Source organism: Microtus pennsylvanicus, chromosome 3 (genome assembly GCF_037038515.1).
Source record: "Microtus pennsylvanicus isolate mMicPen1 chromosome 3, mMicPen1.hap1, whole genome shotgun sequence".
Taxonomy (NCBI): Eukaryota; Metazoa; Chordata; class Mammalia; order Rodentia; family Cricetidae; genus Microtus; species Microtus pennsylvanicus.
Window position 1 is genome coordinate 8275694 of NC_134581.1, and position 144179 is coordinate 8419872.

The 144179-nt window shown below is 45.6% G+C and overlaps 2 protein-coding genes across 7 annotated transcripts in view; one reads left to right on the plus strand and one right to left on the minus strand.

The window, feature by feature from the left end:
- The first annotated feature begins 26974 nt into the window (after window positions 1-26974).
- Window positions 26975-112729, plus strand: Tgfbr2 (transforming growth factor beta receptor 2). 2 transcript variants are annotated; one of them, XM_075964237.1, is made up of 8 exons: window positions 26975-27493; window positions 47994-48068; window positions 71445-71613; window positions 73506-73696; window positions 94371-95170; window positions 100567-100708; window positions 109289-109416; window positions 112125-112729. In XM_075964237.1, exons 1-8 carry the CDS (start codon window positions 27400-27402, stop codon window positions 112302-112304), a joined length of 1779 nt encoding a protein of 592 aa, XP_075820352.1. In that variant the 5' UTR covers window positions 26975-27399; the 3' UTR covers window positions 112305-112729. The 2 variants fall into 2 exon arrangements, with proteins under 2 accessions (XP_075820352.1, XP_075820353.1); XM_075964238.1 differs by lacking the exon at window positions 47994-48068 and having other exon boundaries at window positions 27107-27493.
- Window positions 112730-127270: 14541 nt separating this feature from the next.
- The window catches only part of Gadl1 (glutamate decarboxylase like 1), a 179039-nt gene continuing 162130 nt past the window's right edge, over window positions 127271-144179 (minus strand). For all 5 annotated transcript variants that reach the window (XM_075964241.1, XM_075964243.1, XM_075964239.1 and 2 more), the window contains one exon: window positions 127271-129060. In XM_075964241.1, coding sequence (XP_075820356.1) covers window positions 128887-129060 — 174 coding nt within the window. In that variant the 3' untranslated portion in view covers window positions 127271-128886. The remainder of the gene's footprint in view (window positions 129061-144179) is intronic.

Consider the following 144179-nt stretch of genomic DNA (forward strand, 5'->3'; position numbering starts at 1 on the left):
CATAAGCTAGCCAGGCGACCAGGAGCTGGGGAGGCAGGAACACAGCCCGCCGCTCCTATTACGACAGTGAATATTTCAGTAACTGGTTGTCACCAGTCTGTGTACAGATTTAGATTTTATAATGGCGTTTCTTCTCTTTTATTTCTATTTTACCTTTAAGTAAATTTTTATATTATTTACTATCTAATCTAACATAAATACCATGCAAATACAACATTGAGGCAATGATGACAAGGAAGATGCCTGAACACTTGCGGTTGAGGCAAAGTCCCCTTCTTACCTGAATCTCTGTCCCAGCTTTTTCCAAATGTATGCTTGCACTCCCAGCAAACCCCCTTGATATGCATGTATATTATTACTCTCTGTCTTAATTGGGTTTATATTGCTGTGATGGAAAACCATGAGCCAAGTAGGGGCAGGAAAGAGCTTATTTTGTCTTCCAACTCTCAGGTCACACTCCATCACTGAGGAAAGTTGGGAAGGAGCTGGAGGCAGGAGCTGATGCAGAGGCCATGAAGGAGAGTTAGTTGCTTATCTGCTTGCTCCTTTTGGCTCACTCAGCCAGTTTTCCTATAGCACGCAGGACCACCCGCCCAGGGGTGCCCCCACCCACAGTTGGCTGAACACTCTGTCATATCAATCACTGATTGAGAAAATGCCTCACAAACTTGCCTGCAGGCCAAACCTATGGAGACATCTCTACTGCGAAAGCCTCTTCCCACATGTTCTAACTTGTGCCAGTTGACATGAAGCTAGCCAGGAGCTCTCTGTATCACCACCACCACCCCCCGCCATCCCAACACACACATCTTAAAGCTTCTTCTTTCTCATTTTGAGCCTCTTTCCAGTTTCCTGGTCTCTCTGTGTATGTACCCCCATCTCAAAACACACAACAAATGGTGTGGAAAATATCAGTGAGACGTATGGAACACGACAGAGGAGGCTCCAGCATTGATACGGCTTTATCTTCATTAAGTCATGCTTATCTGTTCAAAGCTTCGATTTGTTCCTAGACCGCTGTCCAAAATGTTATTCATTACAGCTATTTTGGAGAGGCCAGGAGACCAGAAAAAAGTTCAAGAGAAGGAGAGATGGGGGCTTTAAGAGAGGCTATTTTTTATTTGTTTGCCTTTTTCCTTTTGAGACAGTTCTTATTATGTATCCCAAGCTGGTTTTGAACGCTCAATTCTCCCACCTCAGTGACCCGTGTTCTGGGATTACAGGTGTGCGCTATGAGGTCTGGCCTAAACACTAAATGAAAATAATCGCTTCTGGTGTAGTACAGTCTGCTGTGGCCTCATCTTTGCCAGCAGGAAAGGACTCATCCTCTGTGATGAGGGAATCTTTGATTTCAGATTCTACACTAACATGAGTCTACTGTCTCCAGTTGTAATTGATCATACACAGCCTTCTGCTTCTCAGAAACGATGACGGCATCTTGCCTGTTTCACCCAAACAATAAAACAGATTGCATTCTTGATGGTCTTTAAATACACATTAAAATAAAGTAAATTGATTTCTTTGGGGAACTGATTTTTTTTCAGGGTTTTATGGGGTGCCACTTAAAAAAAAGTCTCGCTCACACTAGTACATGCCAAAAAAGCAGTGCCCTAAAGCCATGTAAGAGGCGTGTGTGGCAGACTTTTGGCTCAGGACCACAATCCTAGCCCACACTTTGTATTTTAACAAGCAGATATACCACCCACTGCTTAATAATTATAGTCTAATTTTCTGATGCTGTGTAACTCATAATAAGAAACTCCGAGAGTTTGAACACCTTGGCCTTTATGAGAAAAAGATTAATTGAAAACTGTTTTTCTAAGTTATTTAACCAAATTGTACACAGTGTGCACTTTTCTTCTTAAAATTCCTGTGGGGAAGGAAAAGAGAAAGCAGAGGTGAAACTAGGGTACCCAGGCGCTCATGACTCAAATCTTTCCAGAAGAAAACCACAACAAAACCAAAAAAAAGTAATAACTCTGCCTTTGCTCTCAGCAAATATATATGTATATGTATATATATACATATATATAGAGAGAGAGAGGATGAAAATACATAAAAGAATAGAAAGAGAAGATAGAAAATAGATAAGAAAGGTAGACAGACACCTAACTGCATACATACAGATAGATAATACATGGCAGAGATGACAGAGATAGAGATAGATAGATAGATAGATAGATAGATAGATAGATAGATAGATAGATAGATAGAGAATAAATGATTAATGGTAAATGATAGAAATAGTCAAATGAACAGATACATAATTGAAATGAATGATAGTTAATTAGAGAGGACAGATAACCTAAGAGCCCCTGGTCTGGCCTCAGAGTCCTGACTTGTATGTATTTTGCTGTATCCTACAAAAGAAAACCATTGATAGAGTGGAAGAATTGCTCAGAACAGACCCAATTCCCTACCTATTGCTTCCTGACACTATTTACCAACTTCTACTTGTAATTCCCTCCTTGGAAGATGGTCTTACTGTTTTGTAATTTCTTCCACAGACCACTTTATGGCAGTAGGTGGTAGAAGGTCTCTCTCTGTCAGTTTTTGCTGTAGTAACAGCAACTTCTAAACTCACTGGCTACAGCAACAAAGGTCAAGTCTTTGCTGATGTTCTATCGAAGCTTCACCACAGCCAGGCCGTGGGTCAATTCCACATGGGGCGAGGGGCTTCATGGCACAGGAGAGGAGCAAGAACCCTTGAGGAAATGTGTAATGCTTTGAAAAACGTACACTCCATTGGCCAATGCATATTGTAACCTCAAGTCCGAAGTCAACGGCAGCATCAGTGAGGTGTTCGCCTTTCTCCCTGGAAGCACAGAAGGAAACACTTCCATGTGTGTTTTGCCCAAATGTGTGTGTACACCATGTGTATGCCTAAGTATCTGATGCCCTGGAACTGGAGTTAATGACAGTATGGGTCCCTAGGGAGGTGTTGGCAATCATATCCACCCTCCCCAGAAGAAGCCAGTGCTCTTAACCACTGAGCCATCTCTCCAGCTCCTGATTTCACTCATTCTTGCATAGACTATTTTCAGACGTTGATATCTGCATGGGTAGGTCCTCTAATATTTGATCCCCACTCTGAAATCACAGAATTTGGGTTGAAATTCTTCTACTATTCCTCTACCACAAAAGAATTCCCTAACTTTTTGTTGTTGTTGTTTGGTTTTTGAGTTTTTTGAATATGCTGAAATTCTGAACAAAATCAAGGATGCTTCTAGAAAGGAAGGGGGGATGCACTTGGGGACCAGTAACAACAACAACAACAAAAAAAAACCCTCTTGTTTCAAAGAGAGAAAATTTTCCATGATCCTAGAGGCAGGAATAGACTCAAGCCTCCCCCATCCTTCCTTCGGCCATACACATCCCTTTTGTTCTTCGGGAATCTCCCTGTACAGTGTAGCGTATCTCACAAGGCTGTAATGGCCCCACTGAGATATGGGATTTATGATCTCAAGAAATAGCAAATCTCTGTGTGAGTTCAATCCCACTGAATTCACCCAAGAGACCTATGAAAGAACAAAGGGTTTTTGTTATTATTGTTCTAGTGAGAATAACTCCCTGCCACAGAACCAAAAGGCAGCAATGTATAGGGGAAATGGAAAACTCAGAGGTCTCAAACTGTGTGCCGTTTGGACCAGGCAGTGGGGATTAGAATGACCTCTTAAGGAGAGATCCAACTGCCATTTTTCAATCGAGTTCCACAATTCCCTGAACAAAATCTAGCGGTTTGTTTACTGTGAGATCTGAAGAACACCCAATCCTGTTGTTTAACACAAAATTCTCAAAACCTGTGATAAGGAGAGGCAGAGATAAAAGTACATGCATAGAGTATTAATAAAGCATTATATATTTATATATTATATATTATGTAATATATTATATATATTTATATTTATATATTTCTGGGTATATGCATATATATGCATATACCCAGAAAGTACAAGTGCATTTTTAAAATAGTATCACTTATTAAGTGTATTTGTTCTATCAAACAAGGGCAAACTTGATGGGGTTGATTGATTGGCGAGTAATAAGGGCAATCTCATTATGTTGTAATAGGTTATAGAAGATTGGTTCTCCCTATAATTATTACCTAATGATGAGGCTATGGCACACAGAGCAATTCTAATCAGCTGTTCAGACCCCGAGATAATGACACCAGCCCGAGCAACAGATAAAATTACCTGTGCACGTTTGCTGAATACCGTTATCCAACGGCATTGCGCAGCTGAGGAAGGATGTCTTCGCAGGGATCAGTTTCTCTGTGAGAAGCCTGAGGCACAGAGAGGCGGTACACTGGCTTGATCAACTGCAGGCCCTTCACATTTTAGTCTTCGCTGAGCCTCGATTTACAGCCAGCCCTCCCTAGGTACTAGACGAGAGAGTAAAGCTTCCCTGGCCTCCTCCAGCCCAGACTAGCCCCTGGCTAAGTGAGACCCGAAGACCCTTGTCAGTGCCACGTGGCAGAAATCATCCACATGCACGCACGCCCTGCCACATCCGGACCCACACAGCTGGGCAGAGAAGAACTCATAGGTTCCAAAGCCAGTCAGCCAGGCCAATTTGTTCCATAATGTATTGAACCCTGAATTACTTTTATTTAGTTCAAACTTCGGGTGGGCGTGGCTCTATTCGGGAGAACAAGCCCATTTGTAGCACCTTCTGTGAGTGCATCACCATCCTAAGTAACAGGTACATTCTTAGAAAAGTCGCCTAGCAAGCATCCCACTGTGGTCATCTCTCTGAGGTCACAGCAGGACTGTGTGGTTGACTGTGTTCACCCAGGTAACAGGTTGACAATCGAGGCAGGGTCCAAAGCCAAGTCTGACTCTAGAGCCTGTGCTCCCAACACCTGCATTAATAATACAGCAGCTGTTTGTAAAGTCAGATTTCAAAGTCTGGTGTGATGGAGCATCGCTGGAATTCCAGCGCGTGGCGGTGGATGCAGCAAGAGGATCAGAGTTCATCGCTAGGCTGAGTAAGCTAGGGAGCGAGCCTGAGGTCAGCCTGGATTACATGAGATCCTGTCTCAGGCTTCGCAAGGCAGCTCCCCTGTGCTCCACACTCAGGTGACCTTCACTGCTGACCTCTGTTCTCCCCTGCTCCACCTGGGACGGTGTTCCCGAGATTCCCGGGGACCAGATGCTCTGCTGTGACGCTCCTGCAGGTGGCTGACAAAGGGGACTCAGAAGGCACCACACCATGCATGCTCCTTATAAGGATATTCAGGGACAGACAACAAAAGTCAATTCTATCCAGAGAGCAGGGTCAGAATACTTACAACCTTCTGAGCTGCTTGGTGGTGAACGCCCCTACTCCTCAGTCTAAGCACAAATACTCAGCTCCAGTCCTGGGCATCTAGGCCTGTGCTTTCTGTTTTACTTTACCCAAACCGTTTTATGATCCAAATTTTGCATTTTGTTTGATTTTGTTCTAATTATTTCAATGTAATTTGTCTGTCATTTTGTGAAATCTTGTAACTTTTTTCTAAATATACTTTAGAGGGAAGCAAGGTATATAATAAGCTAGTAATAAAATGACTTGGCTTATTGCCAAGCCTGATGACCTGAGCTTGACCCTTAGAACCCACATGGTAGACCGAAAGAATGAATCCTCTGAGTCTCACTTCCAGCTGACGCGCTTCGGTGCTCTCTCTCTCTCTCTCTCTCTCTCTCTCTCTCTCTCCCTCTCTCTCTCGCACACACACACATTAAATAATTAAATACATAAATAAAATACGTAAATAACAATTCTTCAAAAGGTAAAAGAAAATGAAATGATGCCCAGCCCATGAACTTACGTCAGTGCTGGAGCTCCTGCTAAAGACATGTAAAGCAAGCCGTGAGTTCACCTTGAAGCACTGAAATAAACAGAACAAAAACACACCTACTAACAAGGTGATTTTAAGGGTGGTGTAAGTCAGTAAACAATCCCGGCAACCAGGGCACAGAGAGAGAAAACATCATAAGGTGAAAACCAGCTGAGTTATAGAGAAAGTAAGAAAAAAAAAAAAGAATCAAGGACTGAGAATGACTCGGTGGTAGAACACCTGTATATATAGAACACCTGTGCTCTGATCTAGGGTTTATCCCATAGTGCAGAAGAATAGAAGATAGTTTTGAGTGCTTGTACAAACTGTATTATTATTGTGTTGAATCTCTCTGTGGATGTATACAAGTTGTATGTGTGTGTGTGTGTGTGTGTGTGTACAAATTATATCATAGGTACAAGACCATATTGACTTTAAAAGATAAGTCAAGTTTCAGAATTGTGTAGAACTTAAAAAAAGATTATGGCTGGGTGCTCACACCCATAATCCCAGCACTAGGCAGGTAGGGACAGTAGGGACCAGGAATTCCAGGTCATCCTAGGCTACTCAGTGAGTCCTAAATCAGTTGGGGTGACATGAGATGCTGCCTCAAAAACCAAGAGAACAGGAAAATTCCTGTGAAAATATTCCATTAAGAGAAGGTGACTTTAATTCCAGCACTCATGAGGAAGAGATAGGCTGATCTCTGTGAGTTCGAGGCCAGCCTGGTCTCCAGAGCGAGTTCCAGAACAGGCTCCAAAGCTACAGAGAAATTCTGTCTCAAGCAAACAAACAAAAAAAAGTGTTTTTTTAAAAAACCTGCATCTATTAGTGTTCTCTTAGGTGAACAAGGCAGAACACTGACCTCAGGAAAACGACAATCAAGGCCACGCATCCTTCCTTGGCGGCACCATGGCACAGCCAAGGTGGTGTTTGGCACTCTGCTGTTCTTTGCCTGGATGGCTGGTGAGGTGACTGTTACTCTCTAATGGGCTGCTGTCAGCTGCAGAAAGTAGGGGCAGGCAGCTCACATGACAATAATTCACTTTCAGTTCTTGCCGCTTCTACCACAGAAGAAAACTCCTTACTACAGACTCAGGAAGGCATCTTACACATCAGTCTTTCTGGTACCTGGAGCTATGCTGGGCCACCATTTTCTTAAAACCTCCAATAATCAGGGATGTGAGCAAAGATGGAGATTAAAGAATGCCGGGCAGGGAGGTGGCTCCGTGGTTAAAGGCACACGACATCACACCTGATGACCAGAGTTCGATTCTTGGGTCCCATGTGGCGGAAGGGAAAAAAATGATTTCTGCCCTCAAACCTCTACACACATGCCCCAGGGTATGTGCCCCCCCCCCACCAAAGAAAATCAACTCAATAAAAATGAAAATCATTTACTTTGATTATTTTAAATTTTATGTGTGTGCCTGCACGTGGGTATGTGTTTGTGAGTGCAGGAGCCTCCAGAGGCATTGGATGCCCTGGAGTTAGAGCTACAGGAAGTGTGAGGGGCCATGTGGATGCTGGGAACAGAACTCAGCTCGGCTGAGAGAAATCAGTGTTCCTAACTGCTCAGCCAGCGCCTACAAAAGAAAAGGACCATTTCGAAGCTACAAAGTTGCAGCTTCCCTGGTTCTCTCAAGCTAGACTTTCCTCCTCTCTAAGCCCTTGTGCTTCCTAGCTGCCTCTCCGTCTCTGGACCAGTACTCCTGGTTTCTCTTGGCTCCTGTCCACGTATGTAAAGTAAAAGTCCAGCTCTGCACTGAAAGTGTTCTATATAAATTAGCTCGTGCTCCCTGCCAGGAAGGTTTTCTTCCTTCCGTCAATGAGGCAATATTTTATAATTGTTCTGCCTGATGCAGGCTCCCATCCAATGAGGAATTAAATAGAAACAGGCGAACAAAGAAGGCCAGGGCTTTTTGCACGCAGTTGCAATGCAGGCTCGCCTTGATCAGATTGTGGTACTGTGGCACAGACTGACTTCCAAGGGTGGGGGCTGTCAGCGTGTTTCTTGCGATTGCAAAGTGTCTGGGGACATTCTTTTGTGGTAATAATTCCCCCTCTCAGGTAATGAGATTGTTTCTAGAAATTAAACCAGGAAGTTCTTATGAAAATTGTAGCTCTTTTTCATTGATCGCAACAAGAAAAAAACCCCACAGATTAATTAAGGACATGTGCATTTGCTGCTTTATGGTATTGATTTCAATTCAGGATTCAAACACACCTATCACAGGAGAAAGCCTGTGAGCCAGTTCGAGACCCCCTTCTGGAAGGGTTTAATTCATCGCTTCAGGTAGTCTCCCCCAGCTTTAATTGTTCTTAACAAACAAAGCAAAGGTGTCTGTCATGCTTGGCAGAGTGGAACTAGAGAGCTCTCAACCATGGACTTTCTGCATTCATTTTTTTCTTTTGTAATTTCTCCTGAGACTTCGCTATTCATGACAAAGTCTCCTCTCTGTGATGTTGTGAACATGGACCCAAAGAATAAGAGGCTGGGTTTCCTTCACAGAGGAAATTCCCTAGGACCCCACGTGGTAATCAAGAGGGATGTTGTATTAAAATTTTTTATTACATTTATTTATATCTGTGAGCCCACATGTGACCAGGGCATGCATGAAGAAGTCAGATTACAACTTGCTGGGATTGTTCTTGATTTCCACCTGAGGGTCCAGGATGTAGTTCACATTGCCAGGCTTGCCAGGCTCACATTGCCTTTACCCATCTCGCTAGTTTAAGAGGAACAGTTTCAATGACAAACAAAAATGAGACTTCTCTTCCTGCTCCCAAGCTTTCAACCTCACCTTCTCTTAGTTCCTCACTTTCTCGTTCCTTCTTCATGTAATTACTTTCCTTATTAGTACTTAAAATCTCTTTCTAGAGTCGCCATCAAACACCATTTTGTGTCTCAAAGGAATGTAGAGGAACTAAAGCCGGCTCGGAGGTGAGCGTTGTTCCGTGCAAAAGCAATAAAATATTAACAAGTAATCAAGCTAATTACACTGGAAGCCTTAGATGAGAAAACACCCCAAAATGCAAACATCAGTGGCCACTTATCCCTCAGCTGCTCTTTGAGTTGGAGAGCGAATAGAGCCCCTTACTTGTAAACACTCTGTATTATTTTTGTTGCCCTGATTCTGTCCAATTTGGGGATTTCCGTTTGTTTCATTTCCACTTCTAATTCCTGTTTATATGTTACCAGAAAAGAAAAAAGCAAGCGACTCCTAAGTGGGTCTCAAAGTCCTGCTGGGGAGTGGAGACAGTTGATAAAAATAATCCCCCTTTTCTTCCAGCCTGGTGGGCGAAGGCTGAGTGGATTAAGCAGATTTGAACCAAACCAACAATGGTCTATGAAAAGTCAAGCTGTGAGGTCGGTATCAGGGCAGAGAACACTCCAGAACCTCTCTGCCTGAGGAAGGGAGGAAGGGAGTCAGCCTTCCCCCACCTTTTTGCTTTTTTTTACAAGGATCAAACCACGTAGGATACCTAAAAATTAGCCAGGCCTGACGCTGCGCACCTGCAATCCCAGTACTCGGGGTGGAGGCCTGAAGGCCAGGAGTGCACTGGCCTGGAACTCACCCAGTTTAGGCTTTCTGGCTACAGAGCTCCGCAGGCCCTCCCTGCTCCCCATTGCCAGCTCTGGCATAACATGGGTGCCACCATGTCTGGCTTTTCAAACTTCCATTCCGGGCAAGGGACTGTGACTTTGCAAGCACTTTACCTACTCAGCTGTGCCCCCGAGGCCTGAACTGGCTTCCCCTTTTCAAAAAACAAATCCAATTACCAGATCTGGAGTAGCATTGACCTTCACACCTTCTTCCAACTCTGTGAGCTCATTTCGTGATTAGATATACAATAGTCACGTGTCAGAGGAGGGCACATTCAAACCACAGCAATAGATACGCAGCAGATTAATTTTTTTGCTTCATTGCGTCTCCTATTCTTTGTGAAAGTTAAGGAAATACCCAGATAGGCAACCTGACCAAAACTTCTGGACTCAGTTCTGTGAATTCATTTGTGAGAAGTAGGTGGCCCATGGCAACTCAGGAAATCTGTAAGTCCTGCTAACTGTGCTTTCCTAGGTTCAAAATAAACAATGAAAACACATGACTGTGAAGAGAAGAGACAGCACTCATATGACTTCAGTCTGGTAATTCATAGTTGCTTTGCTTCATTTTATCTCATGGCATGAGTGTTTTGCTTCAGTATGTGTGTGTACCACATGCATGCAGTGCCCTCAGAGGCCAGAAGAGGGCACTGATTCCTCTAGAACTGGAGTTACAGATGGTTTTGAGACAACCTGTGTGTGCTGGGAATTGAACTCAGGTCCTCTAGAATAGCAGTCAGTGCTCTTAACTGCAGGGACATCCCATAGCATTCTCATGTCTGCTTATATTTCTTCAAATGCAAGACATTTAAAGGTCCCAGGAAGGATCTTATCTTGGAGAAACAAAGATGTGAGTAGTTAATTTTCTGAGTTATTAAAAACAGAATGTTTTAAATCTTTGCTGAACATCCCTAGGTTTGAGATATTTCACAGTTATTTCTGTTGCTTCCCGTGAATGAAGCTTTCTATAAATTAGAAAGAATAAGCTACATTCTTTAGCCAAATACCTGTGCTTCTTTAGAACATGGGACTAGAAACCTCTATGACATCACTGACCAGCAGATAAATTAAGTCTTGAAAACAAGCTAGGGTTGCAAATGGGGCTCCTGACAGACTGATGTCAATTCTGTGTTCAAAGCATTACTCTTCTCCACGATCCTGTTGTTGTTTTCTGCTGTTGGCTCGTGGTGGTGGTGGTGGTGGTTTTAAGACAAACTTTGATATATTCCAAGCTATCAGGATTAAATCATGAGAATGGGACTGAAGATTCAGTTAATTAGACATACAAAATTCTTATATAATTCTTATATAGCCAAGGATGGCCCTGAACCCCTAATCTTCCTGCTTCCAACTCCTAAGTGCTGGGGTTATAGGTGATTGCACTATACCTAGATCTATTTTTTATTTTTCTTCTGACTATTTCTACTATTAAGAACTTCGCTTTATAATTCATAATAACAATTTTAATCTTTTAAATATATACATACATATATGTATGTATATATATGTGTGTGTATATATGTATATATATATATATATATATATATATATATATATATATATATATATATATTTCTACTCCATGGGGCTGCGGAGATGGCTCAGAGGGTAAAACACTTGTTGCGCAAGCATGAGGACCTGAGTTCAGATCCCCAGAACCCATGTAAATGCTGGGTGGGTGTGGCAGCCATGCTCGTATTTCTAACATTTGGAAGCTAAGACCTGGAGCAAACTGGCCAGGTGGACTAGCCTGAGACCCTGCCTCAGTGAATAAAATGGAGACATTGAGAAAGACTTCATGTCTTTACATGCACATTCACGCATGTTCACCTACACACACGTGAACATACATGTATACATGCACACACACACAAAGGGATGTTAGCATTGGCTAGGTCTTCCATATTAGAAAATACTGCCTGAACCCCACATTAGACCCCATGGTGTTGCAGATCTGGAAGCAAGTTTTCTTTCCACGTTCTCTCATCTGTACGGCTCTGGGCCCTCATCTCACATGTGTTAGGCCAGGGCTCTGCCACTGGGCTGTACCCCAGCTCCAGGTGCAGAAGGTTTTCAAGGGCCCTGCATCTTACTGGATTCTGTGCCCATTCAGTGTCCATAAGAGAATGTTCTGCCTTGTGACGTTTCCCTTGAGTTCCCTACTCCTGGACATCAGGAGTAATTCTAAGTTGGTCCCTTAGCGCTTTGTCCTCAAGCAACTCTCTTGGATGAGTGTTTAGATGACAGCTTCGCCCAGTGACACAAGTTCCTGTAATGCGTGGAATAAACCACAGCTAATTAGTTTCTGCAATGTTTGGGTTTTCCATACACTTCATTAAATGAATGACTAGAAAATTAAATATTAGAATGCTGTTCTCAGTGATCAACACTTCATAAATACAAAAGACGTGTCTTACTATTACATTAAGTAGATAATACTAATTCTGTTAATACCACTTTAAAAACAAATCTCACCTATGTGACTGTGAGGAAATCTGGACAAAGTCTTTGGAAATGCTGGAATAACCAATCAATGACACAAAGGAACCTATCATCTCACTGGCACCCACACCAAACACACTTCTCTGCCTTCTATTTCTGTGTGGTAATTTAGGGGGGTTGATTCATTAGTTAGATGGTTGCTTGCTTCTTTGAGATAGGATTTCATTTCACTATGCAGTCTGGTGGTCTGGTTTCAGTCTGTTGCTGCTGTACAAATCCCCAGCAAAAAATCAATGTGCAAGAGGACTTATCTTACAAATACAGTTTACAGTCCATAGTTACAGAGAAGTCATAATGGCAGGAGCTAGAAGCAGCCATTCATACTACACCCAAAGCCGGAAGCAGAGAGAAATGAATGTGCCTAAAATGTCTGCTGGATGACGCTGCTCAGCTGGCTTTCTTCACTCACATACAGTGTAGGGCCCAGCCCCCCAAAAGGTACCACTCCTGTTCAGAGTGGGTCGTTAGAGAGTCCCCACAGACATGCCCATAAGTCAACCTGATCCAGGCAATGTCTCATTGAGACTGTCTTCCCAGGTGACTTTAACCTGTGGCAAGTTGACATCAGGGCAATGGCTGTGCCATCAAGGTACATCTCCAGCCCTCGCTGTCTCTAAGAACCTGTTGGTCACTCCCACAACAGAAGGACTCAATTTTATCCCCAAGAAATCTACATCTCAACAATTGCATGCAAGTAAAAATAAATAGGGAAAACATAGTGTGCAAATAGGAACGAACATAGAGGCTGCATCTCCAGACGCCACCAACATCAGCTATCTGACTCCCAAGAAGCATTGCTTTCTGGGCTCCAGAGTCTCTACACTTAGTTCAGTTAGGGAGTGAATTGTTTTCATTCAAAGTGCTAATAGATTGTTTATCTCACTGCTTAATCTACCATCTCTTCGTTTTCTTTTTCCTCTCTCTTCACGCCACTGTACGTGCGTGCGTGCATGCATGTGTGTGTGCACACGCTTTCACGCGTGTGCATGTAGGCCAGAGGATAATCTTGGCTTCAGACTTTCCTCATTGCCCACCACCTTCTTTTTGTTTTGAAACACAGCCTCCCACCGGGATCTGGAGATTGCTGGAGAGTCTAGGCTGGCTGGCCAGGGAGCCTCGGGAGTCCCAGATCTGCCTCCCAGTGCACACACATCTATATCCAGCTGTCTCATTTTTTTACTTTTAAGTAGGTTCTGGGGATCAAACTTGAATCTCTTAACCTCTTCTCCTTTTTCTTCTCACGATGAGAATATGTGGAACAAAGTTCTTTATGAAAAAACTTTGGGCAGGCTTGAATGTCTAGAAGTCAAGATTATCCAGACTTTGGTTCTATTGTGTCTGGCGCCTGGGTCAAGAATGATGCTCCTGACACCTTGGTGCCCCATTCCGTGTGCTCTAAGAGCTTCACCATGCGGCTTTCATCAGGATTCTCAAAAACGGTGACCTTATGGAAGATGGACTCTTCCATAGCAACCTGTATGCTCTGCCTGACCCTTCTTCAACCGTGGTACAGTATTATCCCAACAGTGCCCAGCCTTGCTCCAGTCCACCCAAGTTTATAGATCGCACTCTCCCCATGAAGCCCTGAAGATGAGTTCCTATTGCAGGGGGGACACTAGACCATCTTCTCATCACAAGATGAAACTGCTTTGGGGGTGTTGAGGAGCACCCGATGGGATCAGGCAGGAGCTCATGTCAGCTGGTGCCATGTCTCTGGTGAACTTTCTCCTTTTTCTCGTACTGTTCTCCTAAGTCCCTTTCTTCCCAGAGTTCATTCTCTATTTAAATAATGTGGACACCCTCTTTGGTGACCCCACCTACGAATGTCCCTGAAAGCATCTTGATCCATGGGTGGTGCCTTCCTGGCTCTGCTCTTCAAGCTGAGCACTCCCGGATTCTCTGTGCCCAAGGGAAGTCCAAGGGAAGTTCATTGTTGTTTATACTCCGAAGGCTCCTTGGAGTTCTGTAGAAATCACTGGGCTCACACTGGGAAAGGTGCCTGAGAAAAATTACATGACCTGAGCTAAATACAGAGGGCTGGTGATGGCTAATACAAGGCAGAGTGAAGGACAAAGTGTCCTTCTGATGTAGACGCCACTGATGGTTTGCTAAGAACGGCAGGAAATTAGGCCACTTTACTAAGATCCACATCCGTGGAGGGACATGTAAGGTCACCAGGAGACAGGATGGGTGGATGGACAAAGTTCAAGTCAGATGTTCACACACCACTGCCAGCATTGCATATCACCATGGAAAACTTTGTTCATCTTTTTACAAATTAGTTGGGATACAATTTGAGGATGTGACATTGGGTTTAAGAAGTAATGATATATGTCTCCACGTGGGAATATCGGAACCTGTGCTGACCAATATAGTAGCCATTTATCACAGGCTATTGTTGAGCCCTCGGGACATGGCCAGTATAAATCAATCATGCAAATCTATAAGTGAAAATGTACAGGAAAGACTTACAGAATATAGTGGTATGAATCTTAAATCCCAACACTCCTGAGACAAGTGGGCACTTGTCTGAGAGTTCATGGTCAACCTGGATGGAGTTCCTGACTAGTCAGGGCTACACAGCAAGACCCTGTCTCAAAACCAAACAATTGACTGGAGAGGTGCCTCACTGGTTGAGAAAAATTACTTCTCTTGCAGAGGACCTAGGACCAGTTTCCCAGCACCCACATGGTAGCTCATAACCACCTTTAATCTAATTACACGAGAGCCAGTGCTTTCTCTGACCTCTGCAGGCTCCTTCACATATGTACATGGTGCACATTTACACAGACACACAAAATAAAATAAAAATTTAAAAACATGAAACAAAACAAACAAAAATAATTCAAGGATTTACTACAAAGAAAAGGTAAAGTGATAATTTTATGCTGATTATGTACTAAAATAGTAGTTGAATACATTAAGTGAAGATCTGGATCTGTGGCAAGGGTAGAATTCCATGATTAGTGATGGGAAATTCACCAAACAAAGGGAACAGGGCCAAAGGAGAGTGAGCTGGAGGTCAGGGAGGAGCCGTCTCTTCAAAACCTGTCCCAGCATCCGTGGAGGAGCAAGCCAGCCTGACCACCACTGCTCTCCTGCTCAGAGGATCCTTCAGAGACACTGTATCCATCACTCTCCCATCCCCATAGCAAATACTAATGATTACTAGGAAAAGAAAGAAAGTTGGTTGTTTTGTTTGATTCTCAAGGTTTTGAAAGTTCATGGTCAGCTAAGAAAATGTCACTATATGATTGGCCTGTAGATTGCAAGTCTGTGGGGCATTGCCCTAAATTCTCCCTGAACTAACGTGGGAGAGTCCAGCTCTCTGTGGGCCACCTCTCTTCTTGACAGGCAGTGTTGGGTTGTATCAGAAAGCAAACCGAGCAAGCCGGGAGGATCAAGCGAGCAATCAGTGTTCCTTCTTGGTCTTTGCTTCAGTTCCAGCCTCCAGGTTCCTGCAGTGGCTTCCCCGAGTGATAAAGTATGATCAGGACATGAAAGCCAAAAACCTCACTTTTCCTCCCCAGGGAGCATTTGGTCATGTGCTCGTCACAGCATTGCATCAACCCTTTATAACGCATGACCTTTGGTTTACCTTCAAGATGTAAATGACAGCCGACACCCCCGGAGGTTAGAGGAGACAAACTTCCTTCGTGAGCTCTTCCACACTCTCACGCTAGTCCTGTTTTCTCTCATTCTTCCCTTTTTCACTTGCTCTGCCATTGCTTTGTGGTTTTTCCGCGCGCGCGCGCGCGCGCGTGTGTGTATGTGTGTGGTTTGTTTTGCTTTTGTTTTTTGAGACAGGGTCTCTCTCTTTATAGTCTGGACTGCTCTGGAATTCACTGCATAGTCCACTCTGGCCTTCAGACTCACGGAGATCCTCCTACCTCTGACGAGGAAAAGCTGTGATTAAAGGGTTGTGCCACCATGCTCTGCCAAACCTGCCATTGTTTCGGAAGACTCATGCAGTCATCCGCTCTTTCTGCTCGGGCCAAAGTAGACTGGAAAAATCACAGATCAAGGCACACAAGTTGCGATGAGGTCGCTCACCCACCGCATGAGAGCAATACCAATTCTAGGCTCACACTTTGATCACAAAAGGCTGTTTAGCTATAGGAAGAGTCTTGTCAAGGTTTCATGAGGGCTGGAGAGGCCGGGTTATCACTGTGCAGAACGGATCTTCTAGCACAATCTCAGGTGTTGACTCACTTCCAACATCACAGAGCATTTCACTTTTGTCTCTTCTAGCCTCTGCCTTTGGACACCATGTGGAATATGGGTTCCAATTTCAGCCAGAATACAGTAGTTACATCTCCACTTCACCTCCAGAGAATATCTCACATTGTCCAAACCAGCACTCTCTTCTTAGACTGAGTTTTAGGTTTTTTTCGATTCTTGAGATCTTTTCTTGACATAAAGCATCCCTGGAATTCATTCCTTCATTAACTCACCAATTCATTTGGCAAATATGGTATCAGGATCCTGGGAATTCAACCTTCCAGCCAGGTGTGGTGGCTTGCAGTTTTAATCCCAGCACATGGGAAGCAGAAATAGGCTATGCTTATTATGACTGAATCTCAAGAGTTTTATGACTCACTAGATTGGAGTGTCACAATGCCAAAATCCTAGCCTTTTTTTTTTATAAGAGCTATTGTCTCATTTGCCTGAAATCTGAGAGATTTGTATTTGCATCTGATGATAGTTTGATTGGTAATTAAGAGAGAACTAATCATATGTACACAACATTTCTGTATGTTGTTAATGGAAACTGCTGTTAAATTTAGCATGGTGGAAGTGCAGTGTGACCGTTCATATGCAATGGACTTTACTGTGTGGGTAAATATTCCAGTCACTGTGTGAGATGGAGAGGCCAGCTGGATTAATGTCATAAGAATGGGTTGATTTATGCGATTGAAGTGAACAGAAACTGAGCAGTCTTTAGGTTTGATCCAAAAGTCCCTGGCATCCTCAGTTCTCAGTTTCTGTAGATCTCTCTTTCTCTCTCCTTTGTTTCCTCATCCCTCAAGAGGCCTGGCAGGGCTTCTGAGGGTCTGTTCCTGCTTTTTCACTTCAACATAGGGGAGATTACTTTTATATAAAATATCAATGAAAACCCAAAGTTTCAATCTGACTATTAGTGTTCTTATTAGCACCTCCAAATTCAGAAGAAGGGTGGGGTTGTCTTGGTTAACATCAGCCAACTGCTATGTCTAGTGCCTGAGGTGTGATTGCTTCTGTCTGAACATTATATCCCATAGCCATAGAGGAAGGGTAAAGCAATGATTGAGGAACTCCAGAATGTCGCTGACAAAGAAGAGGGAGCAATCTGTCTGAGTTATATAGCGTACTTGCCCTGGTATCAGGGACAATTATATGAAACCTTGAACATAACATAGACTGTAGAAGGGAAGAACGCATAGGCTGGGCGAATGAATTTACTCACAAGATAATTATAATAGGACTGGAATTCAGTAAGTGACCAAAAAAAGTAATACAGTATGATAAATCAGTATCAAGAAAAACAGATATGTGGGCTTCGAAGCACTGGGATTGTCATCCCAGTTCTACTATACACCAGTCGTGAGACCTGAGGCCCAGTTCCTTGGCACTGAGTGTATATGAGGGCATTTCATCACCATGGGCAACTCAGCTACACATAAAACAAAGTCAGACTGTAATTATTCCGACAATAATATAGTTATTTACTTCATGTTTGAGAAAATCAGAAGGCATACATTAAAGTAAGAGTGACATCATTAAGAACCAATACAGCTCTTCTGCTGCTGGTGCCTTTTTTCAGTACTATTTCTTCACGTTTGCTAGCTGGTTATAGCATTCCAATCTCTATACACAGACATGCCCATAACTCACAAAAAGAAGCTGTTATTCAAAGTTATTTTAAGATGTGTTTATGCTGTTTAACATTTGTTTAACAATGCAAAGATGTGTTGCATTCTTTTATGTTACATTTGTTTAACTCTGTGAAGCTGTGTTACTTTGCCTGTTTGAAACACCTGATTGGTCTGATAAAGAGCTGAATGGCCAATAGCTTGGCAGGAGAAAGAATAGGTGGGGCTGGTAGGTAGAAGGAATAAATAGAAGGAGAAAAAAATAAGCAGGATGAAGGAGCAAGAAAGGAAAATAGGGAATTTTAGGGAACAGCCACCCAACAACACAGCCAGACATAGAATAAGAAGGAAAGATAAGGTACACAGAAACAGAGAAACGTAAAAGCCCAGAGGCAAAAGATAGACAGGATAATTTAAGTTAAGAAGGGCTGTAAAGCAACAAGCCAAGCTAAGGCCTGATATTTATAAAAAAGAATAAGTCTCTGTGTGTGATTTTTTTGGGGGGAACTGGGTGGCGGGTCCCCCAAACAAGTAAAGAGTAATAAAACAACCAACATCAGGAAACCCTATATCTCTCACTAAGAGCAAGGAGATTGTCACGAACTGCCTTTGTCCTGTCTCCTATCCACTTCTCAGCCTCAGTAAACTTCCTGTTTGGCTAGAACTGTACCACATGCCAATGCCTTGAACTCTAGATGGCAAGCTAGTAAAATTGCATGCTGGACGCAGATAAATGAATGCTCATTCTCTTGATGTGCAGGGTCAATGCTTTCCTTCCTGAGGGTTGTGTGGATCTCCAGAAAGGAAGCCCTTAAACAGAATCTCCAAAGATATCCGGGACAAACGTGTGATATGCTGTGGAAGGACATAGTTCTGTAAAGGCTTGAACATGAGACCCACCCAGGAGGCACTTTGAGCTGAAACTGTCTCCTTTTTGCGTGGCTCTTCCTGGTTGTTTTCTTGGTGCTGTTCTAGAACAAATGTCTTCTACATCCTCTAAGGTGATGTTTGTGTCTCCATCACAGCAATGAAGCTGTCTGTCTATTCACAGTTACTCTCCTACACAGCCATATTCAAATCCTAGATCTGAAGTAGAGATGGGTGATCCAAACCATTTCCTTCTGCACAGGCCTCCCCATGGGAGAATCTTATAAAGATGGTGCTGAGTGGGATCACATCTCAGAAAGTGATCCCATAATTGGTGTGTTATGGGGAGAGAGAGACAGAGACAGAGTATTTATGTAAGAGGGGTAAGGAGGGATGAAGCATGAGCCCATGCATGTGCAGAGGCCAGGATGGCATCAGGTATCCTGCTTACTGTCTCCACGTGATTCCCTTGAGACAGGGGCTGTCCCTGGAGCTAGCTGTTGACCTGTGAGTCCGAGAGAGCCTCTTGTCCCCATGCCTCACGCACTCCTCAGGAAGCCCTGCACCCACATCCATCCTCTTACATGATGCTGAGGATGCAGGCTCTGGCTCCCTTACCCACTTAGCCAACCCCAGCACCAAGGAAAATATCTTGAAGTGCGTGAATGTGACCACGAAAGAAGAGAAGAGATTTCACTAGGGGCAGGTGACAGAGATAAAAAACAGAATAGTATAATAAAGGCATTCATGACACAGTCACATAATACATTACATATTAAATGCGAGTAGCATAATGGTGTAATTGTCTTTCAGGACATTGATGTGTGGAGGCAAAATGATAAGGAGAGATGTCAAGGCGGCTTTCCCAGGAAACTTCCTCTGGATTCCCAGGGAGCCGGTAGGATCTGATAGCCTGTTAGGTGCAGAAAAACTAACCAGGAGAGATCGCTTTGATTTTTATTATATCTCGGAGATAAGTAGTTACGGCAGCAATTCTAAGCACTAAGGAATGGGTTCATTGTCCGCTTCAGGAAAGAGGCAGCCTTTGAAATACCTGAAGGCCCAAGTGGCACAAGCTTGCCAGTGAGTCAGCAGGTTAATCATTAGTGTCCTCTTGAGATCTGCACAAGCCCTTGTGCAAGAAACAGGAATGCATGGGAAGAAACTGTGCATTCTTCACCACGGACACAACAGCGCCAGAGTGTTTCGACACCAAATAGGCTTTGCGGTTGCTCTTAGCATACAGAGAACACATCTGCACCAAGCAAGGCCAGCCGGTCATGTCATACATCCAGGTATATGATTGGGCATGGTGGGTGGGAGATACTAAAAATGGAGGACTCCAAGTCTCCCCAAATCCTGCTGCCAGGCAACATGCTGAGTGGAAAGTCTCAGATGGGACTTGGTCACACGTGCCAGTGTTTGTTGACACGCCAGCAGGGAAAGCCTGCTAGAAACAAAATGAAGGCCCACTCTTGGCCACCATCGTGCGTGCTCTGGAGAGCCATCTCTCTAGCAGCGTGGAACAGTTAAATTGAGATGAATGCTAGATCAGACATGGGGCTGGGGACTTGCAGTTTCAGACTCCACTCAAGGACATTGGTTTTCATGCCCCGTTCATGCCACAGCAAGACTATATTACCTGACTGTGCCTTCAGCCAATCCCATATCTTGAGTACCAATCATTTCACCAATGAGGATTTATTTCAGACCTCCATTACACCAATTCCCAAGCGCTTTTGGATTGAGACATGCCAGAAGCTGTCTGGGGGATGCAGTCTTCTGGTAAGAGCTGTCCAAAGGCTAAGGCTGTTCTTGAAACAGTGGTCTTTCACCAGGTGACAGCATTCTCCCCAATCTCAAAGATTCGTTGTGGCTGAATCTAGTCCATGATCTTCTATTTGATTTGTCCTAATGTCTAATGTGTAGCAATGTTTATTTGAAGCACACATTAAATATGGTACTTTAAATGATTACTATGATAACTTATATCACCTGTCAATCAAAAGACTCAGAATCGCATGGAGACAGATCTTGGGGTATGTCTGTGAGGAGTATCTTGACTAGTTAACTGAGATGTAGGTGGCAGCACTCTGTGCTGGGGTCCTGGACTCTGTGAAAGCAGAGATGGTTAACCGAGCAGCAGCACTCACCAGGGTCTACTTCCTGACCGCAGGTGCAATGTGGCCAGTCGCTGTCAGGCCCGCTCTGCCGTCAGCCTGCCGTATCTGTATCCTCACCATTAGGCAAGAGAAACCCTGCTCCCTTATGTTGCTCATCTGGTCTTTGGTCAGAGCAAAGAGAAGAGTAATTAATATTGTTACTCTTATTATTTATCTGTCTTAATAAACATTAAGTCAATGAACTTGTATGATTAAGTGGCTTTGCATTTCAGGAAATGAAAAGTTAAATTAGTTTGCTGTGTTACGTTGATAACTGCTGCTTGATTACATATTCGACTTCTGAGTTTTGTAGTTTGGTTGATAAATGCTCCTAACACTCAAAGGAAAAATGAAATCCATTATTTCTCTGAGTAAGAAACATATAATTAAGTTGTTTTTCCTGTAATTTTTAAAGTTAAGACTAGGAGCTGGATGTCTCAACAGGATGAAACTCATTCTCTGCAAACAGATAAGATCAGTGTGTGCCTTCTTTGCTTCCCATCAGCAGCTGCGGCTTCAGGATTTTGATAGCAGCCTCCTGATGCTACGTAAGACCCAGGCCAAATATTATCACCCTCGTTGGTAGCCTGGCATTGTTGGCAAGGCAGGTTTAGCTTCCAAAATCCACAACCTTCAGAGGAGTTACCACTCTTGACTCACATGGCATAGCCCTCCATACAAATATATCACACATAAATGAAACAAAACCTTTAAAATAATCTGTTAGTTTCCACACAGTGTTGTTCAATGTGACTTTTGGGGTTTCATTGTTGAAGGGAAAGACAACAGCGTATTAACTATCTTGTCCTCTGGCTGTGTTCCAAGGTTGGTGACAGAAGGGCTAAGAAGCAAATGGCACTTTCTGTTTTGTTTTGAGATGGGCTCACTGTGTGTCTCAGACTACCTTCAAGCTCATTATCTTTTTGCCTTTGCTTCCCCAATGCTGGGATGTTACGGCCACGACACATGGCCAGAGCAGAGGGAAGGCAGAGGCTGCTGGTTATACTGCATCCGCAGTCAGGAAGCAGAGAAAGAGGAGCTCAACTCACCATCTTCTTTCATTCAGTCCAAGCCTCTAGCTCACGCACTTTCATGGTCCCTCCAGTGACAATCTGACAACATCCTTACGGACCTACCCAGAGGAAAGTCTCCTAGGTTACGCCAGCTCCTGTCAAATTGACAGTGAAGCTTAACCATGTGGGGCAAAAGCAGCCATATGAAGAAAGAGAATGAGACTGAGAGAATTCTTCAAACAACAGAAATTCTGGGTGAGTTGACTCCAAGTGGTTCACAGGTTAGATCTGCTGAGGATGGGATCTGAGCTAAAGGAAGGAACTTTCCAGTGGAGGTAATGCCATTGGCTGATCAATGGGGGTCTGCCCTGTTGCTGAGGTAAGATACCGTGACCAAAGCAACTGAAGAAGTGTGTGCAGGCATACAGATCCAGAGGGTTAAGAGTTTACCCTGGCTGGGAAACATGGCTGTAGCTCAAGGGCACGGTCACAGAGGCAGGAAGCTGAGGGCTCTCATCTTGTCCATGAACATGAAGAAGAAGAAAGGAAAATGCCTCCTTCAACCATCGGCTGGGGAGTAAGTGTTCAAATGCCGAGACCATGGAGGGCAGTTCCCATTCAAACCACCGTGACCAATAACAGACCGGAAGCCACAATAAGGGGGGACACCTTTGATCATGTTAGAGTTGTCTTAATAGTCTACAGTTACTAGTTCAGCATCAGAGAGGGAAAGCATTCCTTCTATCCTCTGAGATAAATTAAGAGCCGGCTAGTGACAGGAACGCTGCTTGAACTGACTAGAGGCACCCAGGCAACAAAGCCAAGAGACCTGAGTGCTCAGAACCCAGGTGGGATGTGACAGAAGCCTGGTACCCTGAGGAGGAGGAGGAGGGAGTTGCACCTGGAGGAGAGTCCGCAACACTGGGAAAAGAATGAAGTCTTAGGACACACAATAGTTTGGACAGCATGGCAGGGCTTGGAGTCAAACTCCAGTCTCTTCTCTTGAGATTCATTTAATCTTTCTGGTAGATGAACTTAGGGTAGACGATCTCAAGGCTCCGTCTAAAGGCTGATAAGGGAATCCAGGAAAACCTCATCTGTGTTTGTGTTTTGGACTTTCTTCAACTCAGTGAGGAGCAAACCAAAGGGACCTACTTTGGGGTGGCCTTTCCTGAGCTTTCTGACTAAATGTTTGCAGCGCACAGACTCCAGAGCCAGTATAGACCTGGGCTTTATATCCTATTGCTTGCTTATGAGACCCTTGCCTAGTACTTAATCCCGCTAATCCTCAAATTCTCCATCTGTAAGGGGAAAGGTAGGTTAGAACTGCAATGGCTTGATTGGAAATATTAGCCATGATTATCTGTGAGGCTAGGGTTAGGCTCCTCTTTCGTTTTTCTGAAAGACTTATCCGCATTTCCTATTTTCCTACAATTAACATACGCTGTATCTGTAGACTGTTACGTTTTTCCTAAAAGAATATGCTAATGCTTTATGTAAACCTGCATAAACACAGCCGATTAGCAGCTGCAAAGAAAAGCAAACAAGAGGATGGCTTGAGAAAATAGATAAAGCCATTTCCCCTTCCTGCAAAAACCGGATACACACACTGTGGGACACAGAGTGAAAATCTAAGTTAAAAAAAAGAATATCTTTGAGATTTCTAAAAAGGAAATGCAGACCTTAATAAACTCTTTGTCAGGACGGAGCAAACAGTGGACTAGGTAAATACAAGAGAGGAGGCGCAGAGAGTCCAGGAGCTTGGTGCCAAGGCTGAGGTCTTGAGTTCAGGCTCTGGGGCAGCAAGGGTTGGGGGAGAATGGATTCTACTAAGCTGTCTCCTGTTCTCTCCCTCTCTCTCTCTCTCTCTCTCTCTCTCTCTCTCTCTCTCTCTCTCTCTCCCCCACCATCCCTAACTCAGGGAAAATCTCTTAGTCAAGACTTCCCTTTTGCAAGCATCCCCAAGGGAAGGGCAGGTTCTTTGAAAAGTTTAAGTATTTTCCACATTGAAAAGTGTTTCGCAGCATCTGCATGCTACGTGCATGAGTTTAGGGTACTGTGATCTTGCAGTTATTTCTAGAAGACGGGTTTGCCCTCCGCAATGCCTAATGCAGGGTTCTTTTAGGCCTCGTGTGACTGGGTTAGATCACAGGTGTGAAGGTCAACACAAGTGAAGTCAGATCAGCAGTGTGTACTACGGAGACCAACTGCCTTTTAAGTGTTGGAACTCACCCTCTATAATCGTGTAGAGCACGCCTTTAGCACAACTGTGGTCTTTGTGTGTGTGTGTGTGTGCGCGCGCGCACAGTGAGATTTCCCTTAGCATGGTTGAGAGTTACACAGGTCAGGCCCCATCCTGAAGGAGTGGGAGTGTTAGCCTGTTCTAGCTAGGGAAAGGGCTAGTTTATTTAAGTTTGTCTATTTAATAGTTTCTCTTGTTTTGCTGTTATTGTTATTTCATTTTGTTTGTGGTTTTGCTTTGTCTGCCTGTCTTCCTTCCTTCCTTCCTTCCTTCCTTCCTTCCTTCCTTCCTTCCTTCCTTCCTACAAGTTCTTCCACTGACTGGCCTGAAATGTACCTAGAGGGCTTGCTTGGACAGTCAGCAAACCCCAGGATTCATCTCCCTCCTCCTCCTCCTCCTAGAGCTGAGATTACAAACCATTTCCACCAGACCCAGCTTCATTCACGGGGTTTCTGGGATCCAGCTCAGGCTTTCTTGCTTGCAAGATAAGTACTTGATCAACTGAGCTGTCTCCCCGGGCTTCTTGGGATCGTTTAACTTTTACTTGTTTTAGCACACACGAAGAAGATGGTACAGGAGAATTTGGACAAACTTAGGAAAGATTAAGAGGACAGAAAAGAGTGGGTTCACTTCCCCTTTCTCAGGAAAGGGAAGTGGCATTTGCATGCCCCTGCTGAAACCTCATCCGCTCCCATCTCTAACTGTCAGGTTACATAATGCTTTTCCCCGAGTTATGAAATAGCTAGGTCCCTGAGGTCACTTGTCATTTGATTCCTAGTTACCGTGTGTGTTCACTTAGCCAACACATGCCTAACTACACACCTATCATGTGTTTGGTGTGGAAATGCAGTAGAAGGGGAAGAAAAGTATAGAGTGCCTGCCCTCAGGACATTCGCACTTGAGGGAGGAATGTGATTGGGAATTACCTAATGAGAGGTCACTTTGGAATCCAGCTATAGTAAGGGTTGTAAAAGATATCAGGCATGGTGCATGCATGCCTGTAACCTTGGCAGTTCGGAGGTGGAGGTAAGGATCCAGAGTTCAAAGGCAGCCTTAGTTACCTAGAAAGTTGTGGTCAGTAGACTTGGTGAGACCCTATCACAAACAAACACACAGACAATAAAAGCCACACATGAACTGAAATAAGCACTGAGAGGCAGGCATTTGGAGCCACAACATACATGTGCTCACACACTGCACACACACATACCACACTCATACACATATACACACATATTTTTAAAAAAAAAACCTGGTGTAGAGGCATCTGAAACTCCAGTACTGGGGATGTAGAGACAGGAAGATGTCTGACTTTTGCTGGCCAGCTCGTCCAGGCAATCTTCCAACTCCAGGACATACATCATGAGGTCCTGAGTTCAGGTCCCAGCACCCACATAAAAAGCCTGACATTGCCATACATGTGTCTATAACCCTAGTTTTGTGGAGTGGAGACAGGAGGATCAATGGGGATTGCTGGACACCAGCCTAGCTTTAGGCTCACCTAGAGACATTGTTTCAAAGAAAGAAGGTGGCGAGTGACAGGGCAGGACACCTGATACCCTCTGGCCCCCATGTGTGTGCCTGTTTGCCGGCACCTACACTCACACGTACACATATACTACACACATGCACAGTGCATTCATACACATATACACACAAATTAAAATCCAACGGCTGGGACAGATGCATCCGAACCCCCAGTGCCGGATGTCTGGGCTTGCTGGTCAGCCAGTCTAGCCAATCTTCCATCTCCGGCATCACGGAAGCTTCATGTAAGGCAAGGGGCTGGAGAGCTCCGCGATTAAGAGCATTGGTTCTTATGGAGACCTGAATTCAGGTCTTAGCTCGTACATGGTCACCTCCCGGACATAGTGGCTCACAGCCTTCGGTGACTCTAGTTCCTTAAGATCTGATGTCCTCGTAGAACCTCTTCTACAACAGGCACACACGTGGTGCACATACAGACATGAAGGCAAGATGCACACACGTAAAATAAACCTTTAAAAATAAACCAGGTGACATGATTCAAACAGACACCGGATATGGATCTCTGGCCTCCACGGCCCACAGATGTACACACAATGCACACGCTGAGCCCAAGAAAAGCTGGGGTTGTCTCTGGAAAACCTGGTCACGCCAGGAAGAAGGGAAATTTGAGGGGAGTACTGTCTGCTCACTGAGAGCCTTTCTACCTTCAGTCAGGTATTTTCCTCCCTCTCGAATTATCGAAGAGCGAACCCTGGAAAGCAGGAAGCAGACCCCACCACCAAATACACTTTTATTCCTTACAGGCAATGTTCCTAAAACATCCCCACCACGGTCACAAGGCTGAATATTTGGCTTTACTGGGCAGACCACGCCCAGGAAATCGTCCTCCAATGGGAGGCTCTACCCAGGTGCTTATTAAAAATGCAGACACGCCCTGGCTCAGACCTACTGAACCAGAACCTGCATTTTAGCTGAATTCACAACCCAAAGTGATTAAAACACACATTAAAGTCTGAGACAAACCCCTGGATTTTTGCCTCACTTAAGAAAACAGCCCTTTACAATGTGATCACGCTCGCTGTACATAAAACTGAAAACAAGCTCTGGTGAAGCAATGCTTACCGTTATTTTATTAGGAAAAACAATGCGTTCGGGACCCTGGAGCTGCATTTCCGAACACCCTCCTTGTTCTCAACGGAATTATGAAGGCCCTGGGAGCAATGCTTAGAATATGTATGTGGGGTGCTTGGTGAGGTATCAAGGAAAGTGGTGTTAGGCACTTTCTAGCTTGCTTTGCAAAACGTGCGCTTAGTCACTTCTGAGTTTGAACTTGGAGCCGGAACCTGGCGGGGGGGGGGGGGGTGCGTGGGAGGGCTGAGATGGGGCAGCTGAAAGTTTGCAGAGTCCTCGCAGGGGCCTTGATTAGAGGCAGGAGGAAGGCAAGGGCTGGAAGCTGGAGAGGGCTGGAGCTGGAAGGCTCTCCGGCAGCGAGAGGTCCTGCCCAGCTGTTGGCGAGGAGTTTCCTGTTTCCCTCCCGGCGCCCGGGTAGAGTAGATGAGTGAGTCACTCGCGCGCACCGACCGACGACACCCCCCGCGCGCGCACACGCTCGCTTGGGGGACGGAGCCCCAGCCTTCTGCGCAGCTCTCCTCGGCCGCCGGGGGCCTCCTCCTGGCCTCCAAGCTCCCCCGATCGCCGGCCACATCTGGCCCGCACCTCTGCCCGGCGCGCCCAGGACGGCCCAGGCATACTGAGAGGACGAGGAGTCAAGGCGCAGCCCGGGGTCCCCGAGGCTCGGTTCGCGGCGCCTCACGGGCCGGTCTATGACGAGCGACGGGGGCCACCATGGGTCGGGGGCTGCTCCGGGGCCTGTGGCCGTTGCACATCGTCCTGTGGACGCGCATCGCCAGCACCATCCCACCGCAAGTTCCCAAGTCCGGTGAGTGAGTGGCGGCAGAGCGACGCTGGGGATCCACTAGGGCTCCCCGCTGCTCCTCCAACCCCCAGGGCAGCGATTGACAGTCGGCCGCGGGTCCCGGCGAGAGGGCGGAAACGGGAAGTTTGTAGCGGCCCGAGTCGTCCCAGGCCCGCGGGGATCCGGGGAAGATTTCTCGCAAAGGAGGACAGTTCAGTTGCGGGAGACTTGGGGACGCTTCTGACCCTTTGTGCGCGCACGAAAGGCTAGGGCAGCCGCGAAGGGCCTGCACCCCCGGAAAGGGAAGTTTGAGAAGTTGGGGCTTGGAGGAGTCAAGGCAGGGGATTGGCAGCCCAGCTGTTGCACACCTGGGCCGAGTACTGCCCTAGACACCCTGATTGAACCAGACTCTCAGTCCTCAATTCTACCACCTCTGAAAGGATTCTGGGCCCCAACTCACTGGAAACAAGTTCGAGAAAAGAACTGATCTCTAAGGGCTGTCATCTATCCCCCTGGCCTGCGGGGATGGGGACTTAATGGCTGAGAATAATTTACTGCGTGCCTACTAAGTGCTTTGTTCCAGGGTGGTGCCTGGAGTCAAATATCTCCCTAGTTGTCACTCAGTGGAAACACCTAACCCAGGAAGCCCACCAGATCCCGCCACCAGGTCCAGTGGCAGGGACTGCATTTAAGGTAGAAAACCAGGAACCAGGACACCTTCCTAAGGACTTACCTGGGAAGTGCAGAGTCTCAGATATTTTAGCTCAAAAGTTAGAATCGTGGCAGCTATTTGTGGTCAGGGCCACTATTTGGGTAAGTCATGTGACTCTGGGCCACAGTTTTCCTCCTGTACATCTCCGTGGTTCAGTTTGTTTAAGTTTGGCACTCTTTTCATCTTTGGCTTTCCACTCCCTGCTCTGGTGTTTTCTGTGACTAGGAGATGGCCAGGGTCGCTTTGGGTGAACTTGCATTTGGGTGGGGGAGTTCTTTGCAAATGTCAGAGTAGGTGAGGCGATTTTAAGTGTTAAAGATCGTGTTGAAAGCGGCAGTCGAGCATTCCAGAAGGAACGAGCCTCACAAAGCAAGGCAGCAAAAATCCTAACAGGGTTTTAGTTCTGTAGTTTCTTAAACGCTGCTTTGGTTTTTCCGGTCTCTATTAAGCGGCAGCTCCAGAAAGTTAAATCCTCTCTGTTGTTACCCAAGCCTTGATTGGAGACTTGGTTCCATGGCTAAGAACATTACTGTGCAAGCTTGAGGATCTGGGTTCAAATCCCCTGCATCCAAATACAAAGTTGGGTGTGGCTCCTTGCCAACTCCGTGGTAGTGGGAGAGGACTGGAGGCCCTTTGGAAATGGATGGATGCCAACCTGGGTCTAGATTGGGTGAGAGACCCTGGCTTAAGGGAATTCTGTAGAGAGTGATGAAGAACACCTGGTATCCTCCTCTGCCCCCCCCCCCACATGCACATAGATCCTCCCCTAACACACACATAAACACAATTTTTTAAGATATTAAAAGAAAGCCCGCTGGATTTAGCTGATGACCATCAGACATGTCACCCCTCTTATGCTGTGTACATTAAACATTTGCTTTAGACAGGGAAGGAACAAAACTCAGGAGGCCCCAATTTCAGTCTTGTTTACAAGATTAAGATTTGTGATTTTCGAATTCCAGGCTCTGCAGCGCATGACTCATTTATACACACAGTTTTAAACAATTAGCTGACGGGCCTGGTGGGTCTTTTTAATTTGGGCTTTAAATAGTTTTATGAAACAGAGACTTTTCACATTTCTATGGAGTTGCGATTCCAGAATGTTTGGACAATTTGTTTGGAGCTGTACTCATGTGGTCGACGTTTTCAAAGATGGTTTAAAGATGGAAGACAGCCCCCAGGAAAGTGTGTGGAATCCCACTTGCCTTTTCATTTTCTATGGATGGAAAGGGTGTCGGGGTTTCTCTGACATAAGTGGTAAATTGTGAGAACTGTTTTCAAGGTAACTTAATGCAAGATAAGATGTGAAGACACCAGAGGTAGACTTACAAAGTCCTAGAAGTCCTTAAAAAATGAGTAAAACCCATCTTACACTTACAGCCTGCCAGATGAGCAAGTATACACACACACACACACATACATATATAACCTTTTTTCTCGTGGGTATCTGGGGGTGCTATCCATGAGTGTTGGAATAGACTGGGCACACACTTGGGTGCTCATGGATGTGGAGGTCAGAGGTTGGCATCAGGTGTCTTCTTTAATGTCTCCACGCCGTTTACGGAGGCAGGTTTCTTTGATGGTGCAGGGCCTTTAGCTGAACCCAGAGTGTCCCAAGCTGGTTCGTCCTGCTAACCAGCTTGCCTTGGGGAACTCCTTTCTCTGCCTGCAGGTGACCATCCTCCTGGCTATTTATGTAAGTGCCTGGCAGGGATCTGAATTAAGGTCCCACACTTGCAGCTTTTTGAGCTGAGCCACGAAATATACTTAGACAAATTTTAATTTAAAAAATTATTTAGTGTATGTATGTTGTTCTGTATGTGCGTGTGTGTACATGTGCGTGTGTGTGCATTATGTGCATATGTGTGCGTGTGTGTGCTTGTGTGTGCGTGTGTGACTGCTCTTGTGTTGAAGAAGTCAGAGAACAACTTCGGGAGTGAGTTTTCTCCCTCTATTATATGAGACCGAAAAACTCAGATTTCGGAGCTTGCCTGCAAGCACCTTTACCTGCTGAGCCCTCCTGCAGGCCTCAAAAAATTAAAATGTTTGTTTTTGTTGTATTACAGCCACACTTGTAAATGACTTTTAGAGAAAAAGATACCCTGGAAACGTCAGCCCTCGAAAACTATGGTTTTTATTTTTGAGGTGCCTACAGAAGGGTTCTCACAGAGAACTAAACCTTGGTCCTAGTGTCCCGGGGGTCACTGGTCCCTACAGATTCTTTAAGGACTAAGTCACCTTGTCCAGGTCAGGAACTAGAAATCTTCTAGCCCTGGAGTTTAATCTCTGGGCCTACTTCTCCCCAACCTTCCTGTAAGATGCCTTTTCACCCACAGGGCACTTCCTTTAATGACATCTTATTTTTAACAAGTGGCTTTAATTTGGTGCCTCTGTTTTGACTTAGCGCCCCACATCGAGGACTCCTTATTAAAGGCCCACCCACTGGAGCTCCTCCGTGACATCCACGTCTGCTCCATCCTTCTTCTGCCGTCAGCATGCCTCCTTTTACAGCTTTCTTTACATTTAGGAATTTTTACTTTAAAATTTGGTTTAATTTATTTCATTATGTGTGTGTGTGTGTGTGTGTCTGAGGAAGCCGTGGGTATAGACATGAGAGTGTACTGAGTGTAGGTGCCCATGGAGGCCAGAAAGTGTTGGATCCCCTGGAGCTAGCTGGAGATGCGGATGGTTGTGAGTCTTTTTGTGTAGATGTTTGGGAACGGGATTGGGGTCCTCTGCAACAGCCCTTAACAGCTGAACATGCGCTCCAGCCACTGGGGGTGGCTCTATTTCCTTAACATTAATGCACCTTCTTAATACTATCTTCCAAAGTGCCTTCCGAGTCTTCCTTCTCCACAGTATTGAATATCTTCTTCTAGGGCATCAGTTCTCAACCTGTGGGTTATGACCGACCCTTTCACAGGGGTTACTGCCCAAGACCATTGGAAAACACACGTTATGACTCATAACAATAGCGAAATTAGAGGTATGAAGCAGCAGGGAAATAATTTTATGGCCGAGGGTCAGCACAGCACGAGGAACTGCATTAAAGGGTTGCAGCATTAAGAAGGTGGAGAATCACTACTCTAGAGGGACATTAAGACCCAGGGGACATTCCCCCAGGTGAGTGGCACAGACCCATTCTTACTTCGTTTTTTTGAGCTCACCCCACATCGTGTCATAGACAGACACAGGACACATCAGGGGCTTGGAACACGGTCCCGTCCTGTTTGACTTTCCAGTCCCTGCAACCTAAATCCCTCATGTTTTCGTGAATGCCCCGGGAGGGTGTGCACATTAGATATTACCTTCTCGGTGCCTCTGTGTGTGTTTCTCGTCGCCGTGTTCTTACTTACTGCCTCTGTCTGATTATAGGCCAGGCCTAGAAGACCCACAACCTTCACTCTTTCCTGTTACACAAGCTGCACCAAGTGTGTCCTGCCTGACTTTCTGTCGGATGGGCTGGAGGTAGAGTACGGGCTGCACACTGCAGATCAGGTTGTCTTGGGTTCCAGTCCTGCCTCCCCCGTACTGACCACATAGCCTGGGAGTGCTTGGCACTCACTGTGGGAAACTGGGATGACAGACTTGAGGTAGGGTCGAGTGACTTAATGCTTTCCAGCGTTAGCCCCATGTTCACGCCCCACAAATGACTCTGCACACTATTAACTCTCGAGTAGCACCTGGAAAAGGCCTCATCGACCCTGCTCAATCTGACTTTGCACCTTCCAGGGCCTAGAGCTTTCCAGGCCTCAATTTAGGCGGCTGTTCCTCTGTTCACTCTCTACTGCCTCTCTCTGGAACTCCTATCCTCCTGATTTTTCTCATCTTTGAAGACCAACTTGGGCCTCCCAAGGGAACCTGCTTGGATGTGCCAGGAGGGGCCACCCCCATTGTGCCATGCATTCCCTCAAAGGCAAGCAAGGTCTGTCACTCAGCGATCAGTCCCCAGGGCTGCCCCAGGCTGACACATCAGCCACTTTCAGGAAGGGCTGAGCTGAGCATCCCTTCACCCTGCTGGGGAAAGTGTGACCAGGACACAGCCTTTACCACCCAGGCAGTCGTGGGCGTTGAGTTTGGTCTTGAATGGTTAGATTATCTGATCAATGAAGCTTTGATTTACTTTGCAGCACCTGCTCTTGGACCCAGAACTTTGTGTATCTGCCATCCCTCTCTCTCTCTCTCTTTTTTTAATAAATTTATTTATTTATTAAAGATTCCTGTCTCTTCCCCGCCACCGCCTCACATTTCCCTCCCCCTCCCCCAATCAAGTCCCCCTCCCTTGTCAGCCCAAATAGCAATCAGGGTTCCCTGCCCTGTGGGAAGTCCAAGGAACCCCCACCTCCATCCAGGTCTAGTAAGGTGAGCATCCAAACTGCCTAGGCTCCCACAAAGCCAGTACGTGCAGTAGGATCAAAAACCCACTGCCATTGTTCTTGAGTTCTCAGTAGTCCTCATTGTCCGCTATGTCAACCTGCCATCCCTCTCTTGACTTGTTATTTTGTAGCGGGGTCTCACAGAATCGCCCTAAGTCCCCTGGGGCAAAGCAGCCCTTTAGCCTGCATTGCTTTTGCCTCAGCCCTTAAGAACTAGGCCCCCAGGCCTGGGCCTCCGGGCTCAGCTTGGCTATTTCTATGCTTTGTAATCGGTTCCTATGTTCTGACCAAAGATAGAAAAAGATGTTTTGATTTTTGACATATTCTTAAGCTGGTACTTTAGAAAAGTTTTCACCTATAAAATTATCCCATGAATGCAAGATTTTCTCTTTTTTACTTCCTCAGAGATTGTAGAATGGAGACAGAATTGCAGAATAAAATGCTGAATCTAAATGTAGGTTTTGTCGTTTGGGGGTGTTATTTGCTTGTTTTTACGACAAGGTTAAACTCTGTGGCCTAGGTTGGCCTGGAATTTGCTGTAGCCTAGGCTGGCCTCACACTCATAGCAATTCCCCTGTCTTAGCCGCCCACATACTGCTATCGCAAGCATGAGCCCACTTGAATTGAATTTACATTTCTTTGTGCATCCCGGCTTCGTGTTTTGGAGTCTGAGCACTGTGTCTTAGGGAAGTATTTCCTCTAACACCAGCTGTCTACCATAGAGCATCCTGGGGATTATTTAGGTCAGATACAAACCACCAAGGCATTTCAAAATAGGCTGCACAGAACTTTACTTCCTGGCCCCGGCTCTGCATACTCAGCCAAGTGCTACTTACAAGTTTACCGCTAACACCCGGCTAGGTCCCCTGCTCCAGCTCTTATGGATCATTGGATAGCTGAAGTTGTGGGTTTGGGAACCAGCCCAGGAGATGAGCAGTAGCAACAGAGTGTGCACAGGCTGCTGTGTCCTTCTTCCTCCCTCCCACAGGTGTTTGCGGCCTCCGACAGGGGCAGAGGGCAATAGATTGCTCTGTTTCCATGCGGGGTGTGCTAAGGGGTTTGGACAGCTACACAGACACTTGGGCTCCCCTTTAGGAGCAGTTAGTAAGATGGGTGACATTGTTTATTTAATTTAATCATAGGAAGAGACCAGAAGATAATTCTTACAATTCTCTATTTTGTAAATAGATAGAAGCTACTTATATTCACTTAACATGTTGCGGGGGAGGAGGGTTGGGATGTGTAAGTGGGTCTTGATAGAGAAGCTGGAAGGGCCAAAGAGGTGTCATATTTGAGAGTGGGGGAACCTTCCCACCTCAGGTGTCCTCAGCGTGTCAGCCCTGATTGGTTCCCATGCTTTTGTGATCTGCCATCTTGTTCTTATTTAATTTTGTACTTCTTCTTAGACCTATTCACTGCACATGGTACTGTATGGTCAAAGGGTATTTTTCATGGAAATGTGCGCTGTGCCCCTTGATGACCTTTGAACCACAGAAGGTCAAAGCAGGAAGAGTATCCTACACTTTGCAGTTCGCAGCCTGACAGCGGCGCCATGGGAACCAGAGGGACCTGGGTTTTGATATGCATAGCAATTCAGCTGCTCGTGTTCTACAAAGTTTATTGTAAAGTTCAAGTTCTGACCACGTAGGACCATGACCCAGGCACAGGGCTCAAACAACCGCTGGGAATCAAATGTAGAATAGAGTTGACCTGACTTCCTGAAGTTGGACAAGTTTCCTTTGGAGGTCCAGCTCATGGAAAGCTTGTAGCCAGGTTAAGAGTCTCTTTTACACTGCAGCTTGATGAACTGTGACTTCTTCTGACCTGGGTCCTCCTTGTCCCCCTTCTCCTCCTTCTTCTGAGTCAGGGTCTCTTGAATCCCAGACTGTCCTCAAACCCACTGTGTAGCTGAGGTTGACCTTGAACCGCTGATCATCCTGTCTCTAACCACTGAGACTACAGTCATGCAATATCACTCCTGGCTTATGTGGTCTTGGGTTCGAACCAGGGCTTTGTGACTCTAAGCAAGCACTCTACCCAGTGAGCATCCAGATAGCTGCCCACCAGACAGCAACAGCTCTCTGGACTGCAGTTGACTCAGCTAACCTCTGGCCTCCAGCCGAGGGGCTTACAGGGGACCTGGCATCTGTGTGTGCTGTTCCAGCTTACAGGAGCTGGAACTGTAAGCCATCAGGAGGAATTAGCTGCCAGGCAAGAACTTGTGATGGGCGAGATACTGTCCGGGAAAGGTCAGGCACGCAGGCGCTCCCTCTCTTTATCTGATGGAATATTTTCTTTCAAATACTTTCAGCATTGCAACTAAAATATGAGCCTGGTATATGAGCAAAAGGAACCCATGTCCTCAGGCCATGCCCATGGGGAGGGATACTTTAGATTTCTGATCTTCACTCTGCTCCCTTTGTGATCATGTTTGAGGTATTTGGATTGCCACACTTCTCCCTCCCCCCCCCACACACACCCCGACATCTCCAACCTGCAAGGATGCTTGGGTCATTTGCAAAGACCTCTCTGGCCTCTGGTTGGACACTTTATACTTTAGAGGGGATAAAGAATGGAGGGGCGGGGTGGGGAGGATAAGGAAGAGGAGGGAGAAAACTCATTAGAAGATGTAATTTTTTCTCGGTGTCTTGCATTTAAAACTTATTTTTATTTATGTGTACATTTGTATGCTAGTGTGCACATGTGCATTGGGTACCTGCGGAGGCCAGAAGAGGGTGTCGGATGCCCTGGAGCTGGAGTTACAGGTGGTTGTAAGCTGTCTGCTGTGGGTGCTGGGAGCTGTGCTTGGGTCCTTTATAGGAGCAGCCCATATTGAGCCATGTCTCCATCTCCTTTTGATGAAGTGGGCCATGGAGAGGAAGACAAGATGTCTACCAGGGCTCCCATTTCCAAAGCAGGTCTTTGAGCAAGGCAGGATTTCTAAAGCTCACCCGGCCCTCTCAACACTGGGGAGTCATATTTGTCCATCAAGGCACAAGGGTATGATTCATTTGGGTCAGCCATGCTTCGGTTTGGTTTGTGACTTTATCCATTTTGGTCCATGGCCTTTTAATCCTGGGCCTTCCAGTGTCTGGGTGGGCTTGGCATGGACCACATTCCTCTGCAGAAGAATTGGGCAGGAGTTACCTCTGCTCACTGCATCTTGTTTTCCCGGAGCAGAGAACATGCCCATTAATGAAAGCTAGGAGCCTGGCCACCTTGGAGAGTGAGGAAAACTTGGGTTGGCACCGTAGCCATGCTGTTGCAGGAACGAGGGTTCAGTCAGCCGGGCTTGTTCTGTTGCAGCCGCTTCCAGAATCCACGGTGCCTTGGTTTCATCTCCTCCCCAGACTGAGATGATTAGCACAGGGAGAATGCATTTTTTTTCTGGTGTTTTGAATATTTCTTTTGAGCAAACCATTACTTCCTAAGCATTCTTTAAAATTGGGGATCCTCGGACAGTTAAGAGAAGTAAAAGCCTGGCCTCTGCTCCAAACCACAGGACTGGGAAAAGCATGCAGTTTGTAGAACTTCACGTCTGGCTGAACATGCACGTCTGAAGGACAGTAAACGGTGGTCTGTATTGTCAACAGATGCCACACAATAACTCTTCATCTAATAAAGATCTAAACTGTCTTAAAAAGATGGATTTAATTTGAGGGGGGTCACTCACTGGTGCCTGCAGATGACTCTCTTCACCCCCAAGTTCTATAACCTTCTTCGTTCTGTGCACCTGGTGATAGAGGGATCCGGAATGTTTGTGGGCACAGTTCCTAACTGTAGTGGGAGTTCTCTGAGATCCTCCTATGGCTTAGAACATGCTGTGATCTCCCTGTATGTTAGGGAATATGAAAGACACCTCTCAGATGAGTTTTCCAATTACACTGTCTTATTTAGGGTTCCGTTGCTGTAAAAACGCTGTGGTCATAAGCGATGTGCGAAGGATAGGGTCTGTTTGGCTTATACAGGTCATCACTGAGGGAGGACAGGGCAGGAACTCAAGGCTCGTAAGAACCTGGAGCCAGAAGCTGATGCAGAAGCCATGGAGGGGGGAGCTGCTTACTGGTTTGTTCCTCATGGCTTGCTCAGCCTGCTTTCTTATAGATCCCAGGACTACCAGCCCAGGGGTGGCACCACCCACAGTGAGCTGAACCCTCCCAAGTCAGTCAAACCTCAATCAAGAAAATGCCCCGCTGACTGCCACAGGGCCATTTGGTGGAGGCATTTTCTCACGTGAGACCACCCCATTCCAATTGATTTTAGCTTGTGTTTCGTTGATGTAAAAACTAGCCAGCACATATAGTGAGTCTTTCAGATGATTTGGTTTGGGGATCTGAACCCACAGTTCTTATAGAGTACTGATTTTAGATTGTCTCAGTAGACGTCAACAGTTCTCCACCTGTGAGAAGGCTCTAAGAGTTAAGAGAAATAACGATGTATTCAGTATGTTTCTCTTGCATCAGCATTTAAAACATAGTATCCTGTTTCATTTCCTCAGTGAGGTAAAATAAGGCCTGATCCATGTAATATGTATGTCATGCCTGATCCATGTACCATGTATGCCATGCCTGATTGATGGCCTCAAGACGAACCTGCACACTGTCCTGCAAGTGGTGAGCTCTCATCAGACTCATGGAGGACTTTAGGTAACTTTGGTGAGACAGGTGCTATATTGAGAAGGACTGTGGAGGACTTTAGGTAACTTTGGTGAGACAGGTGCTATATTGAGAAGGACTGTGGAAGTTGAAGGCTGTAGTGTGCAGTTGATGATACATGAGGTAAATCCAGGAGGATTTGCCATAAAAAACATTTTAAAGTTAAATTCACATCGCCTCCCTGGTAGACGCTCAGCTCCTGGTCTGGCCCTGTGGCTAACAAGTATCATCAGTGCAAACAGTAATTAGGAAACCTCACAAGGGTTTTGTTTTCCTGCTGGATGTTTTCCTAAGTCTGGAGACAAACCAAAATATTTATATAGAATTACCTGTAATGAAGTATGAAACAGAAAGAAAGTTTTGTAAATTATTAAGGAGTAAATCGTCGAGAGGTTGGAGACATGACTCCGAGACTGTTCTTCCACAGGACCTGAGCTCAGTTCCCAGCACACACTTTGGATGTCCAGCAAGTAATTCCAGGGCCAGGGAAATCTGATGTCCTGTTCGGGCCCCCACAGGTTCCTCGTTCACATGAGCATACCCACACAGACACAAACGCACACACACAAACAAAAGTACAATTAATTTCAAAAACGTAATGAATGATAAATTCTGATTTGGGTCTTAGAGGAAGGATGGAGGATTTTTTTTCTTTCAATAGAAAATATTACAAGATCATTGGGTAAGATGTTCAAAAAGCAGGCACAAAACGTGGGGAAGATTTTGAGAAGTTTGTCAAGCCACTAGTAGCCAAAACGATTTGATGTTTTTATACATATAAAGGTTTTTGTCTGTGGCACTTGTACTTTGTATGATACCATGCTAATAGTTCTAAAAGAATATTCACTCACACAGCCAAATTTCTATTCTTTTTTTTTTTTTTTGATTTTTCGAGACAGGGTTTCTCCGTAGCTTTTGGTAATCTTAATTATGTGTTAGTGTCTCAACAGAATGTCTCTAAAACATGTAAACATCACCTTCCTCAAGTCTCGAAGCTATGCCTAATGGTATTGTTCACTCCCTGGCTTAGAGATGTATTTAAGAGTACATCTTTAAGAATGTCTCCCTGTCCTTTCCCCTGCTGCAAACAGACTTGAGTCTGCACTGTGGCATCACCAAACAAACCCTCCCCCTCCCCCCTCCCCCCAGCACAGCTAAAACCCTTCATCACTTGCCCCCTTTCTAGTCCTGTGCCAAGGAGAAACCACATTGGGAATGTGTAATTACCACAAGACCTTGATCTTAACTGAAAGAACTGACCCTTATTTTCTGAGACAGCAGGTAGGGGCTGAGGCACCAGGCACAACAAGGTATCCAGGCGAATCTGCCAAGTGTTGGCTTCAATGAGGCTTGTTTTTAATTACTTGTGAAGAGAATTGGACTGGGAGAGATTTTCTCCTTTTTTTCTTGTCTTTCCCTTTCTTTTTGGGTACGTGCATGTATGTGTGCGTGTGCACAGGGTATGGGCAACAGGTGCATGCCTACCACAGCGCACATGTGGGGGTCAGAAGAAAGCCTAGGTCTTCTAACAGCTATGCTATAGAGAGGTCTCTCCTGCTTTTGCTGCTGCACCACGGAGGCTCCTGGAAATCAGGCCCCAGGTTTGCTAGGCAAGTGCTTTTTATCTGCTGGTCCATCTCCCTTGCCCAGACAGTTTTTTGAGAAAGGATCTCTCATCAACTTGGAAATTGCCAATTTGACTGAGGTTCAGGAAGCCTCTCTACCTTGCCAGTACTGAGATTACAATCTTTTCTATGCCTGGCTTTTTATAAAAGTTCATTTTTCTTATTTTTAGTTATGTGTAGGTGTTTGGGTGTGTGTGAGAGAGTGTGGGAGCCCACAAAGGTCAGAAGCATCAGATCCCCATGGAGCTTGTATTATAGGCAATTGCCACCTGCCCAACAATGGCGCCGAGAATCAGGCCCAGGTCCTCCCCAAGAATGGTGTACACACTTAATTGCTGAAGCATCTCTCCATCCCCTATGTCTGGCTTTTTTATATTGTTTCTGGGGATCCAAACTCAAGTTTGTGTGCCTTACCCACGGAGCTACCTGAAACATGCAATTCTTTATGCTAATAGAGAAATTTACCAAGTTTGACTTAGAAAACTTTTATTAAATCCTGAACTAATCCAAACAGGAAACTACGAAAACCCTTACAGGTCAGACCCACCATTTCCCAGGAGTTTTTAATTCACTATTGTTGTCATTTAAAAAATGTATTACTGTAGTTAAGAATTCCTTGGTGCAGGTATGTGAGTGACAGACTGCAGAAATAGTAGGTTTGCTTCAACTGGAACTCATATCTAACTCAAGACAACCTTAGTTGGTTTGGTGGTAATGCCATTTCTCTTTGGTCTATTACAGTGTTTGCTTCTGATCTTCCCTTGAGTGGGTAAAATGTTCAAGAAGGCTTTTCTCATGGTAGAGAAATCAAGAAGGGCTTTGCTTTATCCTGAAGAAGAAGACTCAAGGAGTATTTATGTTCCTTGGATAGGAAAGGAAATGTGCGTGGGTATAATTAGTGTTCTCTTGCCCTTCAGAGATTGGCCCATCAATTCCCTTAAAATACTCTTAGAGAAGACAGACATAGCCATGGCCTGGCAGCTTCTAGACTGCTGTTTTAGGCAGGGAGGAGCTGCCGAGACCTGTAATTGCATTTCTCTTTAGTTCGCAGACCCTTGTTAGGCCCAGGGTATGGGTATTTTGGTGTGTGTGTGTGTGTGTGTGTGTGTGTGTGAGAGAGAGAGAGAGAGAGAGAGAGAGAGAGAGAGAGAGAGAGAGAGAGAGAGAGAGAGAGAATCTGTGTGTAGGTGCACAATGTATGCAAAGGCAGGGGCAGCCTTGGCTTTCATTCTCCAGAGACCATCATCTTGTGTTTTTGAGACAGGGCCTCTCACTATCCTGATTGGCCAGTGAGTGTCAGGCATCCACCAGTCGCTACCTCCCCAGCGTTGGATTATAAATGTGTGCCATCTAATGGCTTCTGAGGATAGAGAGGGTCAATTTTTTAAGGGTGTGGCTCATGGTAGTTCAGTTACATGCCAGTGGATGGCCCCACACCCAGATGTCTATGGACAACACACATTGGCATTAATGGGTTACGAAAATAATTTTGTTAAAAAGAGAACATGAAGTTGGGGGATAAGGAGGAGGGGCAGATGTGGGAGGAGTTAAGGAGAAGAGTTGGGGTCAATGTGATCAAAAAATACGAGGAAACATTCAAAATAAAGAAATAACAAGAGAAGCCCAATTACATGCCACCGTGCCCAGCGTTCTACACATGCTGACGTACAACTTGGGGTATATCGCGGGTCCTCACGTTTTTGAGGCAAGTGCTCTCTCCACATAGCCTTCTCTCACCTCCGAGTATGGGACACTCAGTGACTCTCACGTGACCACGTATCATGTTCAAATTTTATTCTTTAGAACCTATATGGTAATCAGAAGAAATAGTCATTTGATAGCTTCTGCTTTGCAAAAAATACATGAAAAGGAAAAGCGGGGTACAGCTTTGATGACAGACACTCTGGAATCTCTGCAGCTATGTAGTTCTAGACTGACTTCAGCACTCTTAGCTCGTGCTGAGCACTCTTAGCTTTTGTTGGAACCATTGGTAGGAAAGCTCGTGGTCATCATTCCCAGGCCATTCTCACTACCTGCTTTTTGTTTCTGGAGTGCAGGGCGCCATCCTGTCTGCTGTCCTGCCTCTGTCTCCTCTAGCTGTGGCCTCTCTTGTTCTTCATCCTTCAGCAGCCTCCTCCCGTGAGTTCATGTCTCAAGAGCCCAAATCTTGAGCCCCAGTGCTTCAGAATTGAACATAGTAGGTGTCTGTTTCTTATCGCTGGTGGCAACTAAAGGTTTTCTGGTACTCACTGTTCCTTGTGGTCCATCAGATTGGCATCCCTGGGAATCACTTACAGCCTCAGAGATTTTATTTGTCAAGATCCCCAAAAGGCATTTACAAAGAGGGTCTACTTGTCTGCTGCGATTTCCAGTGGGTCCCCCACAGGCTGGACCCATCATGCAGGAAGAGGAGGATTCTTAGGGGAGCTGTCCCCATTGTTAACAACATCTTTCACTAGGCTTGTACCCAACACTCTACGCCTGGCAGGGGACTGTGCCCTGGCCAGCTGCCAGTCAACAGAGGCAGCTTGCTTTACTGCAGCCTCCCTGGGATTTTCAGCCACCAAATGCCCATTTCAAAGGGTCTGATTCTCTATGGAATACACACCAGTAGTCGTGTGACATCATCCGAGTCTGCCTTGACATATGTAGGCTTTAATCCATGCTGCGTTCTTTGTGACTTGGCATCCCTTAAAATGTCCTTTCTGCCCGGTGCCAAGTGTGTGCCCAACAAACTAACAAATTAATGACAGTTATTTGGGGAGTCCGTTCTCCTCAGTCTCTCAGTGTTGTTACTTTTGAAATTATCTATTTGCATTATTTATGTAATAAATATTTTCTCTTTACACATTTATTTATTTTGCTTGCACATGGTGAGGGACGAAGAGGCATGTCATGGAGAGCATGTGGCGGTCAGGGTACCACTCGTGAGCAAGTTCTCTGCTTCCACTGTGTGGGCCCCAGGGGCCAAACTCAGGTCCTCAGACTTGGTAGCAAGCACCTTCACTCTCTGAGCCCTCTCATCAGCTCACCCCCCCACCCTTTTCCAATCTTCCTCTTCTGTTTCGAGGAGCTCAGTTGTTGAAGCTCAGGAAGGACCTGACTTAGACTTAGCCTTTTTCCAACCGGCTGGACATTGACTTTAAGGCACACTGAATGTGCACCCTCTGACTTGCTTCTGTGTGGTACTCAATCCTGCGGCAGCCTTTAAACCCTGGCTACTTTCATCTTCTAGAATTCTCAGTTCCTGTTGGTGATTAATGCCCCTAAGTAATACAGTTCTCAGGGTTAAGTTGCTCACCTTCCCAATCGCTTTCTTGCTTTTTTTTTAAATTTTAAACCTTTTCCATCTGAACTGTATTTGGCATGAAGAAAAAAATAGAATAAAACCTTTCCACTGCCTTCCGCGTCTCATGCTGATTCCTGTTGATTTGAACCTCAGTATCTTCCTTAGACTGGCTTGCACCCTGGACCCCTTTAGTGAGATGTTTGTCTGCTGCAGAAACCTGGCTGTGTGAAACGCAGGGCCACCTGGTTTCAGCTTTACTTTCCAGCTAAGCTACTGAAGCACTACTTTCTGTCGTCAAAGACTCTCCTCATGGTCTTCCCCTTCACCCTGTCTCTAATCAGTCATCAGCTGAATCTCTCTTGGCCCAGCATTCTGTGGGTTCTCTCCCTGAGTCCTCGGTGACCACATGACTTTCCCTCCTCTGTGTGGCTGATACATACGGTAGCCAGAGCTTTGCAGATGACTTTGCCTCCCTGCATACGGTAGCCAGAGCTTTGCAGATGACTTTGCCTCCCTGCATATGGTAGCCAGAGCTTTGCAGATGCACTTCGTGAGGACAGGCATGGATCAGACCGGGTCTCTCTCATCTCCCATTCTGCTATTGCATACTTCATGCCCTGGCTCCTACTAAATTCATTAACTAATTATTTTTCGGTGTGTGTTTATGGTATCTATGAGGATATGCATTTGTGTGTATATTCATGGTATGTATGAGGGTACGTGTGTGTGTGTGTGTGTGCATTCCTGAGCATACTAGAGAACAGCAGGACAACTTGGACTGTCAATTCTTAGATGCTATCAACTGTTTTTTAGATAATTAAAACTTTATTGTAAAGAACTTTCATATATAAAACATTACTCAGTGAGATTAGCCAGACCCAAAATTTATACATCTCAATGGACTTGAGTAGATCACTTATTTGATGGGCCTGGATCTTGCCAAGTACACTAGCCTGCCTGGCCAGAAACTTACATATCTGCCTGGGTTATCTATGGAAATCACTAATGGTTGTGAGCCAATATGCAAGTACTAGAAATCCAACCCAGATCCTCTGTAGGAGCAACAAATGCTCTTAACCATTGAGCCATCGCTCCAGCACCAAGGCTACATCTTTAACTCCTGTGAGCTCATTTATATCTCCATCTTGCTCATTGCCTCTCTTGCAAGCTCATTCATATGGTCACTTGGCCACCTGTCGTGTGTGCCTTCTCACATTGGTATTAGACTGAAAACTCCCCAAGGGAATGGCCGTTGTTGTCTTCCTCTCCCCTTCTCCTTAGCAAATGTTCTCAGTACACATGTTTATGTGCATCTAGTGTTCCTTACCACTCTCAGTTCCCGGCTTTTAAAGGCAAAGGAACAGGCTTGTGAGCCTAGAATACTTGCCTTCTTGCTATTAAACATTACTGCCAGAGCTTTGCTACCTATAGCTACAGGCATGCTTCATAAAATACTGGACTTATGGCTAGAAACCAAATATGAGTGAGTACATCCCATGTTGCTCTTTTTGGGTCTGGCTTACCTCACTCAGGATAGTGTTTTCTATTTCCATCCATTTGCATGCAAAATTCAAGAAGTCCTTGTTTTTTATTGCTGAGTAGTACTCTAATATGTATATATTCCATACTTTATTCATCCATTCTTCCATTGAAGGGCATCTAGGCTGTTTCCAGGTTCTGGCTATCACAAACAATGCTGCTATGAACATCGTAGAGCATATACTTTTGTTGTATGCTAGCCATAAACCAAGGACATTGAGCCTATAATTAGTGATACTAGAGAAGCTAAATAAGGAGAACCCAAAGAAAAACATATAGGCATCCTCCTGAGTATTAACCCTCAGCAGGTGATGAAAGGAGACAGAGACAGAGACCCACATTGGAGCACCGGACTGAAATCTCAAGGTCCAAATCAGGAGCAGAAGGAGAGAGAGCATGAGCAAGGAACTCAGGACCGCAAGGGGTGTACCCACACACTGAGACAATGGGGATGTTCTACTGGGAACTCACCAAGGCCAGCTGGCCTGGGTCTGGAAAAGCCTGGGATAAAACCGGACTCTCTGAACATAGCGGACAATGAGGACTAATGAGAACTCAAGAACAATGGCAATGGGTTTCTGATCCTACTGCATGCACTGGCTTTGTGGGAGCCTAGGCAGTTTGGATGCTCAACTTACTAGACCTGGATGGAGGTGGGGGTTCCTTGGACCTCCCACAGGACAGGGAACCCTGATTGCTTTTCGGGCTGGGGGGGGACTTAATTGGGGGAGGGGGAGGGAAATGGGAGGTGGTGGCGGGGAAGAGACAGAAATCTTTAATAAATAAATAAATTTATAAAAAAATAAAATAAAATAGTTTAAATTATCTGTGATTAAAAAAATAAAATAAAATACTGGACTTGTAGGAAGTCTTACATGATCCACTCTGTTGCTGTCTACAGTACAGACTTGCTCAACCTCCAGTCTTTCCTTCTGTGCATCTGGGAGTGGTGCACTGGGAGGAGGTTACAAAGCCTGTTGTTCTTTTGCACATTGCCTTTGTCTGGGATGTGCCTATTCTCTTGTCCATCACTTCGGACAGTGTGATTCTAGAAGCTTGCAGAACTCAGAAAGTCAATTTGCTTAGTACAAGTACTGGCCCCTGCTGCCTTCCTTCGTATGAATTGTATGTTGTCTTCTGCCACACCAGGACTGTTGGAGAAGGGATGAGAGACTGGAGGAAGGGGAGAGAGTTGGATGACTCTTCTTCCTGCTTGAGAGTAGTCCGAGTGTCCTTGTCATGAAGGTGGCCCTTTCTGTGAAAGCCCTGTTAGAATGAATGACACATTTGTAACCATTGACTCTGAGCCCTTGTTGTATGGGTGCTCAACAGAAGCAGGCTGGGAGGCCATTCTGGAAAGCCTGTAACCCTCTCCTCCACCATGGTGTTCTCGGCTCCATGAGACAGCGCCAGTGCACATGTAGCCTGGGCACCGTGAGCTGTGTGTTTCCTGCTCTGCCTGCAGGCAGATCACCACCCAATTCATACACTGGATCATCCCTGTGATACCTCCTCTCTGAGAAAAGTATGAAGTAGCCACTGATATCAAAACATCCCTCGGGCTTTGTGTGAGGTAGATTTTCTCACCATTGTGACAACAATACCAGGCAGAAGCAACTTGAAGGTAAATAGATTCTTTGGTTTGGGTCCATTGTAATCAGGAAGGCCTGGTGCAGAGGTCATGGCCACTCTGGCAAGGAGCCTCTTGCAGGACTTGATCACATCTGAACAAAAGGACAAGGGGACAGACAGCTCAAGCTAGAGCCAGAAGCAGCTGCTGCTTGCAAGGCTCAGCCCATGTGACTTACTCTGCTGGGGTGGGTATGGTCTGAAAGAGTTCACAACCTCCCCAGACAGTGCCACCGTCTGGAGATGCAGTATTCAGACATAAGCCTGTGGGGCATTCCACATTCAGGCCTGTCAGCAGGCATGCGCTGCTGCCTGAGCATTTACCCACTCCATAGAGTCAGAAGAATGAAAGAAAAGTTAATAACCTTAGCCCTAATAGTCCGACACTTTTCAGAAATGGTTGAGAGATAAGACTCTTAATTTGACACACCATTGGTTAGCTTTAAAAACGGCCAAAAACGTTCATCTTCCAAGATTTTAATGATGGCGTTGGCAAGAGTGTTGTGGCCATCATATGATCACTTACACCGTTCAGGACATTACTGGGCATTATCACAAACTCAGAGCATCACCTCTCACCCACTTATTAATGAGATATCTGGAGAGTCTCCGGGGCACAGAAGCATACCCAGCTTCTTTTTAATAGTGATTAATTGTGCTATTTGACAATTCCATAGTGCATACAGCACGTTCTACTTCCTCTCCCTGTCCTCTCTTATCTCTCTCTCACTGCGCCACCCTTCCCCTACCCAACATCACGTGACTTGGCTTTGTGACCCGTTTAGATAAGCAGGGCCACCCATATGACAGTTGAGTTGATGGCATCCAGTTTCTTAACAGTTCACCATTATCTTCTTGAATCAGAGCCATAGCTTCAGCTCCCAGGACCCGAGTCCATTGGATTTATCTCTTTCAATGTGCAGAAAAACTCCCCCCCCACCTCTTCTTTTTCTCTTGGTGTAAATATGTATGTGTTGCATGTATGTGTGTGTGTATATACATATATATGAGTGTGTGTAGTTGTATGTGTGTGTGGAATGTGTTTATGCATGTGTGTGTGGAGTGTGTATGTGAGTGTGTGTGTGAAGTTGAGAGGTTAATCCTGAGTATCTTTCTATATTATTATTATTATATTATTACTGACAGAGTAGCTCTCTGAACTTGGAGCTCATCAATTAATTAGGTTAGACGTGCTGATCAGCAAGCCCCAGGGATCCTCATGTCTCTACCCTCCCAGAGACAGAATTTTAAGGAATCGCCACCATGCCCAGCCTTTTCGTTTGATTGCTGTGAACTTGAACTCAGGTCCTCTTGCTTACATACAGACACTTTACCGACTGGGTCATCTTCCCCTGCAACTCCTTGTACATAAAGAACAACTGGCCTAGGTATCCATTGTCTATGTAAGCCAGGCTTTGCCAATCAAAACAGCCCTGTTCTTCTCCAAATATTTCTTCAGGTGTTCATCTTTTAAAAGTTCTGGGAAGGGAGATAAGAAAGAATAAGCAACCTCTGATAGAAGGCTAGTTGATTATGACTGGTACTGCCTTTGCAGGCAGCCCTGGGAAGCTTGGGGGAGTATCATTGACAGTGTGGCTTCCAGTAAATCTTCACTATGATGTCACGAGGGTGTCAACTACTTGGCTCTTATGCTCTCTGAATGGCAGGGTCCTAGAGTCAGAAGGAAATGGGGAGATTAGAGGGTCCAGATGACATTCTCTGGTTCCAAGCAGAGCGTAGGCTACCTTCCGGGAGGTCGGTGTGCACTCCGTGTGCACTCTGTCGGAGTAGCCAGGGACACAGCAGGCCAGTCCAGTAAATGTCACTGCTCCGTTGGTATCCTTCTCATTGCTGCAGAACCTGAGACAGAAGCAACTCAAGGAAGGGAGGCTTGTTTTGACTCACAGTTATGATGTTGGAAGCATGGAGTGGGAGCCTGAGGGAGCTGGTCTCACTGCACCCACGGTCAGGAAGCAGAGAGAGGTGCCCGCTGGTGTTTGCTTGCCTCCCCCTTTTCATTCAGTTGAAGGACCCAGCCTGTGAGATGGGGCTTTCACATTCAGGGTGGGTCCTCTCTTCAGTTAAATCTCTCTGGACACACCCTCGTAGACACACTGAGTTGTGTTTCCCTGACAACTCTAAATGACTGTCAATATGGGTCATCTCATTGCCTGTGCTCCTCTTTGTTCTGTATAATCTAGGGGCACGTCAAATGTCTTTCACTGTTTGAATAGACAGAAATGAATATTAAAACAAATATTTAAAGTGAGCATTAAAATGAAATGATGAATATTAAAAACACGACCATTTTGTGGCCTGGGAATACAGCTCAGTAATGGAACGCCTGCCTTCTGGGAAGCCTGAACTTCAATTCCCAATACCACACACGCAAAGGTTGCTAAAGCGGCTCTTTCCCCACCTCTCTCGTGGTGGGAAACCAGTGCCCAGAAAGCAGGGCAGAAACTCAGCTTGAATTTCTTTATTCTCAGTGAAATGGGCAAAGAACAGCAGTTAGGCTTGGGATTGCAGGCTCATAGGTCTGAAGACAAACTATTGCCCATGCCTGGCTGTTATGTTCTGTATTTAATCTGTAATAGGAATACAACACTTCGTTAACTGAAAATTGTGTTCTCTTGCTTGCCATTTCCAATCTCAAAACTGCCCTCTGAGGAGGTATAATTCTCCGTCCCATTTTACAGATGTGGAAATGGAGGCCCAGAAAGATGCGCCCATCCACCTAAGCTGTAATAGGACCATCCATCCACTGAAACGCTGTAACGTATTGCGAATTTGTCTTTTCGCCTTTCTATCCTTTGTACTTTATTCTTTCACTGCTTACTTTCTACATAAGTCTGCAATAGAAATCTGTGGTCCTGGGGCTGGAGAGCTGGCTCAGCCGGCTAGGAGCACACGCTGCTCTTGCAGAGGACCTGAATTCTCAGCACCCACATTAGGGCAGCTCACAATCACGTATAACTCCAGCTCAAGAGGATCGAGCACCCTCTAGATCTGGCCTCCTTGGGCACTGCAGTGATGTGCACAAACCAATTCACAGACACACACAAGGATGTCTCTACCCATCGTATTTTCACATACTACTAGCTAAACTGTGGATGAGGTTGAGGGTGGGGACTAATACCAGAAGCCTAGTTCCCGCTTTGAACGTTAGAATGATGGAGAATTTCTTCTTTCAGGTCACACTTCTTTGAAGTCTTTTGCCCCTGTACCCCCACCTAGTGGAGTTCAGACTGTACAATGTGTCTTTTTTTCTCTATTTTGCTTGTGGGGGCAGCCTCTCTTCTGGGCACCATTGTGGCCTTGTTAATCCCACTGGTTGAGAATACTACCAGTACCACGATTTAAAGCCATATTTGAAGCAAACTTTAAGTAAATACTGGCCTGGTAGATGGACGCTGGCCAAGTCCATGCACAGCTTACCAGGCAAATGGCTCCAAGTCACAGTTTGCAGGGGCTTAAGTATTTCCCATGAGATCCAATCAGGGGCAAGTCTACATCCTGATGTATTTCCTGCCTGTGAACCTCCCACTCACATGTGCTCAAGCACTTCTGGTGCAGATGGATCATATAAACTTGTTTAGGGGAGTGAAAACATGTGGCTTGTTATGTCCTATAAAGAGTAGCCTCCAGCATTTCAGGAACTGTCTGTCCTTGGGCAAGGGGCTTGCAGCTCAGAGGCATTTTTGTCTCCTGGATCTCTAAGGCACAGTAATTAAAACTTAAAGTGTACTTGGGCTCTCACAGTCTGTCCTCTTGAGGCTGGATCGCCATTCCCAGGAGACACATGTTGCCATTTATAAGATGCTGGGTAATGATGAGACAGTCCTAGAATCCCAGCACTTGAGAGGCGGAGGGAAGGAGGGTCAGGAGTTCAAGTTCAAATATCTGGACAGCCTCAGTTACAGGAGCCCTGTCTCAAAATACCAAAATAAATAAATGAAAACATATAACAGACAGCTAGTTGCTGTCGTTCTGTGGCTCCCCCCTTTCCCGGAGCTTCCGGTGCCCAATACATCGGTGAACACAAGCATCTCTGTGTAAGAAGAGCAGGTCCTCACCCTGTCGACCTAGAAGGCAATTGTTAACTTTATGTACCCTTCCAATATAGCTGCTTAATTGTGAATCTCCATATAAAGATGCGGAGAAGAATAAAGATGTTTCAGAGGCGGAGCAGGAGTAAGAGAGACACCCAGGGTGTCGTCAGATTGCTTGGATAGAAAACAAGATTGAGTTTGGGGGTAGCACAGTCCCTGTACAGCTGCGGCATTTCCAAAGGACATGGGATAAAGAATGACCCTAAGGGCTGGGGAGATGGCTCACTGGTTAAGAGCATTGGCTGCTCTCAAGGACCTGAATTCAGTTTCCAGCACCAAGTCCAATGGCTAACAACCACCAGTACCGAGAGCTCTGGGCGTCCCATGGTCTCTTCTGGCTTCCCTGGTGCTTGCACACACACACACACACACACACACACACACACACACACACACACTCACTCATAATAATGACAAATAATAAAACAAATTCCTTTTCAAAGAAGAATGACCTTGGCTAGCAGACCGTGTACGTGACCTGCGTGACCTGCGAGGTGACCAAGCTAATAGGCAGTCCCAATTTTCCACAGATTGCTTTGCAGAAGTGTTACTCTGAAAAAGGAGAAGTTGAGTCATGATATTTTATTTAATTTTCGTCAAAGCATGAATTAAGTGAGCTCTGGGGACAGTGGCTTCATTCTCTCCTATGCCACTAGTCCTCAGCAGGGCAAGGTTCCTGCGGTTTGAGTGAGCAGGAGGGGCCTCATGATCCTCCTTCCTGCTGCAGGTTTTCCATTAGGGTCGGGCTTCCTGAAGTAATGACTGGATTAATGGATTTATGGTAGAATTGGCAAAGTTTTCCTCAAATTTTTAGGGATTTCACTGTTACATTTTATGTACTTCCTTCTTTAAAAAGATTGCATATTTTTAAGTCTTCCAGAATAATCCTTTTCATATAATCCTTAAAAATGACATGTACATACTGATTCTTGTATTAAGGAAGGAGTCACTGCAATAACAACAACGCTAAATTTGAGCATTTCAGAAATGGCCCTTCTTCATGTTGGGATAGAGGTAGTGCACAAAGGCTAAGGAAGGGAATTCCATTGCAGGGAGAGAGTGGCTTAGGATGCATCATGTTGGTGTTGTATCTGTGTAACCGCGTGCTTTTTTCTGAATGACAAATTTATACACCGCTGTCAGCTCTGAACTGAGGAGCCATTTTCTGTTGACTAATAGGAAGCTGGTAGAGTCCATGAGCATCATGATGGGGAGCAGGGCAACAGGCAGGCAGGTGTGATTCTGGAGCAGTGGTTGGGCGCTTACATCCTGAGACAACAACTACCAGGCGCGGGGGTGGGGGGGGGTAGGCATCGTTCAGCCTCTAACACACCTCCTCCAAGGCCACACCTCCTTATCTGTCCTAAACAGTTTGGCCCTTTCTCTTTCAAACTACTACAAGGTCCCAAGAAATTTAAGCCAGCCTTGAACTCTGTCCTTGAACAACTGTTCCCCCTGCCTCTGCCTCCTGGCTGCTGGAATTACAGACTTACCCCATCAGGACTAGTTTACGGGAAGCTGGGGATCAAACTCAAAGCTTTGTGTATGGAAGGCAAGTACTCTACCAGCTGGACCACATCCCCAGACCTCAAGACACTTTCTAATTTTTTAAATTATTTGTATTTAATTTATTTATTTATGTGTGTGTCTGGTGTATGTGTGTACACATGCATGCGTAGGGCTGAAGACAAACGAAAAACTTCTGGATGTTAGTTTTATTGTCTTCTTTTGTCATGAGGATCCTTCCTGGTGCTTGAACTCAGGTCGTCAGGCTTAGAGACAACCCCCTTGACCCACTGAGTCATCTCACCAACCTAAGACACATTTTAGAAGTTCGTTTCTCTTTTGGATGGGAAGGGATTCACAGGGATGAACATCTGTTGAGAAGCTAGAGGCAGCAGGTGACTGCGGGGTGGGGGTGGTGGTAGTAGTGATGAAGTTGCTTTCTTCACTGATGAGGCACATGCTAGGTTGCTGAGGCTACAGTGCAGAGCCCCAACATCCATATGTGTTCAGACAACACTAACTATCTCTATCCATCTATCCATCTGTCTGTCTGTCTGTCTGAACTAGGACATAAGGTGGAAAGGAAACGGAGAAAGGACCTAAGAAGAGTTGGAAAGTGAGAGGTGGGTTTGATCAAAACAAGATACATTCATGAAAAGGAAAAACACAAGCAAGCAAACAAACAAACAAGCACAACAACAAAAACTAAAGAGAGAAAATCAGATTCATCAGGAAATTCTCCACTCCAATTTTTCAAATCAATCTCCTTGTGTCCTGCTGGGAGGACTGGGTAAGGAGTTCCACCCTTTCCAAAGATCATAACTGGCAGAATTCATTCTGAAGAATTTGCCCAGAGTGCTGGGCTGTGGTGGCGCACGCCTGTAATCCCAGCACTCGGGAGGCAGAGGCAGGCAGATCTCTGTGAGTTCAAGGCCAGCCTGGTCTACAAGAGCTAGTTCCAGGACAGGAACCAAAAACTACAGAGAAACCTTGTCTCGAAAATCAAAAAAAAAAAAAATTTGCCCAGAGTGATCTTTGAAGAAGAATGTTCACAGTGAAAATGAACGGCCCTGGAGCAATGTGTTTATCTTCCCTGCCTCATTCCCAAACAGGATCAGAGGTTGAGTCATAGGAAGATGCTTTGGGTTGGGCCTGACCACACCTGCAAACAACTCTGGAGGTGCTGTACCCTAGCAGCGTGCTGTGCTCCAGACACTTACAGAAGCGCTTGTGGGCAGCTGCTCACGGTCCAACCCTGATGCACTTCCGTCTGTTAAATTCACCACTCTGTAGAGACTGCAGCTCTCTCCCCCTGCCATGTGTATTCTTAAATGTTACTGGCTTTAGATTCATCTTTTTCATTGTATGTGTATGAGTATTGTGTCTACATGCATGTATGTGTACCATGTGCATGGCTGGAGCTCAAGGAGATCAGAAGAGGGTGTTGGATCCCACGGATCTGGGGTTACAGATGATTTTTGCTGGGACTAGAACTTGGGTTCACTGCAGGAACAGCTAATGTGTGTGTGTGTAAATTTGGATATACATGTGTGTGAGGGTGAGGAATGAACACATGCATGTTCATTCCATTGCAGGCTGAAGAACAACTTCCAGGGTCTTCCTTAGAAATGCCTTCTACTTTCTTTTTGACACAGGCCCTTTCCCTGGCCTGGTGCTTGCCAAGTATGGTAGGCTGGCTAAGGAGCAAACCCGGGACCCTTCTTTTTCCACCTCTCCAGCCCTGGGAACATAAGCCCACACCTCCATGTCCGTCATCTTTACATAGGTTCTGAGGGTCGAACTCAGTCCCTGTGCTTGCACAGCAAGAATGTAACCAAGTGAGCAATTCCTCCAGCCCAGCCCCAAGACTTTGTCCTTTGCTGAACTGTGTTTCATTTCCAACCCTGGCTGTACATCCAAATCATCTGAGAAGTTTTAAAGTAATCCCGCTGCCTGAGTCAACCCGTACGTTCTGGCTCACTGGCCTGAGCAAGGCCTTGGCTTCATCTCAATCTCAAAAAAAAAAAAAATCCCTAGATGCCTCTGATGTGGAAGCCAGGATTGAAAACACTGATTCAGCCAAACCCAGTGAGAGTACACATAAGTAGGTGCCCAGGAATGGCAAGGTATTTCGGCAGTGCCCACAGTAGAGGAGCGCCATTTCCTGGGTTCAGCCGCTCCCATTCGTTGACACTGTAGCAAAGAGGAACAGGAAGACTTCAGAGCAGAGCTGTGCAAGAAGAAAGATTCTTTTATTTTGGAGACATCCACAGAATGGTGACTTCCTGGGAGATGGGGTGTAGCTCAGTTGTCTAACGTGTGAAGCCCTGGGTTGCTTCCCTAGTGAGGCTCCAATGGGGTGGGAAGGCAAACGTTTGTAACCTCAGCTTTCTGGAGGGCGAGGATTCCAGGATCAGAAAGTGATCTTTGGCTGTAGAGTGAAGGGGAGGCCACGATTCCCGCTCTTGATGCCTACCTGGGAGATCTGGGGGAGGCAGAATCAGGGTGGAGTCTTGTACTGACCCTGGGCCTGCTGGTTCCATTAGGCAAAGCCAGCTGGCCTACCAGCCCCTGAGAGTCTCCTGTCTTTGCCTCCCAGTGCTGGAATCACAGGCACGGAATGCTGTGCTTATTTAAGTTGGTGGGTGCTGGGGATCAAACTCAGGATCACCATGGCTGCATGACGAGGGCTTTACTGACTGAGCCATTTCTCCCGCCCATTAAACATCCTTTGAAAATGACATGTAACCATGGGCTATTGGGATCTTTTCACATCTCACTCTCCTTAGATCGTAAGGGGGCATGAGAGGGACAGATTAAATTCTTTGTTTCCCTCTCTCCCCGTGCTCTGTAATAATAGACAGCTTCTGTCTGGTCATCTAAGGTGGACAGTAACGTGGTTGAATATATATTCTAAATATCCTGCTTTGTCGGAGGAATGAATGTCCAGCCAGGCTGCTTTTATAATGTAGGATCTTAGCTGTCATCTGTGAAAGGCTCTAAAAACAGTATTGTCAGACAAGGGAGATGGCTTAGTGACTCAGTGAGTAAGCGTGCTTGCTTGTAGGCTTAAAGACTTGAGTTCAAATCTTTAGCTCACTGTCAAAAGGCTGGGTGGTGGTGACTGCATGTGTTTGTAACCCCAGGGCTGTAAAAAGCAGAGACTGGAGGATCACTGGGCTTGTTATTATGCAACACACACACAAACACACATACACTCACATGCATCACATACACACACACTACACACACTCACACACATATATACCACATAGACACACACATACAAACCACATATATGCATATATACACACCACAAAACATACACATATACACCATAACAACACACACATGCATATATATACCAGCTCACACACATATATACATATGCACACATACAAACACACCCATAATACAAACACATATAAACCACAATACACACACATACACGTACAGACCACACATACATGCACACACAGAGATATCCATGTACATACACACATGCTTTACATATGCACATATACCATACATAAGTGTGCATGCATGTGTACACACATACTCACCTTTGTAGAAGGGCTGTATGAATAGTATTGGTGTGCTGGAGAGATTGCTCAGGGGCTCACATACTTGTTGTATAAGCATGAGGACCTGAGTTCAGATTCCCTAGCATGCACATAAAAGCCAGTCATGGTAGCCTGTGTCTGCCATTCCAGTAGTCTTTGCTGAGGTGGAAAGCAGGAGAGACCAGAGAATCCACTACAGCTTTTCCTCAAGGTGGAAGGCGAAGGCCAACATCCGAAGTTGCCCCTTGACCTCCACATGCTTATTTCTGCACACACTCACAGAGGTTAAAAACATGGTATTGTTATGTGGGAGTAGAGTGTGTATCCTGTCTCAGCCTCTATGTATAGGGCAGTGGGGATAATGGGATCGTTAGCAGCTCAGATGAATCTTGGACAAAAAGCAAAAGATTGGGACAGTTGTGGGGTTTAGAAGGTGCACAGGGAAGGCTATGGGAGGGGTAGAATACAGCATGATAGCCTGTTTGTATGAGAAAACCATAATAAAATGCACAGCTTTGTATATTAACTTTAAAAACCTCTCCTGGAGACACAGGAAAGGAGGGAAAAGGCAATGGAGGGAAGGTTGAGAAGTCTCAGGCTGAGGAATGCCTGCTTTGAACTGGGCCTGACTTATATCAATGTATCCTGCAGAGAACTGGCTTCCCTAGGGCCTTGGGGTTTCCCCCTGTGAGTTGGTCACCTCTCTTCTCCTTCTGTCCTGGGAGCTCAGCAGTCTTTGGCAGACAATGGCTGAAACCCTCCCAAAAGCATTGCATTTTAAAAAAAAAAAAGCCAATATTTTTTTTTCTGAAATATTAATTTCCTCGCTCTAGGCCGCTGTGGACTTTGCCTGGAAACTTTATCTCCATGCCTTGGTTCTGCATTATGTTTCTGTCATTGAAATGGGGCTTAAGGAGAATTACTTGATACCTTGGCAAGCCTCCCTATTTTAAACAGTCTTTTATCTTGGGGCCAGGGATTTGCATTTGGAGAGGCTAGGCCAGCTGACTCCAGCCCTGGCAGGTTGCAACTTGTTGCAAATCTTGTTCTGCCCATTTCTCTTGCTATTAGAACCTTCTGGCCATGCCACTCAGGGCTTATGGGTTTAGCAAGGAGTGCTAGTCCCTGCCCTTAATTGTCTTCTGCTTTTGCTCCACCAGGGACACCAAGGCCAGAGCCAACAAACCACCTAATAGAAGCCACATTCCCCCAGGGGCAGAATTCCACCCCACTGCCAGCCCTGTCCTTCTTGAGGTCTTTGTTCATTATTGGGGTTTTGTTGTTGCTGTTGTTTCCATTTGCTTGCTCCTTTGTTTTGAGACAGAGCAGAACTCAAACCCAGGAACCATTAAACCACTCCATGGCTCCCTTTTTGAAACCGTGCCACAGTGGGCCGGGTCCACTGGCTGTTAGCGCCAGGAATCTGCCTGGATCTTCTCCCTAGTTCAGAGGTGACCATCAAACACTAGGCTTCTTCTTGTTTTTTACATAGATTGTGGGGATTGAACTTTGGTCCACATTCATGCTAAGCAAACCCTTGACCCAGTGAGCTGTCTCCCCAGGCTCTGGGAGGTCTTTTCCTGATGAAAATCTCTCTGTTGTTGACCACGTGTGACATGTGGCTAGCGTGACACAGAACTGAGTATGTAATTTTATTTACCTATTTTTTTTTAAAAAAATTAATGATGGCCTTGAACCCAGGGCCTCAAGTGTGAGCGATAATAGCTCCCACTAAGCTACTGGCCAGCCTGACGTTACTTATCTTAATTTTAAGAGTAGTTTGATGGTAGCTACCTTGCAGCTTGGGATCCCGCCCTTGACCTCAAGACCTCAGGAAGGTACTTCTTGCCAGAGGCCATTCTGGGGGCCTCTGCAGTCTGGCTCCAGGGCCTGACCACTTCATGGCCAGCTCCTGAGGGAAAGCCGTTCTCCTTGACTTCTACCCCAAGTCCTCTCCACTGCTAATTCTGACTGCTGAAACCTTCAGCTGCTTATCTTTTACAAATTATTCACACCCTTGTATCTGGATTTAACACGCCCCTCCCACCTCTATTGTCTCCTTTCCCCTGTGAACACATCCCAATTCCTTGAACAACAACTATAAATATGATTTCATTTTTTAGAAATCAGATGGATTTGGCTGAAGAAGACTTTTTTTTTTCTTGAAACCTAAAGATAGGATATAGGAAGGGGGTGTCACTGGACTTGAGAGAACGATCAACAAGTGTGTACCAAGAGCCAGCCAGGGCGGCAAGGCCAATGTTGAAGATGCCAGAGCAGCCAGGAACTAAAGCAAGTCTGTTCAAGTTGAAGAACAGACTCAAGTCATAAATCAGAGGCAAATTTAAGGAAAGGACGAGAAGCTGGTGATCGGTGTTTGCTGTTTAGAAGGATTTATCAGGAATAGGCTGGGGTCGTACCTCATCCTGAAAGTGCTCAAGCTTGGGAACCCGGGTTCTGCTTCCCAACACACAAAACTGGGCGTGGTCGTAGGAGCCTGTAACCCCAGCCCTGGGGAGGCAGATGCAGGAAGATTCTTGGGGCTTACTGGCTCGAGAGTCTAGCTAAGTCAGTGAGCTTCAGGATATGAAAGATTAGGTGGGGGGTAATAGAGGAAGGCCCCAGACGCCGATGCCCAGCCTGCATGTGCTCACATGAGAATTTACGGACACACGTACAACACATGCACAAGACTTTAAAGAAGTAAAGAGCAGCCTGTTGGGAAGGTTCTATTTGAGCAGAGGCTGGGATCAAGGCACAAAGAGGGGGGGGGGGGCTGCGGAAGTGAGAACACTGCAGTGGGGTACCCCGGAGCTGTGCTTGTCACCGCCATGGCTTCCTTTCTATAGTCACTTTTTATTTGTTTGCATTTATTTGTATGTGCTTTTCCAGTGGCTTTCACGAGGGTTGGGAACTAGTTGGCCTGATTGGTCTGGAAGAGAACCTGACTAGGTTAAGGCTAGTAGGACACTTCCTACCCAAATACATTCATTCCTTAGTCACCTCCAGCCCTGAAGCCCTCCCCCTCTCCAGCGGGAAGATGGTTTCCTGAGCAAGTTGTTTGAATGAGGGTCAAGGTGAAAAGGTCAAAGTTAAGTTAATGGTAAAGCTTCTGTAAAAAGATCTTCCTCGGGTCTGAAGCAGATTGGGGTGATAACTCAGTTCCAGGATAAAGTGTTTGACAGGCAATCCTGAGGTCCTGAGTTCAGTGCTCAGAACCCATGCTAAAAACAAACAACAATGAGAAACTGGGTGTGACAGGATCCTGGCACTGAGGCAGAAACAGGCGAATTTCTCGGGCCCACTGCGCAGCCAGCCTAGCCAAATAGGTGAGCTTCCGGCCAGTGAGAAACCCTGTCTCAAATAAGTAAGGGGGGGAGGGGTGTTATCTGAGGAGCAGCCCCCAGGATTGTCCTCTGTCCTTCACACAGACCGGTACACGTGACCACGCAGTTACGAGCACGCAGGTGCCTGCACAAAGGTGTCTGTACTTAATTAATGATCCAGCCTCAGCTCCTTCGCCACCGCAGCACAAAGGAGCTAAAACACCAACCTCAGCAACTTCAGTGGGGATTGTTGTTGTCGTTTTGGTTTGGTTTGCGGTGGCTGGGGGTGGGGTAGCTGTTGGAGGTTGCCCTCCTGCAAGTTGCAGTTGCTTCCCTCGGGGAGACCTGTAGGCCCTGTGTTACAAATCACATTCCTGTCAGAACAGTGAGCAACGCCCAGGGAAGGCAGCCATCAACCGCTCACTTTCTCATCCTGGCCCTCTGTGAGAAAACCAGCAAAATCGCCCAATTTCAGGGCAGATTCTCAGATTTCATTTCAAATTTCCTGCCCTTTGTTGTCTTCTCTTGAAGTCTGTAACAATGCTGGAGCCTTGACTCTTTTTCTTCTGACTTCCTCTGCTTGGAAACCACACAGGGGAAGGCTCCAAGGGGCCTGGTGCTATCTCAGAAGCCGAAGTGGATCTGAACTCACGGTCAGCCTTCTGAAGCAGCCTGTCAAGCAGAGTTTGTCGGCTAGAAATGACCATTGTTTTAATACCTCGCCAGAGCCACACAGAGGATTGGTGTTGTTTTCATTTCCCGAGAGAGGGCTGTATCTCTGGCCTTCGATTTGCACTGAGAGGAAGGAGGGAGAGCAGCTTGACTAAGTGATGTACAAGAAGGGGATTCACGTTCAGTTTTGACTTTCAATTCCATTGATATTTGTTGGGTAGGCTGGGGATATAGCTCAGTGGGGAGAAGGCGTACTTAGCACACATGACGCCCTGAGAGTCTTCTCCAGAACTACAGCAAACTGGATGAAGTAGAGCACAGGCCAGAGACTCCAGCACTCTGGAGGTGGAGGATTAGAAGTTCAAGGTCTTCAAAGGCCAGCCTGGACTACCTGAGACCCTGTGTCAAACAAAACAAAGTTGCACAGCACTACGGCACACACATCCACACATGTACCCACACAGTAAATCAGTGTTAAAAACAATTTAGAATGTAATATATATATTGAGCCCATATTAAATGGTAGAGCCAGGGCTGGAGTAATTGTCACTTCCCTGCAGTGAAAAGTCCCTTCCTCAGGACACTTCCAGCTGGTTGTCTGAGCCAACTTGAGCAATTACTAAACCACACCCCTCCTCTGGGAAACATGAAGGCAGACATCAGTGATTGATGGTGTACTAGCTGTTTATATGCAATCGCCCTGGGCTTCATCATCACCTATCACTCAAGCTGAGGCCAGAAGGCATCAAGTAGACGCTGATACTCAGGCCGAGTGCGTTTGAGATTCTTACAGGAAATGACTTGCTCTGAAATGGAGCTTCCTCCTTGGCCCTGAAAAAAAAATGGAGGAAATGCCTACAGCCTCCTTTGTCACTTGGCAGAATTTCCCTTCCTCTGAACTCGTGATAGCCAAATGACACTCTGCGTTTAGTCCCGGAGCCTGCTCAGTTACAGTGATTTGGGTTTGAATGTGAGCGTGGGTGGGGACGGGGAAGTTGTAGAGAGGGAGTCTCATGCAACAAATAAAGAGAACACAACATACAGCGACTCACTTGGGCTCCACGGCTCCCTTCTCTTTGTCTGTGCACATCCATGAGTTAGTGTGTGCTTATGTGTGCTCCGCTGTGTGCGGGGCAGAGGACAGCCTTGGGAGTTGCCTCTCTTACACCACACGGGTCTCAGCAAGCGAACTCTTACTTGTCAGGCTGGTAGCAAGTACTTTTATCTGTGGTACCATCTTGCCCGGTTCACTTTGTTTGGCGAGTCCCAAGCTTACTGCTTCAGTAGGCTGGCTGGCCTGCAAGCCATGGGGGTCTGCAGTCTCCACTCCCCAGCATTGGGATTACATGCGTGATTACAAGCGCACACCACCACACTTGCCTTTTTTATGTGGGTTTTAGCAGTCAAACTCGGGTCCTCATATTTACATGGCAACAGTTTACCCACTGAGTTGTCTCCCCAGCCCCAACCCCCTTTTCCTTATAGGCTAATGCATAGCATCCTATTCTGTGGGGCTGAGGTCAAAACACTTAGATTTCCTAGCTCTTGGAAGTTGAATTGAGAATGCTTTCCAAAACCCTAAAAATTATCATAGACGACTGACCTGTTTGGTTCATGAAAAGACAGAGAGTTGAGTGGCTAGTTGCTCGGGCACCAGAAGCCTGGTTCGGAGCCTTTTCTACTTTAGCCTGCTTGTGTTTCCAGCTTGCTGAACTCGTCTTGGGAGCAAATCAGAAGGCAGTATTATTCAATTAGCCTTCATGCACCGAAATTGCTTGAGGAGAGAGTAAGGAATTGCTTTCTATCTATCTGGCTGAGCGGAGCACCTCTTACCTGGATACCTGAGATGTGCTATGTAATGTTGTCCACATTCCTTTCCAGTTCTCTTACTGGCTACGAATCGAAGTGTGTCACTTGATAAGTGTGCAAGCAGCCAGTAGAGGGCCTCACACTGGATCGTGGCTCTTACCCTGTCAGTTCATGCTGGTAATGAGCAATCTTAACAAACAGACAAGCACATCTAAGAATTGTACACAGGGCCTTGTGCATGTAAAGTCGCTGTGCCACAGCCTGTGTACCACACAGAGCAGTTGCTTTGGTTCTAGAAGGGTTGTTTAAACATCCTTGAAAATACTTATTATTAGAAGACAGAGGTTGCCCCTTGTAAAGAAACCAGACATGCCTTATATCTTAGCTAGAACTTTCTCTATGCTGCCAAACTCCTAGCATATGGCAGCCCCTAGACAGGTGGAACTATAGGATTAGTTTCCTAAATTATGACTTTATATTTGGTCTAAAGACCTTCATTAATCTGCTAACCTCAGAGACCCCTCCCCTAACCTCAGAGACTTCTCCCCTCTAACCTCAGAGACCTCTCTCCTCTAACCTCAGAGACTCCTCCCTTCTAAACTCAGCCACTCCTCCCCTCTAAGCTCAAAGCCTTCTCTTCAAGGCTAGACACTCTCTCTACCCTGCTACCGTCTATAATAGCAAGGTTTTCTAGGCTGTTGCTAGGTCTCTTGTCTCAGCTCCTCCTGTGGTGATGGCCAGCATCCCTGAAGGAGATTCATCTGAAATCCACACTGGCACAGCTCTCTGTTGCACCTGGGAAGAATATAATTTGTGATTCTATTTTCCCCATTGAATGTTTTGAAGTACAGCGGTAACAGCACATACCAATGCCATGCTTGTCTGTCACTCAGACTTCCAGAAACATTTGTCAGGGTCCTAAATCTGCTGCCTCCCATTAACACACGGGGACAGACTGATCACGGTCTTCATTATCTTGTCGCTCTTTTCTAAAATTAGTTTTTGATTTATTTATTTGTACATGTACACGTATTTTGCCTGTATGTATGTAAGTGTAGCAGGTGCATGCTTGTGCCTGTGGAGGTCAGAGAAGGTCAGAATAGGGCATCAGATCCTCTGGAACTGGAGTTACAAATGATTCTGAACCACCTTGTAGATGCTAGGAATCACACCTGGGTCCTCTTCAAGAACAGCAAGTGATCTTAATCGCAGAGTCATCTCTCCAGCCCCCTCTTGCCATTCTTTCCTATAATTTTCCTCATAGAGGGACTATTGTATGGAGTATTACTTATCCAAAGAGAGGGCTGAGTCATGCTTCGAGCATTTTCACACATTCTTCTTGTGTTTTCTCCATTGTAACCCTGTAAGGTACCTTGTCATTACTCAGAAAATAGAGGTTCCAAGAGATTGAATGGATGTCCATGGCCCTACAGGAAGTCCAAGGCTGAGCCTAAAATCACCCTTGGGCTTAGTTAACTTTGTGAACTTGACACAGACAATCTGAGATGAAAGCCTGCTTGAGTAACTACCTAGATCAGGTTGATCTGTGGGCATGCTCCTTGCAGATGGTCTTGCCAATAATCAATGCTGGAGGCCCCAGGCCACTGAGGATGACATAATCCCTAGGCAGGTGGTCCTGCGCTGTGTGAAGAAGCAAGATAAGCATGAGTCTGTACGAAATAGCATGCAGCATCCTCATTGGTTTTTTTTTTTTTTTTTTTTTTTTGGTTTTTCGAGACCTCATTGGTTTCTGATGTGAGTGAGTTCTCCAGTTGGATCAGTGCTGCATAGAATAGCAAACTGGCCTGCCTGCACACTCCTGCTTGGAGTTCTATTCCTGACTTTTCTCAGCGACTGTGACCTGGAAGTATAAGATGAAATAAACCCTTTGCTTCCCAAGTTGCTTTTAGTCAATTTTGATCCCAGCAATCTAAAGGAAGCTAGAACAGTTCTCAAATCATTGTCCTCAGAGTGCTGGGCTTCCACTGTGCCGTCGACTGTAATCATCTTCTAAAGAAAGTGGTGACCAAAGGCCAGTCTCTTTTCTTAGAATTCCACTGTGAGGCTTGGGATTTAGTCTGGTGAGAAGAGTAGAAGAGTACTGTGGGCAAACAGGAGGGTATGAGTTCAAATCCCAGACCCCTATGTAACAAGCTGAACTACTAAGAGTCATTTTAAGTTTTTATTCTCTCTCTCTCTCTCTCTCTCTCTCTCTCTCTCTCTCTCTCTCTCTCTGTGTGTGTGTGTGTGTGTGTGTGTGTGTGTGTGTGTGTGTGTGTGTGTGAGTGTGTACAGGTCAGAGGTCAGCACTGAATGTCATACCTTGGAAACCATCCCCCTTTTGAGTTGTTTTAAATGATTAATATTTTCTCCCATTATGGTGTCCTGATTTGGGAACAGGTAACCCTATAAGGAGAGAGAGGAGAGATAGAGAAATGGGGGGGGGGAGGAGGAAGACAGAAAAGGGGGAGAGAAAAAGACAGTTCTGCTCAACCCCCGAGATAATCTAAATCCCTTCATTTACCAAACCTAGAGAAAGCCAGGAAACTGTACTAGAGAGGTTTTGGAGTTGCTTGGTTTGCTAAACGAGGAAAGAAGGAAATGAATTTCAGTTCAGTTATTTGATGTTTGGGACTTAAAAGAAAATGATCACTTTTCCATTCATCTAGTTTCTTTTATTCTATATATGGCTTCTTTAAAATGTCCTGTCGAATATATTTTTCAGAAATCTTCAGGGACAGCTGTTTTTCCCCCCTCAGATTAATCCTTCTGAAATACAGATAATTGCTCCTTAATCCCTAAATTTACTTGCTTGGTGAATGTAAATTTGTGTTTATGTGCTTTTCTTGAAAGAGCTGGGACTATTAAACTCTTGAGCTATTAATGAAAGTTGCTGAAACCCTCCCAGCAGGCGCATAAGCTTGGGTGTACAGGCAGAGGCGACTGTCCCTCCACCCCAGCCCCTTTACAATAGCCTGCATCGTAGTGAGTTTGAGCTGGAGCCACAGGAAAGTGGTCTACAAGTGTCTTACTTATCCTCCTTTAACCTGGACATTTTAAAGGAGGCATAGAGTTTACACAAATCTTTTCAGACAGACAATAAATTGTCCTCTTTAGATGGATAAGATCTGGGCTTCCGCTTTTGTTATTCCGCTTCTGCTGGGGCTTTTCCCTTTCCTATTAGTCTTCTTGTATTTTGTAACTCTCATTTTGCCCAAAGTCAATCCTAAGAACAGTGGCCAACCCTAACGTATCATGTGACCTCCAGGTGAGAGACTCAGCCAGTTGGCGAATTTGCCCAGCAATTGGGCCAGGCAAGGATGCTCCAAAAGAACTTGCCCTGTCTTTGGGTGAAGTTGCTGGGTCTCCCCATTGATCAAACTCTCAGAAAGCTTGAGGATCCCCAACATGAGAGAGAAGAGCAGCCCCCTGCGGCAGAGAGGCAGGAAGTGGGGGTGGAGAGAACATCCCCAGGGCAGCAGAAACTGTCCAGCCCAGGTGTCCACTCCGTACCCCTCTCCGCATCTCGCTTCTTTTCCTGAGTGTGGTAGCTTGGGCGATGCCACTTACAAAGACAGAGCTGTCTCCTGCTTTTGGTCCACTCTGTTGTATGGCTTGGGTGGGCCTTGCAGATTCTGCTGCTGCAGGGAAGCCAGCAGGGAAGGGAACAAGTGCTTCCAAGTGAAAGTGTCAGGTGAGAGGCAATTTGCATTTGCTGTTTTCATAGATGCTGTCGACTTTCCTGAAGGAGCACAGGCCTGCACCCATTCTGTGAGCGTGTTTCTGCCCCACACCTTGGCCAGCTCACTGTGGGATCTGACTTGCTCATCTTTTCTTTCTTCATCTCTCTTTCCCTCTTTCTTCTTATTTATTCTTTTTTGTCTTCCTTCCTTCCTTTCTTTTCACCTTTTTTCCTCCCTTCAATGTCCCCCTCCAATTTTCCTTTCCCCTCCCATTTTCTATTTCCATCCCTCTGTTACCCTCTCTCTTTCTTTCTCTCTTTTTAAAAAACATTTTTGAAATAGGATTTTGCTTTATAGCCCAGGCTAGCCTGGAACTTTATAGCTCAGGTTGTTTTCAAATTCACAGCAATCCTCCTCCTTCAGCCTCTCAGGTTGGGATTACAAGCATGAGCCACACCATGCCAGACTTGGGTGATTTTTGCCAGTACAAGGCAGGTGGGGTCAGCACCCACTGTAGCCAGGGTTTCCTTCATTAGCCATATAGATCAGAGTCTTTAAGTCCTTACTCTCTGATGACAAGAACAGAAACTGCTGTTAAAATGTTTTTCTTTCCAGAGCAACAGAGAAGAAGAACCGCCCAGTGGGCTGGGCCATTCATTTTTAGGGACCCTCAATAATTGCACTATTTGTAGATTGTTTTACTTACAAAGCAGGAAGCATAAGGCACTAGCGTTTCAAATAGATTTCCGAGAATTAGCTCTGTTATCCTTGGAAGCTGTTAACAAAGCATTTTGTATGTGTACATACATGTTCATGTGTGTATGTTGGGAGCAGAAGATAACCCAGGCAACATTCTGAAATAGCACCATTCCCGCCCCCCTTTTGAAACAGCGTCTCTCATGGGCCTGCAGGTCACCCAGTAGGCTCTGCCGGCCGCGGGTTGCCCTGTAGGCTCTGCTAGGCTTTGCCGGCTGTGGGTCCCCTGGTAGGCTCTGCTGGATGCCAGTAAGCCCCAGGCGTCTTCCTGTTATTGCCTCCCAGCACTGGGATCATAAGTGTGCCATTGTGTTCTGCCTTTTTACATGGAATTTAGGGTTGAACTCAGGTCCCCATGCTTTGCAAAACAAACCCTTTGCTGACTGAACTGTTACTGTCTTCCTGGCCCCATTAATAAAGAACCATGGCCGCAAAACAGTTGCGCAAGAAGGTGAATGGATGCCTTCCTGCAGCCTCCATGGTTCCCCAGTAAGCTAAGTAATACCAGTGTCTAGGGACCACAGGGCATTGTCACCTGAAGACACATGCTCCACTCACCCATGTCAAGATACTCTAATTACATGGGGAAGTGGAGTCAAACACATTGTTTTAAAAACGAAAACTCAACGAGGAAGCATTTTTGCATTTGCTGGATGACCACCATATTGGGTAGGAGTGGGAACTTTTGATTCCCGCTGACTTGCTTCTTTGTTCTGGGTGGGAGGTCATGTGGCCGGTCAGTGGACTGGTCCCACCTGGTCTTCTGAGCCGTGGGTGTTAGCTGCCGGCTTTGCAAACCACATCGCTGTCTGCCAGATGGCGGCCTGGGTGTCTGACTCTGAGATGCCAGCTGCAATTAAAACCCATTCAGAGAGCAAGTCTTTCAGCGCAGGCCCAGATGGTGCACCGGCCTCTGGGCCTGTGATCGCTTAAGGAGGCCGAGCTTCAGAGGAAAGCAGACGGAAGGAGCAGGGAGAGGAGACACGCCTGGGAAATTCAGGGACGCAGTCTTCCATTTTGCCAGCCCTAAGATCCACAGAAGAAGGGGGAAATGGCGAGTCTCCTTGCTGTGTGTAGTGATCTCAGAGAACATCAGGCTTGCTAGGTGGGTGGGTGGGTGGAGTGTATGTGGCTCCCAGTGTGTGTGTGTGTGTGTGTCTGTGTGTGTGTGTGTAAACCAGAGAACAACCTCAGGTGTCATTCCTCAGGTGACAGACATCCTCCTTTAAAAACACTTTATTGTTTGAGATAGGGTCCCTCACCCCTCACTAATCTGAAGCTTACCAAATGAGCCAGGCTGACTGGCTAGCAGGCTTCATGAATATGCCTGCTTCCACCTCCCCAGTGCACTGCCATGCTCATCTCTTTTCTTTCTTGTTTATTTTGTTTTGTCTTGTAAATCATGGAGTCTGGGGATTAAGTTTAAGTCCTCATCCTTGCCAGCCAAGCCCTTTAATAAGGAGCTATGTCTCCCTAGTTACCATTCAGCCTTTAAATGAAGCCTTAGTCTTGGCGCTGTCATGAAGGCATTTTGAATCTGTGATTGGCAGTTCTAGTCAGGTGGTTTTAACCAAAGGAGGGTGCCATTAATCACGTGAGTCAGTTATATACTAGACAAGCGAACACTGAGGTTTCCTGGGGAAGAATTCTACCCAGACACCTGAGCACGAGCTCCTGTCTGGTTTCTATACTTCCGGTCTACCATACAAAGGTCTGCTGCACCAGCTCCTACAGCCCCACGAGGCAGTGCACGCCGCACACCTGCAGATTCAATGTTTCCCTTCAGGGCTTCCCATGCATATTAATATTTGACAAGCAGTTGCAAAGCATAGCGAGTTCTATTCATGGCTTGCTGCGAGCTATTCTTTGAGCTGCTTCCCCTTTCTTTAACTGCATCACTAACAATGACATTACGAAATCGACAGCACCAAGCCAGACATCACAGGTAGCTATGGAGTAAATGAGCTATATCAGGCTCTTCCCAAACCTGGCCCATCATAGGGGAGTGCATGAATTCAGAGTCATACGAATGAATAATGGTGAAATGGATCATCGGATAGAAGTCATTGTACAAGGGGGCTGGAAAGATGGCTCAGTGGTTAAGAGCATTGCCTGCTCTTCCAAAGGTCCTGAGTTCAATTCCCAGCAACCACATGGTGGCTCACAACCATCTGTAAAGAGGTCTGGCACCCTCTTCTGGCCTTCAGGCATACAGACAGAATATTGTATACATAATAAATAAATAGTTTTTTTTTTTTAAAAAAAAAGAAGTCATTGTACAAGCCTGAAGATCCTAGCTGTATCTCTGAGACCCGTGAAGAGCTGGAAGAGAGAAACAAGTCTGCAAAGTTAGCCTGTATCCATGCTGGGGCATGCTTGCTGTTTCCACACCTCACACACACAATAGTAATAAATAAGAAGGACCAAGTTCCGTGACTTGAACATGTGTCTGGCAAAATGTTAAGTGCTCTTGGTGAAATCCTGACTTCCCCTAACTTTCCAGACCACTGGTAGACACCATTTCAAAGACATGGACCAAAAAGTCTTAATCCCAACTAAAAATAGACTTCTTCTTAGGCTGCTCCTCATAGAGCCTTAGACAACAGAATTATTCTAGAAGTCAATGGCTCCATTCAAGGTCAGAACGTAGTGCCTCTGCTGCAGGCAGCGAGTGTGGGGCAAATGCGAGAGAATGATGGTGTGACCCAGGGTGAAGGGTTTGCTATTACTCAAAGGCTTGTTGGAAGAGAAGTGAAATGTGATGGACCTCATGAGCCTGTCACATGCTGTGACAGCTGTCCCTGTTTGCAGGCCAGAGTGATACTTTCTAGGTGAGAGGCCCTCTCCCTGCGACTTCTTTTTTGAGAACATTTTGAATCATTAATTTGCCTGCTAAGGGTAGGAAACTCCCTAAGGATAGCCAGCTGCTAATAGAGCATCTGTAGCAATTAAAATGTTGCCTTAACACTGGACTTTAACTAAACACATGGAGACCAATTCAGCTATCTGATTGGAAGGCATCTTGAATTTTAGTTAGAGGTTGTCTTGGTGGTGGTTTTTTAGTGTTTGTATATAGGAGGTACACAGGCTTTTGCAGATCCACACATGTAGTGTGTGTGTGTGTGTGTGTGTATGTGTGTGTGTGTATGTGTGTGTGTATGTATGTGTGTGTGTATGTGTGTGTGTGTATGTGTGTGTGTATGTGTGTGTGTATGTGTGTGTGTGTATGTGTGTGTATGTGTGTGTGTGTATGTGTGTGTATGTGTGTGTGTATGTGTGCGTGTGTGTGTGTGTGTGTGTGTGTGTGTGTGTGTGTGTAGACCAGAAGATAACCTTGGGTGCTGTTATTTGGGGTCATTTCACTTCTCTTTTGAAGCAAGGTCCCTCATCTTTCTGGATCTCGCCAGCGAGGCTAAGTTAGTTGGCCCATGAGCTCCAGGATATCAACTGTCACTGTCTTCCCAGCGATAGGATGACAACTCCACTACTGTGCCCAGTTTTTGTTGTTGTTGTTGTTGTTGTATTGTTTTGTGTTTTTACATGGGTTTTGGGGACTGAAGTCAGGATCTCCTTGGGCCAGGAGAAGTTTCTTTGTTCTGGGCTGTTGATCTAGATGCATTTCCTCACATTACCATCCGTTTGGCCCCTGACACATCACAGATTAAACCTAAGGAATTCCTGCGTGATGCTGCAAGCCTGGTGGCATCATTTCTTCCTAAGGAGTGGGGTGAGCAGTACGGTTTTATCCATCCTCCTGAGTTAACCAGACCTTCAGGGATTCTTGAGAACACAGAGGGAGGCTTGGGATTCTTCACTTGTTGCTTACAGGCTGCCAGGGTGTCTGTGAACCTCTTGAAACCATGAACAAAAGCTGGTGTGTCTCTGCTGCGTATCTTACAGTGAATTCATGAAGCTTTTAGCAGAACGACTTGAGACAAACACAGGGGATGAATAGTGTTGTAGTCTGACCGCATTTGCCCTCCTCTCTCTTCCCCTCCCTTCTATCCCTCCTCCTTCCCCTTCACAAACCCAGAGGGCTGCTGTCACATAAAGGAAAGAGGATGTTGACCTAAAAAAAAGAAAGAAGGGTTATAGACTTCCAGGGGGAGGGAGGACTAATGGAATTGTTAAAGTGGGCGTGTCATTTATCAGCTATAATAGGGTTGCTGGGTGGGGGTGAATTGTACCAGACATGCCTCAAGTAAAGTTTACAAAAAGGAAGCCGAGGAGCTAGTTAAGGAGAAGGAGGAGGAAAGAAAATATCCTAGGCAAACATTAACAATGGTAGCTTTTATTTTGCTATAATGGTGGAAAAATAAAATAATAAAATAAAATAAAAAGCGTGTCCCCAGCCAGATATTGAGATGGTGTGCTGTAACTCTAGCCTATTTCGTAATGCACACAGTGCACTGAGCAAACACACATTCCCCTTACACCCTGCCTTCCTCCTTACATACCCATGCTTCCAAATGTGAGGTGTGGGAGCTGTTTGCCTTCCCTCCAGATTCAATGGAAAGACTTCCCCTTGGAGCTCCTTGAAGGGCAACATGCCTGCTGCGTCTGTGTGTGCGTGTCTAGGCCCTGGTCAGCTCAGGCTACTGTGTAGCACCAGGGCGATGGGACTTGCTGTCCTAGTGTCTGCCCCCCCCTTCTGTCCCTCCTCCTTCCCCTTCCTGCCCTCCTCTCTCTTCCCCTCCCTTCTGTCCCTCCTCCTTCCCCTTCCTGACCTCCTCTCTCTTCCCCTCCCTTCTATCACTCCGCCTTCCCCTTCCTGCCCTCCTCTCTCTTCCCCTCCCTTCTATCCCTCCTCCTTCCCCTTCCTGCCCTCCTCTCTCTTCCCCCCTTCTGTCCCTCCTCCTTCCCCTTCCTGCCCTCCTCTCTCTTCCCCTCCCTTCCCAGTTTCCTTCCCTCTCTCCCTTCCTTCTTTCTTCCTTTCTTTTCTGTATTTTTTTTTGGATGCCCCCTTCTGTTTCTTCCCCGTTAGGTATGTGCTCCAGGCACTTACCCTTGTCAACACATGTGTTTGGTGGCTGCTGCCATCATCAGCCTCCACTGCTTTTCATGCTGTTGTCACTGCTGCCTTTTGTCACTTCCCTTCCCCATCTAGGCTTTTGCTAGACAAGAACTGGTCAGTATGGGAAGGAGTCAAGCAAGCGAGCGAACCTCGTCTTTGCAGGCTTCTTCCCAGCCTTGTCGAGAAGCTATCCTTCAGCACCGTGTCCATTGCATAACTCTAGGTTTTGCTTTTGGTTTGCTTTCAAGACAGGGTCAAATGTAGCCTATGCTGGTCTTATGAGAACTCATATCTTGATCCACATGTAGGAGGCAGAGAAACCCCCACTGCCTCCAGTTCCTCCAGACTGGACTGAACCTCCTAATCCTCACCAGTTTCACCAACTGGTGACCAAGTATTCGAATCTATGAGCCTGTGGGGCCAGTCTCATTCAGCCCACCACACTTAATACATAAATAAAACAAATCTTCAAGAAAAAAACCAAAAGGCTAAACACCAAACCCAACACCCAGGCTATTTGAACCATTCAGCCAGGACATGTGAAAGCCACCCAAGGCTTTGCTGTTTCTCCAGTTGCTCAGGTGTTGATACTGCACTGTCTAGAAAGGCGAAGCTGATAGCCGCCCTAAGATCTTCAAATGCTAGGCTAAATTCCATCTCCTAAAGACTTGGTTGTCTGTTGAGGAGACCACCAGAGGCCCCCTAACCATCAAATAATGTGGTTTTTAGGACATAGCCAAAACCAATAAAAGAACCTGACTGTAGAAAGTCCAGTCCTGTACTTCTTTATTTTGTTATCTTATAGGAAAATCTAAGGAATCGAAAGCATTGTTCCACAAAAGGATCCAAACACGACCATTGCTGGAAAAGTATATCCATTGTTGTGTTGGTACCAAATTTAAACAAGGCCCAGGGCCCCTTGATGCCTATATTTTTAGCTAAGCAGAACAGTCTGGGAGACATTGAGGATTTCAAAATAGTTCCTTAACTAAAAATATACTTCCTGAAGTGAACTAGAGGCCTGAAAGGGATGAATGGGCTTGCTTTTTTTTCCTTCTGTGTTTACTGTCACCACAAGAAAGCAGATCTTAAATATATATGCTTGTATTTTTAGAGACCCAGGAAGCAGGTGTTGTGCCCAAACAACAAAGGAGGTCACAGGGTGAACCTCTGAGGACAGAAATCCAAAGTGTGCACCAAGGAGAGTGACTGGGAGGAACCGAAGCTGGTACCCTCTGGGCAGGAAAAGCTAGCACAAGAAGAGGACGTACCGCCCTTCTCAGGCCTCTCCCGGGGGACCTCTTGGAGAAGTCCCTCCCTGTTCCTCCAGGCCAGCTTCTGTCTTGCAGCCACTAGCAATCCGAGTGTCTAATCTTAGTGCAACAGAGAACATGAGTTGATGTCCCTCTGCTTGGTTGGATCCATACCAGCTTTGCCTTACACCATCAACTCCAAACCACATCTTTAACGAGCTCCTTTCCTCTCTGCCTACTGACTGCATACAGATGTGACCAGCTGCCTCCACATTCTTTTGTTGACTTATTTGTTCTGGAGGGTGAAAGCACACATTGCACCGTGTGATATGTGTGGAGGTCAGAGGACACCGCTCAGGAGTTGCTTCACTCTTTCTCACTCTGGGATCTAACTCAGGCCACCAGGTGCATGTGTGGAGTTCAATAACCCTTTGCTCTTCCTTTCTCTCTCCTCAGTTAACAGTGACATGATGACCAGCGACAACGGCGGAGCGGTCAAGCTTTCACAACTGTGCAAGTTTTGCGACGTGAGATTGTCCACTTGTGACAACCAGAAGTCTTGCATGAGCAACTGCAGCATCACGGCCATCTGCGAGAAGCCACATGAAGTCTGCGTGGCTGTGTGGTAAGCAGGCCTTTGAGGAAGGGGGCCTGGCTTTCTCTGTCACCTTACACTGAGCACTGTGACAAGTCCCCTGGCAAAAGCAGTTCCAGGAAGAAGGTTTTGTCCTTGCCAACAGGGCGGGATGGCCCATGATGGCAGAGAAGACATGGCTGATGGTCACATGGTGGCAAGCAGTTAGGGAGCAGAGAATGAACCAGCTGGAAATCAAGTTCATACACCTGAGCCTATGGGGCACATGCCACATGCAAATCATGATACTTCGTTTTCCGTTCTTGTTAGTCACGCATACTCATGGCAACAGTCACTGTTTGTGTCCCTTGAATACAGATACGATATTCTGCCAATTATTAAATCTGATTGCCAGAATACTTATTTTGGTTTTTTGTTTGTTTGTTTGTTTTCGAGACAGGGTTTCTCTGTAGCTTTGGAGCCTGTCCTAGAACTCGCTCTGTAGACCAGGATGGCCTCGAACTCAGAGAACTATCTGTCTCTGTCTTCAGAGTGCTGGGATTAAAGACGCGTGCCCCCACTGCCCTGCCAGAATACTTTTTATTATGGTTTCAGTGTGAAATGCCCCCAGAGGTGGCTCAGTTCACTTCCCAGCACCCACGTGACAGCTCATAAGGGATCGGATGCCCTCTTCTGGCCTCCTCTGGCACTAAGCACACACATGGTGCACATAAAATTAAAATAAATAAATTAGTATTTAAACAAATATAATGTCCATGCAAAGCCAATCACCTGGGCATTTCCCAAAATATATACCATGCCATTTATCTTTTGATCTCTAGGCCAAATTAGTCTCCAAACATGTGAGTGGCAAAGAGATAATCCATTTCTGATACCATGAACTGTTCCTATTTTTCTGTTCTGGAAAAGTAGAACACAGTGTTCTTCTCTCTACTGTGCTAATCATTTGTTTTCTCCCCCACTCCTTTCTCAAATTCAGGAACTTTAATTTCTTTAATTAGGATCATTCTTCCCCTGTTGTTTTGGGAACCAGCCGTTGTGCCCCCCCCACCTCCACACACACAGAGTGATTTTTGACCAGCAAACAGGACCACCTGGATTTGTTTTGTGACCAGAGTGACCTGTGACCAGCAAGCAGAACAAACAGGCTTTAGAAATGGCTTAGTTTTTAAAGCACTTGCTGTACAGGTGTGAGGACCTAAGTTTGATCCCCAGAAACAGCCGGATGTGATGACATACCCTTGTAATCCCTGTACTCTGGAGGCAGAGACAAGAGTGCACCTGGGGCTTGCTGGCCAGCCAGCCTAGCTGAATTGTCCAGTTCCAGGCCAGAGAGATGCCACCTTAGTAATCAAGCTGGACATCTCCTGAAGAACAGTGGTTGAGGTTGACCTCTGGCCCCCACATGCTCATGTACACAGGTACACATATTATATGTACACACACATGCACAGCAAAGACAAAAAGTTCTACCACCACGTCCCTAGGCAGCCTCTTTAAGAACTCTCTGGTTAGACAGGACACCGTCTCTGCCACAAAAGTTAGACGCACAGTGTGAGGCTGAAGTATCCCAGTAGTGGGAGATCTGAAATGATGCAGGTCCACAGGAACCCTCTTTCCCACGTCTTTTCTGTATAAAAATTAGTAAGGCTGATTCCTGAGTTTTCAGGTAGAGATCGCCCAAGGAGAGCTGTCTCGCTACTAATCCTAAGTAAACTCTGAGCTGAGCAAAAGATGAAGGGAGGTGGGCGAAGTTGATGCAGGGGAGTATGGGAGAACTTAAGGCTGTTGGGGAGCAGGAAGTGGAAACTACTTCCTGAAGAAAGGACACACTTGGCTGTTCCATCCAGAGCCTCTTCATTCATTCATTCTCCCATCTCTCTGCCCCTCTCTCTTCCCCTCACCGAACCTCTGCACCCCAGGAGGAAGAATGATGAGAACATTACACTGGAGACGGTGTGCCATGATCCCAAGCTCACCTACCACGGGTTTGCTGTGGAAGATGCCACTTCACCCAAGTGCATCATGAAGGAGAAGAAAAGGGCGGGCGAGACTTTCTTCATGTGTGCCTGCAACGTGGAGGAGTGCAACGACCACATCATCTTTTCAGAAGGTGAGCAAGCTGTCCTCTCTGGTTGCAGTCTCCGGGGGGCGCCCTGCTGGGCCCTGCTATCCTCTCTGGCTGCAGTCTCGGGGGGGGGGTCTTGCTCTGCAGGGCTCTGGAGCACGCTCAGAGGGCATGTGCCCATTTCACTGGAGGACAGAGGTCCCCAGGAAGCAGTAGGGTCCATGCTCACCCTTCTCCGATTTGTTTCCCCAGGGTTTACCTTGGTATCTGGTGTTGGCGAATAGTTTTTTTTGTTTTTTGTTTTCCCAGAGCAGTGGTTTCCCAGGTCTCTTTTCAAGGCGGCGGAAGCAGCAGCAGCAACTGAAGATTTGTTAGAAATGTGAATTGTTATTATTATTTAAAATTTATTTTCTCTGTGTGTATGCACAGATATGTGAGAGTGTGCATGGTATATGTGCGTGTGCGTCACATGTATGTGATGGCCAGAAGCCAACCTTGAGCATCATGCTCCAGCAACCATCTGCCTTGCTTTGTGAAGCAGGGTCACTTATTTGGGGGCTGGCTGAAGAAATTGTTCTATATGGAGCTATGGATAGACAGTGAGTATAGCCAAATATGCTACTAAGATACTTTGAATTAATGAACTAATTAATCTGTATATCTATTTATTTACTTATCTTTAGATAGTCGCCATGCTGGTCAAATCAGCCTGCAATTCACTGTGTACCACCCACATTGGCCTCAAATTTGGACTCCTCCTGCTTCAGCCTCCTGAGTGCCAAGATTAGACACGATTGCTCTTGGCATTGAGATGTTTCAAAACATTCCTCTCATTCATTTCTTTCTATAAAAATAAAACAGCATTTAAAAAGTCCAGTTGCGGGAGCCTGATAGACGTGTACAGTGAATCATCGGCTCCATAGTCCAGAAAGACCCTCTCTGTGATTCCCAGGAAGTTCTCTCATGTCCTTTGGCACTGAGTTCCTGCCGGAGCTCTTGCTTTAGAATTTTAAAATGTTTTTTTTCCCCTCCTGTGTTTGCTGACTTCCAGTCACAATCAATAGCCAAGGCCTTGACACAAATCCTTTAAAAAGTGAGTGTTGGGTGCATGCAGTTTCCGAGGGCTTGATGTGCCTGTATTATTCCACCTCCAGATGCCCCAACCTCTGGATGGATGGATGGATGGATGGATGGATGGATGGATGGATGGATGGATGGATGGGTGGGTGGGTGGATGGAGGAACAGATGGTCAGACAGACAGTTTGACTGGCCTTTTCCACCTGTCTACCTGCTGCATGCTGGACCCTTCACAAGAAGGGACAGATTACAGAGAGACCTTGCCATCTAGTCAGAAATCCATTCAGGCATCCCCAACCCGCAGCCTGTAGGACGGCTATGAATGCAGACCACAGAAATGTCATACACTTACTTCAGACTTCGTACAGTGTGCGTCTGCACTTTGTTGATTATTTCATTTTGTGTGTGATTGGTCATGTGGTTCTCCAGCGTGAGCTTTCGGATGACAGCATGTCAGAAGGCTATGCATGCCTGGACATGCTAAAAAGCTGGTGGTTTTGCTTGCCGCAAAAGCCGTCATCCCTGAAGCCAGGCTCCACGCGCATTGCCTGGTGGTTTCAGTACCTCCTGCACTGGCCAAGGAGAAGGGTGATGAGAAAGCCTTAAAAACAGGGGGTGCACTAGCCTGAAACTGCCCAGCCCTCACAGCTGTCCTGAACACATCTCTCTTCCCATCTCTGAAGATCTGTATAGCTGCAAGCCCTGAGAACCTACCCGGTACTCATCTAAATTCAGAATGCAAAGTAGAAGACGGTGTGTTATGATGGCCAGGTGACAGCCATGCGTCAGGCGAGACGTGGTGGGTGCCGGGACAGACGTGCAGTCTGAGGTGTAGGAAAGGAAGATGTTTTTAGGTGCAGCTGCCCTGGGACTGGGGGACAGCATGCCAACTTTGCAAGACATTTATCTAGTTCATTTTTAATATGTGTGCCTGTGGTGTGTGTGTGCATGTGCTTATGAGTGTCTCCACATGTGTGGATACATGTGTGCGCATGAGTACGCAGAGGCCCAGGGTTGACACTGCTTGTCTTTCTCTGTCGCCTTCTACTTTGTACGTGGGGGCAAACGCTCCCTGAACTCAGTGCTCACCTTTGAGCTCATCTTATTCTGGGATTCCCCGTCTCTGCAGCTAGAGTACTGGGATTCCCCGAGGGTTTGCACATCCACACCAGCTGGCTTTTGTGTGGGTTCAGGGGATCCAAACCCTGTTCCTCACGCTTTGAGTGCAACAAGCCCTTTACCTGCTGGGGCATCTCGCCATGCCCCCACAAGACACCAGCTCTGCCTGAACTGCCAGAACCAAAGGCGCTCACTGTCTACTCATCTCTTGGTTGTGTTTATTTGTCTGTTTCTTACCCCCTCCCTCTCTTCCTACCATCCTATCTAGATAAAGTCTTATGTGTCCCAGACAGTTTAGAATTCACTAGACAGCAGAAAATGACCTTAAATTCTTGATCCCCCCCTTGTTTCACCTCTCAGGTGCCGGGATTCCAGGTGGGCACCAGACCTACCCAGCTTTTACAAGTGCATTAGTGATCTGAACTCTGGTCGTTAAGCTTGTGTGATGAGCACTTTATCCACCGAGCCACCTCCAAGCCCAGCCTTTTTGAGACAAGGTCTTCTGAGGGCCCAGAACTCACCAAGGAGGTTAGGCTGCACACTGAGTCCCAGGGGTCCTTCTGTCTTTGCTTCCCTGATGCTGGAATTAAAGGAGGGTTGTCTGGCTTCAGGTCTATTCTGACATCTGAGTTCTACAGCTGCGTTTCCCTGTGAACAGAGCATCCAGATATCTGGGTACCACACCACAGGCACACTGGAAAGGCTTGCTTTGTTTTAATATGTGCCTCTTTTCGTCTCTCTTTTCTCCCCCCACACCTTCTCCAGTCAAAGGGAGCGTGCTGAGTCTAGGATTTCTAATCAAAGCTAACCACAGCCCTTATGTTGCTGGATAATATTACAAATTAGGCACTCTGTTCCTGTTCTGACTCAGGAGCACAGCAGGAAGCTGCTAAATAGGAGTGGAAGGGCGGCAGGGCCTCTCAGATCAGTGACTGAGTAATCACGCTCTGGCCACAGAAAGCTTGCTCAGGGCTGCATGGTCTTCTGTCGGCATGGCTACACCAAGCTTTTGGATTAGTGCTGTGGTGGCATCTCAGGATTATTGTCAAGACTCCGGAGTCCCTAACAATTGCACAGAGCCCGTCTATGTAAAACATAGCCGTAGTAGTTAGGTTTCCGTTGCCGTGACAAAAACCATGAACAAAAGCAATATGGGAAAAAAGAGTTTATTGGGCTTACATTTCTAATTGTTAATTCATCATTGAGGGGAGCCAGGAAAGGAACCCATCGCAGGAACTTCAAGGCAGGAACGGAAGCAGAAGCCATGAAGGAGTGCTTCAGGCCAGTCTGGTGGAGGTAATTCCTCAGTTGAAACCCCTTCTTTCCAGATGCCTCCTGAATGTGTTGCCAAAAAAGAAAAACAAACAAAACAGGCAAATCCAAACTGCCCAAACCAGCATCTCTTGTGCCAAAGGGAATGAGTGTTCTGAGGGAGCTAGGAGTGGGGTTCATCTGGGGACACAGATACAGGTCGGCCTGGAGCGTGTGTCCACGGTGAAATGGTTACATCAGTTTCTTATAGCTATAACACAAAAGGCAGCAGAATATGGAGACAGTTAGTAAGTGCATTGTTGGGGGCACCAGGCACGGTGGTTCCGACACAGCAGAGAAATCTCTCCCCCAGGTGGTTTCACACCCTATCTGAAGTTATTCTTAGCTTCTGGCCTGGTGGAAACCGGGGTCTGCTAGCTGCTTAGCTCATTGCAAAGGTTTCATCTGGTCCTTCAAGGATGTTAAGTCGGATCCTGAGGTTGGTAAAAACCAGCAAGTAAAGGGGAGTAAAGATAGCCCGAGATAGGTTTCACTCTGTGACTGCAGGATTCTAACTCAACCGCCAGCTCCATCTGGCACGCTAGTCAGTGGCCCTTCTGATTTGTAGCGCAGGGGTAGCTTTTCTAGAAAACTCCAACTAACATGTCTGCCTTACCCGTGCCTCCCTCATAAGGAGCCTGCTTCTGAATGGGCCAGACTGGCTGGGTGCCTCCAGCATTGCTTCTGAATGGAACAGACAGATGAGCCAGCCCGCACCTCCCCCATCTGCAGCATCACAGGGTTTTAGGAACACTAAAATGTCTGAAGCATTTAGGGGTAGGGGTAGGGGTGGTCACTGATGCTGACCCAGCAATTAAGGGTGCTAGCTGCTATTCCAGAGGACTGGAGTCCTGTTCCCGGTACCCAGGCCTGGTGGCTCAGAACCATCTGTATTTACAGCTTCGGGGGATCAGACACCTTCTTCTGGCCTCTGAATCACCTACACCCATGCAGGGCAAGCATTTACTCACTCATCCATCTTCCTAGCCCTACCTTAAAATATTTTAATAGACATAAGAATTGCATATATTTGGGGAGCAAGGTGACATTTAGATTACAATATAACATATACGTGTATGTGTCACCGTCACCTACCTCAAACACTTATCACTTCATTGTGTGGAGACTTCCAAAGCTCTCTTTAGTTACCGTTTTGAATATTCAGTAAGCTTTTGTCAACCTAGTGCCTGTGCTGTGCTATAGAACATTAGCCATCATTCTTTCCAATCAACTGCACTCCTGTACTCCGAGCTGCTCTCACCACACCTTCCCCAAGCTCCGGTATCTACTGTTCTGTTCTCTGCTGCTGAGAAGTTAACTTTTTAGTATCCAGGTGGAAGAATGAGCACTGTTTGTCCTCCTGTGTCTGCCTTATTTCACTTTAGCACCACTCATACTACTGAAGATTAGAGAAATTCATTTTTAATAGCAGAATGGTGTTCCACGCTGAGCGTGTATGTGTATGTGAAGATTGTTGCATAGCTTTTCCTGACGATAGGAAAAGGCATCAGCTACTAAGTATGATGCTACCAAAGTCCCGCTTGGCAAAGCGGAGAGTTTATCAGGCTTTACTTACAGAGCACGAGTGATGGGGGGGGGGGGAGCGTATTTACAGGATCATGGGTGACTTCCAAAGCAAAAGTGTAACCTCAAAATCTTTCCCCAGCATGGATGACAACATCCCCAGATGTGCAAGGATGGATACCCCCACTTCCACACTTTACATGCAGTATAGACTTTACTGACTCCAAAGACTGGGACTCTGAACAGCTGACGTGGAAGGACATATAGAAAGAAGTGGCCAAGAGCTCATCTGAGGGCCCAGGGACCATTCCCACTGCCTCCTTTCCTCTGTCTATGAGGGAAGTCAACAGGCTCCATCCTGAGGGCCTCTGAGATCATCACAGCTTCTCTGTTGAATGTAGGGATGACCGTTAGGCTCAGAGGATAGCATCCACAACAGGCAAATGCACAGATTCACATTTTGCTCATCCATTCATCCATCAGGAGATTTTAGTTTCTGTATGTTGGCCATTGTCCATAGTTTTGCAGTGAAGATAGGCATGCAGTGTTCTCAGAATATCTCTAGACATATTGGTTTTGTTCCTTCTAGACTAATGGACCAGATGGGAATTCTATTTCTAGCTTTATGATGGCCACCATGGTGCTTTTCATCATGGCCACCATTGTCGCTTTTCATGATCACCATGTAGGCCAGACTGGTCTAAAAATCTTAAAGATCCACTTGCCTCTAATTCTGGAGTGCTGGCATTAAAAGCATGTACCAACCGCTATGCCTGAATAGAGAATCCTTTTCTCTTCAATCCTCTAATGAATCAGCCATTTTGGCAAGTCTGGGTTAGATTGGGAGTCCCTGCCTCGTGCTTAAGGTGGATGAGTGATGGAGGTTGATTCCTAATACCCCCCTGGGGCCTTCCCATGCACAGGCAGTCACATATATGTACCCCTCCACATACATACAAACATATACCATGGGCCTTCTCATGCACAGGCACCCCCACACACGCCCTCCCACATGGAAACATGCACACACACATGCACACACCACACACACATACACACACAGATGGAGACAAAAAAGAATGGTTTGCTTGAACAGGATGCTGTAGGATAAATAGGCAGAGAAGCTGTGGTCTTTGAGAACATAGCGCAGCAGAACAAGCAGTCCCTTGAGCTATGTGAGGTTTCCGTTGCTGCACTTTGGGTACTATCAGGTGACTGCAGGGCATCATGAAGGTCACGTGTTCTCCACTGCCCTGATGTTTTCCCCTCTGACCTGTATTAAGGTGAAAAGCAGGGCATCTGAGGTAGTACTATCAGTGGCTTGATGCCCCTCCACAGAAGGCTGGACATCAACTTCTGCGTTTTTCAGGGTTTTTTTTTGACAGTCACTGCAGAATGGCATTGTGTTTTATAGAGTTCATGGTTGAGAACATTGCTGTGGTTGCAACACTAAACTGCAAAAAAAAAAAAAGAAAATTCTATGATGAGGCCTGGTGATGCTTGTCTAGCGTGCATAAAGCCCAGAGCCAAGTTTAATCCCAACATGACATAAGGATGCTGCCGTTCACCCATAATCCCAACACGCAGGAGGTGGAGGCAAAAAGGATCAGAAGCAGAGTTCAAAGCCAGCTTGGGCTACATGAGGCCTTGTCTCAAAAAGCAAAAAGTGTAAGTCAGCATCTGATTCAGTGTTGGGATGCTTGTAATGTTTCTTCTTGTAATGTCCACACTGGACATGTGGTCATATCCAGTCATATGAAGGTCGGATGCTTCTGCTGTGGAAGCCAGAAGTTCCTCTTACTCTTGTTGTACGAGGCTTTACCCTTTTGGTTTTTTGAGGGTCCTGCCACCCAGCTATCAAATAAATCACACACTGAGGCTTACTCTTAGTTATGAATGCTCGATCTTAGCTTGGCTTGTTTCCTGCCAGCTTTTCTTAAATTAAATTATCCTGACTACATTTTGCTTTTGTGTTTTTTATTTTTAACTTTTGAATATCTTACTTTCCTCCTTACTCTGTGGCTGGCTGGGTGGCTAGGCCCTGGTATCCTCCTCTCCTTGTTCTCTTGCTCCTCCTCTTCCTCATTTCTCCTTCTATTTATCCTCTCTGCCTGCCAGCTCCGCCTATCCCTGCCCCTGCCTCGCTATTGGCTGGTCATCTCTTTATTGGAGCCATCAGGTGTTTCAGACAGGCACAGTAACACAGCTTCACAGAGTTAAACAAATATAGCATAAACAAAAGTCACACACCTGAAAATCATATTCCCCAACATAGTCTCTGCCTAGCAATAATTGTTCTTATTTTAATAATAATAAATTACAGTATCATTATATCATCTCTTCCTTCCCCTTTCCTCTGTCCAGATTCTCCTGTGAGCCCTCTTGTTCTCTCTCGAATTTCAAATTTCTTTTCTTTAATTGTTGTTGTTACTGGAGTACGTGCACACACACACACACATACATACACACACACACACACACACACAGAGGCTCATGCACGCACAAAATAAATAATTATTTTTAAAGAAATCAGAACTTTCCAAACCACTTCTGACTCCAAATACGGCCTTCAAAAATCTCCAGGGAAGCAGACCATTGTGTCACGCAGCTGTGAGCACCGCTGACCTCAAGCTGCGTGCAGGCTTTAGCAGTTAGCATGGAGCCACACATAGGCTAACCTGAGATGCTGAGAGAAGCGGGGAGAGCAAGGACTCCTAACCACAATGCTTCGTTCCTTCCTCTCTCATTGTTGTAGAATTTCTTTTTAAATTAAAACAGCCTTTTGGTTTGTGAGCCTTGCTCTGGCAGGAAGACAGATGATTTTTTTTTCTTTCTTTCTTTTTTTTTTTTTAAACAGTATCAGACATGTGGTTTCCTGTCTGTGTTTAACTCGCTAGCAGTGCATCTCAGCCAGCTGGTTCCCTCTGGGCCCATTGCAGCCTTAATGGCGGCGCTTCATGCCGTCCCGTCAGGCCATTCTGTGTGCACCAGATGCCTTGCACACTTTACTGTGTTCCAGTGCCTTTCGAGTGAGAGAAGTTTAGAAGTGCTACCCGCCCCCCCCCCCCCCACACACACACACTGATCTCATCTTGAGGCTGTCCAACCCGAGCACTGGGCACCTGGCTTCTTAGAAGAAATTCAGGGTTTTGTCTTTGAGTTTTGTTTTGTTACAGATTCTCATATAGCCCAGGTTGGCTTCAAATCTTTTACACAACCGAGGATGGCCTTGGCCTTCTTATCCCCCTGCCTCTGTTTCCTGTGTGCTTAGATTGCAGGCCTGCATCACCGTGCCCAGTTTATGACCTGCTCAGGATCCAGCCTGTGAATGCTGGCGAGTCCTCTGCCAACTCCACTCCCAGTCCTGACCCTGAGCTCTCTGCTTCTCCTGCCTCCAAGTGCTGAGATAACAGATATGTTCCCCTAAGCCCAGTGTTTGGGGTGCTGGGGATCCACTCAGGGCCTCCTGCATGCTGAGCAAGCAAGCACTCTACCACCTGGGCTGCATCCAGGTATTTTTAGGTCTTGTATGCAAGCAACATGAAGAGTAAGTGGCACCATGGCAACCCCAGGCCTCTGGTGACATGCTGCCTTCCGAGTGTGCACTCAGCCCTCAGAATAGCTGCTTTCCAGCTGTGCCTATTGGTTTTGAGAGGTAACAAGGTAGATTTGCTTTCTGGACCAACTACAAAATTTTTTTAAAGAAGAAATAGGTGTGGAAATATGGTTGTTGCAAGAAGAAGAAAATTATGGATTAAATCAATGACTCTGTCATTTGAGTGGCGACTCAGAGCTGAAGGAGCTTTGTATGCAGACTTTGGCTAGAGTTCCAGGTCCTTCAAAGAAACCTGAGTCCGGACAAAGAAAAATATGAACTGCATTGCAACTCAGTCAGTCTCAGCACAGGAGGTAGTTCAAGTAGCGTGAGGTAAAGCAGCTCTCTTTTGTAAATTATCTTCCTTCTGAGCAGGCGTTCTGAAGCTAGACATGGCCAGAGGTTGTGAGCATGTACTTGTAGAACCCATTCTTCCTGAGTAATTGCGGAGGGCAATCCAGTGTGCGCACAATCTGCCCTGGATTCACTCACTGGATATGAGTGGCCGCCGTAGCAACCAGACCCTAGGGCTGCTACGGCACTGACTGCAGGTTTATGTCCCACCCAACTTCCTTCTATGTGTTTCACAAACTCCACACCCATAGGCTATAGTAAATGGTTGGTGCCAGACTGTGTTTGCTACTTTTAGAGAGTCTGTAGTAGGAGGGCACTTGTGTGCTTCCTGGCCCGCCCAGACTCCCGGCTGCCCAGGATCCTGAAATAACCACACAGAAACTGCATTAATTAAATCACTGCTTGGCCTATTAGCTTTAGCTTCTTATTGGCTATCTTTTACATCTTAATTTAACCCATTTCCATTACTTTATATTTTACCATGAGGTTTGTGACCTACCGGCAAGGTTTCAACATGTCTGTTTCCGGTGGCAGCTCCATGACTTTTCTCTGCCTCCTTCCAGCATTCAGTTTAGTTTTCTCTGCCTAGCTCTACTCTTTTGCCCTATAATAGGCCAAGACAGTTTCTTCATTAACCAATGGTATTCACAGCATACAGAGGGAATTCCACTTCAGAGAGCCCCATTATATAATAGTTTAAAAAAATACTCCAAGAAGCTGGCAAATTTTGTAGACTGTTTTTTATTTCTAACCAGGCTAAATTCCAGGGAGTGAACATCTGAACTTCTCTATGTACAGTCACCTGGCTTTTGAAAGCCTTCTCTGGGAGTAAGCCTCTCTTGCCTACTGTTACATAAACCTTTTGTCATATATATAACTTTTAATTATATCTATTAAAAATAATGCTAACAGTGCTGGGGAAGATGGCTCAATCAGTGCTCGCCTTGCAAACATAAGAACCTAAGTTGGTTGGAACCCTGGAATTCACGTTAAAATGTGGATTGGTAACATTTGCTTGCAATCCCAGCACTGGGAAACAGAGACAGGAGGATCCCTAAGGCTTACTTGCCAACTAGCCCAGCTAATCTCTCAAGCTCCGGTCAGAGACAGACACTGTTTCAAAAACAAGGTGGGCAACTCTTAATGAACACCTGAGATGGGCTCTTAGCTCCACACACACATACACATTCACGCATGTGCACCGGCTCACACACATACTCACATACTGCCCACACACATAGACACACTACCAAAATCTTCTTGACTTTTAATAAAACAATTCTCATTTGTCCTTCTGGCTTTAGGAAGCTATATATGGGGCTGGAACAATGGCTCAGTGGTTCTAAATACTTACTGCTCTTGCAGAGGACCCAGGTTCAGTTCCCAGCGTCTACTTAGGTGACTCACGCCTGCCTGTAACTCCAACTTCAGACAAATCCAACCTATCATTTCATACAGCATGGATGTGAAATTTAGGTGTTAAATGTTTTCTATTTTCCCAGGCCAGGCTGACATAACTGCTGTGGTGGCCGTGCCCAGCTCCCGGTTGTTTTATGCACTCTGATTAGCTGTGCCCCCTCCTGCAGGTTCCAGCTTATCCATGCGTTCTAATCCCCCAAGATATCCAGTATGTAGCCAACACCAAGAATCACTAGACACAAGAACGACTGTTCTGCTAGACTCTGTGTCTGTCTCTGTATTCCCTGTGTAGCCTGGACAGAGACATCAGTGAGTAGAGACCATCTCCACAGAGGAGGCCAGCATTCTGTTTACGACTCAGGAGAAAGCAAAGAAGCCTCACATCTAGGCTGGCCAATCTTGAGAGGAACAGGATTATATTTTCAACTAATTGTAAGAAGCTAGTTCAGTGAGGCCCCTGGGTCTGGGGAAGACAGGCATCTGTGGCCTTAAAAAAAAAAAAAAACCTTAAGAGTGTGAATGAGAGGTGGGATAACGAAGACCAAGAAGGTCCCAGAAAACAGGTGCACAGCTTACGGCAGAGGTTCTCAACCTTTCTAATGTTCTGACCCTTTAATATAGTTCCTCCTATTGTGGTGACCCCCCCAACCATAAAATTATTTTCATTGCTACTTCATAACTGTAGTTCTGCGACTGTTAGGAATTGTACTGTAAATATCTGAGATACAGACTATCTGGTATGTGATCCCTCTGAAAGGGCCATTTGATCTGTAGACTGAGAACCACTGTTTGAGAGCAGGAAGTGTCAGGCCAGTTCATCTCTGCTTTCAGGATTCCCAAGCACAGGCAGGAGATGGGAGACCAAGGGACTGGCTCAGGGACTGGCCCAGGGACTGGTTCGGGGACTGGAGACCAAAAAAATAATGGAAGATCCAGAGTTGAAGGCAACTGGGTTACAGTACACCCTGATCAGGAAGCCTAAGGAAATGACCCCCAATGTTCAGCTCACTCTCTCCTATGCATTAGGTCCAGGGCCTCAGCCCATGGAAGTGTGCCACCTACAGTCAGGATGGCTCTGCCCACCTCAGTTAATCCAGTCCATGCCCAGAGGTTTGTCTTGTAGGTGGTTGTAGAGTCTTCCAAGGTGACTGTGTTAGCCACAACAAGGGCTCACATAGAGTCAGGATGATGCAGGCTTCTGGAGGTCAGAGGACAACATCAGATGCCATTCCTCGAACACTGTTGATCTTCTTTTTGAAGTCAGCTCTGTTACTGGCCTGCGGCTCACCAAGTAAGCTAGGCTGGTCAGCAAATCCCAGAGACTCCTTGTTGCTGTCTCTCTAGTGCTGAGATTCCAAGCACAGACCATCATTCCCAGCTTTTTAAACGTGGGTTCTGAGGATTTGAACTCAGGTCTTCCTGCTTACAAAGTAAGCACTTTACCAAGTGAGGTATCCCCCCAACACCCATACAGGGTGACTTTGAAATATCCTAATATTTGAACTTTGTGCCAATTGTGGCTACCAGCTTGAGGTTTAACCCCCATGTCCCAGGAGTAAACTAGAAGAGGTTGTTGCGTTAGACTAACATGTATTCAAAGTGGAGTCAAGAAGAAATTCACGCAAAGGAGACTGTTGGGTAGGGAGAGGAGCTGGAGGTTGGCTTAGCTTTGAGATGTTTACGGTAGGAATTAAAGCAAAGCACACAGAGAGGAGGCCTCTTCCCTCGTTACAGGAAAAGAAATATTCTCAAAATCTACCCAGAATGCTTAGCAGCGCTGTCACCACCATGCCAGTTCAAGTTGCCCCGTGTCTCCTGCCGGCTTACTCTCCTGTTGTTCAATTAAAATCTCTTTTAATTGCTTGCTTGCATTTGTTTGCTCTTCGTGGAGGTGATGAATGGGGAATCCAATCTCACTCCATGCTCCTCTGCTGCTCAATTGACTGGAACGTGCTTGTGGATTGTTTTCTTGTGGGCCAGTCTGAATACAAATGCGCCAGCACTCTGCCAACGACGCCACTAAGAGACTTAGTTTCAGGACTGCATCGTCTCTGGCGGGATACCAAGAAACTGACTCCAGCTTTGTGCAAGGTACTTCGGAAACCTTAAGGTATGGATGAGTCATCCAGGGAGCATTCAAGTGCACACTCTGACCTAGTGATAATTTAGAGCGGGGGCAAAGACGCTGCTTTCCAGAGAGCTCTTAGGTGATGTGCACTCGACATGCTGGTCTGGGGATCTCACTTTGAATGGCAAGGTACCAAAAGATTCTGTACCATGACAGCAAGATGCTTAAAGATCCAGGTGAGGTCAGCAAGATAAGTGAACTCTAGAACTGTCAAGTCCATATATAGCACTAGAGCTGAGCTTGTTCTCTTTCTCTCTCCTTCTCCCCATCTCTCCCCTTGTCTGTGTGTCTGTCTGTCTACCTACCTGCCTGCCTACTTAGCTAACAACTTACACACACACATTCACACAAATACACGTGTGTGCTCACACACACACACACATATGCACACATGCATACATACATGGATAGATACACATAGAGATTCTTAGACAGAGGTACACAAGTAAATTGAGCAGGACTGTTCTGGTTTGATTTCTACTGTGTGATAAATACCGTAGCTGAAGCAACTTTGGGAAGAAAGGGTTTATTTGGCTTATACTTCTAGGTCACAGTCCACCACTGACAAAGTCAGTGTAAGAGCCCAAGCAGGAACTAAGCAGAGACCATGGAGTAATGTTGCTTACTTGCTAATTCTCTGGGTCATACTTAGGTAGCTTTTCATGCAGCCTAGCCCAACCTGCCTAGGGATGATGCTGCCCACAGAGGGCTGGTCCCTCCCACATCTACCATCCATCAAGACAGTCCTTTACGGATGTTGCCAGAGGCCAAAATGATCTGGGAAGTTCCTCAATTGAGTTTCCTCTTCCCAGGTGATGCTAGATTGTGTCAAGTTGGCAATAAAACCTGACCAGAACAAGGTCAGAGCATTGCTTTTGTAAACACAATTTCAGCCAGGCATGGTGGTGCACACCTCTAATCCTAACACTCAGGAGGCAGAGGCAGGTGGATCTCTGTGAGTCTAAGGCCAGTCTGGTCAAAAGAACTCATTCCAGGACAGTCAGGACTACACAGAGAAACCCTGTCTCAAAATAAATATACAAATAAATACAAATAAAAAATAAAGACACTTTCAGAATTTGTCTTATAGTTTCTTCTCAATTATATGTGACCAGATGTTTCGTAAGGCTCGGCATGGTTTGTATTAAAATTGTAGGATAGTTTATTAGAATTCCCCAAGAATAGAAATTCTGCAACATTCACTCAATCCTGTTAGCACTCTGAGAGCTGCACATGCCCACTTTGCTGGGGAAATCATAAAACAAACAAACAAACACCCCAAAGACGTTCCAGCTCCGGGCACAAGGAGGAGGTGCTGCTTTTGAGGGAAAGGAAGGCAGTTGTCTGAAGGCAAGTTGGGGATCATGAAGAGACTTATGGGATGCCTGGAAAACATATTTTATTACCAGACTGGTGGTTTTAAGATTGTTTGCCTTACAATAATTCGTTGATCTTGACACCTGTTTTATGTGCTTTTCTGTATTTGTGTTTTATTGGACTGAGAAAGGAAAAAAAAATCAGGACACAATCAGAAGAGTAATTTACATAGGCCAGGTTTTGTTCTTGGGATAAATGTGCCTTGGATACCCTTGTGTTCTAGTATCGTTTCTGTTGCAGGGATAAAATGCCTGCTAAAGGACAATTTGTAGAGAACAGTTTTGCTTGGCTCACAGTTCCAGGTTCCAGTCTATCCTTGAGAGGAATGAGCTCAGGAGCCTGAGACAGCTGGCTGCCTCATGTCTGTAGTCAAGAGCGGGAGGAATGAATGCATATGTGTGCTCATGGCTTGATTGCTTGTGCTCAGCTTCATCTCTCTAGTCTCATACAGTGCAGGAGCATCTGCCTAGGGAATGATGCCGCCCACAGAGGGCTGAGTCTTCCCACAACAGGCAATTTAGTTAAGACAGTCCCCTTGCATTCCTACCCTCTGTAGACAATTCCACATTGAAATCTCTCCCCAGGTCATTGTTTCATCAAGTTGACAGTGAAAGCTGACCATCACACCTTGAGATGGAACATTCTAAATTTAGTTTAGTTTTCTTTTTAGGTCCCTATCACTTGCCAAAAGGAAATCCTACTTGATACTCTGGGCCCTCTTTCCACATCATTGTCTCATTTTAGGGATAAGAAATTCAGAGCACGGGTGATGTGCCTGGGACACGTGGCTCAGGTCTGCGTTGCTGCTCCGTCTCTATTCCTCCCTTCCACCTCACAGTCTCCCTAGCACTGAAACCTCAAGGTCACATAAAACTTTCTGTTGTGTGTGTGTCCCACAAGAAAGGCCAGGTCTAGCTGAAGATGAGAAATAATCTGCCAATTTCAGAGTCCAAAAAAGTAAATAGTTTTGAAAGATACATTTTTCATTTTCTTTGCTTTTACCTTACAAGATAAATATTACTATGCCACAAAATTATACAGGCTGACAAGAAAACTCAGGGAAGAGTGTCATGGTGTACTCTTCTGTACAATGACTGGAGAGTGAACAACTTTATTTCTAAACCAAGCCTTGTACACATACACACAGACATACACATACAGAGGTGTACACATACACACAGAAGTATACACATACACAGAGGGACATATACACACAGGCATACACAAAGGCATACACACACAGAAGTGTACACACACAGAGGCATACACACACAAACACACGAGATGTAAACAAGTGACTCCTAGGCTCCTTATGTCATTTGGCATGCCCACATCTGATACTAGTGGCTAAAAAGAACTTAAAACTGAAACTCTCTAATGGTTTTAAGTAAAAGTGACTTAGCAAAAACGAATAATGAGGTCAACATGATGACAAAACCATTCCAAGTGGAGGCCTGGAACGCTGCTCAGTTCCTAGAGTGCTCATTTAGCATGTCCCAACGCCCTAGGTTCCACTCCAGCGCCACAAAATGGTGGTGCATGCCTGTACTGCTACCACTCTGGAGTTGAAGCTAGAGAGTCAGAAGTTCAAGGTCATCTCCAGCTGTAGTCAGTCTTTGAGGCTAACCTGAGCTATGTGAGATACTGTCTCAAAAAATAAAGCAAAAAATAAAAGCTAAAACAAGCAAAAATTCTAAATTGGTTGTTATTTATGTCTTGATGAAAACCTGATGAACACAGAGAATGAATTTGAGAAATGGGCTCCTGTGTTAATTTAAAGTAGTTGAGCAATTCCAATGAAGGTATTTGTAGTGAAAGTTCATTATTGTCACTGCATTCTAGAAAGCGACATTGGCACTTTTCCACTCATCTTGGTGATCTGGTGTGTACGTTGATGAACAATACATGACATCTAGAGAGATCCTTGGAGAGATGTCACTGAATCTGTAAGTGCAAAGACGTCCACATGTCACCCGTGGTCATCTGGAGCCACAAGAATGTACGCAAGTGACCAGGAAGGAAGCGGAGCTAGGGTGAGATACAGGGAGGGAAGGAAAAGCATCCTGTCTCAAGTCACTACCTTAATTAGTACTTTAAAACTGACACATTCATTTGTTTGCTCGGTGACTACCAGAGGAAAGTGCCCTAGGGATCTCTACTGAGTAAGCATGCTGTGAGCAGCCCAGTGCCTGCCTCCACAGTGTTGGAAAGCAGAAACTGACTCGGGACTGTTGGAAGGTAGGTCATACAGTGTTTGTGGATGTGTTGCTTAGTATCGTGCCTGCCAAAGATCACTGTATGCTACTTGTCTCTCCAGAGAAGAAAATCACAGAGGGCTCCCCACTAGAGCATGGAGCTCCTTCCCAGACTCAGCAAAGTGGTCAGCAAAAGCCCCAGTCTCTTACGTGGAAAGCCATACACCAACCCAGGCAGATTTACCTGTAGCATCTGTTACCCACATCCCAGGGAGATGGGTCGTCTTGAATTTGCTGTAGGAGCACTGTCAGAGGGGCCAGCACTCCGTGCTTCTTCCAAGGGCGCTTTCTGTTTTGTGCATGTGCACTGCGGACTAATTGAAGTCAGATGAAGTCTGTAGAATTGCTCGGAGAGACTTGTAAATGCATGTGAAATACTGCCGTGCTGAAACGCAATGATCTCACATTTTTATAGATGAATATATATTTCTATAGTAATGCTTGGGCAGGGTCTAACAGGAGATCTGAAAGGAAAGAAAAACCGAGATGTCTCAGTGACAAGCAAAGCATGCGTGTGTCACGGTGTTTGTTCCAGATAGGATGTGGCGTGTACACGTCTTTGATTTCTGCTGCTGACATAATCTTGGGTACAGCAAACACTTAGAAATGATTCGGAGTGCTATTTTGGGGGCAGGAGTGGTGGCTGAGCAGGTAAGAGCGCTTAGTGCTCTCGCAGAGGACCCACACGGCTGCTCACAACCATCTGTAAATTCCAGGGAATCGATGCTTTGTTCTGACCTCTGAGGGTACTGCACACACATGGTACACATACGTTCATGCAGGCACACACATGCAATGAAATATTAAATAATTATCTTAAAAAATAGATGATACATGTTAGTTAAAGGTCAGAGAAGCTAGGGCCTTTTGCTCACTGAGTTCATAGGACCACTGAATTCCATTCACAAAGCCCAGGCTAAGAATATTTGCTATTGCAAACATAAAGCTTCATTTAAAAAAAAATGAACCTTCAAGAAATTCTACCCAAAGCTAGCTCTAATATTCCAATGTTATGTTACATAAAACACTTTTCATGGCAACCAGTCAGACTAGTTTCACAAGCATGGTTTGAGTTCCCATATGTGTGAGGTCCTGCAGCAGGCTTCTAAATTCTCGCTCATGTTAAAACCTTTTCTCCTTAGCAGGAAAAAAAAATGCCCACTTAGGGGCAGTTCCTCACTGTGGTTTGGAACTGGGAACGAGAAGTAGTCTCTGTGCAGATGGTATGGCCCTTTTGATGCTGGCACCCCCCAAGAATAGACAGTATGGCTCACTGTTAAGAGCACTGGCTGCTTTTACAGAGGATCAGGATTCAGTGCCCAGCACCCACATGAGGGTTCCCAACTATCTATAACTCCAGTTCCAGGGGATTCAACACTCTCTTGTGGCTTCTGTGGGCACCAGGTGTGCAGGTGGTGCACATGTCTTCATACAGGCAAACACTCACATACATAAAAAGAAAAGTAATTGTATCACTGAGCAGATGGCCACCAAAGTACTTGCTGTAGCCTCCAATAAAGACAGACACTGTATCAAATTGAAAGGTTAGTTAAAACCATTCTTCATTGGCTCTCAGCAGGGTCACTAGTGTGACATTTAGAGGCACTGTGGCGTAAGACTAAGAGCTCTGGTCCAATAAAGCTTGTTGCAAACATTATCTTGCTTATTGCCTGCGTCAGTCTTGGGAAATTAAACACTCTGAACTTCAGCATTCCTCTCTGGGACATGGGTCTTAAAACGTAGCTGTTTCTACCCAGCAGAGTTTCCTCAGCAATTAAATATGAGAATTATGTAAACCCTGTGAACCCAGCCAACACATGGCATGTGCTCAGTCTGGGAGTCTCCCTTCCTTGGGGGCTGCCAGGAAGAAGCACATTCTGTGACTTTCTGGGCCAAGGAGACCCCTGCGTGTGTCCACACCTACAGCTTTCTTTGTCTAATAGAGAAGCCCAGAGGCCAGCATGGTGGCGTGCCTGGGCAGCTCTTGTTTAGATCCAGCCACATCCCAAAGCTTCCTTCCGGCCTCGACTGCTATTGTGACTCCCTTCGCCTCTTCTTTGAAGCTTCTAGATTGACAGATGTTATTCACCCACTCCACACACGTACAACTTTATGTGTAGGTTTAGAAAAGAAAGAAAAGAGAAAGGTCACAGGAAACAGGAGGGGAAAGTGAAGCTTTCGTTTCTGACCTTCAGCCAGGGGATTTCTCGAACCTTCTGCAGTCAATGTCACATGTTAATTTCAGTTTGGGTACTTGCCCCAGACTTAGAAGAACTAGAAATGAACAAGGAAAACCTTCTCTGTATGTAGTTAGAAATTAAAAACTGATCAGTAACAAATGAACAGTTCGTACAGGCATTTTAATGCATTGGAGACTCAGCTAAGAAATTATGCAGGCAATAGTTAAAAGTCTGAATTGTATTTTCTTATATGTGGAAAGGAATATTCACAATGGTCCAAAAGTAAAGCCTGTCCAAATCCTTCCAGTATATTACAGGGTATTAAAAACCACATTTATAGGATAGGGGGCTGCTGATTTTTTCCTATAAAAATAGTGCCAGATAGTAAATACTTCTGGCTTGTAGGATAGAGCTGATGTTAATTTCAGGGAGGTCTCTATTAAGAGCATCCACAGAAGGCTTCTCTCGCCTTTCCCCACCCCATCTGTTTAACAACCGTTGAAAGTGTGGGAGTATCTTGATTACAAGGCTATATAAAAACTGATTAAATCTGCCTGCTTCGGAACGTAAGGCAATATTCGCTCGACAGCACAAACGTAGGAAATCATGGGAGTGGCCCCGCCTGTGCCAATTGCCAGCATATCCCCATGGTACGAGATGACCTAGCCCCTGTAGAGCTCCTATCATCCTGAGAGGAACGTTAGGTCAGTTGACCAAACCAGTTTCATGGCAAAGTGTCTCATGTAGAGCTGGCTGTGGAGAGCTGAGACAAGCAAGCCTTCCCTTCCAAATATGTCCACAGGTACTAGGGATATGGGCTGCAATTTGCTGTGGCACCTAAATAGTTTTCATCTCTGTCTTTAATTTTGCCATCTGGGATTATATCTGTGTTTTCTGATGGTCTTGGACAGCCATCAAGGGTCATTCAATCCTTAAAGGGGTCATGACCCACCATTTGAGAACCACACTCTACAGTTTTATCAGGTTCTATATGAATTGGTTACTTTTGCATTGCTATGAACAAATGACTTGAAAGGAATCAAATTAAGGAAGGAAGAGATTATTCTGGCTTGCGGTTTGAAGGGATACAGTCAGTCCCCAGGATGAAAGCAGGCTGGCAGGACCTGGCCACAGTGCATTCATAGGAAGCAGAAAACATGTTACACATCTCAAGACTCGCCCTAAAAGAACCTCTTCCTCTAGGGAGTGAGGTTCCACTTGGTGAAGGTTCTATAAGCTTCCAAAACAACACTAGCAGCTGGGAATCGAGTTTTCAAACACACAACCCTGGCCAGGTGGGGAAGGAAGCCGGTTAACGCTAAATCACATCACTACATAAACAACTGCTTAAAAACAGGAGTTACATCATTCTGTCTATCCCCAGTGCCTTGACCTTTGTTTTCATTCAGCACATATAGTTACTCAGCTCCCATTATGCTGCAGACACACACAGAAACACAGCCACACGGGAAGGGTAGAGAAGCCATAAGATTATGTAACACAAGACACTTTCCTAAGTTTCCCCAGCTTTTCTTAGAGAGTGGCCTTTAAGCTGAAGATTGAAGAGTAGGAGATATTTGAGTGAATGGTCTCAAGCAAGGATTACCTTTGCCCCTTCCCAAGCTCCCACCTCCTCTGCTCCTGCTTTGTTTGGGCTACCCTGAACCATCAGCTCTGTGCCTGAGGAGTAAGGAAAAGCATAGAAAGAAAGGATCTTTTGGAAGTCTGTTATGTTATGCCAGCATGGTATCTGTGTGTGTGAGTGTGTGTTTGTGTGCACGTGCGTGTGCGTTCATACACAGATTTGTGTTTATGTCTGCAAGGAACATGGGTGTGCTAATGTGTGCATGTGGATTTCTTAGGAATGACATGTACCCTTTATGTGATAGGGTCTGTCACTTAACCTGAGCCTTACTGATTTAGCTAGTCTGGCTGACAAGTGAACCTCGGAGATGCACCTGCTTCCATTTCTCCAAACCTGGAATTACAAGCATCTGAATTTTTATATGGGCTCTGGGGGTTTAGTGCAGGTCCTCATGCTTGCAAGGCAGACACTTTCTCAACAGAGCCATCTCCTCAGTTCGTCTTCCCCATCCATGTGCGTGATTGCTGATGAAGAAGAGACCTGGAGCCGGTATTATCTAACAGTGTCTTATGTATCAAACTTTGGTTGATACAGTGTCCTTGATCTGATTTGTTTCACCTTGGGAAGGACATGGATGGTGTGCTAGTATGTAGCATCCCTGCCAAGAATCACTATCTAGTATCCATGGACACAGTTCGATGCTACTATGTACAAGTACATGGTTTTAGACTTGCTTCCTGGTGGCTCACACTTTCCAAACCTAATCAGTCTCTCCCGCCTTCTCTCTCCATCAGAATACACAGCCAGCAATCCCGACCTGTTCCTGGTCATTATCCAAGTGACTGGCGTCAGCCTCCTGCCTCCACTGGGGATTGCCATAGCCGTGATCATCATCTTCTACTGCTATCGTGTCCACCGGCAGCAGAGGCTGAGCCCGTCCTGGGAAAGCAGCAAGCCCCGGAAGCTCATGGAGTTCAGCGATAACTGTGCCATCATCCTGGAGGACGACCGTTCGGATATCAGCTCTACATGTGCCAACAACATCAACCACAACACGGAACTGCTACCCATTGAGCTGGACACGCTGGTGGGGAAGGGCCGCTTCGCCGAGGTCTACAAGGCCAAGCTGAAGCAGAATACCTCGGAGCAGTTTGAGACTGTGGCTGTCAAGATCTTTCCCTATGAGGAGTACACATCATGGAAAACGGAGAAGGACATCTTCTCAGACATCAACCTGAAACACGAGAACATCCTGCAGTTCCTGACTGCTGAGGAGCGGAAGACAGAGCTGGGAAAGCAGTACTGGCTGATCACAGCCTTCCACGCCAAGGGCAACCTGCAGGAATACCTCACCAGGCATGTCATCAGCTGGGAGGACCTGCGGAAGCTGGGCAGCTCCCTGGCCAGGGGCATCGCTCATCTCCACAGTGACCACACTCCATGTGGGAGGCCGAAGATGCCCATCGTCCACAGGGACCTCAAGAGCTCGAACATCCTCGTGAAGAATGACTTGACCTGTTGCCTGTGTGACTTCGGGCTGTCCCTGCGTCTGGACCCTACTCTGTCTGTGGATGACTTGGCCAACAGTGGGCAGGTAAGTGCGAGCTGCCACTCCAGACCCTAAGCCCACGCTTGGCCTCACCTTTACCCTTTTCTTTCATTTCCTTGTAGCCATACCAAAGAGTTCCACAATAGCCCAGAATGGAATATAGCAAAGGTTTGTTTATTTGGGGATAAACTCACAGTAAGGGTAGTGATCTGCAGTCCTCTGAGTGTGCTGGGAACTGGAACTGAAGCCAGCAGAAAAGAGGGCTGCACATGCTTTTTGACTGTACTTGGAATACATGAGACCACACCCTAAGTGGGTGGTATCTTAAAGGCTTTGGCTAAAAAGTAGTTCCCATATTTCCTCTCTGAAATTTTTCAATTAGAGAGGTGTGTGTGTGTGTGTGTGTGTGTGTGTGTGTGTGTGTGTGTGTGTGAAGAAAGAGAGAGAGGTTAGGGGAGAGAGAGACAGAGAGAGAGAGAGCACATGCATGCATGTGCACATGTGCACACACACATACTCATGTGCACACACACACATACTCATGTGCACACACACATACTCATGTGCACACACACATACTCATGTGCACACACACATACTCATGTGCACACACACACATACTCATGTGCACACACACATACTCATGTGCACACACACATACTCATGTGCACAATGCGCTCACCCAAGCATGCATGTGTGTCGATCAGACATTGACATCAGGTGTCTTTTCTTCATTGCTTTCCACCTTACTTTTTGAGACAGGCTGTCTTACTGAGCTCAGAATTCACTGATTGCTAAAATTGGTGAGTCCTGCTCCTTCGACCCCACCCCAACCCACAGGCACTGGAATTACAGGTACGCCAGTGTGCCTGGCTTTTACATGGGTATTGGAGAGCTGATCTCAGGTCCTCATGCTTATGCAATGAGCACTTGATCCACTGAGCCATCTCCCGGCTCCTCATTTAATATACTCATTAGTATACTATAAATAAGTTATACTAAGTAATGCATTTCATTGTGACATTTCTACCCATGCGCATAAAGAACTTCAAACAATATCTTCCTAATATCCCTTTTCTTCCCTGCCTTCTTTCTCCTTCCATATCTCTACATTGCCCCCCACCCCTTACTTCCATTTCCATCTCTTCCTCTAAATCCCACACAGGATAGACAACACTCAATATGTCTTCCTGAACCTGGCTTATTTCACTTAACACGATGCCCTCCAGGTCCACCCATCTTCCTGTAAATGCCATCTTCTCGTTCCTTACATCTCAATAAAACTCAATTGTGCATGTATATCCCACAAACATGTGTGCATGTATGTCAACCCAGGCTGACCACATAACTCGGCTATTTTCACCTCCCCTCTTGACCCACACACCTGGCCTCTTGTCTCAAGGAGCTCTACATTGTGGGATTTATTAAAAGATCTAGAAAATTAGCATGATAGTACCCATCAGTCCCCACCATCCCACAGTCTCTCAACTAGGTTACCTTCGTTAATAGATAGCATTTTTCCAACTCTGTTGACATCTTACCTCTAACTTTTCCTCTCACATGACTGTACTACATCTTTTCTGTTGTTTAGTCTTAGTGGTTATACTGGTTCTAGATTCTAGAAGACGACCTTGAAGTCCAAATCCACACTTACGAGGCTACCAAAGATACCCAGCATGATTCCAGGCAGTGAAAGCGACCAATAAGTATTTGTCAAAGGAGTAAACAGTTCCATTTATCTGTCTGTCCATCTGACTGTCTGTTATTCTGTGTGTGCAGTGTGTGTGTCTGCAGGTACACGTATGTGTCAGTGCACATACAAACGGATTGTGTATGGAGCCCAGATCTATTCCTCCATTGCTACTCACCTTGTTTGGGGAGACAAAGTCATTTACTGACACTGAAGCTCACCAGTTTGGCTGGTCTGGATGGATAGATGGCTCTAGGGAGCCTCCTGTCTCCGCTCCACCTCCATGCAGTGGTAGAATCACAAGGGTGTACCATCATATCCACCTGTAGCCTGGATTCTGGGGACTAAATTGTTATCTTCTTGCTGGTCTGGCAAGCGCTTTACTTACTGAGCCATCTTCCCAGCCCTGTAATTCCATTTTTGAGGCATTGTCCCAGATCCAAATGGAAACCCTTTGAGGAAGGCACATTCGGATGATTTCCTTCCCAAGTGACGGCTGATTACTAACTCAGTGGCTCTACCATGAACACTGCAGCTCTCTGTAGCTGGCTAACAGGGCACACTCTAAAACCCTCCTCAGAAAGAACCGCGCTTGTGAGGTTCTTGCCTTGTCAGGGCTCTGCCCCTAGCAGCACGTGCAGGGCGGAGGTCATCTTGCTGAGACACAAACAAGTCAGTATGTCGGGGCGGTGACTCCCAGAGCGCTCTGTTAAAAAGGAAAATGTCTTCTAAGACAGGCCGATAAGAACTACTCTTTGAAACAGATGGCATTAATTATTTGACCTCTGTATGACAGTAATGGATGGATGAACTCATAACTGCTGCGATATCAAACATTTCCATTTGAAAACCTTCCCTTAGAAATGGCTTTCCCTTTTCCCTGCAGCCCCGTGTTTGTTTAATGTCAATCATAAAACTGATCACAGGCCTAAATAACCAGAATATAGCTACACATCACATTCATAGAAATTATTGTATGATTTGGTCTTTTCATATGGCTTTAATTTAGCAGCGATTTATGAAATTATGTCATAGAGGCCATGGGGTAAATTAAAATTAAATGGTCCTTAAGTGACCCACGTGAGTGACAATTATTTTCATCAAGAGTCTTAGAGTTTCAAAAATGAAAAAAAAATATCTAATTTGCAAAACCAAAAATAAACATGTAAGGGGTTGGAGGATGACTTAGCAGCTAAGGGCATTTGTTGTTCTTATAGGGTGTTATTCTAGGGGTTTTGACCAGGTTCCTTTTTCTGCCAGTTAAAGAATTAAAAGGTAAGAAAAAACCTCAAGAGTGAAAGGTGGCAGTAGAAAAATTGCAAATAACAGCAAAAAGGGACAGAACAACAGCAAACAGGAATGGAAAGAATCAGCAATTGAAGGAAGGTGTTTGTTGGATTGAAGAGACACAGACATGCAGCAGACACACAGAAAGGGGACCTGCAGAGCACGGGGGGATGTGGAAACTGAGAATCCAGCATCTTCTCAAGGACTGGGGGTTTTATCGTCTCTGACAGCTCTTCCTTCCCTAATTTAGCATTGCTCAGTTTGAAGAAAGTTAGAATGGTTGATTGGCTCAACTGTCTTACAGCACGTCCTTGAACTTGGTAACCCTCCATCCAGAGGCCTACTGGTGGGAGTTGTTTTAAGCTGCCAGTATTTTGTATTAGGTCCCCAAGGTGAGGAAGAAGTTCACCATCTTTATTACCTAGTCATAGCCCTCCTCCCTGTTTGTCTGCCTTTCACGGACTCTGATCCTTAGTCCCTCCGGAGGACCTGGGCTTTCTTCCTAGCACCCATACGCAGCTCACAACAGTCTGTGACACCAGTTCCAGGCCATCTGAAGTCCTCTTCTGGCCTCTGTAGGCACATGTGGTGCAGGCCGAACACTCGCCGCATAAAATAAAACTAAATAAATCTTTAGAAATATATAAGCATCTAAAATATCGCAGCTGTGGCCCTTGAGGTTATCTATAAGAATACTCAATAGCAGGATGGCATAGGCATCACATCAGTGGCTCTGGGTTGGGATACTTGTTTGAGCATGTTTTGTTTAGAGTCTTTGAAGAACTTTCAGAGAGAAAATAATAGTATGTGTTCTGCCTGCCTGTGTAATTCTCCTCATTTAAAACAGCACTATGATTTTTTTAAAAGAGAGAATCTGCACAGGGCTGTAACTCAGTCAGCAAAGTAATTGCCTAGTGTGCATGAAGACCTGAGTTTGATTCCTAGTATCTCCAAAGAGTGGGTGTGGTCTGTTCTCTCAGCACTTTGGAAAGGGAGGCAGGAGGATCAGTGGTTCGAGGCAATCACCAGCTACAGAGGATGAGACCAAATTGGGCTATATGAAACCATATAAAAAATAAAATAAGGAATGGAGGGAGGGAGGGAGGGAGGGAGGGAGGGACGGACGGAGGGACGGAGGGACGGAGGAAGGGAGGGAGGGAGGGAGGGAGGGACGGAGGAAGGGAGGGAGGGACGGAGGAAGGGAGGGAGGGATGGAGGAAGGGAGGGAGGCAGGCATACAGGAGGGGCTAATTGACTTATAATACTTAAACTGTAGAGCTTAAAGACTAAGACTTCATATTAAAATATTAAACAATCTTTAAGCAACTGTGCAGCAAAGAGTACAGTGACCTCAAACTGTAAGCAGTATATAAGTATCTTGATCAGAGGCCGAAATGTACAGTGCAATATGATAAATATAGATTAGATATATAAAATTGTGTCAATATACAAAATGTCTTAGGCAGAGGTAGAAACATGCATGTATATAATATGACAGTAACTTTGCATAGGTGTACAAATATTGTAAACAGAAATAGGAGCATGTTCAATATAACAAATATAATTTGAATTCATATCAGTATACAAGCATCTATACCAATGTAAACTGTCTACAAATAATAGCTCACAAGTATCCACTCTATTACTCACTATTATTATTATTAGTGTGAATAAGCTCACACTAATATACCTATTATCCCATCCAATCCCCCCTTTTTTTCAAAGAAGATCCCTGAGCCTACTTAATTTCCACCCTAACCCCCCAACCCTATACAAGTTATAATCACCCCAGTCTTTTTATAATTTTAAAATTTTATCAGTAGTAAAAGGCAGTAAGGAAAAAAGGAAGGAAAGAAGGAAGGAAGGGTAGAGGGCTAGGAAGAAAGAAAGAACCCCACCCTATCTCCAGCTGAAGAGCTGTTGCCAATGGATGGTTGCTGGGGAGAAAGGAGAGGAGTCACGTGTCTTCAGTGGTACAGCCACCGATAGTTACCCTGATCCCAGAAAGCCCCCACTAATGTTTTTATGAGTAACACTAATCAAATGCAATGGATCATTTCAAAAAGACATGGTCTGAGGTACTGTAAGCACAAACAGGAAGCGTGAGAGCCCCTTGCTTTCTCTTGGTTGATGATTGGAGTTCGGTTCACAGCTTCCAGCCCCCACAGAGAACCACGGCTCTCAACTCTTATTTTGAGTTTTCTTCCCAAACCAGTAAATACTGGCTATCCTTTATTCCAGGCTCTTGTGGACTTCCTTAGTTACATCTACAAATAATGGGGGTGAATTTGATCAAAAATACATCATATACATGTATGAAGTTATCTAAAAGGAAGAAACTTCTAGAAACAAACTAAAACATCTGTATATGTGAAACCCAAGCTCAAATCCTCTGTGATAAATTCACTCAAAATTGAAGTTCAATTATGAGCTTCATTCTGTGTTTTTGTTTTTATCTTAAAAGGTGGGAACTGCAAGATACATGGCCCCCGAAGTTCTAGAATCCAGGATGAATTTGGAAAACGTGGAGTCCTTCAAGCAGACAGATGTCTACTCCATGGCTCTGGTACTCTGGGAAATGACATCCCGTTGCAATGCGGTGGGAGGTACGTAATTGGGTCCCCATTCTGGATAACATAATGGTGTCTGTTTCCAGCACAGTCCCAAGGTTCAGCACAGAGCAGTGGACTCTACTGGGAGGCAGCTGAGCTCATGAGTGCACAGGTCTAGGATTATTCTGAATCGCCGAGGTGTCCCAGTGAAGAAGCACATTGGGAACAGAAGCCTTTCCATACAGCTAGAGGGAATTGCGTTTCTCTCTGCAGATGAATTAATATCTTGCAGGAGATGGTCACTAGAAACAGGACTAAGAATGACTTCTATTGACCTAAAGGGGGATAGTCAGACGAGCATCTGCATTTTGTTTCTTCTCCTGTGGATTTAAAGGACTGAGAAAATATTGACTAAATATTTGCTCTTGTAGACATGACTTCTTTTTCACAAAACTAAGCAAGGTGGGTTGATATGTCTGTTTGGGTTTTAAAACTCAGGGATAAGGAAGATAGCTAACCTGTAAGACTTCTCCTCTCCATTCAGTAACTTCTACAGGTCTCAGCTGGAAAATGAGTACCCTTCAGCCTTGCCCAGATGAACTCAAGCTTGGCTTCATTCTTTTTGCCTTTTTGTTTTATAATAATATTAAACTTACCAAATAGAGTCAAGAAGAACACAGAGGGCCGAGGAGGTGGCTTAATCACTAAAATCTTACTACACAAATGTGAGGACATGAGTTCAGATCCTCGGCACCCATGGAAAAGATGGGTTTTGTGGAGGACGGCTATCATTCTAGTGCTGGGAAGGCAGACACAGGAGGATGCCTGAGGCTCCATGGCTAGGCAGTTGACACAAATCAGTTCGCTTCAGGCTGAGTGAGAGACCCTGTCTAAAAACATAAACTACAATGTCAACCTCTAGCCTAAACACACACACACACACACACACACACACACACACATTCACACACAGATACACAAAATTAAATAAAAATAAAATTAACACAGAGATCTAGAGGTGTAATCCCAGCACTCATGATGCTAAGGCAGGAAGACTGATGCAGGTTCTAGGTCAGTCTGGGTCAGTATTAACTTATGGATCAGTCTGGACCGCAGAGATGATTTTTGTCCTCAACACAGACACTGATAAGCAATTGTTACAACAACAACACAGATGCAGAGATGCCAGCCCACCCATCCACCTTTAATCCAGTTTTAAGCTTTGCCTAAATCCAAAAGACAAGAAACAATCTAACTGCATTAAAGCCAGGACATTAACATTGGTGCCGTGCTCCAGGTTGCCCACAGACCTCACTTATACTTCCGGGTCACCAGTAAGGTGCTCTTCTGAAAGAAGACTCGGATTAGGATTCACGTGGTTCTAACTCATGTGCTTTTGTCGTCCTCCATGACCTTGGCACTTGTGAAGCTGAAACAAGCACCTCAGAGCCTGGCTCCCACTTTGGGCTTTGCTGGTGTCTTCTCATGGTTAGATTGAGGTGACATGTCTGGAATAAGAACACCACAGACACTGTGGCAACTCTTCTGCACATGAAACCAGGGACAGGCTCGCTGCTGTCACCTAGGAGGTCTGACTGCCAGGTTCCCCTCTGTAGAGATGCTGTTTTCCAGTCTGTAATGAGCACTCACCAGGGAAAGAGACTCTGGCTTGTTTATAGTCTCACCTGTTAATTTGAGGATGGACGGAGAATTCCCACCTTAAAGGATCGTCATGGCGATGTTTGCCTCATGCAAATGTTTCTGTTTTTCTTACCCCTTGTAATGAGTGGGTATCTAACTCCGAGAGAATCCCTACCCTTCCTCTCACAATCCATTGTTATTTAGTCATTATTTGTGCATTTCTATCAGCTGGGGACAATGGGTATTTCTTTCATTCTGCGGATGTCCAATAATGGCATCGTTTATTTCGTTGCTCAAACAGCGACCTCTTTGGTTATTCACCCAAACTTGCTGATGTATTGCCCAAGGCCCTTCCAACTGGACCCATTGCTAGTTCTGAGTCTTCATCCCTTGCAGAAGATGTTTGGCTCCCCAGAACCCCAGGAGGATCTAGGTCATCTCTTCTTCATCCCTTGTTGAGCCACTGTCATCTAGTTCTCTGGCCGTTGTGGAGACGGTGATTCCTATCTGGTTGGTACACTTCTCTCCTGGTTTCCTGCCACACTTCTAAAACTAGCTCTCTCTCTCTCTCTCTCTCTCTCTCTCTCTCTCTCTCTCTCCGTGTGTGTGTGTGTGTGTGTGTGTGTGTGTGTGTGTGTGTTTTCCTCACAGTTATATTGTTTAATCAGCTACCAACTATCATAAATGATTTTCTGCTTGGATGCTTTTTCGGCTCCAAAACGACTCTGTAAATTGATCGGAGTCACGTCAAAAGCAGTGCTGTCCCCGACAGAATCAATTTACCTGGCTAGCAGTGTCTTCTCCCATGCTCTGAGTCGTGTTTGCTTCTGTAAACAACCCCTGAGATCATGTCTGGTCTCCAGTTCTGACAAGGCAGCCAGTCTAAGGCTCTGGTGCGCTCTGCTTGCAATGTCGTCACTGACAAGATCCCCTTCCTGTTGATATTTGCTGAGTGGAGAAGAATTGAGGATGTGAGGTGGAGCCAAGCTCACCAACTTTTATGGGTTCTAAAAAAAGCTATGGGGTAAACAAGTTTCCCTGTGGAAGGAACCAGGATCCATTTTCTTCGGCTCTTCTCAGGAAAGCCCTTTACAGCCTTTGTGGTAAAAACAGGCAAGAACTGAAAGGAACCCCTCCTGGCATTGCTTTGTTTGATGGTAGCTTCCCACCTCTGATTCTCCCGTTTCCACTCACTCCCACAATAATAATATTGAGAAAACTTAAAGGGCAATGCAGAATGTTTCCTGAGTACAGCAACCAGAGATTGCTATGTTGCCCCACGATGTTACCCTCGGTGTTACCAGGAAGAGCGTGTAAACAGATGATACACAGTTCCTTCTAAAGCCAAACCTAAGCTTCCTTTAGCATGCAATCTTAGCCCAGAGCTCCCCAGACCATCACAGTAAGTGAAGAGTGCTCTGAAAAAGAAGGAGGTTTGGTCCAGGTTAAGCAAGCCCTGGAGGAATCCCAGACCCCATCGCCAAGACCGTCACTTCATCCATCAGTGAACTGAACCCACCAGAATCGCATCTGGGACATGCTTCAGTCAGCTTCCCCGCACAGATGAGAAAACCAGTTTCCAGGGGTAGGACAGCCGCGGAGCCAGGAGCTGTGTAGCCACAGGCATTCTCCCTCCTGATTGGTGGAGAACAGGGATCTTGAATACCCAGAGTCCTATATGGGGGCCAGCGCCCCCTGCTTGTAGTGCACTGAGGCACTGCTTTTCAGAAGTACTGAATGAGGTGGGTGGAACTCCTCAGGGGCTGCAGTTTTGAAAGTCTGCATCTCTGAATTTTCTTGTCTTCCTTGAAGAATCCCTGAGTGTAGTGTGTGTGTGTGTGTGTGTGTGTGTGTGTGTGTGCACATCAGTGTCTGTGTATGTGTGAGCTTGTATATATATGTCTGTGTTCATGTGTGTGCGTGTGAAAGACAGAGTGACTGTGAGAGGGAGTGTGCATGTGTTTCTCTATGTGTAAGCTTGTATGCATGTGTGTGTATCTTAGTGCATGTGTGTGTGAGAGAGACAGAGAGTATGTGAGAGAGAGAGAGTGTGTGCATGTGCATCTGTGTGTGTCTGTGTGCATGTGTGTGTGCACATGCATGTATGTCTGTGTGTGTGAGCTTATGTGCATTTGTAGCTGTGTCTGTGTACGTGTACGTGTGTGTGTGTGTGTTCAGAGGTCAACCTCTGGTACTGTTCTCAGGCAAGGTCTACCTTTCTATGTTTTTGGTTTTTTGTTTTTGTTTTTGTTTTTTTTTTTTTGTTTTTGTTTTTGTTTTTTTTTGAGACAGGATGTCTTATTTCCCTAAAACTTGCCAAGTAGGCCAGACTGACTGATGAGTCAGCCCTAGGTATGGTATGCACCTGCCTCCTCCACCTCCTCTGGAATGCCAGGCATGTGCTGCCACACCTGGGTTTCGTAATTTGGGTTTCTTGTGATGGAATCCAGGTCCCTGTGTTTGCTAGGCAAGCATTTTGCTGACAGTCCTCAGCCCCCAGATGCCAGTGTTAAGAGTCAAGGCTGTTAATCTCTGTGTAGGGATGCCTTAAAACCTCACTTTTTGATCCTGCTTTCTCCAAGGACTGTGTTGTTCATTCCTTCCTTCACCCATCCATTCATCCACTCACTCAGATGCTCTCTGATGAGTGACTCTTGTGTCCAGGCACTCTTCTCCCTGCTGGGGAACAGGAGTTCATTTCTGTATTGGGGGCAGGGCCTTGTTAGGAAGCTCACAGAGGCAGCACACTCTGAGCTCCCTTGGCTCAGCCTCCCTGGGACTGGAATATCAGGAAAGTCACTACACCTGGTGAGAGTGGCGGGTCCGAAGGCTCCATCTCCCCAAGGGAATGGGTCTCGCAAGGAGCGAAGCTGGGATAGGTCAGCTGCAGATCTGGTGTCAAGCAAGGGACGAGTGGAAAATTAAAGCAGATATAGGGTCAGATAACGCTGTTAGGACGGGTGCTTCAGACACTTGGAGCATCTCAAAGAAGACAAGAAAAATGGGAAGGACACACTGAGTTGTTGAAGGAAAACAAGATGGAAGGGCAGTCGATGCCTACTGCTTTATAATGGAGAGAAGGCTGGAGACCTCAACCGGGCAAGGACAGACCTGAGATTGGCTTTCTTTTACAAAGAGCCTCTGTCCCGGGCCAGGCAGTTGGCTTTGGGTCTGGGCAAGTGTTTGCACTATGGTGTGTGGGAGGCGGATGGGGGAGGTGTCTAAGGCCCCCTTTGGGGAATACGGCAGGCACCATATGTGTTCATCCCCAGCCAGAACTGACCCATGTGCCAACCAATCTAAACCCTGGCCACCGGGGCCTCTGAACAGAAGCTGGCACAGCGGCCAGTGAGCAAGGGTTTAACACAGACAGCTCCTTCTTGAAGAAGCACCAACATAACAATGGGCCAAGCAGAAAGGAAAGGGAAGGAGGCTTGGAAAAACTTCAGGAAGACCAGGATGGAAACCATTTGCTTTGAGTGGACTCCAAGGAGCACCATTAGGAAAGTAAACGACAGCCACCACAGCTGTGGGCCAGATGCTGATGGTCAAAGCGATACCAATGCTGTCTGGGGGAACGGGTCTGCGGTGAGACGGAGAAAGACAGGCTGTCTCGCTGCAGAGGAGCTGGGGGACTTCCTGAGAGCAAGCAAGGGCAGCAACTGGTCCTCAGCCTGGGCTGCAGGGAGAAGGGGAGGAAGAGAAAAGTCTGCACAGCGGGAAGACCAAGGTCTCTTAGAGGAGGCATGTTCTGGATGGTGTGGGGACACAGGGCATTCTGCCCAAGAGCCCTCAGGATGGTCCGGTTTCACGGTGGTAGAGGCATCTGTTTTAGTCTGAGCACCCCGGGTCCCACAAAGAGGAAGCTGAGTAAACAGTGTGCTGGCGCCATGCCAACCCCGCCCTCCCCTGATGACTGTGGTCAAGGATTGAGACTGTCTTGTTCTTTCTCCACCTCTGGCCCTACCATTCCCCCACCTTTCCCAAAGCCGGAATGCACAGATGTTTGGCTGTGCTGTAGGGGAATCACAACAGTGAAGGGGATTTCTTTTTAATGGGTAATTTCTCCATAGCTTGTTTAGAAACGACCGACTGTCTGCATCCAGCAGACCCTAAAGGGTCCTTCCTGGGGGCCCTTGGTAGAGACATTTGTCAGGGTCTCAGTGGGTGGGGTATTCCCTAGTGGTGCTAGCTCTGGGTAGGATTGGGGAGCACTTTGTGAAATGCTAGGTGGAGACAAGAAAATGTATAAAGCCTTAGCAAGACAAAGCCAGTCTGCAGGGTCCCTGAGTCACCAAGAGCAGCTCTGTTTGAATCCTTTGCTTTCCAGCCTAGCTTTGCTCCTCCTCCTCCTCCTTCTTGTTTCATTTATTTGTTATTTTGTTTTTTTTTTTTTTTTTTTTTGAGACAGAGTTTCTCTGTGTAGCCCTGGCTGTCCAGGAACTCTCTCTGTAAACCAAGCTGGCCTCCTGGCCTTGAACTCAGAGTACTGCCTCTGCCTACGCTGCCTCTACCCTTGTCCCTGCATCTGCCTCTGCCTTCAGGAGTGTTGGGATTAAAGGCCCGCACAATCACAACCCAGCTCAACCTCACTCTTCTTATGGGTGAACTGTAGATATTGGATCCCATCTCTTATTCAGCAACACTTGAGCTGCTCTGGAGTTCTTGACTTGGTAAAAGTGTCTAGTCAGGCAAAAGACGCAACAGCAACCGCAGCCAAAGGGTTAGGAATGGAGAGTCTGTGACCCAATACAGTATCTAATGCAACTTATATCTCATATAAATCCCATGCCATCTTGCCCTTTCTTTCTTGGTATAGTGCAACAGGGAAATGTGCTATTTGGTTGGATTGGACCGTGAGATGCTGTAGGGAAGATGGTGGTCCCTCGGGTCACTCCATTCAGTCCGTAGGCTCTGGCTTTTGCTTAAAATCATCCTAGTTTGTATTTATACTGGATGCCCACTGTGTATAAAGCAAGATTAAAAGCACCAAGCAGAGGAAAACATAAAATCCCATCTGAGTCTTGAGCCTCAGGACCTCATCACTCTGATAGAGGATAAGGAATGGGAGAAAGACAGGGTGTGTGTACCCCACAAGTCAGATCTCAGAATTTGCCCTAAAACTAGTGTAGATGAATTCTTGGGATGTTTGAAGTCAAAAGGGGACAGAAGGGATTTGTGTTCATCTCAATGTCATAAATTCAGTTGCCTTCTAAAATATAATATAATAAAAAAATCTATGAAAATGAGCTACAAAAACATACCCTGGGGGGATTGATAACAAAGAAGGAGAACGTAAGGTTAAGAATAGAGTGGGGTCCCTTGGGAGAGTTGGGCGGAGGTGGCAGTGGATAGGTATGATCAGAATACAGTCTATAAATGTATGGACATTTCAAAGCATAAATAAGAGTATTATTTTTAAAAATCAGCCAGCAAATAAAATGATAAAATAAGATCCTGACAACTTTTCTGCTGGGGTGAGGCTGTTAATGATAAATGCACTTCTGGGGAAATGAAAGAGAAAAATAAAACAGGCTATTCCTCTTTTAAATTCCATTTTGCCGTGAAAACATTTTCAATTTTTAGCACAGAAGGAGGCAGATTACTGAAATTTTTGCTCATTAAGAAAAATAATCTTGAAGTTAAAGGTCAAAGACCCTGCATATTTTGGATTAAAATGTGGAATGTAGCCCAGCGCTCTCCTCTCTCTCTCTCTCTCTCTCTCTCTCTCTCTCTCTCTCTCTCTCTCTCACACACACACACACACACACACACACACACACGCACGCACACGCACATGCATGTACACACACACAACACACACACTTACTTTCTTTCATGTTGTTGGGGATTAAGTTTGAACCCAGGACCCTGTGCATGCTAGGCAAGTACTCTACCACTGAGCTATGTCCCCAGCCCCCTGGCGTGTTTGGTCTTGTTATAGATAGGGTTTCCCTATGTATCCCAGGCTGGCCCTGATCTCTTGGCCCTCATGCATCAGCCTCCCGAGTGCTGGATGATGCTTGCAGGACCACAGCAGCTTCAAGCTGGCTCTGATAACAGACACACTCTCCAAACAAGCCCTCGAGGCATCAGTGTGTTCACCCATGAGATTTATTAGGGAAGAATTTTCCCCAGCCGACCATGGAGGTCCCACCTGGTTTTCCTTATTTCTCCTCTTGGTGCCTCTAGATGGTGGTTAATCTCCAGTGTGACTGTTGGAGAAGCATGACATGGGACCACATAATATTTGCCCTTTAGTGTCTGATTTATTTCCTTTTCTAGTGTCTTCAGGAACACTACAGGTTGTAGCATCTTTCAAATTTTATGACTTTGTAGAGTTAACATCCCCAAGAAATGTAACACATTTTATTGAATTTGTTTGTATACTGTGGGTCTATGGAGGACCAAAGGCTTTGTGATACATTTGGATTTTTAAAAAGATTTTATTTTTATTTTTAAACTATGTGTGTCTGTGTATGGATGCAGGCACAGGAATGCAGTGCCTACAAAGGCCAGAAGAGGGCATCAGATCCCCTGGAGCTGTAGTAAGAGGTAGTTGTGACACACCTGACTTGGGTACTGGGAGCCAAACTGGTCTCCTAGAGGGGCACACTCTTAACTGCTGAGCTCTCTCTTTCTCCCTCAAGCCCATGATAAGTAAAGTTTTTCCACCTCCGAAGAACCTGTTTCCTTCCTAAGATGCACTCGCCCCTCATTGAGCATGCCTGCATTGATGGGAAAGCTGGGTCCCTGTCTGCCTTGTTAGCATGAGGCATGAGGACCAATCCATCACCAGTGGGCTACTTCCTCGCATTCTTCCACCATCCCCTTCCTTCTTGTTTTAACCCATCTCATCCAAAGTGTTCTAGCAATGGCAGACCCATTCTGCCCCTGCATTCCTTGTATTATCCTTCCAGGCGCTCACCAAGCACCCTTCTCTCGGCCATGTGCTGCCCTGTGCTCAACGGCGTCTGTCTGTTTTCTTCACAGAGGTGAAAGATTACGAACCCCCATTTGGTTCCAAGGTCAGGGAGCACCCTTGCGTGGAGAGCATGAAGGACAACGTGCTGAGAGACCGAGGACGGCCTGAAATCCCCAGCTTCTGGCTCAACCACCAGGTAAGCAGGGCTGACTCTGAAGGGCCAGAAGGGCCATGCAGTGAAGTCTGCTTTCAGGCAGCAGAGAATTCTGGGTGATGGAGCTTAACTCTGAGTGCAGGGCCCTTGGTTTTCCGTAACCCTGTTTGGTTTGTGTTCCTAAGGAAATTTTCAGTATAAGTGGATGACCTGTTCTCCTAAATTGCCATCACCGGGCTTATACAGCCTTCACAGAGCGCTCTCAGAGGACTGCTGTGGGCACTGGTCACCTTTCCTAAGCCCTCTTGATTCAGGGTTAAGATATTTTGCTAGCTATGTCTGCTGTCTACTCCTGTGTCTTCACACCAGGAACCTATATCTCATTCCCTCTCATTCTGACTTTGTTCTGCTGGGATTCTTCAACTTCACAGAGAAATACTTAGCAGTTGGAAGCAAGCAGGGTAGTCAGGTAGCCGGTGTCCTTGTATCTATCTGCTAACTGTGCGTGGAGGTGAGAGGAGAGCCCGCATGAGCATGCTTGGGAAGGAGGAAACTGGCCACCATGATGGAGGCCAGGAAATCAATGAAGAGAAGCTTGCTGGTGAAAAAGGATGAGGAGGCCAGCCAGTTGAGTGCCATCTACACAGCTCTCTATCACTCCTTCCAAAGAACTGGAAGTTAAGGCTGCTCATAGCAGAAGTTGGAGGAGAGGGAAGGAAGATCAGGTTGTAAGTGAGAGACAGTTGACCACATGTGGGGTGCACCCGAGGAAGAGCCCTGGTGAAGAAAGAGCTGTGACATATTTTCCTGTCTCTCTGGGAAATGATGCTTTTCCACACAGCAGAACCTTTCACTGTTCTCATGGATAAAGATCTTTATCCTCGCTGGCCACGGGTGTGTAGGTTTGCCTAAAGCCATGGGGAATTCAAGTGAGAACCAGAAACAGCAAGCCAGGCATAATCAGGAAGACACATAGGGCAGGAAGTGTGCAAGGAGCCAGCCCCGGCCCAGAGCCAACCTTGTGATCAGGAAGTAGGTGAGCCAGGCTTCCCAGGGTCAAGGGCTTCACCAGGCTCTCAGACAAATTGTCTTTAGTTCTAAAAATGCAAGATTGTTTGAAAAAAAAAAAACCAGGAATTAGAAGGTGCTGGGATGGATGGTGTGTCCTAGTGAAACTATGTCACTCACCGTCTCTTGAGGTCTTTCCTGGAAAGTTCTTATAATGAAGCCGTTATTCATTATGATAAAATTCTGGGAAAAATTTGCATAATACATTTTTTCTCTTAATGAGATTTGTTGCCCTATTGATTTCAAGGTAATGCTTAATATTTAATTCAATTTACTGCCTGTAATTACTGTGTCAGAACAAAATAAATGTTTCTGGTATAGCAACAATAACACTCTACTCTTAGCGGGGCCATCAATCAATACCATCAGTTAGGTGAATTATGCAATTAATTCCACATCAAGAGCTGGGGGTGGGGGAGCTCCGTAGATGTGAAAGTGGCTGGGATTGGCAGGCAAGTGCTGACTCTCCACAAAGACTGTTAGGTGTATCTGCCTTACCTGTATGGAGGTCACCAGGGCAATGTTGTCCTCTACATGGAAGGAACTGATCTTATTTCTATGTCTCAGACTATTTACTTACCTTCTGATATTCTGAGAGGCCTTGAAATAGTAACAAAAATCTTCATGATGCAGAATGAAATCCAGCCTGTGGTAGAGCCCTTGCTGACTGGACAACCTTTCCCGCTTGGTGGTCAGGATCAGTGGGTGGAGCTGTCTTGGGAAGGATGAGCTACAAAGTATCTTACAGTCAGGTTTATTTGGCATACAAAGATAGCCATGTCAAAGAGCCTGGCTTAATGCCATTGGAGGTGACTGGGGCATCATGGGGTCACCCTTGGCAGTCCTGGGAGCAACTTTTGAGTCATTCTATCAAATATAGACTTTACAAAGTGAATCCAGGCTAATACCTGCTCCATCTGGGCCTGGGTGCGCAGCTTTGCTCAAACAGAAGGGTACCGGTGTTCCAGTCATGTTACATTCTGGAAGAGTAGAAGTCCAGACGCCGAGAAAGGCAAGGGAAAGAGAGAACCAAGGCCTAAGGTGGGAATCAGGGGTCTTTCAGACCCTGGAATGGATATGTTTCTTACAGTCTTTATAATGCATGCTACCAAGGATGGACCCGAGATGCTGGAGAGATGGTACAGTTAGGAAAGGGTTTACAAACGACTGTCAGGACCTGAGTTTGGATCCCTGATACCCATGTAATAGCTGGGTGTCATGGTGTGCACCTGTGAAACAGTGTGGAGGAAGAGGTGACGGAAGGATCCCAAGGCATCCCGTGGGCTCGGGGTTCAGTGGGAAACCCTGTGATCAGTGAGCTTGGGGTTTAGTGCGAATTCCTGTGATTGGTGAGCTTGGGGTTCAGTGAGAATTCCTGTGATCGGTGAGCTCTGTCTGGGTTCAATAAGAATCCCTGTGATCAGTGAGCTCGGGGTTCAATGAGAATTCCTGTGATCAGTGAGCTCTGGGTTCAATGAGAAACCATGTCTCAAAACCTAAGGTGGAGAGAGATTAAGGAAGACAGCTGACCTCACCCTTCGGCACACATCTGTGCACATATGACCACATAGGGAGTCTAAACCCTATTCTGATAGGACATCATTTGACGACGATGTGTTGATGCTAATTCCATGGAGACCACCCACTGACGATGCCCTTGGAACCCCTCCCTTCTTCTGCAGGGCATCCAGATCGTGTGTGAGACGCTGACAGAGTGCTGGGACCATGACCCTGAGGCCCGCCTCACAGCCCAGTGTGTGGCAGAGCGCTTCAGTGAGCTGGAGCATCCAGACAGACTCTCTGGGAGGAGCTGCTCCCAGGAGAAGATTCCAGAAGATGGCTCACTGAACACTACCAAATAGCTTTTTCTGGGCAGGCTGGACCAAGCCTCCAGAGCCGCCCTTTCACCAAAGACCAGAGGCAGCTGGATGCTGTCCTCACGGATGCTTCTGGGAAACCAAGGACTTGCTCCCTTCTTACCTGAGAGCTGCTCCATATTCAGAAACAGCAGCAGCAGCCGCAGCAGCCGCAGCAGCAGCCGCAGCAGCAGCAGCAGGAGCAGTAGGGGCTAAGTGACAGAGAGCATTCTGTGCCTTGGACGTTGTCATGGCATAAGCTGTATTAGCACCTCCTCAGGAAATGAGATTGATTTTTACAACAGCCAATAACATTTGCACTTTATTAATGCCTGTATGTAAATATGGATAGCTATGTTTTATATCTATATATCTATATATGTCTATATCTCTCTATCTATAGCCATACTCTGCAAGGAGACAAAGAAAAAGATCAAATGCTCCCGGGAGATTAGCTTTTATTGGAGAGTTCCAAACTGGAGCAGAAGGGACTCGGGACAACATTAGCACTTGACAATCACACACGCGATGGTCCCCCGAATGTGGGGTTGGGGGGGATGGTTGCATGAAAAGGATCCATGCCTCACAGCCTGCTTTGGCCACAAAACACTTTTGTTTTGCAATAATTGCCCTCTATATGCGGGTGCTTTCCCGGCCAGGGAGCTAAGTTCCAGCCCACCGCTATGTCCCAGGGTCTTCCATGTGCCTTGCTTTTCTTCATTTTATCGTCGACATTCAAGTCCGACATCTGACTTGTGAACCTGTGGACTTAGCCTAGAACCCTGGCTCCATCCTTCCGCTTTCATGGACTACAGAAATCAAAGAGGACATTTTCCCCACCCATGAAAGTGTCGACCATCTGATAAGATTGTGCTGTTTGATTTTTCTTCTGTGCCGAAGTTACTATTACTCATTCCCAGCTGTTCCCAGTTGATTTTTGGTTCAGTGTGGCACACGCCACACCCCGCCCCTGCAGCACTGTGTTTCATTTTTGTCACTCTCCTGTGGTAGTCGCCAGCTTGCCATGGCAACACCGACGGCTTCCATCTTCCCAGGCGCCCGAATAGCAGACAGGATTTAAATGACACACACACATTGCCCGTCCTGTACAACTGTGTCTGGGGATACTTTGAGCCCGTGTTTTGCTTAGTCAGCACAATGTCTGTAAAAGTTTAAGTATTGGAGGTGTCGCAAAAAAATCTCCATTCTAGGTAAGGAGTGAGTGTGTTCCCAGCGTCCCCTCTAGAGGGCACCGCTGACAGTAAGCCGGTGTGACTCTGACACCTCTGCTTCTTTTCTCACCCTTAAACAGTCTTCACATTACCCACCCCCACCCCAGTCTGGAAATGAAAGCTGCTGCCAATCAAGAACCGTTGTAAGAAATGAGCATCTGGGAGTCTGGAGAGATAGCTCAGCAGATAAAAACCAGTGCCTCGCAAGCAAGAGGACCTGAGTTCAATCCCCCAGAACCCATGATAAAAAGCCATGGTCCTCGGAACACACTTGTAATCTCAGCACTGGGGAGGTGAACACCCATGGGAACTTACTGGTCAGCTAAGAAGACTCTCGGCAAGGTGAACAGTATCCTGGCGAATGACCCTGTCTTTGACCCCTGACCTCCAGACACGCATGCACCACACGTACACCCTCACACACATGCATACACTAGAAATGGGCATTCAAGCCGCCGCGTGTTGGTGCCATGCTGGACTGCATGTACCTTGTCTGATGTTAGGAATTGAAGCTGACTAGGAATTGGACCTCGGGACCTCCTGTGCTTGGTCCTCCTTAGGTCAAGTTCTTGGTCTCAGCATGGTCCTAACCCTTGCAGAAATGGCTTTGAATAGGGGACACACAAGACTTCCATGTGGAGTTCGGAAATCTGTGTCCACTTGGATAAGCACAAAGAATGGGCTTTAATTAGGGATCTTGCTAATCCACCTCCAAATGTGGATGGCTCTAGCAACAGTATTTTTTTTTAATGTGTTTTTGAAGCTTCTTTTCAACCAAATAGGAACATTATTGAAGGGCCACCAAAGCTCATTTTATTCTGTCTGGACCATGGGAGGCCTCAGATCACAGGGGTTTAGGATACATGGTAAGATGGGGATGGGACAGAAATCTGTGTACTCTGCCCTGTGGAAGTGTGTTGAGCAACACCTTGGAAATCCCCCAAATCCACTTGCACCTTAGGGCATGCCGATACCCTCCCAATAGCTGTTGTTCACTGCCCTCTAGCGGTGAGTTTATAGAATACTGGTCCACTAGTGGGATTTCTAAGGTTCGAAAGTGATTTCGCTTCCGGGTTATCATCAGAAACTGGAACACAGTGTCATGTTACTGTGGCTTGTTTTGTTTATGTCATTTTTTTTCTTATTCAAGAAAAAGACCAAGGAATAGCATTGTAGTCATTCCTCGTCATGTTGACTTCTGTTCACTACTCCGCATAAAGGGAAGGTTTTATTCTTTTATTGAACACTTCAGCCATACTCATGTATTAAAATAGGAATGTGAATGCACCATGTTCTTTTTATATCAAAATCTAAAGCACTTATTTTCATTCTATGCAGTTTTCTTTTATATAAATAAAAACATCTAGTAGATCAAATAAATCAAAGGCATGGATGATCTTACCCCTCGTTCCTATTCCCGGTAGCTAAACCACTTCACACACTGGCTTGTTCGGCAACATAGCTGAAAATGTCATCTACAAATCCTCCCTGGATTTTTCATGTGGGTTGTGAGTGCTTTTCCCCTTGGCACAGGCATACACCTTGTCTGCTAACCTCACATTAGGGCACCAGGGACAGAACAAAGGAATGATTCCATCAAAGTCCCACTGGGCGAGCAAATGAGTTAGCGTGCTGAGTTATGGAGTGTGGAACAAGGTGAGTTAGGGGTGTGTGAGGGACCCACTAAAGAGTCTGACCCCACACGGATGATGGTTGCTGCACAGATGGAGCCCATCTTCAGTTGACCTTCCTCCATCCATAAACTCTAGCGCATCCCAAGACAGTGAAATCACTTGCCACTTGAGCAGAATTACATACAGCTGGGAGGGAGGTAAAGAAAGGAGTGGGCACAATCTAAGGTAAGGGCCTGATGAGCCTTCCCACCCCTTCTGTGGCAGCAGGTCCAGTCTTAAAAGGCCTCCTGCGGGGAGTTATAGCTGCTGTGACGAAGATGGTATTGGCTCTTACATTGTGGGAGAGCATTCTACGACAGACTCGGGTCCCTTTAAAAACGACCCAGGACAGATAGGGCAGTTGGAAAAGCACAAGGAAATGACTTGGCCCTCAGACCTCAGGCCAAAGAAGCTACAGGTGATGCTATGTGCTTACAATCCCAGCTGGGGAGGTAGAAACAGGCTCCGTGGGGCTTTCTGGTCAACCAGCCTAGCCTCACTGAGCCCCAGGTCTCCATGAAGAGACTGTGTCACAGTCTAAGAAACAGAGCTAGAGGTTAACCTCTGGCCTCCCTGACCACATTTCCACATGTGTACACACAGACACACGGACCACCACAAACTAATCCCTGACAGAAGCTCCCTAATAAGAGACGAAGCATTATGGCTGGCTGCCTGCCGTCCCTTGTCATCCCTGTGTCCAGGCTGCTGGCTCTTGTTGTGCAGGAATGGCCTCTTTCCCCATCCTAGGAACTCTTTGGCCCATATGGCTATCTGTTCCAGGACTGTCTCATAAGGCTGCCTCAGAGAATGAGCATCTGCCCTGTGTTCTCCGTTGTCTTCTTCCTAGCATGCTAGTGACTGCCCGTGTGCCCTTTGATAGTCCATACAAATCTGTGCATTTGTGTTTTGAACTTGGAGAACCTTGCCTGCATCTTGAAGGATATTAAGTTGCTACTTAGCATCAATGCAGATTTATAGGAAAATCCTAGATAACATTAAAAAGATACATGGTATGGGAGACACATGGTACAGGCCGGGAGGGGGGCGGTCAGCCTATCTGAGTGTTAACAAAACACTCAGTGGTCATTAACCCTGATCCTCCATCAGGCCTAGGAGGGAGGGAAGATGCCCAGCTTCAGGGGAAGAACTGAATTCTCAGAACACAGGCCCACAAGGTACAATCGGGCAAAGCCCTGTTATCCTGGAGCTAGAATTTTGAGGAACTGAGTGTTTGCTTTTCAGGGTTTCATGTTGCCCCCTTATTAAATCTGGTCAGCCCAGTGGAACAAAGAGGCCACACCATGGAGTGTGGTAGTCCTTCTACATTTACATCTGTGTATCTGCCTTCCCGTGTCTGTTTGCTCCAGAGAGCCAGAATGTTCTTCCCTCTTTGCTTAATCTGCCTAGCAGTCCCCTACCAAGGTCTGAAGAAAGTCTTCTGAGAGAAGAATGCGGGGGGGTGGTGAGTGGTTAAGTGTGCATAGCATTTCTTCATGTGTGAACTGCGTGCTGGCACCTAAGATGATTTCGCAATCTGCCAGCCATCAAAGGCATGGTTATTTTTTGTAAGGTGTGGGTTTTTTTTTGTTTTGTTTTTACCAAATATGCCTTTATTTCCACACGTGTTAGGAAGACAGTAGAACGTGAAGCCTGGGCTTTCACAAATGTTATCTGGCTCATGAGTAATACTTCTCTTCTGGTTGCTGGGATCAACGCCCTGACTATCAAGGAGGAGGGGTTTCTTTGGGCTTACAGTTTAAGGTGACACAGTCCACTGTGGTTGGCAATGAAAGATATGTAAGAGCCAAAGTTAAGGTTTGAGTTTTAATTACTGTGCCCAAGATATCCATGAAACACAAAGGACTCTAACCTGTGTGCCACTTGTCCAAGGACAGACACTTCCTGAAACGATAGAGGCTGGTATTTATGGAAGATAACAAGCCAATGTTTTTCCTCTCCTAAATGAGTTTGTGTGGCTCAGCTTCACGAGATGTTTGATCACAAGTAGGCAGGAGGCACATGGGCAGGAAATGTGTCAAGATGTATGCTTGTCCCTGATTGGACTTGGTGGGAAATGTGTGGTATAATGGATTTGCCTTTTTAGATACTGCAAAATGTGACTTGTCGCCATTTTCTGGGAATTCTGGAATGAACCTGGCCAGAGTCCAACATTCTGGTCAGTATTTAATTAAAGCTGGCTTCAAATTTGGCTCAAAATTGTATTGTGATAGTGGTCTTATTCTAGTCCGGTGGGATTAACAGATACGGCAGCAGGGACAGGAAACGATCATAAATCAAAATTCAGAAGGGGAATCTTGCTACAAAGCTACAAGTGACCCCTTCCCTTGAAGACTCACTTCTCCAGTGAGGCTCCACCCCCTCAGGGTTCCACAACCTTCCAAAATCCCACCACCAGCTAAAGGTCAAGGGTCAACCTCTAGGGGGCACCATTCACACTCAACCACAGCCTAGTCAAACTACATGGGAGGGAAAGCCGACCTCAGCACTGACTAGGGGGAGCTACCAACCAGAGCATGGGAAGGGAAAGTCTCCCCCCCCCCCCCCCCCCCCCCCCCCCCGCAAATGCACAAGGTCTCTGGGCTCAGAGCCAAGAGCCTCAGCCCACCCAGGAGCCAAGGACTTCTGCCCCTTCCCTGGTTATCTCACTAGGGTCATTTCAATTCTGGCTAGTGGAGGTCAGGAGCAGGAACAGTTGGCAGCAGCCCTCAGAGCCCTCTCCACAGGGACTCCAGCCCTGCTGCCAATCACTGCCTTTTAAAGGCTGCCCTTGCTGGCTCCTAGGAGTTCCTGTTCTGTGGTGACCTTTACCTTTTTAAAAAAATAAATAAATCTGTGTGCAAATGACATGCTAATGACCCCATCTTGAGGGAATTTGCTTCCCCAGGTGACAGGCAGGGAACTTTTCATCTTAACAAGCGTGTCTATCTCTTCCACAGAGGCCTCCCCAGTTGGCTCATCTTCTTCCCTTTCCCCCTGAAGTAACTGCCTAATCAGTGCTTATCACATTTCTAATTAGTTGCTGCTTGCTTCACACTCTATGGGTTGGGGGCCTTGCCTTTCAAGCCTGCTTTGCAAACACTGCTGATGAAGACAAGATTGTGAACTTACCACATTGCGGGCCCTGCCAATCAGTCTCACGTGGCGTAATCTAATTCTAATACCTCCCGATATTCGCTGCACTTAGAAATAACTTGCTAATCACCTTCCTATTCTAACGACGCAGACATCGTGCCTTTATATTATTATAATTTTGACAGTTTCATGCATGAGTGCTGTTTACATTGTTTCTCCCCCATCCTCCTCTTCCTGTCCCCTCCCACGCCTTCTCCACTTCACGATCTCCTCTTCTTTAATCATTAGTGTTACGTTTTCAAAATCACTATCTCAAAATCGTCCTAAAGCTAAAGAGGGGCATATAGTGTGGCAGATTTTGGACTTCCGCGTTCGTTTTTAGGGTGACATTCTGGTCACCCAAACTGTTTAGGCTACAGAGTAGGACAGGGTGACTTGGGGCTAAGACAGAAATCAGAGAAATCTTTTGAAGTTCCACACAGTGTGCTTCTGAATGTCCCCAGGCAGTCTAGGAGGGGCTCTCAGTCAGAAGAAAGACAGGAGGCAGCATCTGTCTTGAACATTAATGAGCTTCCAACTTCCGCACATTCTGATAACTAACAAAGTTCTGTGGTTGGTTTTGGTGAGAGTGCCAACTTGTACAGCTGCTTTGGAAATCAATGACGATTCCTCAGGAAATTAATAAACAATCTAACTCAAGACCAAGCAATACCATTTTGGAGTATACACCCAAAGGATGCTCAATCATACCACAAGGACATGTGCGCAACTATGTTCATAGCAGCATTATTTGTAATAGCCAAAACCTGGAAACAACCTAGATGCCTTTCAACCGAAGACTGGATAAAGAAAATGTGGTACATTTTCACAATAGAGTACTACTCAGTGGTAAAAAAAAATAATGACATCTTGAATTTGCAGGCAAATGGATGGATCTAGAAAAGAACATAGTGATGTAACACAGACCCAGAAAGACAAATATCATATGTACTCATTCATAAGTGACTTTTAGGCATAAAACAAAGACAAACCAGTTTACAGTCCACAACCCATAGAACCTAGACAACAAAGAGGACCCTAAGAGAGACATACATGGATCTACATAGGAAGGAGAAAAAGATAAGATCTCCTGAGTAAATTTGGAGCATAGGGGGCACGAGATAACAAGATAGGGTAGAAGGGGAAGAAGGGAGGGGAGCGGAAAAATATATATAGTTCAATAAAACAATAAAAATTTAGATTATGGAAATGGAGATTGTCGTAATATTTTGTTTGTGATCTAACAAATAAATCTTGCCAGAAGATCAGAGTTAGACCTAAGCCACTAGTTAGCCATAGAGGCCAGACAGTAGTGGTACACACCATTAATCCCAGCACTCGGGGGGGGGCAGAGGCAGGGGCAGATGGATCTCTGTAGTTTCAAAGCCACCCTGAGCTACACTAGATTGAATCTGTCTAAAAGAGAAACAGTTCACACAAAGACAATCCCAGCACTCAGGATCTCATGCCTTTAATCCCAATACTAGGGAGGTGGAGACAGGAAGGGATATGGCTGGGCTGAGAGAGAAGTATAAGGTAGATGAGACAGGAGCCCAAGGCAGTCAATCTGAGGACTTGCAGAGACAGGATACCCCATCCGGTCTGAGGATTTCGTAGAGAAGCACTCTGATCTCTCAGCATTTGCCCCTATATCTGACTCCAGGTTTCTATTGTTCAAACCAATTAGAATTCGCGCTACAGGAGGTGAATCTCAGAAATTAAGAACACTTGCCGCTCTTTCCGAGCACAGAGTTTAATTCCCAGCACCCATGTTTGGCCCTTATAATTTCCTGTAATGCTAGTGACAGGGGATCCAGGCTCTTCACTTGCCTCTGCAGGCACCTGAACTCCTGTACACAAAGCTCCGACAGACAAACATGTATATACACGTATAAAAAACAAAAATAAAGGTGGGAAAACACAGACAGTAAGAGTCTCTGAAGGGTAACTTTTGGTCTGTTTGAGATTGGGGCAGCCTCCCTACTGGGAGTGTACATTAAAGATATCCTACACATAACCAATAGATATGTTGAAGTATTTGGAAATAATGAATAATATAATAATAACTATAACTAATATAATATATAATTATATATAAATATATGATAATTGTATATAATTATATAATATAATTAATATAATATGATAATAATAACTATAATTCCTATTCTGAGGCTCTTCATGAACAATGCTTCTTCCCCCTTCCCAAATTACCACTCCTGAGCTCTCCAAGTTGATAAACACATCAAGTGCAGAGGTAGTGGTCCTAGCTTCTCATCCTCCACAAGCTGATAAACACATCAAGTGCAGAGGTAGTGGTCCTAGCTTCTCATCTTCCACAAGTTGATAAACACATCAAGTGCAGAGGTAGTGGTCCTAGCTTTTCATCCTCCACACTTGAACTTGGTTGGGTATGAATGGAATCTTTGAACAATGTCTTCTAAAACAAGAGAAGCAATGGTGGTACCCTAACTCTTTATGGTTGGGGGACAGACAGTAGCTTGGGGACAGGTCTGCATTTGTTGAAATGTCTCATCAAAGCTGTGGACTGTGTTGAGTCATGGCCACTACCAATAGGTGCCCGAGTTTTGACATGGATGTCCCGGGGAACCTGCTGACTTGGGTGTTCTGTCTTGTGTTTTGGTTTCACTAGGCAAGCATTGCTTTAGGAAATGTAACCACTCAGGAACCAGCACTGCCTCCAGGAATGAAGTCATCACTGACATCATCCATCGTCACTAATCCACACTAAATGTGATTTCATAAAGTGATAGTGCTGGGTTTAAACAGTGAGTGTGCAAACCTGCAATACAATCATTTCTCCGCTAACTGCCATTGTTAGCGTATTTCTCAGTTGTAAGGAGAATAATGAAGAGACTTCGTTGTAGGGACTTGGCAGATTTCAAACCTCCTTGTAAGCTGGTGTCTCAGGCTTTTGCTTTCTGTTTGCTTCTCCTTTCTTCACCTTCAAACATGGTCTGCATGATCTCAGCCAGTCCTGTGACCCAAAATACCATCCCTTTGCTGGTGAATCTTCAATTTAAGTCTTTCATCTCAACTTCTTCCCCAAGGCTGAGATTTATAATTATCAATAAATCACCTGTGCTTGACTGACTGAAAGGCAGCTCAAATCTTGCACAGACTACATCAGGTGACGCTATAAATCTATGTTCTCATCTTAGGAAGCCACAACTCCTTCCTAACTGTTGCCCAACTGAGAGAATATGGAACTGCCCTGAATTCCTCCTTGCTCTCTGGACACTCTCTTTCATCAGTCAATTCTAGTGTGCCACGAATGTGAGCTGCCCTGTACAGGCTCTTACACTGGGAGATTGCTGTCCAAATGACAGGCTTTGGAGCTTATCAGACATATGGAGTCTACCCTAACTGCCGTTTTCATTCCTTGGTGAATTTATATCATGGAGTGATTACTGGGGAGTCGAGGAAAATAAAAGGAGGCACCTGGCAAGTGGATTGCTGTGGGCGTATTCCTTTTCAAAAGGTTTACTTATTTATTTCTGTGTGTACAAGTGTTTTGCCTGCAGGCATGTCTGTCTACAATATCCTTGCCTGGTGTCTGTTGGTTAAGTTATGGATGGTTGTGAGCTGCTGTGTGGATGTTGGGAATTCAGCCAGGTCCTCTGCAAGAGTAACCAGTGCTCTTAACCACAGAACCAACTCTCCTGCCAACTGTTGGTATATTCTTAAGAACTTGAGAATTCCTTAACCTTTCTGTATTCTTTTCTTTTCCTATGTTCCATGATCAATGTGAGCTGGCTTCTTCATCATTAATTCTTCCAGGGTCCTTCCTCCCATGAGTCATTTTGCTACAACAGTGAGAAAGCCACTAATATGCCAATCAATCCACCCATAGAAGCTTCTAGAATCAAACTCCTGATCACCACTTCCTCCATTACAATTCTAATATAGACAACCATACTTGCTTGCTTGAACCGTTTTGCTGCCGAGCACTACAGTATATCTAAATGAATTTAATAAAATCACTTTATAATGGAAAAATTGGGAGTCAGAAAATATATGAGGCAAATTCCAAATTTTCTCTGAAAACTGCATTGCCACTTAAGAATTCTAGAGTCTGAGGATCTGTAGAGATGAATTCAGTGTGAAGATTCTGTCTGAGCATGCAGTCTGAGGTTTTGTAGAGACAGCATTCAATCTGAGGATTGGTAAAGAGAGCATCGCCCCTGCAGTCCGAGCCTTGGTAGAGTGTTTGGTCCAGGAGCATCAGAGACAAGTGATCACTGGGAGTGGCTAGTGACCATGCCACCAGGAGGGACAACAGCAATGACTTTCAGAAACTATCGTAAGTCACTGCTATGGAAAAGAGCACCTGAGTCCCAGCCAGTATCCACTGCCATTCTCGATAAGTGATATACCGCCACTGTAGCAAACATGTAATCTCAACCCCACCTACACCTAGAGGGGTGATCCCCATAACCATGCCATTGCTTTCTCCTGGAGTAGCAACCACAGGAGGTATGGCCCTGCCTTCACCTCAAGGAGTGACCATGTGAGCCTTGGGTCCACTACCACCTGGAGAAGCAATCACCGGAGACTCATGTTGTAATACGAGCGGAGGGGCTGCTTCCCGCCACCCGGCTCCTGGCTGCCAGCTAGCTTATGCCCCAAAATAATTACACGGAAACTGTATTCTTTTAAACACTGCTTGGCCCATTAGTTTTAACCTCTTATTTGGCTAGCTCTTACATATTGATCTAACCCATTTCTAATATTCTGTGTAGCACCACGAGCTGGCTTACCAGGAAAGATCTTAACCTGTGTCTGTCTGGAGTGGGAGAATCATGGCGACTGACTGACTCGGCTTCTTTCTCCCAGCATTCTGTCCGTCTACTCTGCCTACCTAATTTTCTGTTCTATCAGGCCAAGCAGTTTTCTTTATTAGTTAACCAATGAAAGCAACAGATAAGATACAAGACCCACCTCCATCAGACTCGGCTCTGCCTGGGTTGGAAAGAGCATTCAATGGAGTCACAGCCCCCAACTACATCAACTGGAGGAAGAGAGACCCCCTGAAGTACGGATGAGAGGTGGAGATGGTGGACAACATGGTAAGAATACACTCATCAACATAAAGAGCAATGCCACTAGAAAACCTGTGTTCAGGCAAGACCTGAACATCCTAATGCAAATGAAGAGGAAGAAAATGACCTTAAAAATAACTTTATGAAGATGATTGAGACCCTTAAAGAGGAAATGAAAAATTCACTTAAAGAAGTGGAGGAAAAGACAAACAAAAAACTAGAAGAAATCAACAAATCCCTAAAAAAAAAAAAACCAAGAAAAAGTAATTAAACAGGTGAAGGAAACTATTCAGGACTTGAAAATGAAAATAAAGGCAATAAAGAACACACAAACTGAAGGAATTCTGAAAATGGAAAGTTGTGTAAGCAATCAGAAACCACAAATGCAAGCATAAAAAACAGAATACAAACGATCAAGAGAGAATCTCAGGCACTGAAGATGTGACAGAGGAAATAGATTCATTGGTTAAAGAAAATGTTAAATCCAGAAAATGCTTAACACAAAATCTCCAGAAACATGGGACACCATGAAAAGACCAAACCTTAAAATAATTGGGATAGAGGAAGGAGAAGAAGTTTAAATCAAAGACACAGAAAATATATTCAACAAAATCATACAAGAAAACTTTCCCAACCTAAAAAAGGAAATGCCTATGAAAGTACAAGAAACTTACAGAACACCCAATAGACTGAACCAAAAATAGAAGTCCCCTTGCCACATAATAACCAAAACACTAAATATACAGAATAAAGAAAGAATATTAAAAGCTTCAAAGAAAAAAGGCCAAGTAACATATAAAGGCAGACCTATCAGAATTCCACCCAACTTCTCAATGGAAACAATGAAAGCTAGAAGGTCCTGGTCAAGTGTTATGCAGACACTAAGAGACCATGGATTCCAGCCCAGACTATTATAGCCACCAAAGCTTTCAAACACCATCAATGGAGAAAAGAAGATATTCCATGACAAAACCAGATTGAAACAACATATCCACAAGTCCAGTCCTACAGAAAGTACTAGAAGGAAAACTCCAACCCAGGGAAGTCAGCTACATCCACAAAAATACAGGGAATAGATGATCTCACAGCAGCAAATCCCAAAGAAGAGAAACACACACATAATGCCACTACCAACAACAAAAACAAAAATAACAGGAACTAGCAGTCACTGGTCATTAATATCCCTTAATATAAATGGACTCATTTATGAAAAGACACAGGCTAACAGACTGGATATAAAAACAGAATCCATACTTCTGCTGCACACAAGAAACAAATCTAAAACTCAAAGACAGACATTACCTCAGAGTAAAGGACTGGGGAAATTTTTTTCTAATAAAATGGAACTAAGAAACAAGTTGGTGTAGCTATCCTAATATCTAACCAAAAAGACTCAAACTAAGATTAATTAAAACAGATAAAAAAAGGACATTTTATATTTGTCACAAGAAAAACCCATCAAGAGAAAAATCTCAATTCTGAACATCTCTGCCCCAAATACAAGGGCACCCACATTTGTAAAAGAAACTTTACTAAGGCTTAAATCCCACATTAAGCCCCACATATGGGAGACTTCAACATCCCACTCTCACCACTGGACAGGTCTGCCAGACAGAAACTTAACAGAGAAATGAAAGGAACTAACAGATGTTATGACTCAAATGGATTTAACAGACATCTATAAATATTCCATCCAAACACAAAAGAATATACCTTCTTCTCAGCACCTCATGGAACCTTCTCAAAAACTGACCATGTATTTAGTAACAAAGCAAACCTCAACAGATACAAAAAAGTTGAAATAACCACATGTATCTTATAAGATCACCATGGCTTAAAGTTAGAGTTCAATAACAACACTAATTCAGAAAGCCCACAAACACATGGAAATTGAAAAATACTCAACTGAATCATCACTGGGTCAATGAAGAAATAAAGAAAGAAATTAAAGGTTTCCAAAAATTCAATGAAAATAACTGCACAACATACCCAGACTGATGGGACACAATGAAAATAGTGCCAGGACCTACAGTTTCCCATCTTCATCTCATTGAGCTTTGTGCTTTCTGATAATTTTGTTCTTTGCATTCTCTCGGTGTCTCTACATGCCCGCCATCCTCCCCATTCCCACCCCTTCTCTCACTGTCTCTACATGCCTGCCATCCTCCCCATTCCCACCCCTTCAGCCCATTGTAGATGATGTCATACTTTGTATGGTGGTGTTAGGTTAAAAAAAATTCAAGACAATCAAGTCATGACGAACAAGCCAGTAAGCAGCACTCTTCCACAACCTCTGCATCATCTCCTGCCTCCAGGTTCCTGCTCTGTGTGAGTTCCTGTCCTGACTTCCTTCAATGATGAACTTCAAATGTGGAAGTGTAAGCCAAATAAGCCTTTCCTCCCCATTTCGCTTTTGGTCATGGTGTTTCATTGCAGCAACAGTAACCCTGGTGAAGACATGATAAAGATCATAAGTAGGTAATAAAGCCATCCTGGGAGGAGCAGGGGGCAGCACAGAGAGATGTTTCTTGGCTGGCTGGTAAAATAAGCCAAACAGCCAAGGACTGGGCATGACATGCAAATGTAAGACTGTAATTTGCACCAATCACAACTGTTTCCAATTCCATCAATGAAAGGACTGGCACAGAAGGACCTGTCACTGGCCTCAAATGACACCAGTCCTGAGCTTTCTGTTGGGTCACTGGGGAATGTACAACCTCCAAAAGTTAGAAAGTTGAAAAGCTGCAGGGTTAACAGGGTCATCACGGGTCAGCATACAAGTCGCCTGCAGCAGTCAGGGCTGGAGCACAGTCTGTGGAGGAGGTGCTGCAGGTTCACTAACAGAGGCCCCGGCACCTGGGAGATAGCGTGTATGCCACCCAGTGAAGACAGCCCGATTGCTGTGATCAGTCCAGCTGATCCTTCTCTTCCCCGAGGCAGCTTGACAACAGGAAGGGTCTGGCAACTGTCAATGAGTTAAGGTGGGAAAGCCCACAGCCACTCAGCTCATTTAAAGGCAGCATTGAAAGGATGCTTTAACAAAGCCTCTTTCTCCCTTCTCAGCAGTTTGACACTTGGGTAATTGTCTTTGCCCTGCCACTACTTGACTTGTATGCTTCTTTGGCAATTCTCTGTCTCTTCTAGAATGAAGACTTTAAAAGCAAGTTCATCTATTCTATCCTTGTGCATGTTTTAGTTTAGCTTGATTTTATTTATCACATATTTATTTATTCATCTGTTGTTTTGTTTGTTTATCTATTTTATGTTGTTTGAGACCAAGTGTCCAGTAGATGAGGCTGGCTAGCTCAGGGACCTGACTGTCCCTGTCTGTCCAGGGCAGGATGATATGGGCAGATCACCACACCCAGCCTTTTTTCTTTGTGAGTTCTGAGGGATCTGACTTGGGTCTTCATGTTTCTAAGGCAAATGTTTTACTGAGTGAGCTGTCACCCTATCCTCCCAAATGATTATTCTTATAACCATCGAGCCAAATACCTGATTGATAGTATTAGCAGAATATTTCAAGAAACACACAAAAATAATGGGATTGTAAACTATCTGATCCCAGTGGTATTTTCCATCAATCAATAAAACTACCACATCTCATCAATGGCTCAGTGGGACCTGAGCTATGGCTATTCAGTTTCCCATGATTGCCTAGTAGGAAAAAAATGACCAAACAACAAACCCATACCTTGCTAAACATTCTTTTCCAATTTTTTTTAGGTGTTGAATAAGACAGACCATTTCTAGTGTCTTCCACTGGTAAGCTAAATTTCCAGTTGAATCTAGTTCATTTCTTAAAAATGTATTGATATCACCTGTGGAAAAAGAACTGACAGAGAAAGAACTGCCAATCACACGCAGTGCTAACATGGCTTTTTATTTCACCAAATACAGCTTATTTCAGACATCAGTTTTAGGAGCATTTTAGGTAGGCAGTTTTTAAAAGGTAACAAGAATCAAGTCATGCACAGATAGCTGCCACCACCAGGGAGTTTGAAGTAGTTCAGAAAATGAAGAGAAGAAGCCCTTGATGAATGGAGCTAGCGGCAAGACCACGTACTCTACAGTGAAGAGGCTCAGCGGGCACTACACAGCACACATCAGCTTCTCAACATTTAAATGGCGTGAGTTAGAGATACAGGATGAGGTGGTGTTCATCAATCCAACACCTGGTCAGCTCTCACCACACAGCCTTCATTCTACACCCTCATCCCTGAATCCTGTCCATTTCTTAGTCAAAGAGAACCCTCTAGAAAGAAATCTCAGACGATGGTTAGAGAGAAAGCTACAATCATCTATGCTCATGAAAAATGAAGTACTGCCATGCGACGGTCTCCGATGCTAGAGTCTCCACTAAGAGAGACCACCAAAAATGTCCCAGTGACAAGTCAGAGTTTGGGAAAGAGAATGCTGTTGCCTCGGACTTCACTTATGGTAACTTATTCTACCCCTACAAAGCTGAGAGCGAAGATAAAAACTGCATTCCCAAGTCTAGAAGAGGGTTAGAGACCCACACAGATGTGCAGTGTTTGTTTCTACCCAATGACATATTTGGAGAAATAGATCAGTGTTCATTTATCACTGATCAAGAAGTCACACTACAAAGTATTTGGTTTTTACCCCGATCTCTAGCTCAGATAAATTAGGATAGATAATGATTCATTTTCACTCCTTGGGAAAAAAAAATTCAGCCCAAATAAAAATACAGTTTTAGGCAGTAAAAATCTTGCACAGTCAATGTGTGTGTGTGTGTGTGTGTGTGTGTGTGTGTGTGTGTGAGAGAGAGAGAGAGAGAGAGAGAGAGAGAGAGAGAGAGAGAGAGAGAGAGAGAGAGAGAGTGATTGCCATGTTTCAGGCACCCTGAACATTGGTGGTACAAACACAACAGTTGTAATTTTCAAAGCCTGGCTTTTTCTGGCAAAGCACCAGCCAAGGTTTTCCCTGGACCATCGTTTCTCAGATTTTACTGTGCGAAAGGCTCACCACTTGTGTTTATTAAAACTTGGGATGCTAGAGCCAGAGTTGCCGATTTGGATGGTGTGGGGCGAGGCTGGGGAGTGTGAGGTTTTAGTAAGTTCCTTGGTGATGTTTTTGCGGTGGCACAGGGGCTGCATTGTGAGGTTTGCTGCTGTAGGCTCTACACTGTGTGTTTCTGTGTTCTTTAATAAACAATAAGAGCCGACAATCCAATATCCATCCACAGGCACTGCCTAGAGCCTCCTCAGGGTAGTTTCCAGGGATGACATTTGAGGGAATAACTTTTTATTGCTTCAGCTTTCTCCATTCTACAGCCGGTAACAGCAGGCAGCCAAAGAACCCTTAGGAGTATTCGCATAGCATTTTGGCTTTCTGGTGGGAGTGGGAATGTTTGCTAATCTCACCAGAAGGGTTGTCATCTACCTAGGATGTGTCCAGATGCGCTGGATCTGTGTCCCTCCCCAGGACAGGAGTGGTGCCTCTGGGGGAATGGAAGCCGTGGCTACATATCCCTCCCCAGGCTGTCGATCTCATCCAGCAGGAAGTCCATGTCTTCCCGGCTCACTTGAGGGCTGATGACCACTTGGCGGAAGAAGTTGACCTTCCCTCTGTGGGGCTGGTAGCCCAGCATGAGACTTCCCTTCTTCATCATTTTCTCCTTAATGGCTGGGGCCACCTGCAAGGGGGAAGAGGGCACAGATAAAAGCAACGGTCAGAGCATGTCAACCGGCCTTTAGTCAATTGGTGTGGGCCTCAGTCTTGTCCTCGAGTCTGACATAATAATAACCCGTCGAGAGTGTACAGCATTTGTACACCAAGTCAAGTGGCTGGGCTGTGTTAGCTCGCCTTTATGATACCACGAGGAGCTGCTGGAGGCATGTCTATTTACAGAGGAGGAAGTCAGGCACATGAGAGTCTTCGAGTTCCGTCTGTTGCTGGGATTCAACACTGCTAAAAAAAAAACCAATTTAGGGTAGGAAGGAGTTCACTTCATTTTATATATTACAGTCCAGCATCAAAAGATGTCAGGGCAGGGACGTGAAACAGAAACCATGGAGGGACATTGCTTGCTGTCCTTTTCTTATACAGCCCAGGACCATCTGCCCAGGGAATGTTGCTGCCCACAGTGGGCTGGGACCTCCTACATCAATTAGCCAGGACACTCTTCCACAGGTAAATTCAATATGATATGGGGAGTCGCTCTGTTGAGACACCCTTCTCAAGTGGCTCTAGGCTATGTTAAGTTGATAATTAAAACTACGTAGGACATGGGGTCCCTTACTGAACCCGAAACTTGCCATTTCAGCTACTCTGGCTGACCAATGAGTTCTCAGGATCTGTCTCTGCCCCTAGTGGCAGGGTTATAGGTGCACATGGCTGCACCTGGCTTGAATGCCCTAGATGATTCCTGGTGAGCCTAGTTTATAGAATGGTAATGGGTCCTTGAGCTATCATTCCTCTCTTTAAGAGAAATCTTAAGATTTTAAGCATTTGAAAATCCTCAATCTAAGGACAAGAAAATAAAACAAAAACCCTTTCCATCAAAGATGAGAAAATAAAATGTGTTGAAATAACCAGGCTGGCTAAGGATAAAACAATTATATTTTATTTATTACAAGGGGAAAACTCATGAAACAGGAAACAAGAAATCCAAGCAGAGCAATGTCCTTTAAGAAAAGGCGCAGAGAGCCCGCACAGGAAGGTGCACACCTTTCACCCTGGGTCCCAGCGAGGCCACACCTTAACTAAGACCCACCTCTTAAAGATTATTGATTAACAGGGCTTTCCCCATCAAAAATGTATATAAGTGTACAAATGCGCTTCCAGTTCCGCAGCACAGAACCAGCTCTGGCTCCACCCACTTTTAATTTAAAGCAGGCTTGCTCTGGGCTTCAGCCCCATTTGCATGTTTGTGCCCTGCTCACTTTCAGTGCCTCCAGTTCTTCTCTCAAAAAGGGCATTTCCTGCTCCACCTGTGAAGAGCATGTGGGACATCACACTGGCTTATGACACTCCCAAGGCTCAGTGAAGCTATTATCAAAATGATCTGTCAGGCTGCCATGGTTTATAAGCAAACCAGAAGTAAGTTTGCTTTAACCTTTTTCACATTATATTTATTTATTTGTGGGGTGCATGCCACTACCACATGTATGGAGGTCAGAGGACAATTTCTAAGAGTCAGTGCCCCCCCTCCCACCCCCACCCCCCACTAACCAACCGAGGTTGCCAGGCCTGGCCGCAAGCACCTTCACCTACTGAGGCAGCTTGTCAGCCCCAGAAATGCTTCCTAATGCCACAAACTGCACACAGAAGAGGATATGTTTTTAATAAAAAGATGTGCTGGAAGCTTCAAATCCCACTCTTGTGTCTGGCACAAAAGTACACAAGTTTCCGCAAGGCAAAAACTCCCGTAGAGACAGAAACTTCCTAAATTCAAGTTTGTTACTGGTTCTCTGAGATTACAAAGAAGTAATAAAACATCGCTAGTCTCAGAGAAGGAGCCGAGCTGGGGTTTGACAGAGTACAGAAGGGAATTTACTAAAATTATTCCCCAGAAGAAGTCACTGCTATGCACAGAGTAAAGGCCTCCTCTGTTTAAAAACACCAAGTAGCTAAGAAAGTCCCGGGGAGCCCCAAAGCCACAACCTGTTGAATCTCTAGCTCAAATCATCACGGTAATGGTAGTAATTATTACTGTTAACAAATATTTTGCCAGTTCTTTGTGCTTCGCAACACTCATTTCAGACTAATTTGAAAGAACTCATGTTTTTACTGTAAAGACCAGGCTTGTTTCACTGTCGGATTAACACCTCTGTACTTAAAAAACACCAAGCATGTTTTGTTTATCAGGCTGCAAGGAAAACTCTGATACCAGGCAATTTTGATATTGTCTTTCGGCTGGCCTAATCTGGCAGGATGGAATATTCACAGGGGAAAGGAAATATGCGCAAACTAAACGTAAGTACACGAGTCCCGCGCCTAAATGGAGCGTGCACGGGGAAAAGCAATTTGGCAAAGCTAAGATTGCTTTCCGGCTCTCAATTATTTTACCGCTGCGTTTCCTTCAAATTGTAAATCAAATTCTTTCCCTGTGCCTCAGTGCGCTTGGTTCCTGAATCTTAAGTGGAGGAAGATCCTGACATTTCTATTTCATTGCACAGCTTCCTCTCAGTGTTTCCATAGGATTTCTGTTTCCCCTCTTAAATTTCGTTCCCGTAATGACTAGGTCATTTCAACGGCATTCTGTTTGTCGTCTGTAACACTTGGTAGTGCTGCGTATTTAGCAAGAGGTGTTTATACAGAAGGGAGCACAAGATAAAATGACTCTCCCTGACCAAGTGTAGCCATTTGAGAAGCAAGTGGCCTAGCAGCACCTCTGCCTTGGATGGAGATCAATAGTCATGTCCAGAAAATAACAGTGCTTTGACAATGTGTCCATACTTTATGCTAACACAGATATACATCCCTGGGTGGAGTGGGGGCACACCTGTAATCTCAACACTCATGGAGGGGGAAAGATCTAGAATGTAAGTCTTACCTAGGCTACATGAGATCCTGTCTCAAAAAAATCAAAACAAGAGGCCTGGAGAGGTGGCTCAACAGTTAAGCATGCTTAGTGCCCTTATGGAGGATCCAGATTCAGTTCCCAACACCCGCATGGCTGCTCACAACCTCCTGGACTTCCAGTTCCAGGGAGATCTGATGTCGTCTTCTGACCCCTGTGGATTCCTGCACACTAATTCATAGAAGACACAGATACAAAGATTTAAAAATGAAATAGATCTTAAACTAAGTTACAGTCGACACCCTCTCACAGTGGAAATACTGCTTTCTCTAAAGGAGTCTCACCTACCACACAAACCATACGGAAGGCCAGGCTCAATGTCCAGCAGTAGAGGACCACCCAAAATGGACTCAATGAGGTTTTTGGAAATTGTTGGGTATTTTTGTTTGTTTTGTTTTGTTTTGTTTTTTTGGCCCTATAATGCTTTGCCTGAGCATTTAAAAAAACTTTACATATCTTTTGTATATATGTGCATATCTTTTGTATATATGTGCATCCATCCACACACATATACATACATACATACATACATACATACATACATACATACATATATGTGTGTCTTCCACAGGCAAAGTCAGGCATCAGGGGTATGGGGCATTGCCACTACACCCTCGTACAATGTCTGATAATATTTTGTCACATTGTTACTTATGTGACAAACTATACAAAAATCAGGTCATTGAGCTCAGAATCTGTTAGACACTCCCATTATGAACTATATCACTCATTTCTTTAAATTAATATGCTTTAAGTCAATTTTAATTTGCACCTGGTCCCTCACCCCACCCTCCCCCTGCCTTTTTGTCCCTCTGTGACATCTTCAGAAGTGTGAGAAACCTACAGCTTCTGACTGATTCCTTCTCCCCAAGCATCTGCTGTATCCCACCATTCATAAGACGACAGCCTTTGTTCCTTAGTTGGTTTAGACACGGGATCTCACACCTCATGCATTCTGTGACTATACAATCTTTCATTCAGGCTCCAACTTTTCTTCCAGCCTGGACAATGCAAACTTATTTGTTCCTTCAGAAAGTTGAGCTGTCATTAATCACCTTAACGGTGTTTCACAGCGGAGCCACACCGCTGGAAATTTAGAATGGATAGAAATGACTTTCTAAGGTTTTCTAGAAAGGTCTGTGTTTACACAACTATCCAGAATACAGGTCTGCTTTGTGGGTGAAGAAGCTATTTCTGGGGGTTGAAGACATGATCACGAAGCCCAAGTTCTAAAGTGTCTCTAAGTTTCCCCAGCTCCCCTGCAGTCTGCCATGTATCTCGCTATCACACGGAGCTTGAGGAGCAAGGCTGGTGTTTCCTACAGGTGCTTTAAAGCTGCAGGGCACCTGGCTTCAGACCCCTTCAGAGCAGCTGGGTTTAGACTTGGAGAGATACGCCTGGTGGTCTTTAAACTCTCAAAGGAACTCCAGTGTTCTTTGGTAATCAAGGAATAAAAAGGTCTCCTTGCTGGGGTGTCTGCAGAGACAGCAGCAAGGTAGATGATGAGGGAAGGGCATTGCGGCCGGAAATGCAATCCTAGGAGAGCAGAGAGTGGGGATGAACTCTTCTCTTCCTGGATTGCTTATGTCAATTTTCCACAAGAAAAAACTTTCAAAACCGATGACCTTTGGAGAAGTTAGCCAAGTTGTTTGTTAATGGTAAAACTTGATAAAGTATTCAAAACATTTAAACATGCCCCAGAAAACAATGAGCGTTTTCATTTTGAATGCTTGAAGAGTCAATTTTCTCCTTTCAATGTATTTTCTGCCCACATCTTAGGATCTCACTTGCTTTAATTTTTTACTTGTCTTACTCCTTTGCACAGTGCACTTGCCCTGATAGCCCTGTCCCATAATTTAGAGTTGAAATATATCTGTGTAAGTCTCTCAAGCTTAAATGATATAAAATTGGTGATCTGTCGCCCATGAAATCACATGCATCTAAAAGATGGTTTCAGCTTGGCAGAACATGAAGAAATGGCTACATTTCTCTAGACACACCCTTTTCAACTATGAATATTTTTAGCCTAATTTCTCTCTAGAGAACATCTGAAGTCAAAATAAATTGTGCCTCCATTTCAAAAAACTACCCCATTCACGATTTTTCTAACACAAGTTAGAAAAAGACGACACAAGAGCAGGTATCAAAATGAGGAGTTTAGGGCCTTGGTGACTGAAAGAGGTGGCTAGCTTCACTGGTGGTGTTTACATCACAGAGGCAACCACGGCAGATGTTCCAGTAAACCTAATGTCAGCCATATATCTGAGGCCAGCCAAAATGAACAGTCATAAAAACAAAGCAAACTGAACCGAAAGCTTTAGCTGAAGAATGGACACAATAAACATCCTACACCCTCTATAAAGCAAAGCTTAATACTCCATTTTGTCCCGGCAGCCAGTTGAGCTAATAGCAGCTGAAGAGCTGTTTGGGGTCAACACCCACATTTCCGCCCACATTCAGAGATTTCGTTTGTGCACCAAGAAGTGAGGCATAGCTCAGTAAATTCCAGCAGAGGCAGAAGCAATGGCACAGGGGCTTGAGAAAGCATGTCAGGGGGCTGGGGGGAATGGTGAAGTGCATATTACAAAACACCACGGGGACTCCAGATCAGATCCCAGCACCCACGTATAAACCAACTGTGGTGGGGTGCCTACAATTTCAGGACGCGGGAGGCAGAGACAAGGGGATCCCTGCATTTTGGGTAGCAGACTGGCATTGTAAATTTGATGAGCTCCACATTTGGAAAGAGAATACTCCTCGAAAAATAAAGTGTGGGAATACATCCAATGTTGACCTCTTATTACAAACAATCATACAGAGAGAGAGAGAGACAGAGAGACAGAGACAGGGAGAGAGAGATAGAGAGGAGAGAGACACACACAGAGAGAAAGACAGAGGGAACAGAGAGAGACTGAGAGAAACACACAGAGAGAGACAGAGAGAGAGAACACGTCAAACCATTTAAGATTGCTGCAATGACCATGGAGTGCTCCTTGCATTTAGTGTCCCCAAGATCATGGATATTGAATAACCCATAAGGCTTGAAATAACCCAGCCCATGGAGGAATCCTGTTGCCTCAAATGTTAAGGTGTCTTTGTTCGGCACCACGTGTCAGTGGTGATGCCCTGACACCTGTGAGTCCTTCCTGTTTTCCCCATGTGTCACTAACCTTGCTGTGGACCAAAGAAAATAACAAAATTTAAGGGTCAGCAGAAGTGGGAAGCTGAGAGTTGAAAACGGTTTTCATGTTTCTCGAGGATTCTTAAAATGACCACTTGGGAAAGATGGCATCTTTGAAGAGTGAGCAAACAAGAGCCCATTCCCATTTCTTTCTGGATCCTGTGAGGCGATGGTCCAGTATCTCTGCATCCTTCCCTTGGCTATCTCAGCAGAGACAAGGGCTTTCCTCCCTGAATTGATGCAAGGATAGCATTCAAACCTCACCTGTAGAGCTAGAATGTAGAAGCATAGAGCCCTCGGTTCATCCTCCAGGGAAGCAAGCAAACCTTGGGGATGGAAGGACCATTTGAGGAGCGTGCTAAGGAAGATGAAGATGCTGACTATCACAGATTATCTCAGGGCAACTTTCTTTGAGAATGGTACACATACTCATCACTTGGCATGAAGTAATCATGTGCTGAGATTTTGGTGACTGATTAATTCCATGCCAATAAGCTTCTAACAGCAAACAAGGCTCTTTGGGGCCTTAAATACAATGTCTTTGCCTAGTACTTAGGAATAAACCTGCGGCCATTTAGATGACACCCTTAGACCATGAGCTAAAGTAAACTCTTTCCTTAAGTTGCTTCTTCCTGACCCACACAGTATAGAGCAGAAAACAACCATTAAAAATGGCAACCTTTAAGGGAAGCAGCTCCCAGGAAAATCTGCCTGATACCAAGCCTGCTGACCTGAGTTCAATCCCAGGAACCAACAGGGTACATCAGGAGAACAAACTGCTGCAAGATGTCCTCTGAATTCCACACATGCACTGTGGCAACTGTGGACACACATATGTGATGTGGGATTTCCCTCTGTGTGCTGTGAATATCATTGGATAATAAAGGAACTGCTTTGGGGAAAACTAAACGGAATGCTGGGAGAAAGGAAGCAGAGTCAGAGAGAAGCCATGTAGCCTGGTCAGAGGCGGACGCCCAAACTTTAGCCGGTAAGCCACAGCCATGTGGTGATACACAGATTAATAGGAATGGGTTAAATTAATATGTAAGAGTTAGCCAATAAGAAGTTAGAGCTAATGGGCCAAGCAGTGATTTAATTAATACAGTTTCTGTGTGATTATTTCGGGGCTAAGCAGCTGGGAACAAACAAGCGGCCCCCTCCTCCAACACAGATGCACTCACATACACACAAACACTTAAGTAAATGTGATAAAATTTTTTAAAATAAAAATGACTACAATCGATAACATATGAAACAAATTGCACCTGGAACATTAAGTTCAGATTTTATTTGTATAAAAGTATTATAATTTTGAGCTTCAAGTACTATCTTTTTCTTTAAGTTAGCTCTTAGTTATATAATAATATATATTATTTATCATAATAATATGTAATATATACATTTTTAAATTATCATAATGAAGTCATGTGGAGTAAAGGGCTGCCAGTTTCTTGCCTCTGGCTCTTACTCTCCAGGTAGGAAACGCTTTCTGTCCTCAGCTTTGTGTATTGATGACGGCACAATTCTGAACGGCATTCAGCCACTGCCCTTCCGTTTCACAGACCCACAATTACACAGCCTATAATAAATGTGTTTGGTATTTTCTCTTTTTATGTATTTTAACGTCCGTGTCCCCACCACCCCTGCGTGGACCAGAGGCACATTAACTTCAGCTGACACTACAGGGTTTCTCATTTGCCACTGATCTCATGTGGAAGGAAGGGTTTCACAGTCAACATATGTTACTCCAACACGTCACCCCAGACCTCAGCGGGTACTGCAGGTGACCCCTCTGCCTCCTGTCAGGGTTGAAGGTCACAGAACAGATTTGTTTTAAGTCAGAATTTCTAAAGTTCACATCCTTTCTTTACCTGCGGAAGTGGGAAACACAATTTCAGATTATATTGTTTAAATGCATTCAGAGACAGGTAGGAAAAAATGATGAAAATTACACTTGAAGGACTGCTTTTTACTTGGCTTCTAAAATAATGGATTCTACCGAATGGAGCCCTAAAAAATGGAACCTGGGTGGGACGCCGTATGCGGCACAGGCTGGCTGATCCATCTCTCCAGACAGGGCCCCCAAAACACTACAGAAATTGCTTCAACCTGGGAGAGTGGATTATTGTAAAGATTCATGAAATAACCCTCTCATCTTTTAACACATCTCCGACCCAGTTTGGGAGAGCACCTTTCATGCCTCCTCCTGCTTTGCTGACCTCCAGGACGCTGGGTCAGGCGTATCTGCATTTAACAGGCCGCTTTCATCTCTGGGCTCACAAAGGAGTCGGGTTTTTTTTTTTTTTTCCAAGGGAAATTGAAACTTATATTACTAGGCAGCAGTTCAGGAGATTTTAGTTTCTATTTTACAACCACGGCAAATAGAACGCGGAAACATGAAACAACAGACGTGTCTTGGCATAGCACACCGATTGGAGTAAAATGGATAAGCCATCGCCGGCCCGAGTTTACCCCTGGGTGGATCATTCACAAGTTTTAGGTCCTCACTCTAGAAGGCGATAGAGAAGTGTGTGGCAGATGGGGGTGAGACTGGGTGGCTGGAATGAAACACAGGAGGACAGCCCAGGCAGAGAGGAGAGGGAGAGAGAGAACCTCTGACTGTAGGGCCTTGAGAGATGGTTACAGGCAAGATGGATGCTTGCTGCTAAAGCGAGAGGCCCTGGGTTCAGTCCCCATGGACCTCCATAGAGGTGGGACTGGAGGAGTGTGCTTATAATCTCAGTGCTGGGAAGGCAGAGGCGGGAGGATCCCTCCTAGTTCTGGGGAAGCAGAGGCAGGAGGATCCCTCCCAGTGCTGGGGAAGCAGAGGCAGGAAGTTCCCTGAGGCTTTCTGGCTAGCCAACCTAGCTAAATTGGAGATCTCCAGACTCCACAAGAGACTTTATTTCAGAAAATAGTGTGGAGAAGTGATTAAGGAAATCCTCTTTATATTTTGAATGGTAGAAAATTGGTGTGTTCTGCACCAGTTTGTGAAATACCCAAAATGGTGCATCCCAGCTTTGTCCCACGTGGACAGAGGTTAGCAAATAAGACTTGAGTGTTCCCTGCCGCATGAAGAGACTCCTGGGTTATATGGTGATCAGTCTTGTGACTGACAGGCGTCTTCACCTTCTTCTCCCAAGCCGTGAACTGGTACGTTGCTCTGCATTCTCTTGAATGTCTTCTCTCTTGAATAATCAGGCACAAATGTGTCCAGTAGCTATGGTAGTCAGCGTCCCACGGCTGGGACAAAGCACTTGAGGTGGTACTCGCTCCAAAATGCTGAGATGCCCTCCCCACATCTTACCCTCTCGGGGAAAGAAATGACCTAAGTCTCTAAGAACGGCATCCTTTCCCTGAATGACATGATGCTTTACCAAATCTCTCATTCGACCTTACTGTAGGTGTGAACACTACTCCAGTAATGATCTGGACTGAATTGGGGATGTCACCTTCAGCAACATATGCTAGTCAGCTCAAAGGGACCCAGTTCCACCATACAGAGAAGGTGCTCTGGCTTGAATAAGAATGTCCCCGCTGTATTTGTAAACTGTGCCCAGTTGGTGGCGCTATGTGGGGGTGGTAATGGACTGTTTAGGAAGTGCAGTCTTGCTAGAGGGAGTATGTCACTGAAGGTAGGAGTTGAGGTTTTACCGCCTGGCCCCACATCCTGTTCTCTATCTCTGCTTCCCGTGTGCAGATGGAGATGCGATTTCTCACTCCTTCCCCTGGCCACACCTCCCTCGGAGCTGTCATGGACTCGCTCTTTGGAAGCATAAACCAAAGTCTAGTTCTGTAAGTTGCTTTAGATTGTGGTGTTTTATGACAGCAACGGAACAGTGGTTATTATAGCAGGTATCATTTGTAGAGTAGTTAAGGCCACACGGAGGTGACAGAGGCTTTTATATACTTAAACACAAAGGGACTGAGCAATGACGACACTCATTAATCCACCACCAACAGGGTTTGAGAAGCATCATTGGAGCCAGGCCTCAGATTCTCCTGTGACGTATTCCTGGAATATGTACAGGTAATGTTGTTGTTCCGTGGAAAAGGCATGAATGTCTTGACTTCGGAACCTAGTCATTGAAAGCCCTGAATCCTGCAATCCCTAAGACCTTGAATCTGGAAATTCTTTTCAGCAAATTGATCTAAGTATGTGAACCCCCATATTAACTATGAAAAGCAAGTAGACAGAAGGTTTCCACCATCAATGCATTCCCGAGGCTCATGGGAAACAGCCAGAGGCTCATCTGTGGACAGTGAAGAAACAGGGGGGTAGACACATTGTGTGTGAAGTAGCATCTCCTTTTTTCTACTCTTCCCTCATCAGAGATGGATTCCAAGCCCTGCCCATCATGCTTCCTATGCCAAAAAACAGAAGCAGCGGCCCCGGTGTGGTGTAAGGACGAAAACCAGACGAAAACCACATTTGCAGAGCTTTTTAGTGCTCAGTGGCCCTCAGTGCAGGAGACTGGAAATGAAACAGTATACGACTTTTAACAAGATTTATTCATGTGTCCATGCGTGCACGTGTGTATATGCCATGTGTGTGCAAGTGTCTGCAGAGGCCAGCAGAGGGTACTGGGTGCCCTAGAGCCTGAGTTGTGAGCCAACCAATGTGGGTGCTGGGGTCTGAACTTGGGTTCTCTCAAAGAGCAGTAAGCACTGCTCTTAACCACTGAGCCATCTCTCCAGACCACTGGAATAAGATGAGTTTGAACACAGAAAGACAGCAGAGTCCTGAGACATTCTGGTCAGAAAGAATTCTACTTGGGTTAAAAAAATTCCCACTCGTCAGTCCTCATTGGCGTTTTGTGGTGGCATGCTTATGACCTGCGCTCTGGAACAAGTGTGTCTACAGCAGGTGCCACTCAGACCTGAGTTTGTCTTGCCCCTCAGCTGGGGCTCATCACTGCAGGGCTGAATTAACTGAATCACATGGCAAGCAGGCTTTGGGTCAAATCAGTCCAAATCCAGCTTTGTTTTTTTGTTTTGTTTTGTTTTGTTTTATGATGACAGATAGACCACAGCCATAAGCAAGCCATGCTCCCTCTAGGATTTTTGCACCCAAACTCTCAGATGGTGTGAAACATCTTTACATGGATAAGCCTCTCGACCTCAAGCACCTCTCTCTCTCTCTCTCTCTCTCTCTCTCTCTCTCTCTCTCTCTCTCTCCTACAAACACACACACACATAGACAGACACACATACACACACAAAGACACACACTCACACACAATCATACAGAGATACACACAAATGTACAGTCAGACAGAAACAGAGACACACAGACATACAAACACACAGACACATAGTCAGACACACACAGACACAGAGAGACAAACACACACAGGGGTACATAGTCAGACACACACACACACACAAACTGTCTCCTTGACTACTGACATCAATGAACCAATTATGCACAGACGTGTCAAAATGATGATGTGTCCAGCTGTCTGAATAAGAAAGAAAAACGGGGAGGAGAGAGGAAGAGAAATGTGGAGTTGACTTGAATTGGAAGCACACACTCTTATTCGTTTTAGCTAGTGATGAAGTCACATCAATTCAGACATCTCTTTGTACTTTTTTTTTTTTTTGCAAAAAATCTTCAAATCCAATTTCTTCTGAAAAGACAGCCTCTGTTATATTTTCTGAATCAGTTGAATGTGTGGGTATCTTTAAAAAATTATATCATCAGTTGCCTTGAAAGGAAGGTCCTAGACATGAAATGTGGACAAAATATTCAAACGAAGTTCAGGGTTTAATCATTTCCACGAATTTATCTTTTTTAAAAAAGATTTATGTGCATTCGTGCCTCTGTGTGTATATACAGGCTACATGAGTACAGGTGACCTCAGAGGCCAGAAGAGGGCGTTAGCTCGCCCTGGAGCTGGAGGTGCAGGCAGCTGTGGGCCCCTGAAACAGGAGCTGGTGCTTTGCAAGATCGTCACTGAGACATCTGCCCAGTCCCAAATTCATTCTGCTTTATATTTTCCTTTCTCACCTGTTTTTCCTTTCTACCTAAACTCTGAATTTCACCCTTGTCACGACGGTGGCCTGCAGTTGGAACTGACTGTCTCCATTATGGAGTCTGAGTGAATCTGTTCCTGATTCACGGCACCAGCTGGGTGCGTGGGGTCACTAATGATGGGCCTCTCCAAACTTCCTGCCAATCACACAGAACCATTCTAAGATTTTAAAATGCTTCCCGTCAAGAGCCACTTCAAAAATATTTACAAGGACGGCTTATCAAATACTCAGCAACATGCGGACCTCATTGCTCATCTGGAGGCATCAAAAAGAGTTGGGGAAGGGAAGTCTCGGAGAGACCTTCCCCTGGACCAAAACATTGGCACAGAGGCTATGGGTTGATTTGGAACGCCATCTAGTGAAGAATTGAGGGAAGTGCAGAGATGTAGAGAAAAATGCCACTCAGTCCTGATAGAATTGTTTCATGCGTCCCTTGGGACTATTTTAACTAGTTCTGGAAATAAGGACAAGTCTGACTTGATGCTGCCTACCCATCGTCACAACTACTCAGGGGGCTGAGGCAGGAGGGTGGCAAGGTCAAAGTTAGCCTGGGCCATTGAGTGAGTTCAAGGCCTGAGTGGGCAACTCTGGGAGACCTTGTCTAAAATAAACACACAATTAAATAAGCAGCCCAGTAATAAAATGTAACTCTATGGCAGAGAGCACGGTTACAGGACTTGCAAGGTACCAGCTTCAGTCCCTAGTACTGTTCTATCAAAGAGGATGGTGGGAGACGCATGTGCATGCCTGCGTGAGAAGGGGTCTCTCATTGGTCTGGAATTCTACACGTGAGCCAGGCAGGGCCTGCCAGCTTCTGTAGATTCACCAATCATAGCACCAGGATTCCAGGCACAGGCAACTTCCCCAGCTTCTAACTGGGTTCTAAATGAAGATCTTCATGCTTGCTTGTTCAACAAGAGCTTCAATGACTGAGCCATTTCCACCTCCCCAGCCCTGTGGCTTTTTCAGTTACAAAGGAGTCGCTAAGCACAATGGCTTTAGCACAGACCAGATTCACCTCACTGTCCTACCTGCCTCTTCCTGCCTTAGTGCTCTTGGACCGGATTCTCTCAGATCGGAGTTAGTAGAGCCCTAATTTCCTCCCACAGGAAAATCTGCCCCGTGACACAAATGGCACCCAAGGGCCTGAGAAGCCGGGCACTGGGGTGCAGGGATTTTGAGGTAAGCATCTGCTGAACATGGTGTTCTTCAGCAGAGTGGTCAGTGTGTAAGAGGTCCTGGCTAGCACAAAATTAAAATTTGTCTAGACCGCAATACAGCACCTACTTTGCAGGGTTCTGCACTCAAAGGGCACTCGATAAAAACAACACTGTTTAATAACTCACGGCGGCAGCTGAAATTTTAACCTGGGAGGAGAGCCGAATAGAGCCCAGCGATTCCATTTTGATTTTTTTCTATATAAGCCGAGTCACTCATTCCTTTAACTGTTGAACCTCTCACCCCAACTTCCAATGTCATCTCCCTGAGTCTGGGTTTGTGCTCTCCCTGAACTGCATCGAATTCTCACAGTGAAAGAAAAAAGCAAAAGAATAAATCTCCCAAACTCAATACTGCGGTGACTTTACCAGAGCTGGCCCTCAGTATTTTCTGCCTAGTTTACCTTCAATCATTCTGATTTTAAAACAAACAGTCTCCAACAGCAAGCAGCCCCACCTCACTTTCTGTGTCAAACTTGCTTTCTTCTTTTCCCGGTAGCCTAGCATTCCACCTCTCTGAGTAACTGACCCCAGTCAACACCAAAAGGCCAACCAAAGGTGCCAGTCCTCAAGAGGCATACTTTTGTTTTTCAATACAGGGTTTTCTTGGCTGTCCTGGAACTCGCTCTGTAGACCAGGCTGGCCTCGAACTCACAGAGATCTACCTGCCTCTGCCTCCTAAGTGCTGGGATTAAAGGTGTGCGCCACCACCATCCAGCCATACTTTTTGAGACAAGTTCTCTCATCTGGAGCTAGGCAGATGGGCGAGGATGGCTGGCCCTTGAGCTTCAGGGATCTTCTGCTCTCCCCTTCCCCCACCCTGTAGCTAACCAGAGTCACAGTGTGCCTGGCTGTTTGGAAGTGGGGTGTCGGGAATCAGTCAGGTTCTCATGCTTGCAAGTTGAGGATCTTACTGATTGAACCCTCTCTCCAGCTATCCGTCCCCAGTCAGAACTTTTTAATTTCACTTCTCATGTCTTTCACATGGAGCAATCAAGGATCCATGGATCTCAGAGTCTCAACCAGTCCAGGAAGCATTGGTTTCTTGCTACCCTTTGATCTTTCTTGCTCTGTTCAGAAGGCTGAGAGAAAGCTGGTGTCTCCCATACTTCTTTCTTTGGCCAGTGGCTAACTAGCTATTATCGTTAATTCAGTCACACACTTTCTACTTCTCGCTTACTTTTAGCAATAAGCAAATCTTGGGGCATTTCTTCTAAAAGCCAGCATTTCAGGTCAACAGAAACACTCTGAACTCGGTAGTGAGAGAGTGTACTGACATCTCAATGCCACTTTCCTTATATGTCTTTATGGTCCTTAAAGTAACAGAGAGTGAAGATTGGCCACAAATTCCTAGTCTGCTAGGGAAGCACCTGGGAAGGAATAGCTTGTTCAGCGATCCATTCTCCTGAGCTTCACCTAGGCACCTGACTCAGAGAACCCCAATGCAGGGTGAATGCAATCAGCACGTCACTGCCCAGGAGAAAGACTAAAACCTTGTGACAGCCACTAAGATAGAAAAGGTGATTAAACGTCACCAGTGAGGAATACAGTGCAGGGGAGAACCGGGACAGTGGTTAGGGCCATTTGGTGACACTGCTAATCTCTATTGTCAACCTGACTGGAGTTAGAGTCACCTAGGAAGCACACTGGTGAGGGCATTTCCCAAAGCGATTCGCTGAGGGAAGACTCAGCCTGAACGTGGGTAGCAGCACCTCGTGGGCTGAGTTCCTGGTCTCGATGAAAGGACAGGAGAAAGCCAGCAGCGAGCATCCATCATGTTCTCCTTCCCCTCCACA

What these genes read in the sequence shown, in the direction of transcription:
- Tgfbr2 (XM_075964237.1), top strand. Translation starts at nt 27,400, where the DNA reads ATGGGTCGGGGGCTGCTCCGGGGCCTGTGGCCGTTGCACATCGTCCTG. An exon ending in ACCGCAAGTTCCCAAGTCCG is followed by an intron (nt 27,494 to 47,993) that starts GTGAGTGAGTGG and finishes CCCATTTTACAG; the next exon opens with ATGTGGAAATGGAGGCCCAG. An exon ending in GAAGTCTGCGTGGCTGTGTG is followed by an intron (nt 71,614 to 73,505) that starts GTAAGCAGGCCT and finishes TCTGCACCCCAG; the next exon opens with GAGGAAGAATGATGAGAACA.